Below are 144,179 nucleotides of genomic sequence, written 5' to 3' on the forward strand. Positions count from 1 at the left end.
AAATAAAAAAAATACATTATAATTAAAGACATATTATGTAAATTTTTTTATAGTAAGCACGTATAATGTAATTGATCCAATTAAGGACGGAGCTAGAAAAATAATACTGAGATGTCAAATTTATAATTTTCATGAAAATTTTCCTTTTAAATGTGAAACTGTAAAATATTGTTATTTTAAAATTAAAAAATATTTTTACTTTTTTTAAGGTGTCATATGCTCCGTAGTGATCCAAAGATATATTTACATATTTTTTTGAATATATTGGAAATTGAATGCGGCGCTGGATAGTCGATAGGTGTTATAGTACCAGCCCCGTTCCGTATCCTTCAGGTATCCATACTCTCTATTTTCAAATTCGTATCCTTCGGCGTAAAAAACTGGACCCATTCAGAAGAGTGTTAAATTGACATATTTAACCTCCTTTACCCTCACCTTTATTAATAATTTACCGTATTTGTTCTGAAATGATTATCCTACCCGCAACACATCTCTTCTTCCTAATCATGACAGTCTGTGGGACTCACCGAGGGGTATTTTAGTCCAACAGCATACTACAGTATTCATTATTCAACCTCTCAATTTTTTTACTTCCCAAGTCAGGAAAAGAGCATCTGACCTTTGGTTCCAAGGGAGGTGTGAAAAGGCTAAATTACCATTTTGTCGTGTAGCGAGTTTAAATAAAAGAAAACGGGGTAGTTTCGTCTTTCTACGGAAATATTTGTTTCCGAACCCTGCCCACGCGAAGATCATGAAGCCATTTCAGAAACCTCCGCATGACGATGGGTTAGTAAAGAAGGGGTAATAAAGATTACTATTACTGACGGATCATTTATAGTCACGCTCCTGTACGTGGCATTGTGTAACCACGACCGAGGAACGAACCGGGTTCACGGGTTGAAATGAAACCCACTCAACCCAACCGATTACATCTCCCGCCACGCCGGGTTACGACGTGGTCATCTTTTCCATGTCAGCAATCCCCCCTATCCGCCCTTTTATAATGACCGGACCACTTCTCTCTGCTCATCGTCCTTCCAGTTCACAAGAAAACAAAACCAACACTCTCTTCATTTTCATTTTTCACGCTTTCTTTTCATCGACTCTTCTTCTTCTTCTTCTTTATACACGTTATCGTCGCCGGTGATTTCTCCCCGGAGCATCGAATCGAATCGGTTTTGATGAGGAAATGATGATTTCACTCACCACTGATGATCTTCGCGTGAGTTTCAGAGGCAATAACGTTGCGTCGTCCTTCAGTAGCGTATTTCGGGAACTTTAACCGTATCTGATGAAAAGAAGGAAAACATCCTTAAGCAAACAAGACTTTACATAGCAGAGTTTTGAAGTTATTCCATGCTTTTGTCTGGCAAATATTAGTATATAATAATCAAGCTTAAGAGTATCGAGTCTAGTCTTGGTAATCCGCATTGAATTTTGGCCCTCCCGAAAAATAAAAATTATTATGAATTTCTGTGTCAATTGCTTTTGCTGATCATATGACACTGCGATATGTTTTCCAGTTATCAAAGCGAAGAATCAACAATTGTTCGGAGAGGAGCTACCGTTGGTAAGGATTGGAGGAGTTTATTTAATTTTGACGAAGCTGAGAAACATGCCTTTAGGTATGAAGATCCAACCGATCGATTTCAACACGCTGGACGAGGTGGCGCCGCCTCGGTTGGAGACGGTGAAACCGGTGATGAAATCTCGGTTGAAGCGGCTGTTTGAGCGGCAGTTTCCAAGCGTCTTGAAAAATTCCGCGACGGAGAAGGACGCCGACGCCGATGAGCTGCCATTTAACAAAGAATGCGCCGCCGAGTTCGAGCCAAGCTCCGTTTGCTTGGCTAAGATGGTCCAGAATTTCATCGAAGAGAACAACGAGAAACAACGATCTGGTGCGGTTAGGTGTAGCCGTAATCGCTGCCACTGCTTCAATCGTAACTGCAGCGAAGGCTCCGAATATGAAATGGATGGTTTTGGTGACCCCAATCTCACTTCTTCTGGGGAAGCATCTGGAGTTCTAAAGGTATAACACAAACACTCCTTTTTCTTTCAAAAATACATTTGTTCTCCAATTTAGTTTTTAAATTGAATTTCTTTTTATGAAGCAGAGTTTGGTTTCTTGTGCTAGTGCGTATGAAAGAAATTTGTTAGCCGATACAGCAAAGATTGTGGAGAATAACAAGATCTGCAAACGCAAAGATGATTTTTGCAGGAAAATTGTTACTGATGGTTTACTGGCCCTTGGATACGATGCTTCTATCTGCAAATCTCATTGGGAGAAATCCCCCTCTTATCCCGCTGGTATGTTCTCTCTCCCAGGCCATCTTTACTAAAAATACCTCTTTACTTGACATACTTGTGTTTGGTTGAAGAAAGTAGCGTTATCTCTGGCTTCAAATTAATTAAAAAGAAATTTATAGTGTTTAGTCCATCTGTTAATAATCAGGGATATAATCATAGTTAATTTTTAACAAGCAGGGGAATATGAATATATGGATGTGATAATGACGGGGAAAGATTGCTGATCGACATCGATTTCAGATCAGAATTCGAAATCGCCCGATCAACGAAAACTTATAAATCGATCATCCAAGCGCTTCCCTTCATCTTCGTTGGCAAAGCTGATCGTCTCCAGAAGATAATTGCTATTATTTCCGAGGCGGTAAAGCAAAGCCTGAAGAAGAAGGGAATGCACATTCCTCCATGGAGAAAAGCTGAGTACGTCAAGGCCAAATGGCTCTCTCCTCATAACCGAACCACTCCTTCACCTTCACCCACACCCACACCCACACCCACACCCACAATTGAAGCACCCAAAGAATTTGAATTCGAAGCCGTAGCTAAAGAGAAAAGCCAACCTTTGTTTGAGTTGAATCCTGAGGAGGAAGAGAAAAACTCAGTTGAAGATTCTGAGCTGGGGGAATCCATATTCGCTTTGTCTGGTATCTTTGAAGAAGGAAAGGAAAAGGCGGAGAACGAAGAGTGGAAGCCGCCTGAGATAAAGCCCAAGAACTCCCTATCTGCGGCTAAGATCGTAACTGGTTTGGCTTCAGTAATTGAAGATGATTGACTTTTGATTTTTTTTATTCTCTTGTATTTTCCTTGTTGGGTTATTAGAGAAGCAAATACCATGGTACATGAATCCCCTTCTGTTTTAAATGTAAGGGTTGATCTGATAATATGAATAAAATGGTTTAGCATTTAGAAATTTTGTTCTTAAGCCGCTTCCTCTTCTTTCCTTGAAACTAATTCCATATCTCATTTTATTCTACTTGGTTTCCTTTTCCTTTTTTAATTTAATCTTCTGCAGTGATTCGTGGACTCAGAGCATGGAGATGAAATTGGTAATTCACTGTCCCTTTTCATTTTTTATTCGTCAAGTTTGTCAGTTTATAATCTTTCTTAATGGTTTTTGTTCTTAAAGGAATGGAACTGAATTTTATGCTGATGGAAGCAGGCTCGTGCAGTCTCCAACACTGTGAGGTTAGGCCTAAGCTTCTTGGTTTTTATTTGCTTAATTGCTTCTGATCTTAGTTTTGTAAATGAGAGATCTTATGTTTAAATCTCAAGTAATAGATTTTTCTTTTATTTTTAATTAATAACTATTTCATTTATATACAAACTAAAACATAAATACAAATTGTATAATATATGTTTACAAGCTATAATTAAGAACAACTTTAATATAACCACTATCTTTTTATATATACAAATAAATAAAGTAGTTTGGTGTATATTTATATATACAAACACGTTTTAGTTTTAATTTTAAAAGTGCACTTGGTTAAAAAATTAATTTTGGTACCAATTGAATAAAAAACTGAGTTTGTAAATTAATATTATATGAATTTGTATTGTTGTATTAATCTGTATGTAAACAAATGTGTTGTTAATTAAAAATAAAAGATAATATATTATTTGTGGCCTGAACATAAAATGTAAATGTTCTGGATTGTGTGGGCGGAAAACCTTTTTAGTATCACCCACCCACAGTTTTGGTTGATTGATGGAACAAAAAGACCCCCGAAAGAGATGGACCACCAGATGTCAATTCTTCGGTATGAGATATTTGATCAAACCATAAACAAAAGATTTTGAATTTGCAAATCTTAGCTAAATTATCCCACTCAATCTTTATTTGTGGTTAGTAGTTTCCTTGTGAATGAGGGGGGTTTGTCCATGTAGTAGTTGCCATATCTATGTACGTTTGATTCCGATATATTGCTCCTGTGGTTGTATCCCCTTTTCTAAATGAAGAAAATGAAAGTTTTAGCAAGATGCAGGGACCCATCAAATGACTTTAGTAGTAAAAAGAAATGTTGATTTTTTTTAAAGACATAAGTTTGAGCAATTGCGTTTGAAAGGGATGTATACGCTATTAATTGATTAAGAAAAATTTAAATAAATAATATCTTGTAATCACTCATACTCTTAAAAAAAAAAGCAACAAGATGTAGCTGTTGGTTAATATGAAAGCAACTTAGTTCCATCACTTTTGGGATGTCTTCCAAAGGAACTTGGAATTTAACCAACAAAATATACTTCGTTATGGTGGGAGCCTTTTCATTGATGTGCGCATGGTGTATGGGATTTTTAGGGGTTCGAAACTGGAAATGTGGTTTCTGTTGGGCAGGTAAGGGGCCAGAACTATTTGATATATATATATATATATATATATATATATATATATATATATATATATATATATATATATATATATATACAAATTATTTGAGAATTACCATTTAAATATCTGAATTCATGTTAAATATTTGAATTTATAAAAAAGAAATTAAATATTTATGAATATACGAGTATCCATCTTGATTCATAAGGATCCAAGGAGGGGATAAAAGTGGGCATAAGAATGTAAGAAGTTGAAAGTGAGAAGGTTGGCAGTTGGCGGATATTTGAAACTTGGGAAGTTAAAGTGGCTTAGGTTTGTTGTATTGTTGTTCGGAAAATGCCTTTTACTTGGAATAGCGGCAAAAATCAAAACTGTCGGTTGGCCAATTACTGAAGCTTCCTTCCGAGGTCGAAAACTCCAATGCACCCTTCCAATACACGTTTTCTTCTTAGGTTTGTTGTCTAAAGTTTGATGTTAGTTCGGTTAAGGGTGAGTATATTGAATTGAGTTAATTTTTTTTAGCTAAATGAATCGATAAGTTTTACTTTAAGATTTTAATTTTATTTAAAAAATCGAGTCGAATCAAGTTTATAAATTTAAGTAAATTTATATCGAGTCAAGCTTTTTAAGTTTTTATTCAAATTTAATTGTAAATATTTATATTGTCATAGTATGAATTGATCTAATTTAATGACTTTCAATAATCATATGAAATATACACATACATTTTTTTTATATTTTTTCACATTACAATGTTACTTAATGAATCAAATGCCATCTAAAATTATGAAATATATTTATAATTTTATTTTTTTAAAAAATATTTTGGGGATGAGATATAGAAAACTTAAGGAATTGATGATAAGAAAGAATTTATAAAAAAGATTGCAATAAAAATTCAAATTGAATAATATGTACAATTTAGGACTAGATTGTAAAAAGAATAAGCTTATTCTTAACAATAGAAACATAAGTTATGTAGATATTTTATAATGTTAGAGGTACATGTGATTAAAATATTTTATTTATTATGTTATGTTTTATTTTGAAATATTTTATTCATTAAAGTTTTAATTTTTTAGTTAAAATAGATTTAATTGCACAAAATATTAATCGATTAACAATCAATCTATATTATTTATCTGATATTTTTATACGTGTTCAATTAATTATTAAAAATTGATACATGTATGAATACCCTTATATAATATATTACTTTGCTAATGTTTTGTATTTATAAATGAATTAATTATTACTTTAAGTCTTTGTATCATTTTGATCCTTAAATGAATCAAAAATTATTTTATAACGTCACATATCCATTCGATAAAAAAATGATTGTCCCTTTTTCCCATATGTATGGAATAAGGGGGAGGTAAGATAGTAGGCTACCCCCAACACCAGGTTGAGAGCAGCTTCCGTAAGAGACCTCCGAATAATGAAATGCCCTCCGTGAGACTCGATCCCACGACCTCAAAGTTAAGAACCTTGTGCTCTAACAACTGAGCTGGACTCGATCCATTCGATAGTTTAATCTAAATAAGAGGTGCTACATGAAATATTTCTCTATCCATAATTATATTCAGATGTAGCCTTAAATCATGTCCAGACAATCTGACAATTTGGTTATAAAATTTATCTCATTCTTGGTAGAGTTCGTTGTTTCTTTATTTTGCACATTATGCTTTTGTATAAAAAAATGACTTAACTATGTTGATATCTAACAACATCAATCAACGTCAAAATGAGTATTCTCTATATATATTGGTTTAACAGATATTAACACAAATAAAATCTAAATTCGATTGTTAATGATCTTGTTTGATCTCATAAGTACAATATACGAGAACCATTGGATAATGTTGTTTCCCAAACATTATTCTTCCTCTTTTTCCTTTTACATTTTAAATATTCAATTACGTCCTTATTTTGCTCGACACACTTACATATTCAATATCATTCGTCTTTTTAATTTTATATTAAACTAGTGTGGTGAATTGAAATACTTCATTGTTCTAATTACGAGTACTTTCGTTAAATATTTTATTTCGATACACAAAAATTCTTGAAGAACTTGACTTTATTGAAACTTAAATTAGATAATTCTATAAGTTTGTTGTATGCATTATGTCACTATTACACATGTAGGATGGAAGTTCATGCGGTGATAGATCCGACTTGGCTGATTTAGCCAAATAAAAATAATGAGTTATTAGGGCAAATCAAAATTTATTTTAGGATATATGGTATTTTTTATAATGTTATTGAAACTCGAATAAAAAAATATTTTTTTATTGAAACTCATCACCTCGGGGTGACAAGTTCCATGTCACTGTAAAAAAGACGATAAATCCCAAAATAAATTTTAACTTATTCTAATGGACTAAATAAAAAACACATATATCTTACTGAGCCAATTTTACCTCCCGACTTCCTCTATCATCTCATGTTTCATGTTTTATAACTCATGTAGGATAGAGATTTGTTTTGATTAAAAAATAATTGAAGCACTTAAAAAATAGTTATATATAATAATTTAAACTTTAATTTTAATTAAAGATAATTTAAAAACTTAAAATAAAATATATTATAATTTAACAATTACTACTTAACAGAGGAGAAAAATAAATTTTCCTCAGTAATAGGAATTTTGCTACCACAGGAAGACTTCCACGTAGTCGAAGATTTTATAGAAGGGAAAAAAAGATAAGAAGGAAGAATCTGGAGTAGAATAGAAACGTTGTCGTTTAAAGGGGTAATGTTTTTCTACTCAGAATCAAAACGTCTAGATCCAATGTGTGTTGGTATTATCCGGTAAATTTCTTACATACGGCCCGCCTCAGTGAATTCGCGCAGATCCTTCAAACTGAACGTCGAAAGCACGCGCAGGCGATTCATTAGAGAAAGGTAGATTTCTTTATCAAATCAAAATCAGGGGCCTAGCTTCTAAACTATATTTTGATTTTGCAGTTCAAAAAACTTAATTAATGGCGAACAGAAATCAAATCCCCACTAGCAACTCAGCTCTTATTGCAATGATTGCCGATGAGGTGAGTGTTTCTTTTGAAGCTGCCTAAATCAGTACACATATCTCTTCTTATTTTTCCCTTTTTCTGTCACTTTATTGTTTTTTCTCTTATAAATTCGTCGGTCATTCTTCTTGAATTAACTCTGCCTGTCTGAATTTTTATGACAAACAGACGTAATAAACAGAGAAAAGGTTTAATTTGAGGTTTTCCCCCCTTAAAAAAAGAACGGATAAGTTACGTCAACTGAAGCAGCTATCGGGTGAATTGTTACAAGTTTGATGCATGCTGCTTGGACTTAGTAGTCCCGTGCCGATCTGCAAACTCGGCTTAATCTGTTTGTTGTTTTTATGAGTAGGAAAAGTAAATACCATTCAGATTTAGCTCTATGATGAATTATCTTAAGTTCATCACACCATAAACTTCATGGTGAGTTTGCAATTTACTTAATGATTCTCGTATGTTATAAGAAAAATTCACACTTCTATATAGATTTAGCTGATCTGTAAACTCATTCTGCTTGCTTTTTTTGTATGGGGATGAATAGTAAATACCATTTAGATTTAGCTCTATGACAAATCTTCATAAGTTCATAACACCATGAATTTAATGACGAGTTCTGCATTTTCTAAATGATTCCGGTATGTTATAGGACAAGTTCACTAGTTGCCATACAGTTTATCGGATTCCCGCAAAACATATTTATTCAATTATTTACCATGTTTCCTCATTTTGTTAGTAGACCGTAGCAAGAATAAGAGTATGTGTAGGGCATGGCTTGACGAGTTTATGTTCTACGAGTGTTGTTAATATGATGATAATGCCATTACATGTGATTTTCAATGCACTTGACTTGACTTGTCTGATTTATAAATTGTTGGGCTAGGACACGGTGGTTGGTTTTCTGCTGGCTGGTGTGGGTACGTTGACTTGCGGAGGAAGACAAATTATCTTATTGTAGACTCAAGTATGGACTTCAACTTTGAGTGTTTTGTCATTATTATATGAAAAACTTACCTTTCGAGTATGGTCTTTGTCAAACTCTTGTCAACATTTATAGTTGCTTACTTGATATTGGTTGCTTATTCACTCGTGAAATTCAAAGGTTCGCCAGTACTTGCTTTCTATGACTCACCTTAAGAGATCAGAATTAGCCAAATTATGCTCGGCTTGACTGTGGTTTATTGACTGTCTAGATAAATGGGAAGAACAAGATCTGATGCTCAATAAGGAAAATGCCGTATATAATTGTTATACTAAATGTACTCATTTTGATACTTTTTATAATCAATTTAACTACATGGTTAGTTACATATGATCATAGTTAAATTATGTTCTCGGAACTTCTGATTTCAAGTCATTTTTACTTTCGGACTTTTAGGTGTCTTGGTTCTAAAATTTTCATTTGGGTGGAACCATGTGTTTGTGCCTTGTACTGTTTATGGAAACACAAAATGGTTTCTCTCTCAAAAGAAAGGTTTCTAGGAAATTTTTTATTTCATTTTGCATTGTTTGTTTGTCAACTAGGAAAATTAAGTAATAAACCATTCGTCAGGAAATGTTCTTTCATTTGGTAGCAAGGGAGGGGAGGGAAACTTAAACTGGAACGGTAGTGCATTGTACTCCGGTCTGACTTTCAGGATCAGAATAAATTCCAGATTTGTACTCCTCTTAGCTTCTTTTTTCTTTCTTTCTATAAACAATCATCTTGTATGGTTTATTTTTCTTCATAATCAAATTTAATATCACCAGCTTTTTCATCATTCACTCACTGAGTGCTCTTTATTTCCCTTTTAGAAACCACTGTCAAACAAGTTGAAGATGCATTTAAGGAGTTCACAACAAGGGAGGATATTGCTGTCATTCTGATTAGCCAATATGTAAGCATTTTGCAGCATATGTGCCATAAAACATCACTTGTTTTCTGCAAATATCTATATGTTGGTTAAGCAAATATTAAACACCGAAGTCTTAATGTGTGGTGGAGAGATATGAAATGCCCACAAGCTAGGATCATGTAAAATCTCTTGCTTCCATCATCATAATTAATTCACATTTATACCACTCTGTAGAAGTGACGGTTGGTCAATTATCTGTGAAGTGTTAACCGATTGCCTTCATGTCAAAGATGTGTAAACTGGATTCAGTGATGAAGTGCATTGTTTGGGTGATTATATGTGCCAACTTTACTTTACATGAATTACATGATCAACAACAAACAAAGAGACTAGTAAATAGTAATACCGATGACGAGATTTGATTGAATACAAAATCTGGCATTTTATACAATGTTTTTGTAAACTTCGGTCAGCACCTACACTTTCTTTTGCACAACTACTGCATATTTCAGTGCACCGAGAGCATATTTCTTTTGCACAAGATGGGTTGTCACATCTTTCATGCTTTTACTATCATTTTGATAAATTTCCCTTTTGCTATAGTTAGCTCCGTCTTATTCTCTTGTTGGCTATTACCTTACTAGCTAGTTAGATTGATCAAAGGTTTTGACTTCTGATTTTTTAACTTTCATATTTTTATCTACGATGTACCAATCCAGAAACGAGTATAGTTTATATTTGCAATGCGTTTCAGCTCAAGTTTGGTATCCTAATTTAAGCTTGTGCCCTACTACCCCGTTAATTGCAGGTTGCAAATATGATAAGGTTTCTGGTGGATAGCTACAGCAAGCCTGTTCCAGCAATCTTGGAGATTCCATCTAAGGATCATCCGTATGATCCGGCACATGATTCTATTCTTTCACGGGTTAAATACCTCTTTTCTGCAGAATCGGTGGCATCTGGGAGGCGTTAAATGCAGATATGCACTTGTATGACTTAATTGTCGTCTCAACATGTTTCTATTTCCTTCATGCATTGTATATTACAACGTAAATTACTCTTCCCAGAGAGTTGGTGACGATTCTCATCATAGTTTCCGTGACCAGTACGCAACCTTTATTAGGCGAAGATATGCTTTAGTGGCCATGTGAATTGAATAAATGATGTTTGAAGAAACTTTTGGAGTCGGGAGGGGATGCTTTAACAACGTAATAATGGTTTGATTGAAATGCACTGTTAGCTTGAGAGAGTTGAAATCGTGTGGAGAAAGCTAAACTGGGCCTTTGGTTTAGTGTACTGACTACTGAGCCTATTAAATTATTTTATCGGATATGGTAAGAGGTAGGGGTCGACAGGATTCAGGGCTATTAAATATTTACATTAGTTCTGAAATGATCACGATAAAAGAATGAAATTGATACAATTAAATGAGTAAAATAAAATTATTAATTTAAATTTACCACAAAAGTGAAATAACGCTTAGGTCTTAATTATTTTATTATGCTTACGATTGAATGATGATAATAATTGAATATTATTTTTAGAATATGGAGGGGAAGAGAATTCAAAATCAAGAACCACGACTTTTCTATATGGGGGTAGGATAACACCTCATCGAAACTATGGTAGTTATTTACCAGAACCAATGCATGAAGCTGAGATTTCCTAGAAATGACAACCAATGCAAGATGCATTACCCAATTATTTTAACTCTGAAAATAAATATTATTTCAGTGAAAACCACCAGGGAGAAAAATGTTAATAGTTTGATTCGGTTCCATTCTGATGTTCAAGGAATTGCAGATTTCAAGGATTTGGTAAAAGTCTCTAGTTCCTTCAATCCTTCCTCGGGAGACTTGGCTTCACCCAGCACCTTCACCATGGCACTACCAACTATCACACCATCGGCTCCCCACCCGGCTACCTGTCAATCACCACATACTCGTTCATGTTATCAACATTCACATAGAGGCCAAAACTTGGAAAATACTCATGCATCCAGTTGTGTGTTTCAAAAACCAACCTGTTTCACATGTTCTGGTTTCGATATCCCAAAACCAACTGCAACAGGCTTGGATGTCGCCTGCCATAGCAAAGTTTCAAAATATAAGTAAAAGGGGGCTTCGACCATCAGAATGTCTTAAAAGTTTGTTAATTTGTTGCTTAAATACAAAAGATATTTATAATGACTTCGACAAATGCACCGAGCACAGCTCGAACTAATTATAGATCACAGAATAGTTAAGAATGTTATTTAATACTTGGCATTCTAATTAGTGATATACTGACTCTTATTGTCAATACAAACCTCCTTAATTTCGCTTAAAAGGGACAGAACACGACCGCTTACAGATGCACGGGAACCAGTAACTCCGATTGAGCTCACCTGAATTTCCAGCAGACAAGAAACATTAAATGGTTGCAAGGAATTAATCAAAATTCAAATTTTCTTTGTAACAAAACTTTTCATAAAAAGACCTGGTAAATGGCGTAAGTAATCATGGAAAATAATACGAAAAAAAGTGTCATCAAATTTGGAAGAGGGTCTTACAAGATACACAAATCCTTCTGATGCTTCAACAATAGCTTTCATTCGGTCTGTCGGTGTAGTTGGTGTTGTAAGCAGTACCTTAACCGCACGAGCAGATAAGCCATGTTAGATTTGACTTTTATTCCAGAAAAGCAAAAGAGGAAGATATATGATGCAGTATGGAATCGGATAGGTAATCAGTTCCTAACGTGCCTTCAAATATCCAATTCTATAGTAAAACCAACTAAGTATATTCTTGTAGTGGGGGCGTACCAGTTCGATCTTATTTTTAAGAGCTTCTCTTCTCAAAATTTCAGTCTCCTCAAGAGGGACATCCGGAACAACAAGTCCTGCAAGGATTTATGGAATTATCGATGTAAGAACATCATACAAATGTTGGGAATCTTAAAGGGAATAAGAGCAAAACATGCTAATTTCCTCAATGAAAAAGCCTCAAGTTATAGATATCAGGCCTATGTTTTGGATTAGATAAAAAACAATCCCAAGATAGAAACAAAAGCAGCACAACCAACACCATAGTTCAAATTACTTTGTCTTAACAAACCCCCAAAAACTTAAAAAGAAAAAATAATCATAACTGTGGCTACAAATAAAGCTAAATATGTTGAGCAAAGGAACTAGTCACAATCATAATTTACGTTAGGCACTGTTGAATCATTCATCAGAAATTCTAAAAAACAATCAAAAGCATAACTATGGAACAATTAACATTCAACAGTTACAAAAGTAGCACTTGTCCAGTCAATTAATTGCAATGACACTGGCCCGATAAATTGGAGTTTGAGAAACATACGAGTCTTTGCACTAAATGACATAAAAACAGAATAATGCATATGCAAAGCCTAGAATTTACAGATTTAAATTGAATCATGGGGTATAATAGAATAGCAATGAAATTTTAAATTAAGCAAAAGCATAACATGTTATTTACCGTGTATGCCTACATCCTTTACAGTGCTCATAAACTGCTCAACCCCACGCTTCAGAATTGGGTTGTAATATGTAAACAAAGCAATTGGGCAAGATAACTGTGGAACCACCTGTACAATTTAAAAATACATAATTATAATACAAACCTCGGGTTAGGAAATAAACATAGCTGCCATGGCACTGGGCACTAGTCCTACCTCCTTCAACATTGCAAGAATAGCATTAAAGTTGGTTCCTTTTGCCAATGATCGCGTAGCTGCCGCCTAAACAAAAGAAACATCAGTAAGATATTTGAAAAATAAATAAATAGATTCACGAAAAGAACTACATTGTTAACAGACCTGGATTACCGGACCATCAGCCAGAGGATCAGAGTACGGTACACCCAGTTCAATTATGTCTGAGCCACATGAGTCGAGGACCTTAAGAGCCTCTGCTGTTGTTGAAAGATCAGGATCCCCAGCTGTGATGTATGGGATGAATGCAACCTTAGGAAATAAAATGCTTGTTAGACTAGACAGCAACCTTCAGCAATCAATGGCTAAAGTATAATAGAGTTGCAAGTACAAATTTCATGTCATTGAACATAAACATTTTTCATCCTTATTGAAACAATTTAGGGAGCTAAACATAGAAATTTGTTTCAAGAAATTTGAATCAAGAGACATGTCATGTGAGTCGCGACTTTGTCGCCCTAAAAACTTTCATCCTTCCTTGATAGTTTTTCTTGAATTTTCAAAATAACGAAGGTATTCTTTCATCAAGTGTAGAATTTACATCATCAAACTACCGCATCTTTTTCTTCTTCTAAATAAAGCCACATCACCTATCTAGAATCTCAAAACCAATCTAATAAGGCAATGAAGGTCAAAGTCGTAAAAAGGGTGAACTAAACTCTGGCTACCTTACTGATATAACCCATGAAAGAATCAATCCAGCAAGGAATATTACCCTAACAAACCCATGATTTCTCAAATGCAAGCTTAAAATGAACTAGAAACTCTGGCTACCACACAAAAAAATAGATGAATATAATATAAAGTTGGAATATTTATGTCATAATAAGCCTATATAATCAAATTCTTACGCTCGACTTACAGCAGTAAAGGAATACCCATGAGGTCAAAAGGAGGGGGGGGGGAAATGCTTACTTTGCCCTGTTTTTTCAATTTAGAGAAGGTATCAGAAAGGCCAAGAGTTGGAGCGGTGGTTATGACAGCCATTGGAGTGAATCTCTTAGTTGAAACAAAGGCTTTACCGGAGGGAAACCGATATGGGGGAGAGATGGTGTTGTGGTTCTTTAACTGGAGAAAACCTGCTGCTGCTGACTTGAGAGAGAGAGCCATTACGGTGTTCTTTTCTTTTTGATAAAATGAATTGTTTATTCAGGGTGTCCCATTTTAAGCAGTTTTGCTGGGTTACCATTCACCATAAATCTAAGTTGGCCGAACCTAAATAGGAAAAAGCCTAATTCTATAAATTTGGGTTGGTGGAATGTTTATCCTTTTTTTTAAAAAATAAAAATAGTCTTTTTTTATATATCTCGTTAGCGAGCCCTTTTTTTTAATTCTTAAACTATCTAGGGCAATCCTAACAAATATAGTTAATTAATTTAATTTTTAGTAAGAGAAAATATTGGTTTATTTAGATCTCTTGAATTTAGACCATTGTGCATATATTATCAATTCAGTATGAAAATTCTGAATAATTATTACATTATAATTATATTATTAAAAAAAACCTTTTGGTATTACATGTTTAATAGTAAAATATAGGTTGTGATAGTTAAGAATGATTTAGAACTCACCCCTTCCTCAATATTGTATGCGGTTCTATATATTGATGTTTAGTAATTAGTATTGATGTCAGACCTAATATCATGATAAATACTTGTAAAATCGTAAGATTAAAAGATATAATTGTCTGATAATAAATTTAATCTTTAACATATTACGTGGATCTATAAAAAATAATGTTAAAGGGTTAATAATCATGAATCTTTAAAGTATTTGATTAGCAAAGAAACTTCATAGGCTTTGATAGACGGAGAAAATGTGTTCACAAAGAAGTTCTTTCATAAGGTATAGCAGTCACTTATTAATATTTGTAATATTTTTATGTATTATTATTTAAAATATTGAAAGAAAAATAATAATTTCTCACACAATATTTAAATAATTTAAATTTTTAAATTTATTTAAAATGACATTCAACATTGTTCGAACAATGTTTAGAAAATTATTTTTTATATTGTTTGTATATCAAATAATATTCTATTATTATATTTAATAGATAATATATATATATATATATATATATAAGGTGTGTTTGAAAACTTGTTAGTAATTGAATCGTATAATTATTTTTGATAACTTTCCTTCTTCTTTTTTTTACTTAACGGTTGAGAATTGAAGAACTATTTGAGTAATTAAACATGATTATTTTTCTGGATATATTTGATTAATAAATTATAATTATATTTTATTATTAAATATAACTAAAAATTAAATTATTTATAATTTTAATAAGATGACATTAGATTTTTTTCGATTAATCTCCAGCATCTAAACATATTCAAAATATATAAAAAAAATTAAATTTAAATTACATAAATTTCAAACGTGTACTTAAAAGAAAATTGTAAAGGCTGAATTTGTTTAAAAAACAAATATGGACAAATTAAATGAGAGAAAAGTAGATGAGATGAATAATACCAACTTGAGCAATTGTTTTTTAAAACGTAACAGTCGTGCAGCTGGAGGAGACGAAACCCAGAGAGGGGAACCAGGAGAGCAGAGGGCAGCACGAGTATGAACATGGGCAACCTCATCACCTGCACGACCAACATGGAGAAAATTGCTCGACTGAAAGGTCCGAGCGAGACCATTAATCAACGATCCCCCATAAGAGAGATCAATATCAGCCATTCAGCCCTCAGAATGACCGAGAGAGAGTCACCTTCGACCTCAACAAAAGGCCAAACCCGCTCGCGAGCCAACAAGAGACTTTCCAAACATGCTTGTGCCTCAACAAGGAACGGCTCAAGGGTCGATTGTTCTCTTCTTTAGTTTACTTTCTTTTGTTTTGTCGGTTTGCATTTGTTTTGTCATTTGTTTGAACGTTTTATATGACCTGATGACGTTTTTTTAAAAATAAATTTAATCGGCGTTTTAAGTCAAAAATTACAAATAAAAGACGCCGTTGTAAGACCAACTACTATCGATTAATACAGAGAAAAAAAGAAAAGAAAAGAAAAATAACACGGTTTCTCATAAAATCAATTAGTTGAAAATTGATTTAATTTTTTATATTTTGAGTTAATGATTTTTAATCCTAGTTTTCTCTATTTTACTTGTATCGTCGTTAGTTTTTTTTTTTTAATTTTTGTAACCGACTGACGGCAACACTGGTTTAAGTGCCGTTTGTCGATATTCATTATTTTTATTTTATTTTATTTTATTATATTGTATCTTTATTTTTTTATTTTTATTTTTTAGCAACTCTGTCTTTATGACATAATTTTTTCTACTTTTATGACACGTTTTTTTTTCTTTTGACACGTTTTCAATTGTTTGATCGTTATTTTCGTTTATTTTTTTAGCGTTATTTTTAACATCGCAATGACTGATCAAGATGACACGTTTGTTATCATACTGATCTTTCCTGCTTTAGACCCGTTGATTGAATTTCAATATACAATTTGGTTTATAAATAGTTTTCTCACGTCGCTCTATTCTATTTGCGGTTTGTAAATGGTATTTCAAGAGATTAATCCCTTTGTGTTAATAATTATAATAAAATGTTCTTATTATGTGTTTTAGTTTACTGTTGTAGTTGTAAACTTTTATTATAATTTGAATATTTTTAATAAAACTAACGGTTTATATATTGTCAAAAAAATTATATTTAGACCGTTTGTATTTCATGATTTAAAAATTATCATTATAATCCAATTAATATTTTATTTAATTTATATTAATTTATAATATAAAATAAATATTTTATTTATAAAACAATGAAATAATTTGAAATATTAATTATGAAAAATAATTAGTTTTATGAAAAAAATATTTTAATAATTATTTTTATTTAAAAAGTTTATAATATTTAATACATACTTTAAAAAAATACATAAATAAAATTATTTTATTAAAATAAAATATAAAACCTAACATTCCAGACTAATATAAAAAGGGTAAACTATGTAAATGATCACTAATGTTTGAGTAAGTTTTTATTATCACCACTGATGTTTTAAAAGTCACAAGTCGATCACTAACGTTATTGTTGTTACAAATTGGCCACTCAGCGTTACCAACCGTTAGGAAAACACAACTGGCGTGTTAACTGCTTACATGGACTGACTTGAATGGGTTAACCGCCACGTTCGAGACCCAAAAGCCTTCAACGATCACTCTTCTCCTTTAAAAATCTCAATCTCTAAACTTAATTTGCGGTTTTTCATTCCTATCTCTATTTTTTTTTTAAATTATGAAAAATTGTAAGAGAAAAGAAATCCTATAAAGATGGAAGACTTCACTGATGTTCTGCTTTGCAACTATGGATGCCCAACTAAAGTTTTTTTTTCCTATCAAACCCAAAAGAAGCTTACCATAAAACATAGCGTTGTCCCTCCTTTGTCGTAACCTCCATGTAAGTACGATGGTTTTTCTTTGCTCGTTTTTCTCTCTACTTTTTTTCGCATACTAATGAAAGAAGAAGAAATGAGTTTATGGAAGAAGAACACATGAGTTTATGGAAGAAGAAACATGTTTGTGGAAGAAAAATGGGTATGAAAGAGAAATAAATGAGTTTATGAAAGAAGAATAAGAAAGGGGTTATGGACAATTTATGTATAAGAAAAAATAGGTTTATGGAAGAAGAAGTATTTATGAAGAAGAAAATGTTTATGGAAAAAGAAGAATGGTTCAAAATGGTAAATGAAACCATTGATTCCCCCCTTTATTAATTAACTAATTAATCATTAATTACCTATTAGTTCAAGCACCGATCAAAGGGATTCCAGTGATCCTCCAACGTGGCAGTCAAAAGTCCATGTAAGCAGTTAACATGTCAACTGTGTTTTTTGTCACGCTTGTTAATGGTTGTTAACATCGAGTGATCAATTTGTAACAAACGATAACATTAATGATCAATTTGTGGCTTTTGAAACATCAGTGATAAAAACAAAAATTTACTCCAACATTAATGACAACTGTGTAGTTTACCCTATAAAAAATTTGATGAATTATAAAAAAATTATAAATTAAAAATTAAAATGGAACCGAATCATATGGAATCATACTTTCCCACACATATATCTGATCAAACTTCAACCCCTTTAACACAAAAGGTTACATTTTTAACCCCTTTTCCTCTTCGTTTCTTTCTCAGAGCTCACAAGAGAAGAACCCCCGAATACCCAAGTATCTAAAGATCGAAGCTTGAAAACAGAAAGATATGAACTGACTTCATTTTCTCTTTTAATATTCTGCTGGGTTTTCAATTTGTTTGCATTTTGTGCTCTTTGGTAGCTTTAACACGGTACTTCAACTCACTTCGAACTCTCTTCGACCTTCTCATGGCTAACAACCCCCACGAAGCTCCCGCGGATGATTTCCTCGAGCAAATCCTCGGTCTCCCTAACTTCGCGCCTTCTGAGGCGGGTTTGGCGGGACCAGACAGTGGAATGGCTGGGACAGCTGCGGGAGTTGCGGCGCCAATGTTTCTACAGCTCAGCTCCGGTGACGGAGCCGGACATCTTGGAGGAATGGGAGGCGGCGCGTTTCCCGGACAGGTTTTTCCTTTGGGGTTGAGCTTGGACCAAGGAAAAGGTGGGCTTTTGAAGCCCGAGGAAGCTTCCGGTAGCAGCAAGCGCTTTCGCGATGAAGTCGTTGATTGCAGGGTTTCTTCTGTGAAAAATGTAAGGAAATAGTAATTTTATTAGTACATCAGCGTCTTCCTAGCATCTTCTGGGTGACATAAACCGACTTGCAGTGTAGAATTATTCAATTCCACTGCTAATTACCCCAAAATGAAAGCTTTACTCTTCGAGGATCGAAGAGTCTTATAGTGAAAGAAAATTCACATATCAGAACAGCCTAGCTGCCAAATATTGTGAACATCATATAAGATGGAGTTCACTTATTTGTGGAAGGTGTCAAATGTCCGAACAGTTTCTGATCATGTTAGAAGATGTTATATCATCTGAAGCAGTTGTTAGTCAGAGATGCCTTTTTTCATCTTTTTTTTTAAAAAAAAAAATCTTCAAACAGGGTTTGATGTTTGCCTAAAAAAATACAGGCAGACCCTTCATGTCTTGACAAGTTAAAGATGAAAAAGGGGAAGGGAATTGTCAAACCTCACTTGATATGCTATTCTCTTTTGTATCAAAGGGGGTTAGTGGACAATGATGGAAGCACTTTCATAGTGGGGGGCTCTGATTTTTGGTTTTGTGCGTTGTCAGACAGTAGATATATTGTATAGCAGTGGTATTTTCTGAGGGAAAGGAATGCACAGTAGAAGTAGAAGAATGGATAATGGTTGGCTAATCTAAAATGCTTGTTGCGTTTTAAGCCCCAACTGATACTCTTGATATTGATAATGCTGACTTTGTTGCGTAAAAGTAAATTGATGAATTTGGAAGCAGATCTAAGGTGTCTGATTGTAAATGCAAAAATTAAGTTCTTTGTACGGTCGTAGTATGTTTCGTAGCATGTTATCTTACAAATATAATTCCAATTAATCAAGTAGATAGGAGAATACACACTGGACATGCATGATGTAGTTTTATTACAAGATAGAACAGCCAAACCCTCTTTCAACAGTCCAAACTTTAGAGGGACAGTCCGGACTCCTCATCCTCTTCAAGGAGGAAGTGTAAACAAAGTAAAGAGCCCAAATCAGGCCGAATACCCCAAACAAGATCCACCCCAGGAGGTTGTTGCTCAAACCAAATGGAAGTCCAATTCCTTCTGTGGACATTCTCTCATCCACCAGAGCCATCGCTTGTGGACTTGACATGGTGGCCGCACACGCTGCTGCCAGCAACGGTGCACTCATCCCCATCGCTGAGCCTTTCTCCTCAGCACAAGGCTTCTTCTCCATTGAACACATCACTTTCCCTTTCTTCGCCATCCTTGGCAACCCTGCAAGCAAATTTTGCAGTTGAAGTGAAAATGAAAGCAGCCCCAAAAGGAAATTATCATAGGAACTTACCCGTGGCAGCCGGGGATGCAAGACTCGGTGATGGCCTGCTTGCAACAGCTGCCAGGGTGATTGATGACGTGGCTGAGATGGTTGCCATATTACTCCTTTAATGTGGAGAAAGAGAAGAAACTGTTAAACCGAGCTTTGTGATTTAGCTACAAAGGCAGTAGGATCCAAAAGGGCAACCAATTTACGGGCCAAGGCCTTCGCCTGATATCCCCTATCAACATAGACCCAACCAATTTCACCCACGTGTCACAACATCCACCTATGAAACAAAGATTGATCCAGGAGTGTTTCATGTATAATGCCAATGACAATAAAGTTAAATTGGACCCATACATAAAAAAATATTAAAATATTAATATACTGATATGATTCTCAATATCAATTAAAAGCTTTTGGGTTGCCCTTCTAATTTCAAGAAACAAGCATAATATATTAACGTGGAGCACATTCATAGCAAAATGCCCATGTGGCAGCAAACCTCTTTTCCAAAAACGGGTTTGACAAGTTCACTAACATATGCTTCGCACGATACGAAGCTTCACTTTTCAGACAAGTAAATCAGTTATTCTCTAATAACGACTGATTGATTTGCAATGGATTCATTAACCTGTTTATTCCTATCATTATATATTTCACTTCCGGTTCAAGTGTCTTTTCCAAGATTGGAGCTTTCCTTGACTGTTACTCTATGTTTCTTGATTGCTCGCGATTGGTTGGAAAAGAAAAATGTAAATCTATGTTAGACATTCATAATAAAATTTTATCAGTGACTGAAAGAAACGTTAAACATTCATAATAAAATAATTTTTTTTTTGAGTCAAATCGAATTTTATTCATCCTTAATAAAATGTACACAACCAAGATAATATGCCATTGTTATGCCCCTCACGGTCTATGCGGATCTCCACCATGCTACAAGCATTCTTCAGCAGTGTTCAAATCATTCAGCATTTCATTCTTAATCTCTTCCGGTAATGGAGCAGAGGGACCTGCCTTCGAGTAGAAACTGGCCAAAGACCTAATCTTCTTTTTGAGCTCGATATACGATTCCTCGCGATCCATTGATACGACATCGTCAGGAGGTATAACGAGGGACCGTAAAAGATAAAATGAAAAATGAACACCAGCACTTTGGGTAAAAGAGTTGTTGAAATTGTTGCGCTCATTTATTTTCAGGTCTCTTCATTAAGTTGATATTAGGGACACAAATCTTTCCTGCAAGATTAAGAGCCAATTTTATGCTTTATCTCAAAACAATTTGGGTACTTTACATATACATTCGCCCCTCAAACTTTCGGAAAAAATTTCTTCCAATTTATTATACTTTGCAAAAAGAAGCTTCGATTTTGTTTCCTAACAACTTAAAACCATTCTGCCTGTCCATGGCTTTAGTCGCGTCCATTTTGCTTGCGAACCCGACGAAGTCAAAACGTTTCCCCTTTTCCACTCTTCTCCATAATGAAAAGAGACGATAATATCTCCATGACACCCAAATGCCATCCAAAGTCCTTTCCAGTGCAATCTTGTCAGGAAATTATGCACATAGAGTGTCACCAGACTCCTTAGCCTATTTGCTTTCTTTCTGCTTCAAATTATTATTTATCAGTGCACTTTTTTTATTTAAAATTCCATTACATTTATCGATTGAGTTTAGTTTGATTGGTGTATAATTGCTATAACATGTTGAAGAATACAAGGTTGAATATGCGCTTAATTATTCAATATCCTTCGAATTATGGGTGAGGGTGAGGAGGGATTTGAGTCCAAGTTTACTGTAAAATGGAGAGACCCATGAAGAGCTCCAGAAAAACATGGGTCCAATGATGCCGATAATCGTCCACTCCAAACAAGACCAGAACGAGTACCGGAAAAATCACGATACAGAGTCTGCGACCAGTAACTTGATCGAGCATGGAAAATATTTCGACATTGAAGAAAAATATTCAAAAAATAAACAAATTCCAGAAATCAAAGAAAATTATTTAACCTAAACCCGGGGGGGGGGGGACTGCTCGTCTGCAAATGTCTAAAACTAATAATATGATAATTAATAAATTAATTAACTTTTATTATTAATTAAAGTTCTCATTTCTTATTATACATTAACTTAAAATTTTGATATTATATTTAGTAATATAATTTAGATATTAATTAATTTATACTTAAATTAGTAACATTTGAAATAGTGTGATTTAATTTATACTTAAATAGTAATATGATAATTAAAATTTTAATTAATTTCTGTTATAACTTAAAGTTCTCGTATCCTACTGTAAATTAACCTAACTTTTTTGTGTAAATTGATAACTTATAATCTTTTACCATTATGAATTTGACCATGTATAATGCATATATTTTCCAAGTATGGACTAGACATTCAAATTATTATTACCATTTCCGTGCAATAAGATATTATTTTATTAGAAAGGAATAAAGATTCCAGTTTAGAGCTAGAATAAACGACTATAGGTAGCAACTATTACAAAAAGGATCAAAATCACACTCAAACTGAGAACGAAAATGAAACATCAATAAAATAAAAATATAAACGTACTCCAGCCAGAACCACCAACACTAAGAAACAGAGGTTTCCGAACTTGTTTAAAATACGACACAAAGGCCATCGTCCATAGACCAATAATGATAAATTAGCCTAGCAATCCTTGACATAAGCACATATGATGTTAGTAAACACAAGTCTCCCTCCCCCATCCGAAACGACGCACTTGGCAAAATAACATTCCAAAGGCACCAATCAATTCGACAGCAATAAAGACAATATTAAGGGTCAAGATCAATAGTTGTAAAAGCCAGAGGATCCACTCAAGGAACAATCTGGAAAAGGAACACATACAAGCCATTAATCCCATTAGGCGAGATAACTACTTCTCTATTCAGCAGTTGTTCCCCTATCTTTAGCCAACCATACATTCGGTTCCCCTAAACTTTTAGGGAAAAAACTTTCTTGTCCCTTAATCCAAAGAAACTAAAGAGAATTCGGGCAGGATTTGGATGAAGATTTGATTATCTGTACACTGAACAGGCTTTTTAGTTTGAAAAAGAAGAGGGAGAATATTATGCCACCAATCAAAGATTATACATATGTGTTCTATTCGTTTGGTTTTATTCAGCTATCACCGAATCTAATAAAATTAATCCTTCTGATATCTAATCATAAAATATAAAAATATTTTTTTATATAAATTTAAATAATTAAATGAATCATTGAATTGGATATAAAATCAAAACTAAGTGGCATAAATACTTAATTTTTTCATGGATGTAAATTATTCAATAAAAAAATGAACTAATTGAGTTTTAAAATTTCAGCAATCATGCTAGAAGATTGTACATATCTTCTTTGAGTGGAAATAAAAATTTAAATAAAAGCAGTCAACAATACCACCACAAACGTGATCAAGGAATTGGTCAGCTGGTCGATTTAAGAAGAAAAATTCCACAAACACATTAGCCCATATTCAATATCATCCGTAATTATCTATAACAATTTACTGTTCAAACATATTTTATATAATATATAAAGTGACCGATCCACGATAAGGATGAGCGCGTATTTATTATGAAATTTAAATTTTCTTTGAATAATTATTTATTTTATTAATTATATTTATATTTATATTTTATTTATATTATATCATACAAAAATTTTATATTACTAATATGTATATATTTCTACTCTAAAAAATATTTGTGGATATATATATTCCCTTTCTTCTTACTCTTTTTCTTCCTTAGAGAGCAACACATGGCAGCTATATATTATTTGGGTCATTACATAGACAATTCAATTTGTCGAGTACATTGGATAATTGACAATTCCTTATTTTGGGTCAAGATTTGGTTCATGAACATAATTCCCATTCGGCTTTGTTCTTCTTTGCATTCTTCTTTTCATGGCCAAATAATTGAGGATAAAAATATTAGACAAAAGTCTAATTATTATACCTATAAAATAAATAAATAAATACCATAATTATACATCTGTAGTTTAATTTATTGTTATTGTTTTTGCATAAATGCATATGATTTTAAAATCAACTTCTAACTTTTTGTGACTTAAAATCATTTTGAGGTACAAAACATATATTTTCCCTCATTTATCATTACTAATAATATCTTTTATTTTTATTTTATAACATCATGTCTAGAATGGATATTTTTTTCTTAAAAAAATATTTTCTAATCTTAATATACTTAAATATCAAAATAAACTTTTCAAAAAAATATTCCACAACATTATTTAAAAGCAATTCAAACTAATTTAAATAAAAGTAGTGTTTTATTCTTTTAGATTTTTCAAGAGTTTTCATTTTGTATTTTTATGGTTTTATTTTTTTTTAAAAATTAACCAATATATTAATCAATTAACTTAACTTTCAAAATTAATAAGTCATTTTAGTTTTTAATTAAAATGTTCAACTTCAAAAGTACAAGATTACCCGTGTAATAAAACAAGCTCACCGGAGAGATGAAAGAGGATGGTTAGGTCAACGGCGGCGGGACCCACCTACCTGTTACTCACCGACCTTCACGGTGCAACTTACCGGTCAAAGAAACCGCTAATTTGGGTACGTGTCAGATTCCCGGGCGACAAATCGAAAGGTGGAACGAAATGATTGGATGATTCCAACAACGGCTATATAGGTCGCTGCCCCCTAATACCAATCTAGGCCCAATTTTGAAGTGGACATTGTGATTTAAACTAAAAACAATTAATTATTATATTTTATAAAAAAGTTTTTTAATATTTTAAAATAATTACATAATCGTATCTATTTATATATTTTTTCAATCATTAATAATATACATAAATATTATATATATAATTTTTATAATAAAAGACCACAATAGAAAATAATACTCTCTTTAACCATTACTACCATTTGATGAGTTCATATTTTATAAAATTATATCATCATTTTTAAGGAAAGTGGAATTCTAACATAAAAATCTTATATGCCGAAAATTTATAAAAAATTTATATAAAATTATCATAAAAAATATTAATAGTTTATATAATTTTTTAATAATCTAAAGTAATTATGAAGGTTGTATATATTTGTAATCTATTTTAACCATTGAAATCGTTAAATAAATTTGATTACTTTCATTTCTTAAAGTGGGTGACGAAATAAACAAAATCTATCTAAAATTAAACCCATGAAAAAATTTAAGAGGAAAATCGAGTAAATTGTTGAGGTAAAAAGTTTCCAACTAACCACAAGTTAACAATCAATTGATTTAATTGAATAATTTATTATATTTTATAAATAAAATCAAAAATTTAAATAATAATATTTACGTATAAAATAAATTAAATTAAAAGAATCACACTTATATTCATAATATTTAATATAAATTAATCAATTAATAAACTAAATACCAATAATTATACAGAAAAAGTCTTAACTAAATCACTGGGAAGAATTAAAATCTTATTAAGAAAATAGTAGTTTAATAAGAAAACTAAAGATTGGAAGTCATCAAAAGCAATGGCAGAAGAAAAAGAATAAACCAAAGTCTTTGCATGGGACCACCTTCAAATATGTGACAGAGACGGCAGAATTTTCATTTATTCAGCTGAGCTCAACTCATTAATTTATTTAAGCATCTTATCATCATATTTCTCTCTCTCTCTCTGTTGAATTTCGTTTTATATTGTTTAGTGGAAGGGGCAAAAGAAAAAGATGGGAGCTTTGTTTTGTTGGTTACTGCCGTTTGTGAATTCTTCTTACCATGGGCAAAAACAAAGTCTTCTTTCTCACACTTTTCAAGTTTCAATATAAAAGAACATGAGAAGAAGAATCTAGGGTTTGACAACACTAAGCCTAACAAGGTTTTGTTTCCCCCTCCCCTTTGTTTCTTTGTTCATTTGGTTAAATTCTGTTGCCAGAAAGTTTGAATTTGACTGATGGGTCTTTCTTTTCCCTTTAAAGATCTGGTTTTTCTATTGAACCTTGTTGTTTTGTGGTATGTTTTTGTTTAGTTGATATTTGGTTTGGATAATTAGGGGTTTGTTTTCTGGTTTTGGGGGTTAAACATGGAGGAGGTTGAGGAAGCTAACAAGGCAGCAGTGGAGAGCTGCCATAGGGTTTTGAGTATTTGTCTCAGCCACAAGATCAGATTCATTACAGAAATTTAATGGCTGAAACTGGGGAGGCTGTTTTTAGGTTCAAAAAGTGGTTTCTCTTTTGAACACTGGTTTAGGACATGCAAGAGTGAGGAAACTGAGGAAATTACGAGCCCCTCTTCCCCAGAGCATCCTTTTGGACAACCCTCACCACAGGACTTTGCAGCTTGGTCACCATGAAAGCTCAGCTCAAGAATTGAGTTCACATGCTAAGAATTCTCTTCATTTAGGAACCCCATCTTTGGAATTGAGCTCAAATGGGAAAAACCTTCAGCAACTCACCGAACCATCTTCGTCAGGGCATTACCATTTCCTCCAACATCAACAACAACAGCAACAGCTTCGACAGAGGTTGCAGCTCCAACAGCAGCAAATGAAACATCAAGCTGAGATGATGTTTAGGAGGAGTAATAGCGGCATTAGCTTGAATTTCGATAGCTCTAGCTGTACACCTACCATGTCATCGACAAGGTCTTTCATATCTTCCTTGAGCATAGATGGTAGTGTAGCCAACTTGGATGGTGGGGGTGCCTTCCTTTTCAACGGGGGTTCTCGTTCCTCGGATCAAGGTTCCCAACACAAGAAGAAGTGTTCTGCTAGGGGAGGGGAGGGGAGTGTCAAATGTGGGAGCAGCGGTAAATGCCACTGCTCTAAAAAGAGGTTCGATATTATCTTTTGCCCTCTTTGGTTTCTGCATGGAATCATGCTCTTGATATCAATTATCATAATTGCTTTGATCCTTGAAAGGAGCTTAGTTAGTTACTCTCTGTTGGCAGGAAACATAGAGTAAAGAAATCGATCAAGGTGCCTGCAATCAGTAACAAGCTTGCTGATATTCCTCCTGATGATTATTCATGGAGGAAGTATGGACAGAAGCCAATCAAGGGTTCTCCTCACCCTAGGTAATGATGACCAAGATTTGATATGTTATTATGTGAATTCCGTTGTTTTCCTGTTCTGTTTTGCTTATGGCATTACAAATATAGGTGCATATAGGAACTTTTGGGATTGAAATAGACTAGGAATGGAACTGAATGATCTTAGTGGATACATGAAGGGCTTGTTACAATATAATGATTTTATTGTGTACCAGTGTCATTAATGTTTCAACTTTCAATTTAGTTAAGATTTAGGCTTTTATCGCATTGAGTGATTTGTGATTACCTTAGTCTCGAAGAATGTTAAAAGGGTACTTTCAAGTGTTGAATTTCAGCCCGTTGTGAAGTGAAAACTTAGACGATGGAGGGAGGTTTGAGCAGGGTCAAGCTGAATGATGATGCATTTATATCTCTAATGTTTAACTGGGGTTATTAGCCATGGTGTTAGTTGTAGTTGCATGTTTAAAGTGTTTTATAGCAAGCTTGTTACTTTGATTCATATATAGAGAAATTTGTCTAAATTTATCGACTTTAAGAGGCTTTTCCTTTTCAACTGGTGTGCAGGGGATACTATAAATGTAGCAGTATGAGAGGTTGCCCTGCAAGGAAGCATGTGGAGAGGTGCTTGGAAGAGCCATCCATGCTTATCGTTACCTATGAAGGTGAGCACAACCACCCAAGGTTACCATTGCAATCAACGACACAGTAGTTTTTGGGGAGAAACTTTGCTAAAAGATTCGCTTTCAGCCTTCAATACTCGATCAACCATCGTAGTTAAACGGTTGGCTTGATTTGCTCCTGTACTTATTTTGCATGGTTCGAGCAGGGATATATCGGAGCAGTTCCTTTCTTATTTTCTTCCTTGGCAGCAAGCCTAGTGCAGGACCAAAATAATATTGTAGAATTGGGGGTTTAAAACTGTAAGAACTATTTCATCTTTCACTGCAATCAATGGTGGGAAGGGAATCGAACATTTGGAATTGAATGAAAAATGTCATCAATGCTGGTCGACATGTGAAATATGTTTGAAAACAAACCAGAAATGTAGAGAATTTGTCTGACTAGCAAGATTTGGTTAAATGGTTGTAAGTTGCTTGTGACATGATTTGCATATTTGCAAATACACAGCTGGAAACTGTGATGTTTTTGCTGAACCAATCCTTTCTATTTTGTTGGTCACGTGAAGAATTGTTGAAGTCAAATCTTAGTGAGGTTTTGGAACAAGGCATGTGAGTTTTGTAGACTAACCCAACATGCATCCACAAACACGTTCATGGCAATCCCTCTTTCATTGGCATTTTTACTTGCTGTTGCATCATCTAATTATATATCCTATTTATTTCGGATATATAAATTTTATGCATCATCAGGGAATTATATTCTATCAACCAATCATAATCTAAGACCTCATTAGTGAGAAAAACAATAAATTATTGAACCGGTGGATAAATATCCTTAAATATCATTAATGAGTAGAAAGTTTTGGTCTATTGAGAATGTACGAGGTTCATATATTAATCGATATCATATAGGTTTTTCTTGTATAATATAAAATCCTTTTAGTTTTATACAGATTTAGGATTATTGGGTGAATGAAAATAGATGACTGAAATTAATAGAAAATGAGAATATATTCATTGGAAAAAGAAACGAATTAACCTCAGTTGTCTATTTTTTATTTATCCAACAATCTTAAATTCGTGTAAAAAAAGTTTTACATCGTGTGAGTAGATCTTAATTCATATATTAAATATACTTTAGTTTTCTTTCCTCTCTTATATAATGGTAAATCTTGGTTAAATAATTTTGGGTCACTTAAATTTCTTGAAAGGTTCATTTTAATATTTTCAAAGAATTATGGAGATCTAACTAGAATTTTTAAATTTTGAGTTTGATAAGAATTTTGGTTTATTTTTAAAAGTTCGAAATAATTTTTGTAGGTGGATGGTATGAATTTAATCAACATGCAGGTGAACATATAAATTGATTTTTTAAATATTAATTTAAAAATAAGTAACACAATTATTTTAATTTTGTATTGGATGATATATATATAGATGTTAGATTGACCCTAAATAAAATCCTTAAGAGTTTGTGTTTGATAAAAGTATATTTGTTTATTTACCGCAAACAATGTGGAATTTAGAATTGGAAATCAATTCAATTTGCGTACCAGTAAGCCCACCGCTTTTGAAATTTGGGCTGAACATTGCATATTGAATTTAGGGTTGCCACATATTATATTCCTGCAAGTGGGGAGCGCTATGACTGGGTGACCTTTTTAATATATTTTTAATTTTTAATTAAATTTAGAGTTTATTTATTTAATTGTGTTAATTAAATATTTATATTTAAACTTAAATATTTAGTTAAAATTATAATAATCAAAATAAATTAAAATTAAATAATTTATTATGATAAAAAATAATTTTATATAGTCCAATTTTATTTCTATAAAATCATAATTATTAAATTTATGTAATATTTTATTTTAATTTTTAAATTCATCAATTTATTATTTTAATATACCATTTTGACTCTATTTAAACAATGACCCAAATTTATTCAATCAAAATTTATTTGGACTAACATCATGATTTCCGCACAGCCTGATTGTAGAGGCTCCACAGTTCGGCTCAAAAAGACGTGATGATGCCGAGAGCTTTTTGAAATCCAGCGATCTAATCACAATTGCTACAGGGGAACACACATCTGATAGAGCCGAAACCAGTGATAGATGACACTGATGCATCCGTGTTCAAGCAGATCCAATCTTGCGGAGGTGGAGTCCACCTAAAGGACTATAGCCAGTGATGGCGAGGAGCAACAACCTTGGAGGGGAGGCTTGCGAAGAGGAGAGCTTAGACAGAACTAAGGCAGACGGCATCAGATAAAGGCGAGCAAGGGTCGATGAAGATGAACTCATTGCGCCGCTTCCAAATTTGCCCTAATAAAGAGGAAAAGAGAGTTCCAAGTTATATTATCATGAGTAGCATTAGCCATATTACATAAATATCATTAAGCCATTTGTCAATGGAGCAGCCAAAGAAATCAGTGGCGTGATCAGTGGGAATAAGTGTTAGCCAAAGACCTCGGGTTGTATCGCGACTACATCTGCAGATCGGGCATATGGGGTCTGATGCGATGCCTTGTCAAACTCTTTCCTCGTAATCATCAAATGCTATGGAGAGCAAACCAAAGAAATAATCTTATTCTATGTGGAATCGGGAGAGTCATATTGACGACCAAAGACAATTACAAGCATTCCAAGAGTTTTTCACCAATTTTTCATAAGTCGAACCAACACTAAAGGTGTGGGTAGATCCCCAACACCATGCACAGATGTCATTGTTGTTAGATTTGTCTAGAAATTAAGTTGACAAGTTGGAAATTTTATCTTGGTTGGTGGCCAATTTATTGGAAATTTCATCTTGGTTGGTGACCAAACTTTGAACATGTTAATTTCATATTTGGTGGCTAACTTGTACACATTGGAAAATTCTTTGGTAGGTGGCCAAATTTTGAACATATTGTTCTTGAAACTCAACTATAAATAGGTCTAAGTATTTCCATTAGAAATAACCTCAAAAACAAATTCTCTCTTCCTCTTGTATTCTTCATTCTCCCACTTTGGGAATTCCAAAGAATTCCATTTGTTGTAATATTGGCGATATAATGAAGTTATCATCCGGTGTGGTGCCCGAGGAGTAGACGATATTCTCGTCGAACCTCGTAAATTTGGTGTGTTCTCTCCTTTATTGCTTTTTAGTCGGTTCTTTTCCATTGTGTTTCAATATTCAATAGTTTGACAGGTTTATCCGCTGTGCAACCTTTGGTGGTTTTAATCTTGACATTTTAGGTCAATTTTAAAACTACGTTCGTATGGGAAATAACCCGTTTTCCCCAACAATTGGCATCAGAGCTTCGGTTGAGGTTATCCTGGTGGTTTCGTTACTGAAAAGATACATTTCGTGATATTGAATATTGTTCGTTAGAATTAAAATGCCAAAATACGGATCAGTTGAGACATCAAGCTCTTCATCTGGACCGGTGAGGAGGGTGATGTCAAATGCAAATTTCTCGGTGGAGTTGTTCGATGGATCCGGTCATTTTGGCATGTGGCAAGGCGAGGTGTTAGACGCTTTATTCCAACAAGGTCTAGACATCGCCATTGATGAAGAAAAGCTCGAATATATGGAGGAGAAAGAATGGGGAACAATCAATCGTTTGGCGTGCAGCACGATTCGATCTTGTCTTTCCAGGGAGCAAAAGTATGGCTATAAGAACGAGACTTCTGCAAGTAAGATATGGAAAGCTTTGGAGGAAAAATTCCTGAAGAAAAGCTCTCAGAATCGTCTCCACATGAAGAAAAGATTGTTCAGATTTGATTATCAAGCAGGCACCAGTATGAATGAACACATCACTGCGTTCAATGAGCTAGTGGAAGATTGGGCATGGATGAAACCTTCAAAGATGAAGATTTGGCTTTGATGTTGTTGTCATCTCTTCCAGATGAATTTGAGCACCTTGAGACAACGTTACTTCATGGTAAGGATAATGTTACCCTTAAAGATGTAACTGCTGCTTTGTATAGTTATGAACTCAGGAAGAAAACCAAGAAGGAGAGCAAGTACGAAGCAGTAGAGGCCATGGTGGTAAGAGGTCGCTCGAAAAGTCAAAAGCCAAAGTGGAGAGGGAGATCAAAGTCGAAGTCCAGACTGGGAAAAGATGAATGTGCCTTTTGTCATGAGAAAGGCCATTGGAAGAAAGATTGTCCGAAGCTGAAGAAGAAAGGAAAAGCTGATCCAGATGCATGTATTGCAGAGCATGATGCACATGACTCTGACATATCATTGGTTGCTTCATCAACAACATTCCATTCCGATGAGTGGATATTAGATTCGGGTTGTACCTATCATATGTCCCCTAATCGGGAGTGGTTCTCCGATTTAGTGGAACTAAATGCAAGAGTTGTTTATATGGGCAATGACAATGCCTGTAAAACTGTTGGGATAGGTTTAATTCGATTGAATAATCAAGATGGATCAACCAGAGTTCTGACGGATGTCTGATACGTGCCCAGTTTGAAGAAAAATCTCATCTCGTTGGGAGACTTAGAATCCAAAGGCTCAGTAGTCACTATGAGAGATGTAGTTTTAAAAGTCACATATGGCGCACTTGTGATGATGAAGGGCATCAGGAAAAATAATTTGTATTACTACCAAGGTAGTACAATTATTGGAGCAGTTGCAGCAGCTTCCGGAGGTGATGATTTGGACGCAACCCAGTTGTGGCATATGCGATTGGGAAATGCCGGAGAGAAATGCTTGCAAATTATGGCAAAGAAAGGATTGTTGAAATGTGCAAAGGCTTGAAAATTGAATTTTTGCGAGCATTGTGTTCTGGGAAAGCAGAAGAGAGTGAAGTTTGGCACCACAATATATAATACAAAAGGTATTGTAGATTATATTCACTCAGATGTATGGGGTCCTTCAAAGACATCGTCTTTGGGAGGAAACCATTACTTTGTAACTTTTGTAGATGACTTTTCCAGAAGATTTTGGGTGTATCCGATGAAGTCTAAAGATGAAGTGCTTCAAATTTTCCTGAAATGGAAAAATATGATCGAGAACCAGACTGGTAGAAAGATCAAACGTCTTAGGACGGACAATGGAGGGGAATATAAAAGTGACCCATTCTTTGACGTTTGCCATGAGTATGGTATTGTTCGACACTTCACTGTTAGACATACACCACAACAGAATGGGGTGGCAGAGCGTATGAATCGAACACTATTGGAGAAGGTTCGATGTATGTTGTCTAATGCTGGGTTAGGTAAGGCATTTTGGGCTGAGGCTGTGACATATGCTGGCCATCTCATTAATCGTCTGCCGTCATCAGCGATAGGAGGAAAAACACCATTGGAGGTATGGTATGGAAAACCTGCTACTGATTATGATTCCTTACATGTATTTGGATTCACTGCTTATTATCATGTGAAGGAATCCAAGCTTGATCCGAGAGCAAAGAAGACTCTCTTTATGGGAATCACCCATGGAGTGAAGGGATTCCGCCTTTGGTGTTTAGACACCAAGAAGATAATTTGTAGCAGAGATGTTACCTTTGATGAATCTGCCCTAGTAAAGAAGGTAACAAGTGAAGCTGTCCAAACAAGTAGTACTCCGCAGCAGGTGGAGCATACTCCAAAATATGTGGAGTTTCAGCATACGATGATCCCAGAAGTTGATGCGGCTGATTCTTCAACTCCAATAGAAGAATTAGAAGATGAAGAGGTTCAAACCCAAGAACCATTGGAGACACCTGAAACACTTGCAGTTACAAGGCCAATGAGAGAAATTCGTAGACCTGCTCGATTTGTTGATATGGTGGCCTATGCTCTTCCAGTTGTTGATGATGATATACCTATCACTTACCAAGAAGCAATACAAAGCATGGAAAGTGATAAGTGGAAAAGTGCCATGGATGAAGAAATGCAATCTCTCCAAAAGAACAACACTTGGAAACTGGCACAATTACCGAAAGGTAAAAGAGCCATTGGATGCAAGTGGGTATTTGTAAAGAAAGATGGATCTCATAGCAAGAAAAATGTTTGCTATAAGGCACGGTTGGTAGCTAAAGGCTACGCTCAAAAGGAGGGAATCGACTACAATGAAGTATTTTCCCCTGTTGTGAAACATTCCTCCATTAGAATATTGTTGGCCTTGGTAGCACAGTTGAATTTGGAGCTAGCTCAACTTGATGTAAAGACGGCTTTCTTGCACGGTGATTTAGAAGAGGAGATCTATATGACTCAGCCAGAAGGATACAAAGATGGTGGTCGTGAGAAATGGGTTTGTAAGCTGAACAAATCGCTATATGGATTGAAGCAATCTCCGAGGCAGTGGTACAAGCGATTTGATAGCTTTATGAGGAGGCAAAAGTATACTAGAAGCAAATATGATCATTGTGTGTATTTACAAAAGCTCAAAGATAGATCTTTCATTTATCTTCTCTTGTACGTTGACGATATCTGAGAAAGGTCATTTGAATCAAGAGTTTGAGATGAAAGATCTAGGTGAGGCCAAGAAGATTCTTGGTATGGAGATAAGCAGAGATAGACAGAGAGAGAAGCTTTGTTTAGCACAGAAGCAGTATCTGAGAAAGGTATTACAATGTTTTGGCATGAATGAAAATACCAAACATGTAAGTATCCCATTGGCTTCTCATTTGAAACTTAGTTCTCAATTATCTCCTAAAACTAACGAAGAACGAGTGTATATGGCAAAAGTTCCATATGCTAATGCAGTTGGGAGCTTGATGTATGCAATGGTGTGTACGCGTCCTGCCATTTCACAAGCAGTTGGAGTTGTGAGCAGGTACATGTATGATCCTGGAGAAGGACATTGGAAAGCTGTGAAATGGATTCTACGGTATCTCCAACAAACCGTGGATGTTGGTTTAGTTTTTGAACAGGATGAAGCACTTGGTCAGTGTATGGTTGGATATGTTGATTTCGATTATGCTGGTGATTTGGATAAGCGTCGATCAACTACTGGGTATTTGTTTACTCTTACTAAAGCCCCAGTAAGTTGGAAGTCTACATTGCAATCTACGGTGGCCTTGTCTACTACAGAGGCAGAATACATGGCAGTTTCAGAGGCTGTAAAGGAAGCAATTTGGCTTAACGGGTTGATGGAAGACTTGGGAGTTGTTCAAAGTCACATTAGTCTCTATTGTGACAGTCAGAGCGCTATTCACTTAGCGAAAAATCAAGTCTATCATTCAAGGACTAAGCATATCGACGTGAGTTATCACTTTGTGCGGGAGATCTTTGAAGAATGAAAGATTCTACTTCAGAAAATTGCGACATCAGAAAATCCTGCAGATATGATGACCAAGGTGGTAACAGTAATCAAGTTCAATCATTGTTTGAACTTGATTAACATCCTGAAAGTATGAACACCTTCGGGTGTGTGGCGCTTGTGATCGCAATTAGAGGCACTACAAATTTGGGGAGTTGAAGAAGTTGAGTAGGCTTGGTAATTTCAAGCCAAGGTGGAGATTTGTTAGATTTGTCTAGAAATTAAGTTGACAAGTTGGAAATTTCATCTTGGTTGGTGGCCAACTTATTGGAAATTTCATCTTGGTTGGTGACCAAACTTTGAACATGTGAATTTCATATTTGGTGGCTAACTTGTACACATTGGAAAATTCTTTGGTAGGTGGCCAAACTTTGAACATATTGTTATTGAAACTCAACTATAAATAGGTCTAAGTATTTCCATTAGAAATAATCCCAAAAACAAGTTCTCTCTTCCTCTTGTATTCTTCATTCTCCCACTTTGGGAATTCCAAAGAATTCCATTTGTTGTAATATTGGCGATATAGTGAAGTTATCATCCGGTGTGGTGCCCGAGGAGTAGACGATATTCTCGTCGAACCTCGTAAATTTGGTGTGTTCTCTCCTTTATTGTTTTTTAGTCGGTTCTTTTCCATTGTGTTTCAATATTTAATAGTTTGACAGGTTTATCCGCTGTGCAACCTTTGGTGGTTTTAATCTTAACATTTTAGGTCAATTTTAAAACTACGTTCGTGTGGTAAATAACCCGTTTTCCCCAACAATTGTTCACGTTGGAGGTGGACAATGCCCATGATGTGAGGGATAGCTTCTAGAGCAAGGAGTGAAAAGAGACTACTGATGTCTCAATTCCCTTCGGTGGTAACGAGGTCTATACATGCGGCAAGGGATATCAATGGTTGATGAGGGAGCTGCCCGAAGGGGTAAATGATTAAGAGACGGGAGCCAAAAGTCGTCCCAAAAGCTAATCGAGCGTTCATCACCAATTAGTCATAGAATGTTATCGCTAAGAACGTTCCACGAATGACTGAGAGCTTGCCAGAGAGATAAGCAAGTAAGGCAGGTGATGGAGGTGGTTGATGTCGTTTATTTTATACTTTTGGCGCAGAGCTGCTATCCAATAGGAGTTCATGAACTTAATAGTTTTTGTAATTCCAATGCCCTTGACAAATAAAAAAATGTATTCATGCTTTGAACCTCTAGATTATCCTACCTAGTTCGATCAGTTGTTTAATAAAAGCATGAACAATCATAAGCATAGTAGAGTTGTGCTCATAGGATTGATTGATGCCGAGGCCGCCTCTTTTAAGAGGTTGATTGATAATCTCCCAATTGACCAGGAATGATTTGTTATTCATTGTTCCAGAACCCCAAATGAAGCGATGAATGATTTTATCAATGTCAAAATATATATATTCGTGGTAAGATGAGCTGTCTGCATGAAATAGATTGGTATAACCACAGACATCGACTTAGCTAAAATGATAATGAACTAACAAATAATTGAAAAAGATTTTTAATACATATTTTAGATTTTATTACTCATATTACATAGTCTGTTTCTATATGCTTTTGTATGCACGTATGTTGGAGGGGCATTCCGAATGCAATGTTTACGTGTCAATATATTTTTTTCAAGGGGAATGTAGAAGCTATAGCTGGTTTAAACTACGTTATTTTCAAAACGAAAATAAAGTTATCTCTGTCGTTTAACCATAAAGACATTACATGAATTACAAAGAAGCAAAAAGGAATTTAACAGGTACGGATGCCTTATGAAAATCTCGTTGGTTATAAAGCTCAACTAGAAATATATATATGCACACACAGGCCGAATGAGGACATTTTCTTTAGGTAGAACATGCTTGAAATGTGGGAACAGAATGCTATTCCAAAAGATTGGTTTGACTTTTAAGGCTAAGTATTTTTGTAATATACAAATAACAGTATGGGATGCTTGTATACAGCTCATCAATGATAGATTCTCTTTGCTTTGGGATAGTTAATGTATGTTACTGCCTTACTGGGTATAGAAGATAAGGGTAGGCTTTTACTGAAAACCAAAATGGAGGTCAAAAAGTTTGCCTATCATCTGTTTCTAATTTTGATCCAAGTTACAGTATGATGAAAATAAACAGAACTTTTTTTCCTGCAAATCCAACATGGAAGTGTTTAATGCAATTTCCCTGCAAGATTCTATCTTGTCTAAAAGATCTGAGAGCAGATATCACCCAAAGCATGTTTTGTAATTTTCATGTAAGATTCACTGTCTTCAGATGTCATCATGAATATTTTGGAGCCATTTGACTTTGTACTTTAGAGTGATGTATGCCACGTCGGGCACACTTTAGTCCATACATGCACTACAGACATAAGATTTTATGTCGGGGAGTACAAACTTACGAAGTAATATTAAAAATTTAAGGGTACGAGATTACAAAATTTCAGAGGTGCGAAATTATATCGTCAATAGAAAATATAACAAAAATATCTAAACTATATGGGGATTTGAAATTTACAAGGATACAACAGCATGCATGCAATAATAAGCTAAAACTTCAATAAGTATGAGATGTTGTGAAACAAAGCTAGCTGGGGGCGAGAAGTTGAAGATTACCATGATATTCTCTTGGCCATGTCTACCGAATTTGAGTCCTTTTTACAGTAACAAAATATTAGGCATGTTTTCTTCTTCGACAAGTTATCATCATAATCAATTAACCTTTTAATCTGCAGATGCAATTGGAATAAAATTTTACTAAAAGTCTAAAACCCTCCTTATTCTTGGAATCATTTAGGTATAATAGGTATTCCGCTGATGAAAATCAACAGTTCATATTCCCAATAAACCTCTCTTTTTTTCATTCTAACAAATTCAAGCTGTCGTTTAAGCACAGGGAGGGTATCTTTCTTTCTTTTTTCTTTACAAGAAGAACATTTACTTTAGATGCCCAACTGTGTTAAGCTTTAGATTTAAGCTTGGCATCAAACTAGCTTTTCATACATATATATATATATATATGCCTGCAGTCATTGTTTATGAAGGTTCTCCACCTGCTTCCACCTTCCTTTTTATACCTTAGTGAAAAGCAAAAGACCCTTTACTTGAGATTCAGAGAATTAATAAACTCAAAAGGTCAATGCCATTAATCAAAATCTTAGAGGCTTAAGTGTGATAGATTCTTGAGTTGCCCTCAAACTCATTAATGGAATAGCACTTGAATATGAAAAATATTTACCATGCAGATGTATTAAGGATGCGATAATTTGAATAAAAATCAATTGAAATATTAAACATCTGTAAAATATATGTAGCTATTTCAGCACCTGTGTGAAAAGCAGGGGTAAAGGTAGGGTTGCAAGTGGACTCCATGTCATGTGACCCATCAAAGAATGTCTCTTGCTCACAACGTATTAAAAAGACCCAATGGGATATATATAATACTAATAACTATGCATGACAAAATTTAAAAGAAAAACACTTCTCATATTTTCATGTTCCTCTGTCTCTATATCTCTGGGAAAAAAAAAAACTCTGTCATCTCTCTCCCTCCCTGCCTCTTTCCTTGGTTTCTTCGTTTTCCTCCTGCGAATTTATAACATCAAGTGTTGCGGGGAATGTTGTCTGATTCGAAGTCATTCATACTAGTCATGTAAGATGTCTTTTTGAATGATTTCGGACCAGGCTTCATTCCCCCCAACTAGGTTGTATTTTCATGTAAAGAGAAACCAGATTTGGGATCAAGACAAGCTGGAACTAGACTTAGAGGTGGAGTTTTCAAAACCCTGATTTTCATGCTTCTTTCTTTCCTCCTCAAATAGTTGTCTCAATGTGAACATTTGACTGCAAAAGTCCGGTCTTCATCCATCTTTCTTGCTTCTTTCTTTTAATATGTTTTTGGGATTATAAAAGTTACTACAACTTCGTGAGTGATGGAGAAAGGGATTAAAGGTGAAACTTTAAATTTACCTCTTTTTTTGGCCTTATATATGAACAGTTATTCACTCGATTGTATATCTACCGGGTGGGGCAGATATAATAACTGATGGTGGGTCAAATTCCATATGAAAAATAAATAACCCCCCCCCCCCCCAAATAAATTTTCCATGTGAGTCTGGTATACACGTGAAGCTCATAATTCTATGGTGGGTCAGATCTGCCGGTGGTTGTCAATTACCAATATGTTGTGCAATTTGTAAAGAACATGCAGATGATGCAGTAGTTAAAGGTTGTAAGAAAATAGACAGTATCAAACGGTTTGTTTGTAGTAAATATAATGTTTTTCGTAAGTTCTGATGATGGAAAATAGGGTTTAACAGACCAGGAACCGAAAGTACTTCCTTTGTTGGATTTGACAGCACTTGAGCGATGGCTATTGGAGATCTACCGGAGCACTCCAATCGACCTTGTCTCTCATCTGCGATGCCATTTTTTCCCATGCCACAACGGAATGCTACTTCGCCATAAGGCCCGTATCACATGTCTTGGAAACTTGATTCTTACAGTTAAAATAACATTCTATTTTATTACTTATCAATGATAGCACTAAATATAATATTCTAAACTATAATCTAATAATTTCCCTAAAATTATTTTTATTGATTTTTATGATTATAATTATTAAATGTTAATTATAATTATTTTAATAATTAAATTTTATAAAAATAGAAATTTAAAACTATTTTATTATAAAAATTTCAAAATCATATGAACTATCATTTCTCGTAAACTATATAAGTAGGAGTGTTTAAACTTCAGTTTTAACCTAATTAATCGATTGAACCGAATTTTTTTTATTAATCAGTCGGTTAATTTTAGATTAGATCGGTTAACGTTAATGATTTTTTCAAACTTCGGTTATTGGTTAATTCAATTTGAAATCGGTTAATTAATTGAATTAACCGAAATTATTAAACATTTAATATATCATGAATATTATTTATATATTACTTAGTCTATGAGTGTTTAAATTTTGGTTTTAATCGAACTAATCAATGGAATTAACCAATAATATTTAATATATAATATATATTATTTATAAATTTCGGTTAATCCAATTAATCGACCGAATTAACTAAATTTTTTTCGTTTCAGTTAATAATTTTTGAAAAAATCGATTCGATTATTGATTAAAAAAAGAATTGAATTAATGAATTTTTGGTAATTTGGTTTGACTAGTTAAACAGACCGACCGATTGAACACTATTTACCCTGGTATATAAGTAGGTTTTTTTCAGATGAATAGAATAAAGCTATTTCCAAAGTGAAACGGTTTAGGCAAAGTCTGACATCACATTCTAAAGCAATAAAAGAAAATGATTAACAACTTTTTGACTTGCTAATCAATGATATTTAGAAAAGCATACAATCACACAAGGCATTGCCATATTAAAAAGAAACTATATATGATTGATTTCCAAGTGTGTATAATAATCTCGTTTGCATCACAAACTCCTTTATCATTGCCCCAGAAAATGCAATAAGCTTAGCTACTGAGACAGACGATTTATGAAGAAGCTCAGGACCATGTCAACAAGTTGGCGATGAAGAGACATCATCATTCATAAAGCCCCATCCAAAAGGACACTTTGTCATATATGTTCTTCCACATGCACCCCTTCCCTAATCATCTATATTTATTAATTAATTAAAATAAAACATTACAAGAATGATATATTTAATTAAATTTATTTTATTTATAATATTGAAATTAAAATCATTAATGTTATTTAAGAAATTTAAAAAAACTTGTTAGATAATTTATTGGTAGATCTATATATAAGGTTGTTTATTTATGTATATTGTTGGGGAAGAAGTGAATGATTGGGATGAGTTAGGCAGAGTATGTCAGCTTCAAGACTCTTTGAACAGGTGGTATTTTTTTTATCACCTTTTAAAATGGATCATACGATTTACTGGTATCAGCTTTGGATAACTTTAACTTGTTATGTTTTATGTTTAGTTGTTCTGGGCTTCTATTTATTGGGTTAATTATCTCCCTCTAATAAAATACAGTGATATATTATACTCATCGAATTATTTTACTTGATCCCTTATCTAAAAGTGGACGATTGAACAAAAAGGTTTTCAAATTTTAATGAATGTAAATGCTGTTTATTGGTTTAAAATCCGTGATGAAATCATATACTCTGTTCTGCTAGGTCATTGTCTTTATTTTACATGAAAGATCACTGCTTGGGAATTGGGGATATCTCATTAAAAATACAATGGAAAAGAATTATTAGCAACGATAGTTACCAAGTAGAGCATTACCTCGATTATATCTCTAAGATAGTTTTGATATCTGCCTTAATTCTGGTTGCAACAATATATTAGTTATAAAGCTCCTGATTCCTTGTTACTTACACTAGATCTGGTTTTTCCATGTCTCAGGCTCATATTTAGTATGTCTGAGCAATTTTCACAACTTAAAAACGTTTTTACAAACTTCATCAAATTCAATATCAGCCTCAGCCTCAGCCTCTCCACCCATTGCTCGAGTTGATTACTTTGATAATTCGGACAACTCTGATGATGCTTCATCAAATGGCTCAGATTTTGCATTTTGAGCTTCAGGTCTTACTTCAGCCAACAACTCTTCTCCCCCCCCCCTGCTAAAGCTCCCCATGTGCTAGTTAAGGATGCTACAACCACAGACTTTACAGGTTAAACTTTATTTCTTGATGCAAATGCAGTTTGCGCTTAGACTTAGCTTCAAATAAACAAATAGTAGATAAGACGAATTGAAAATCTTTTGTTTTAGATTAAAACCTCGCTTTTAGTGAAAAAGATTTTGCCTGGTTTAGCAAATTCATTTCGTTATATCCAATCTTTTTGGTAATAAAATTTGTTATGATTCAAAGTTATTTCATAGTTAATATTTTATGATTGGAGGATGTATCTGTAGTACACCGTATCATTCTTCTTAGTTTCGGAGACCCGTATTGTGCAGGTACTGCAGACAGTGATAAGGAGGGGGCATTTGATGACTACTTCTGATGGATCTTTGTGTTCCCGTTTCTTCATATCTATAGACGACGGATATAAACACAGTTCCAATAGCATTACAGTGTAGGCTGGTAAGACTCAAACCAAATTTATTACATACACCACATACAGGATTTGTATATAGGAGTAAGATTCGTAGGGTTCTTTAGGTCAAATAGTTAGCTAATCTTTTCGAAATGCCTTTTCCCATTAGATCTGCATTAGTTTCATTTGTATCTTCACTAACAGTCGCTATGACTCCAATTGTCTGTAACAAGGCTCGATAAGTTCTAAGACGAGTATATGTCTCGAAATTAAGTTGTCTGCATTAACCATATTATATATTTGTGAATGAATAATGAAATGAACCATATACAATTGAGATGCTTATTGTGCTTCATCATCGCAAGCATTGTGTTGGTTCATGTAGCCATCGTTAAGAGGTTGAATCTAATAGCTTTGTGGTTTGTTTCAGAACATCTGAATTTTTTTTCTTTTGTTCGGACTGCGGCTTCCTTTTTTACCAATAAAAAGAAGGGAAAATGCATTGTTAAAGAAGGTATGGAGGGGGCTGCAAAAATTGACAACCAAAGAAGCATCAGAATCTAGCATGGCATGTTACATGCTTATGTAATATGTAGGCATAGCCATTGATGTACACTTTTACTTTTCTTTTAGAGAAGATATTCTAGGTTGATATTAAGTATCCCCTTGTCTATGTAGAAAGCAAAAACAAAAGCTTAACTGCTGCAAGTGCAAGTTTTATACATTTTTTTTTGCAATAATAAAGAGTTGAAAGTATCTCTTATTATGTATGGATAAATAGCGTTTATGCTTCTTTTCTTTTTGGGCTAAAGGGTCTTAAAAGTCTTTAGTAAAACAATAGAAAAATCAATTGGGTCCTTCTGAAAAAAAGTTGTTCTAACTGGGTTCTATTTACGTATTTTACCAGTTTCTTTTTACATACTCAATCTCTTCTCAGGCACCGCCAATTATCTCAGATCATATTAGTAACAAGGCTCGATAAGTTCTAAGAAGAGTATATGTCTCTAATTGGAGTCATAGGTTAAACCAATGTTATGGTTCGCCCCATTTTACTGTTAAAATTATACAAATAAATAAATCTTACAGCTACACAAATAACAGCACCAGTGGTCTAGTGGTAGAATAGTACCCTGCCACGGTACAGACCCGGGTTCGATTCCCGGCTGGTGCATTTATTTTTTCCCGTGTTGCCTTTTGTGTGTGGCAGCGATGCCAATGAACTTTCTATCAAACCATGAATAAAATTATTCATGCCAACAATAGGGTTCTGTAATTTTATTTTGATGCTAATAATTACATAAATCAATGTTACCTTAGAACCCTTTAATCCCCTTAACATTCCCTATAAGACTACAACTCCATTGCCATTATGAGGATCCTTAAACCTCTTTATTCTTTTCATTCTACAGTCTTTTTCCATGGCACCAACATCTTCCAGAACTGGCACTGGCACCCCTTATGCAAATTTCTGAGACATTACATCTATTCATAAAGTGTTTGGTGCTAGCAATGTCTCCAAACTAATGCTTATAAAGCCCAAACAAGGATTCAAGATCCCCTTCATGGTCGCGTTGCTCATATTTTCACCTTACAGCAACAGGTTACAAGCCTTTTCATAGCTAAGTATCCACATACCATTATGCAACCATTTTCTAATCCTTGATTCCATGTGTAGGTGGAATCTCTGCAAGCCAAAGCTCAGCTAGCTTCAAATGCTACGAGTTCACCTAACATGAACTTCAACTCATGAATATGCAAGAAAATACCATGTACTACTTTCATCCCCCCCCCCACCAAGAACGATGTATATGCATCATACAAACAACTCTTCTCAAGACAACTAATTAATATTAACTTTATGATCAGCTTATAATGTTGCCATCTTTGCCTCTTTGTTTATTCATTTTTTCTTTTAATTACGACTTGGGATTCAACTCTCGTCACCCACCTTATAATTGGTGCAATTAAATTAATTACTGGGTGTTGTTTAATTAATTAATTTTATCTCTTGAAATAGCTGAAATGATAGTTTACTTGAGAGTGACTAACTTTACTTTCTGATATTTTCCCGATCGACCCACAAGTATAAAACAAATTCGTTTGATAATCTGCAAATTCATTAACCCACTTCTTTCATTGACAGTGAAAAACATTGATTTTTAAGGATAAAATTAACTTAATTTATCACGCAATCACACAGTATCTCAAAATTAAATATTTATTTCTCCTTTATATCTTTTGTTGATTAAAATTAATGAATTTAAGTTATTACTGTGATCTAAGAATCAGTCTCGTTTTTCAATTCATATTTTCCTCCATTCAGCTTTTCTTTCTTTTCCCTTTTTCTCTTTATCATCTCCATTTTGTTTTATTGCAGATATGAGCTTTTTGTTTAATAACTCTTCCGTTTTTTTAATGAAGATAGTGAATTTTTTATGCTATTGCATCACATGTTAGTATTTGTTTTTTGCAAGTTTTTTTCTTCTTCTTTGTCCAAGGTTAGATTTATCTTTGCTTCTCTAAATTGTGATTATTTCACTATCTTATTAATTTACTCCTGCTTTAGACTCTTGGGCTAGTTCTCTCATCTTTATAGTTGTTACCATCATATTATTTGATTATTATATATTATTTGATAATAATTTTTATTTGCATATTTTATTTTATCGAATTGTTTGATTATTATTTTTTTTATTAAGTTAAAGGTGATTACAAAGTAGTATATGTTTTAAGTACTCTCAATCATTTGACAATGAACGCTCAATCACTCTTACAGTCACTGTTGCTCGAACATGTGACTTCTAAAAATAACTACAATTCTTTTAACTACTGAGATAAGTTGATTTAAGTTGTTTGGTTAAATTTTTAACACTATCTTTTATATGATTCTATTGTATGAAATGAACAAATTATATTTAAAAGAATATAAATCAAGCTGGTTGAATTTTAGTTGGCTCGCACTAGTTGGAGGTGGAAATTTTAAGTTCAAATGTCCTTAAATTGAAGATGTGAAAAACTGTCTATCATATCAACTGTAAATTTGTATAAATATATATTATATAAAATGTTCTATTTCTTTTATATCATAAATGCAAACATAATTTAGTTTAGAATTAAAAATATATAAAATATGATTAAAAACCCTTCAACACATGTTGTGGTGGCAAGCAAAAATGGTGGATCAGCGCCAAAGTTAGGTTCCTAGGGATCATAATCCTGCATATTTTAATTAAAAATCTTGGATTAAATATAATTTTTTTATTCTGAAAATAGCATTTTAGTTAACCTTAATTCAATGGTACCAATAAATATCCAATAACCTGCTCCAAAGCTGCAAAATGTTGAGTGCATATTTTAATAACAATGTTTATGAAGGGATCGAAAGTGGGTTGAAAAGGAGGCAGTTAACCGTAATTTAGTATGTCCATAGCCTCAGAATTTGCTCAACCACAACCGGTTTTGTCAGAGAGAAGAAATACACTTATTATTCTACCAAAATCCAATATCATGAAAGGTTACACTGGAGAAGAAGGATTTTAGGGTTTCTGAACGTTGTATCGACATTAATTTTTTAGGGTTTTTAATCATGGATTTAAATAATGATTCGTTAATCATAATAGCGGTATCAATGTTATTCGAAACTGTTATTGCATGATTATGTTAACTGCATTGATTGCAATAGCATATGTTATGTTCGTAATCGCAAAACGTAACTTAACGAAAACAAAAGTGCATGTATGATGTGTTTTAAAATATGAAGTCATGAATGGTGAGCATAGCCAAAGGCAATGGGTTGAAGGTTATCGGCATCCTCGAAACTCCATTGTCCAAATGAAGACATGGAACAAGGAGCCTCCCCGTCAAAAGCAGTAAACGAGGATCGATCCGATGAACTTTCATAGTTCCCTAAAGAAGTCGGATCCAAAAACCTATTCTCACAGTACGAATATGCGGTGGAATGATTCGGGTGACTCGGGTTAAAGTTCGATTGTGCCATGGTTGAATCATGTGGATGAAACCAGCTTTGAACATCATCATGTAGCTGCTGAGAAGGAAGATTTCCATAGTTGTTTTCATTAGGGTTTGCAGTAACAGAGCCATTAAAAGTACTGCTCTGAGCTGCTTGTTCCTTGAGAGAAGCAAGCTGTGCTTGTAGATTGACAACCTGTAGGAAATGATTGATTAGATCTCTCTATCTGGAACTCAAATTAGGGTTTCACATGAAACAAAGCCAAGGCAAAAAAAAAACCTGTTGTTGGAGGGCAAAGATATGAGAAACGCAGCCATAAATGGGGTCTTGAAGCCTAGCTTGAGCTTCATAGGAGATAGTGACGGCAGCTTCAGAACGTTCACTGACGGGGAGGTGAGCAAGGAGCTTAGAGACATTGCTTGCACCAAAAACCTTGTGGATGGAAGCAAAATGGGCAGCACCTTGTTCACGGCAGAAATAAGGCGCAAAAACACAGCCTTTAACGCATTTTCTTCTCAGGAACTTGCAGGCACCACAAGGGGAACCAGAACCAGTCATATTGATCTCTTCTTTTATGGGGTACTTTTAGTGGTAGAGAGAGAGAAGACGTTTTGAGGTAAGCATTATCAGCAAAAAGGGGATTATAAACACTGGAGGAAGATGGAGGTGGAACATTTAATAACGACAACTGGTCCCCTTATTGGCCTACAGATGTCATATTTTCATTACTATTATTCTTTTTCCTTTTCATCTTTGCGCATTGCTCTCTCGTTCTAGTTTATTAATTGTTCTCTCAAATCATATTCCATTTCGTTTCTTTCATCCTTATACGACAAAAGTGCTGGCATGTAACCATTTCCTTTTTGTTTCATGTTTAATTATATATTCTATTTACTACCACTTCTTTCCCATATATATACAATACATGTATGTGTATCAATGAGAGTGATAACCGCAATTAGGGATGGATTGAGAGGTAGTCCGATGATTGTTTTATAAAAAAATAATTTTTTTTATGTTTTAAATATTCTATAATATTTTTATTAATAATTTATTTTTATTTTTATTTTTATAAATTTTATAAATTTATCTTTCATAAAACATTATAAAATCTAACTTCAACTACTTCATGAATTCAAAGCCTTTTATGTTCTTGGTAATTTATATTGCTGACCCTATTTCATGTATTTATAGCCTTCTGTTAATAAATGTAGATATTTTTTCTTATTGGTGTCTTGGATTGAGTTGGTCTTGATACATATACAAGGGAGTTGTGTAACACCCTTAACTCGTATACATCTCGATGTACGAGTTAAATATGTCACATCAACTTAAAATTTTTTTATTTTAAATAAATTTATATATTTTTTGATACTTTATTTATTTGTTCTCACCTTTAGTATTACTGTCTCACTAAGTTATACTTAGCGCGTGATGATTTTCATGCGTATGGTCTGATTTAGATACAGACGTTTTACTATGAGCTTTCCAAACATCATGTGCATATCATCTATAATACCAGTATCAGTAAGACATCATTGAAGTTTCTTTTGACTAGTAGTGACATTTATAATTATGTCAGTAGTTTCTATTTATCGTATTTATTTTAAATAATTTGTAATAGTAAACTAGAACTATTTTAGTTTATTTTACTTAGTTTAGTTTTATCAATATCTTTGCATGAAAATATTACATTACATTATTATGTTTTTAAAAGATTTCACGAAAAGACATGGTTTAGGAAAATTACTGATTAACAAATGAATTTATTTTTCTGTGATAAAGAAATAAATTATAGTTGATATATACTTTAAAATATATTTCTAAAGTTAGAATAAGATTGTTTTTAAAAAGCTCACTGTATGTTATATGGAGAGTCATGGGTACAATTGGCATGCCATGAGGTGGAGTGATTATTTGTTCTGATTCTCATATACTGTGGTGTACCAGAGTGTACACTAGTATATATATTCTGATCTGAATGCACTTTGTGTGCATATTGTTATTTCTGATATGATAGCACTATGTCTGCTTATCTGTTTTGATTCTGATGATGGCACTGAGATCTGTATTGCGCACACAAATAAGCACACACAGTGCTATCATATCGGAAATAACAATATGCACACAAAGTGCATTCAAATCAGAATATATATACTAGTGTACACTCTGGTACACCACAATATATGAGAATCAAAACAAATAATCACTCCACCTCATGGCATGCCAATTGTACCTATGACTCTCCATATAACATACAATGAGCTTTTTAGTTTATTTCGTAATCATTTGATAAAAATCATATCAGAATCAGAAATATAATTAATTCACATTCGTAAAATGTGACATTGGCATTTCATACCCAAAATCATTCATAAAACTTATTAAAATATTATGGATATAATTCTATAATCAAAACATAATTCATATATTTGAAATAAACAAGGTGAGGTTGACTTATCGCAAGTCGTCCTCAATCAAAATAATAAAATAAATAAATTACACTCACTTTTGCCTCACTACAGAAATTTTATACAATAGTCATAGTCACGAGCTTTTTCCTTTCCTTTCGGATCATTCGAATTTCTAGATTTATCGTAGTCTAACAATACCAAATTATAACACAAAATGTTCGAACTACATATTAGTATTGTACTAGCATAAGCTGATTTTAACATTCGAAAATATATAAAAATCTAAATTAAATCGATATCAACTAAATCACATTTCCATTATAATTTCCAACTTCTCAAAAATACTCTTCCAAATTCATGAATATTTAATTTTCATTTTTAACCCTTCATCTTTGCTAAATTACACAAATAAGCCATAAATTGTGAATTCTTTTTAGAATTCACCTCAACCTTTCCATTTAATTCATAATGGTCCTTCACCATTATGATCATTGTATATTAATTACTAAAATTTCAGCACTTGAATAAAATACCCAAATCAAATCTTCAATATTCAAAACATTATAAATTTCAACCCAAACTTTCCTAAACTTTCGATTTTCAACATTTAACTTTATAAATTTGTAATTCAACCTCAACTCAATATTTAATTCAAAATTCAGCATACTAATAAATTTTTCAGCATCCAATAATTTACTCAAATAATACTTCTACATTTAAGAACTTGCAAACAAGTCCCCAATATTTACAAGACCCTTCGAATTCCACCATCTAACCATTAAAATAAATTCTTTTAGAATTCTTCTCAACATTTCCAATTTATTCAAAATGGTCTCTTTCCATTAAAATTCAATTCCAAGAATCCAAAAATATACTCAAACATTTAAACATTACTCTTCAGCTTCTAATCCATTTCCACTTAAATTCTAAAATTTCCATATTCAATATTCAGACAACTCGCACTACCTTTAAAGAATCAATATTCTGTATTGATATACACACTGGAATTTAATTCTGTTTCTTCCGTTGAAAACTAGACTCGAATACGAATCTATCCATAAAAAATAACTCCTTCTAATTCATTTTGTACAATTTATGGTGAATTTTCAAATTTAACTGACAGAATCTGTTGCCCCGTTTTTTCTGACATTTTCTCGGTTAAAAATTCATATATTTTTGTATTTACCTTGAAATTAATCCCCGTTTGTTTTAAACAAAACTATATTCACATACGAACACAAATATATAAAAATCACCTCCAAATAATTTTTATATAATTTCTGGTGAATTTTCAAACTCATTGTCAGATTCAAAATCTAAACTGTTTTTCATTAATTTGCATCCTTAGGTTCTTCATAAATTCTTACAACACTTCTAATATCAAGAATCGATCTTTAATCATAAAAAATCTCACTTCCCCTTCATCAATATATTACCAACTTGAGCATGAAACATGAAGTTTTTTATGCCAAATGAAAGAGAATTTCATGTAGGTTATATTATCCTAAATAACCTAACTTAAAATCCTAGTAAAAATTGACCAAAAACTAGAAAAACTTGGTTACCTTGGCTATGGAGTTTCGTCCAGTTTCTGGAGAAAAGAAGAGTGTTTCACGAGAATTCTAAAAAATCTTCAATTATTAACTTTTAAAACTATTCATTGATGATTTTTTATTATTTTGGGCCAAATACCAAAACTACCCTTAATGAATTCCAAAAATTACACCCATGCCACTCCTTCATCTCTATTTTAATAGTATTAAAAAGCAGTAAAATACTCCTCTCTCAAAATTTCTTTTTGACCCTCCAATTTTTCTCAAATTTCATTTTAGTCACTTAATTACACTATTTAAATTTATAGTGCAATTCTCACCAAATTACACTAATCCAACTTAAATTCCACTAATTAAAAATATATATACAAATTTTCCAACCCAAGTCTACCTTCCTTCAAATTTTTGTAATCTTCCGATTCGATCCGGTTATTCGAATAATATACCGATCTTTGTCCTTTAATAAACTTGTATGCAAACTCCATATCAAAAATTCTGAAACCCACTAAACTAATTGTCTTGAGCTAAACTACCAATTCACAAATCCAACAATTTAACTTTTGAAAATTTACATTTTTAATCCTTAAACTTTTACAACTTTACACTTTAGTCTCTAAACTTTAAAAATTACATTTCAGTCACCATTTCAAATTTTGGGATATTACAAGTTGTTAGTAAAACTTTCTTTTAATAATCTGATATGATTATAAAGTAATATTTATTCATACTTTTTCTTAATTATTAACAACATACATCCTATACACACAGTTATTCTAACCATAACTTTAAAGAGGAACAATAATCTTTTTAACCATTAAAAGTCATTTGATGAATTTAATAAACCTCGATTTGTACGAGAGAACAGATGTCAAATTTATTGTCCAAATCTTAGGCAAATAAATATGTTTATATTGGCAGTTTAACTTAACCTTGATATTTAACATGTGGAACGGTGATTACTTTTAGTTATAGGGTTATTTCATTAATCGAGGTCTAAAATTTGCAGATAGAGGATGCATGCGTGGCTCATTATTAGGCAAATCAAAGGAATTGGTAGCTGAGCCCTCGTGAAGCACATAATATATACGGCCCAATTAAATAATAATACCTTAGGATTAAATTAATTGTCTCATTTGGATAACTTGAGAGATTTGATAAGAGGTCCCAGCCCTATTGTATTGCTATTCAAGGTATGAACATGCAATCTATATGGTTGAAAATAATGCCCATCCTTCTTCCTTGATTTACTATATGTAATCCACCTGAAAGTGAACTTCAAAATAAATAATTAAGCAAATCCCTATGATTACAATAAATTGTTAGGTTAAAATCATACGTTATTTACATTTAATTTTAAAATTTTATAGGTTTACGCTAGGTCGAAATTATTTTTATTTTAACTCAAAATACTTAATTCTATTATTATACTTTTAGATCATTTTGAATTATAATAATTATATTTTGAGTTATTTTGAGTTCGAATTTATTTGACTTATGCAAATTCATAATTTTAGGTTGAACGTGTCTAACTTCTTATTTTTTTTAATAATCAAATTAAGTGATTCAATTTTGTTTTCTCAAATTAATTGGATCAAATTTTTGGTAAAGGTTTAACAGATTAAATATGTGATTTTTATATAAATAAAATACATCAATAATCAAACAAACAAAGCTGTATTGTAAATGTAGCCCATGATTAGACATTATTAAAAGTGGTGATTAAGAAAAATATATTGTAAATGTCAGACATTAAATGGTGGATTACTAGTTAATGCTGATCAAAGTACAGATAATCAAAGTGCAGAAAGGGAACAAATTATAAAGGAAATATATTACAGAGAAAAACAGAAAATATTCCAAAGATGAATGGAAACAAACGCTTGAGATGAAGGAATTAATTGGAGAAAAGAAAGGAGGGTGTTACTGTTAAGCATACTTAATAGTACTAATTTGATTAGTTTAATCGTGGCAGGTAGGCCAGGGCTTGTCCACCAATACATAATATTTATCATAATTAATTAGTCTTTAATAATAGGTATAGTATAATTATTTATATATTAGTGATGGAGCTTTTCATAATTCTAAATAGTCTTAATTAATTATTATGTATTTTATTTATTTAAATATAATTAATGTCAGGTAACTATAGATTAAAGTCGTTTAAAATGTTAAAAACCTCCATACATTGATAAAGAAATGATACATTTATACTATTTAAAAGAAAATGAATTTTTGTTATCCCTTGAGGCTTCGGTTTTAAGTACTGCTTATGTAGTAATAATATAAGCGTTCATTGTCAAAGAATTAAGAATCTTCGAATATATAATACGTTGTATTCACCTCATATTCATATATATATATAGAGAGAGAGTTGTACACGCTTAAAAAATGATTATTGTTGACTTTTATGTTTTAATCACCTATATCATATATTTCAAGTTTTGAGTAAATTAAACATATCTAATTATTTATTGTATATAAAGAAATTTCAACTGTTAAATATATATTAATAAAGACATTATATTAGATCAATATAAAAATGTAGGATTGTTTCAAAAATTTACATGCATAAAACATATAATTATATTGTAAAACTCAATGAATATTAGTCGTAGAAATTTTTTTAAATTGTGTAAAAGACAATTTTATATTAGTTTAAATAGATAATATATATATGTGTATGAGAGAGAAATTCATTTATATTAATATAAAATTAAGTTTATCATGTACGTCAAGTTTCGAGTAAACTAATAATATAAAATTATTTATTTTATGTAAGAATTTAACGTATATATTAACAAAAACATTACATCGGATCGAGATATGAGATGATAGAAATATCATATTATTTCAAAATTTTACATGCATAGAAAGTATAATTATATTGATAAATTTAATGATCAGATAATTAAAAATGAAAATTATTTAAATTTATATTAATATAAATAGATCCTTCCATTTATATTTCTATATTTTATGTTTTTAATATATATAAATATATATCTGATCATACCATAGCTAGGCAGGCACTAACATGTTATAGATATTGCCCAATTGTTCACCTTCGGCCCCACAAGCCGACCCCTAATCATAATTATTCTGCCATCCCAACTTCACCTTGTCTCAAATATATATACTAATAATTTATATATGAAAAATAAAGCTTGTTTTTAGTTACAATAAAACTTTTGAATTAAGTTATCCAGTTACATGAAAACTATAGATATATTCAAGCAAAGACGAACATATGATTTCATATTAACGGAAGTGAACTAATAAAATTTGAAGGGAAGACGAACTTATAAAATTTTAAAGGAGATGAAAACATATTTTCAATAGAAAATACAAAAAAAATTAAAATTTTCATAGAACGACCGCTTCCCTTCATTTTATCTCTGATTCAAAGGTTGATAGTTTTAGTTTGTGGCAAATGCATTAAATTTTAAAGGAGAGCGATTATATATCTATTATTTTTTTTAAAATTAATTTTTTGTATAATAAAGAAGAAAAACAAAAGGAAATTTGTATATCCAACTTTTTATACTTTTACTTTTTATACTTTTCTGTTATTGGTATTTATGAATGATTAGAACTGGGCTTGATATCGTTGTCTTCTGTGTATCATTCTCGTCATGTTTCCTCTGTATAAATTTAGCCGGGTCTTATGTTTCTGTCTATATACAGAGATTCTTTCGCAGGGATTATTTTGCAGGGATTACTCCCCATTACAGAAGCACATATGGTATTAATGACTGCATATGAATACTGTTTAGCTATGTATTTATATAATTATTTATACATGCATTGCATTTTATCTATATTTTTAATTTTTTGACTGCCGGAGGTCTTTCACGGAAGCTATTCTCAACTTGACGTTGGGGGCAGCCTACTACCCTACCTCCCCCTTACCCCATACATATGGGAATTGGGTTTTGTTGTTGTTGTTGTTGTAAATGATTAATATTTATAAGGAGACCGGAAAATATATTAGGTTGAATTATTTTTCCATTGAAAGCCCCGTCATTATTTTTATCAGAAATAGTAAATGAATTAAATCATAAAATTAAAGTATAAAAAATCATTTAATGTACTAATCAATAACATTAATAAAGCAGATACCAAACTGTATGAAATTAAAATATGGAAAATAAATTTCGAACTTAACATAATAGAGATATCAAATCTATAATTGGACCGATTTCATTAATAAATTTGAGTCCCATAAACAACCCATATTCCAAAAGATGCAATAGGATGAAGAATGATCGACACAACTTTGAAGTGTCTTTTAGCAAAATGAATGTTTATTATCATTTTGAACATGTAATCACATGATCTTAAGTGGGATTACAATGTCTTTAAGCCTTTAAGAGATGTATATTATTATTAATTAGAACAATAATCAGCTTTAAAGCCATCCAAACTTCTAATTTCTCTTTAAAAATTAAAAGCCCCCTTAACTTAATGTACAAATTAAAATATTATTACACGTATATTTTCATATATCTATATTAACATTCTAATTTGAAAAAACACCATTTAATTATTAAAAAATAATATTAATAATTTTTATATAATATATAAACTATCTAAACTTATGTTTACTCGATTTATAATTAGATGATTCATTTGAAATATATTCTTCTATAGAAGCTGCTAATTTCATTAAAAAGAGAAAATATCTAGAATTACAATGAAGACTTACAACTATAATCGTAAATTAAACACATAATTAAAATATTTCCTTATAATCATTGTCATAATAACCTGGTCACTTGAGATCATACATAGACTACAAAAGGAAAAGATTGAAAACCCAACAAAAAAACACAAACAAAATATAGATACGAACAAATATAATTGAAAGACCAAATTGCGTATCCAAATATAATCTGAGGGTTCAAAGTATGAAAGATCAACATGATAAAAAATAAGCGATATCTTGATCAATCAAGAGGATGTCAAATCTAACCATGAGAAAAAGTAAACAAAAAAATAATCAAATGACTGATGAAGAAGATCAAAGACATATTAAAAGACAAAAAAGTGCAATATATACAGGAAAAAACGTGATATAAAGACAAAGTTATTAAAGCTAAAAAGGTAAAAAAAACAAAAATATAATAAAAAAATAAAGAATATCAACGACTAATACAAAGGATGACACCATTGTTTGAAGTACATTTAAATATAAATCCATATGTCATTTACAATGATACCAATCAAAATAAAATTATATCACTATTAACAATTATTTTTAATTTAAGAAGATAATGCATTAAACATAAAAGATGTACAGCAAATAAAAATAAAGACAATAATAGTATATATTATGATTGGGGGCACTTGGGGTGGGACAAAGGCAAATGAATATACAAGGAAATGAATGAGGAGTTAAAGAGATGCCTCGTGGATGTATGTCTGGAACATATCTACACATACACATTCATCCGTACCTTTCATCTACTTTTTCTTTTTAAACTAATTATTTATTTACTTTTTACATTTATTTATTATTAGCATCTCCATCCAAATCTTGATCTTAGATGTTTGCCTCGTTCTTTTATTAATTATTTTAATAATTAAAAGTCCTTATATATATTGTAATTAAAATTTATTAAATGATTTTAATAATTAAAAGAGAAGTTATTTGTTTAAGATCATATGTTTGAGTAACTGTATTTATAAGATATGTATACACTATTAATGTTTATAAACATTATAAACAAATCATATATTATAATAATTTTGGAATATATATATATGTGAATATATTTAACCAAAGATTTAACCGTATCAAAGAAGGGTCGGGTGAATTAATTATCCGTGAGGGGGAAAAAAACAAAATCGGAAGATGAGGAGAAAAAAACCCTTAAAATAAATCCATGCTTTCCCTGACGACAGCTTTAATGAATCTGAAATTAAAATGAATGAACGATTTAATTTGTTGGTGCAAACCAATCAGTTGGTACAGATTAATGGAATCTTTGATAACGCATGTCTGTCACCTTCAAAAGTACAATGGAGAATGTTAAACAGCTGCTTCAACTTCAAACCCGACAATTATGTTTTAAAAATCATTATGTAATAAATATTTCTGCTATTGTTTTATGGATAAATTACGTGAATAATTTCTTTTGTTTAGAGTCTGTATGATTTTGGTCACCAATTTAAAAATGAAGGATAAATGATTCTTAATATTATCAATCTGTCTGCTTTAAGCCCCTTCACCATTAACCCTTAATGAATATGTGACATAGCCGAGGGACTAAAATCGAATGGAAGTTAACGATTAAAGGACTAAAATCGAATGAATCGGTAATGTTAGGGACTAAAATCAAAGAGATCGATAACAATAGGGACTATGTACCCTTAATTTTTAAATTGATGACCAAAGTCGGTCAGACCAAAAATAAAGTGGACTATTCACCTATTTTACCTTTGTTTTATACTCTGCTTAAGTATTTAATTTAAGGGTAAACTACAGATTTGGTCACTTTCATTTGAATTTTATAAACTTATGGTCACTAGATTCAAAAAACATAAGATTTTGTCACTTTCGTTTCATTTTAATTAATACGTGGCCACTAAGACGTTGAATGTTGTTAGTTTGATGATGTGACATATTCGTAAAATGATTTAATTTTTATTTTAACCCCCAAACTTTAGATAAAATACTACTTATGGTCACTATGATTTTCGAGTGGCGCTTTGCTCCAATTCATTGAAGTTTTTATATATCAAGTATAATATTATATAACACTATGTAAAATTATTTTAATTTTACACAAATTTAAGATCTTTTATTGTTAATTTCAATTTTCTATTTTCACATATATATATATATATATATATATATATAACAAATTTAAAATTAAAAAAAAGTTTTACACTTATATAAATGAATCCTAACCCTATGTAATGATAATCTTTTATAATCATTCCCGAGTAACAAGTTGTTAAAGTAAAAAATTGAAACCCTAAATGTTGAAATTAAGACTAGTTGATCATCTCTAGAGACCCAAGAACCGAGTGAGGTTTGTTTTGTAGGGTTTGAAGAAGGGCATGTTTTAGTTAATGGGCAATTCAAATTACACATTGGCTAGAAATCTAGGGTTTGTTAATTTCAATTGTATATCTTAAACATCTGAATTTGGCCTATAGTCTCTCATCAAAATAGCAAGAATCCTAACAAAATCCATCACTATAAATAAATATATACAATGCGATCAACTTTCATACAATAAATTATCTTCAATATCTATTAACTTTCACTGAATTAGATCACTTATTCAATTTCGAATAAAGATTTCCCAGAAAATAGGGGCCGATAGCATCATGAATAGTCCTTTCTTAAGAGGCCAATGCCCAGAAAATAATAAAAAGAAGGAAAGAAATGGTAGTGAATTAGCCGGAAAAACTACTGCCACTACCCTTCACGCAAAGGAAGAGTATAACCGCCGACTATGAAAGAAAGAAAAAACTGCAACAGAGCAATAATGTGGGAAAAAAATTACTTTGAATACGTGTACTTTATATAAATATCTCAACTCCTACCTTACGAGCAGCTCTAGTGGATTTGCAGGGGCTTGCCCTCTGGATTGGTAAATGTTCAGTTAGTCCCTAAAATTGTAAAATTTTCAGTTATTAAAATGATAATTTTGTTCTTTGCCCCTTAGTTTAATAAAATTATTATTTTACTTCTTTTAAAACTTTTCAATTAATAAAATTACATTTAGTCTCTCAAAAATTTATATTTCAATCTCGACCATTATTTTCTAGCTGCATTCGTGTCCTACCTTATCAGCATTTCTTACTTCGCCTCTTTCCATAGACAACCCAGACTGGAAAGTTGGCATCTTCAATAGATTGCTTTGATAAGGTCCATTTAGCTAAGTTAAATATTTAATTAGATGGAAGTTGATGTTAAACTAATATGAAAAGTTTGGGTAAATAAATAAATTAGTCCTCAACGATTACCCATCTTCCAATAATTTATTTGTATATTCCAATAGGAGTTAAGCATAAACCTTTGATTGGTCCCCGGGGTAGACTGTAAAGTAATATTGGAAAATATCAAAAGATTTAAGGGTATAACCAGTCGTTGTCAAGGGCCAATAAGAAGAAGAAGAAGAAGATAATGGATTAAAAATATTATAATGTATCATATAGGAACTGACCACGTACGATGAATCCTAGAGTTGGGTAAATTTATAACGTGAATGTTTTCTTTTGAAGGCCTAATTCGCCACCAAGCACTTGTTTATAAGCAAGTGTCAGGGTTTTGGATTAAAAATGAATTATTACAATTTTACTGTTCATATCAACTTTTGAAGATAATTAGAAATAGATTGAGGGCTTAACAGAACGCTTGTTTCTTAAAAAAATTTAAATTTTTATATGTTTTAGATACTTTCTTTATATTCTTTTATTTATAATTTATTTTCATTCCTTAAAATTTTATAAGTTCATTACTCGTATAAAATCATGAACATATCTCTAAGGTAATCATACGAATTGTTTTGGATAAAAAATATTAATCATTTGAAAAAGAAATTGAACCTAGCTAGTTTGAAATATGAATATATGATCATGATAGGTAAGTTAGGCAGTCCGAATGTAGACAATATTCTTGCATTAAACATACGGAAAGCACGCCCCTTGCCACTATTAACTCTAGTCCTTTCTTGCATGAATGACATTTGTTCTTTATTTCTTTCTTTGGAAAATTAACTAAATACTACACATGAGTACTTGTCCTTTCAAATGTCGTTTAGATCGTTTTCAAAGTTGTTTTTTTTTTACATAAATTAGAGCTGGAGGCTTGTCTAAGCTTTTCCACCTTATTTAAACACTTTGATGTATTAATTATTTAATTATTTGTACTATTCATTTATTTATTAACGAAACTTGGAAATTTTTTACACTAATGATTATAGAAAGACAAGTTCAATTATTTTTAGTAAAAAAATCTAATTGCATACTCTAAGTTTCAGACTCGAGATCTGTTTAAACGATATTAAACTGTTTATCACTTGAACCAATTTATTGGTAAATTATTAGTTATGTTGGTGTCATATGTTAATTGATAAATAATTAATATTTAATTTAATAATATCTAAAACTATCAAACTTAAAAAAAAACTAATATATTAAACTAAAAAATATTAAACAACTAAAATAAAAACATTATATAATTTAAATACTTATCTTACATTTAAATATCTGCATAAGGATTCCATTAAAAGAAAAATACTAATCGTTGGTGGCAAATTTATTTGTATTCGTCATTTCAAGTCTTATCCAGTAAACTTTTCAAAATTTATCGTGCTCGTATATATAGAGGGTTAGGTAGTTGAAATGTTCCAAGACCAAATCATAGTTCGTCAGCAGTTGCCACTGAGACAACAAACAGAACAACCTCCGAAAATATCCCCACAGTTTAACCCAATTATGGACGAATCTTCTTTCTTTCAATACTCAACTACACCGGAAATCTCCCCTGAATCGTCGTTTTGCTCGCCGGGGCCGTACAATCCTGCTTTCTTCAACTTCAATAACGCAGAGGACCTGCTTTGGATGGATTTATTGGCTGGAGGCAAACCCGAACCCGAAGAAGTTACTTCGGATGCCAAACGGGATGAGCTTGAACTTGAATCCGAACCCGAAAAGAGTTACAGAGGGGTAAGGAGGAGGCCGTGGGGGAAATTCGCAGCAGAAATCAGGGATTCAACTAGAAACGGTGTGAGGGTGTGGCTAGGGACATTCGACAGCACCGAAGCAGCCGCTTTAGCTTACGATCAAGCGGCGTTCGCGATGAGAGGGCCATTGGCTACACTCAATTTCCCAATCCAAGTGGTGAAGGAATCGCATGAGGAAATAAAGTATGAATGCGAGGAGGGTTGCTCCCCTGTTATGGCTTTGAAGAAGGGGCATTACTTAAGGAGAAGGTCGACGAAGAACACGAAAAGCAAACGAAACGAGGTGGTCGGAAAACAACTACAACAACAGAACTTGGTTGTGTTCGAGGATTTAGGAGCTGATTACTTGGAGCAGCTTTTAAGTTCATGTGAAAGTTCGGGTCCTAGGTAAAATGCGTTGACGACGAGGAGTCGGGGTTTTTAATCTTTTTGATTGCATGTATTTTTTTTCTTTTTCTTGATTTCATTGAATCTTGGAGCTGTCCCATTTTTTCTTGGAGGTTAATCTTTTTATATAGTTTTGATTTTTCTTTTTCCTGTAAATTTGAAACTTGAAAACGTGAAAAATACCTTTGATGATTTTTATCACTATGATTTATAAGTCTTCCTTTAATTATTTCCAAACATATATTTTTATTAAATCTATGTAAAATTAAAAATATTTTACATCGTGTTGTTTTCACTTTTTTATTTTTTTCCTTGTATGTTTTAGCGAATGCTAACATATTTTTTTTATCATTATGCATATAAACCTCAAAAAAAAAAATGTATTATGTTCTCTGAATTAATAATTGCCATAGATCCAAATTTGATTCAAAAATTAAATTTCTCAACTCGCATTTGATTTCACGTAAATTTAGGAGAGTTTCACCCCATCTAAAATTTGACTCAATTTTAAGGTTAAATCATTGAATCTCAATACAATTATGCTAGTTTATGTAGTTTTGCACCTAATAAAACTTTAAATTTAGAGAATTAAGGGTATTTTTTCATAAGTTATAAAAGTAATTTACATTAAAATACTTCATATATAAAATTGAGATAAAAAATACATATGATCATATCAGTATTAATATATCATAATTTATTAAAATTTCGTAATTAAACGTGTTTGGATGAGAATAATATTTGGATGGGTGATTTCCCAGGAAGTCATCATGTTGTATAATTCATTAGGTGATATCAATCTTAAAAGGGAATGCTATTTTTCTTTAAAGTCTCGAATTCGAACAATTTTATTTGTTTGAAGTTGTAAAATTGAGATATACACAAACCAACAATCTCAGTGATAAATAAATTGTTTTTATTTCTTGAGATTATGAATTCAAACATCATTGATTTCATGAGTGTGAGCATTTAATTTCAAATAATTGAGAGTTATCTTTGAACATATATTGACTTGTACTTACCTTATATTAGTCAACAAAATTGAGATGAAAACTATTTTATATAAGACTTAATAGAGAAATAAATGAATAAACAATGTCTCAAAAAATGTTTTGGTGCCTAAATAAATTTTTTTTAAAATTAGATGCCTAACATTTTTTCAAATATATTTTTAGGTGTTTACCGTTATATTTTTTAATTTTTAATAATAAAAAATATTTTTTAAAAACTTAAAAAATATTTTATTTGTAAAAAAAACCCAAACTTTTAATGAAAATATTAAAAAACTCTATAAAAAAATCTCATTTCAACCCCAATTATCAACTGTTGTCGGCCATCTTCTACCACCATCATCGTCGAATAGTTGACTTTTGATCAAAATTGTACGGTGGTTCGAATGGTAGTAGTGGTGTGACTTATGGACATTGAGATAAATCGGAATCGACAAAAAACAGTGACAGTGACTTAAAATCCAATGAACCTTTAAACGTTTCTCTACGGAAAACGGTGGTACTTTACGATGAAAGGTCAACGGGGATTTGATCGGAGGTCGATGTCAATGCCAATAAAAGTAGAGGTGACGATCACGGATGGCCAGCTGACGACCATGGAAAGGGGAAGGGGGAAAAGAGGGACGTGGGTTGTTTGGTTTTTTTTTAATAAAAGTATTTTTTATTTAATTTTTTTAAATAAATTATCAATTTTATCATAACGTTGCACATGTCATTTAACGACCAAATTTAACTATCGTTACCGTCTATGCACCTAATAGTGTTCTGATGAAAACGTTAGACATCTATTTTTATAAAAATTTCTTTAGGCACTAAAACATTTTTTAAGATAAAATTTAAGCATTTATTTTTTTATTAAGGGTAAAATATATATATAGTCCCTGAACTTTTAACTCACTTACATTTTGGTCACCCAACTTTTAAAACTTGTAATATAATCATCGAACTTTTAGTTCGTTTTAATTTCGATCCTTACCGTTACCTTCCGTTATATTTCACTAACGTGGCAGTTAGCCCTTCGTTAAGTTCATTTTTTTGTTGACGTGGCTTCTTCTTCTTCTTCTCTCTCTTTATAGACATCTTTCTTCTTTCTTTCTTTCTCTACACTACTATTCCTTCTTTCTTTCTTTCTCCATTAATGTGCAAAACCTCTCAAGACACCTCCAAAATACACAATTTCCACTAGACCAACAAAGTTGGAACTGAAGACGACGACTATGTCGAACAAGGCTAACACTCAAGCACACATCTTTAAACCCCAATGATCAACAACACAAGAACCAAGCAGAATCTCTTAAACCTAAAACCCATGGTGGTGCTCCCACACCCAGGAAGAAGAAGCTTCAAGTAGTCGCCACTACCATGCTCCGAGCTGTTCTCATTTCTTTTGGGAAGAACTGTTTAAACCCGCCCTTCGGTAGTGGTCTCGGACCTCCAGTTATCAGCACCATTTTCGGTTCCAGACGTGGCCATTTCCACTTTGCTTTTCAGAAACAACCCGATTCCCTACCAGCTTTCCTCGTTGAACTCGGCACCCCCATTAGCGGTCTAGTTCGGGAAATGGCGTCCGGGTTGGTACTGATTGCTTTGGAATGCGATAAGAAAGAAGAAGAAGATAAGAAAAAAGCTACGAGATTACTCCAACAGCTGGTTTGGAGAGCTTATTGTAATGGAAAGAAATGTTGGTTTGCAACCAGAAAGGACTGTGGGGCTAAAGAATGGAACATTTTGAAAGCCGTGGAACTAATCTTCATGGGAGCTGGGGTTCTACCGGTGACCGAGACGCCGGAGCCGGTGACGGTGAGCTTATGTATATGAGGGCTAAGTTCCAGAGAATTGTTGGGTCTAGAGATTCTAAAGCTTTCTGTATGATGAATCCTAATAGTAATGAAGCTCCTAAACTTAGTATCTATTTTCTCAGAGTCTGAAAATCGCCATGGAAGCTAAGCATTTTCAATGTGTTTTCGTTTTCAGTTTTAAGAAGGGATATACCAGGTTGATTTTTTATCTTTTAGATATGAGAAATGGAAATGGGGATTGGTTTGGTTTGGACGAACCAAAGAGTCAGAAACCGCCATGTTCTTTTTTATTATTTTTGTGTGAAAATTGATTGAGAGAAATGAGAATGGTGAAAGCTTCACATAGACGAGCTTGGAATCAAGTTATGTTGTGTTTGTGTGCGTCAGATAGGGAGAGTGGAAGAAGAAGCTACGTCAGCAAAAAAAAAAGTTAACAGAGGGTTAATTGCCACGTCAGCAAAAGATAATGGAAGGAAACGGCAGGGACCGAAATAGAAACGAACTAAAAGTTTAATGACTATATTGCAAGTTTCAAAAGTTGAGTGACCAAAATGTAATAGATCTAAAAGTTCAGGGACTATTTATATACTTTACTCTTTTATTAATCCTTTATATAATATTAAATAATTAAATATTCTAAACAAACAATTAACTCTCAGGTAAGCAACAGACATGAATTCAAATTTTCTACACCGAAAGCAAAAGCAGAGTTCCAGCATTTGGGTGATGGAGTAGGCCCAAACATATAGGTACTAAAGACAAGCATCGTTAGCAGTGGAAAAGCGATGGGTTAAGTGAGCTGCAGCATCTTCCGACACTAACCCTTGAATCATCAGAGTCTTCATTCACTTCCCAAGCCGAGAAAGGAAACCCTTTCCTGGCGTACGAGTTCAGCAACGCCGCACTCGCCTCCTTCACCAACTCATTGAACGCCTTCCATTATTCTTCTTTCATATATACTGCTTCCAACAATGTCAACTCCCATCCATATCGTTCCGCCGCTCTCGACCCGAACACCTTCATTACCGTCGATGTTTCTGGAGCCATCCTTGGCCACGCCTCTCTCCTGCTTCTCCAGAACCTGCACATTCAGAATAACTCACCAAGTCCCAATATGATAAAAATGGTAGCTTTCTGGGTAATTGTTAAAAACTCAAGTAAATAAAAGAAATTTATTTTGCTTACCGGGTGTCGTAACCGTCTTTCGGTTGGGCCCCGGAATTGGGCTTCGACTTAGATTAAATGTGGTTAGAGTCGCCACCGACCACTTTAAAACGAATTTAGGTGGGTCGGACACCATCTTACCTGATCTGCGTTGTACCAGAAACGTGTCGAGTTCGGGAGTCGGTTACGGTCAAGGAAGGATTAGCACCCTTGAACCGCCCTTTCGGTACCAATTAATTTGTCGGTTGTCTTTATAGCGAAAATTAGAAAATTAAAATTAAAATTACTCGATTCGAATTACTCACCTTTGATCAATTGGAATTTCTCTACAAAGTCAAAATTGTTAGGGGAAAGAGAAAGAAAAAAAAAAGTAAATATTGAATAAATAAAAGGAAGGAAAAAATAATAATAATAATACAAATACTAGATTTTAAAAGTAATAAATTATTTACAACACATTAAATTAAGGTAAAAATGAATAACTAAAAAAATGCTAAAATTAAAAAGGAAAAAAATTTAAAGGACTAAATTAAAACAAATTAAAATGGATGGATTAATCAGGTACTAAAATTGAACTGCAAAATAAAAAAAAAGTTAGGGGCCAAATTGTGAAAAAAATGTAAATTAAAAGTAGGGACTGAATTGAATAAATCGAAAATTCGGAGGCCAAATTGCATACAGTGACCAGATTGTAAAACGATTCAAACGTCCAGGGACTGCGGAGAGAATTAAAAAATCCTCTAATTGCAAGGAGGCCCCTGGTATATAAATGGGCCAAGAGACCCTCTCCCAACTCATTTCTCACATTTCGTCCAGACCTCTTCTCTCAAACGAGAGAAGCTCCCAAGCTCTCTCCCTTTCCCCATGGTCGGTCAAAGTCCGCTGGCTTCTCGCCGTGCCACCACCGCTGGCTTCTCGCCGTCCAACCCTTTAGCAAAATACTCCCCTCAACCTCGTATACACAAATCCGAGACCCAAAACACCAAAACTCACCCCTACTAGCGTAGATCTAAGTCGAAAGTCTCGGCCTTCACCTTTGATGCGTCGACCTTTTCGGCTTCCAGCGGTTCTCCGGTTGTGAGGCTTGGCTCCTCTTGGTTCCCTTCTGTTTTTTTTACGGTTTTTGCTTTGCGTTTCTTTCTGTTTGTGGTTCGACTGTTTATCTGTTGTTTGATGTGCTTACTGTTGGCTTTCTCTGTTGACGGCTTTGTGATGGCTCGGTTTGTTCGACCGTGGTGGTCTATTTCACTGTGCTCTCAGTTTTTGGTTGTGATGCCTCGTGGGTTCTCCCTTGGTTCTGTGTTCTCTGATCATGTCCCCCTGTCCTGTTCTGTCTGGGGGGTATTTATACTCTCTCGGCCGGTGAGTGTTACCGAACTTCACGGGATGGGTCAGTCCCGTGTGGTGGCGCGATTTTCGGCCTGTGGGAGACTGAGCTGTTGTGACTCGATTCTTGCGAGATTTGCGTTCTGTTATGGAACGTGTTTGTTGCATGTTTGACCGGTTTCATTTCCGGTGACGGTTGATGCTTATGACTGTTGAAATTGCTTCTGGCCGTTGGATTGGGTCAGATCCAACGGTCCAGATCTGGCTGCTCATTTGATGAAAGATTCAGAACCCTAGTTATCATGTGATTTGAGCCGTTGATCACTGCTTGATCTAACGGCTGTAAGTTGTGCGGCGCTGGGACTAATTTTAGAAACCCTAGCTTGGCAACTGGGTTAGGTCAGGCCCACCTGATCTGCTTGGACCTCGTTCTGGACCCTGAACAGAAAAACAAGAACAAAATAATTAAATAAGAAATAATAATAATAAATAAAATAATTACAATAATAATAAATGATAATAATAAATAATAATAATATAATAATAATATATATATAAATATAAATATTTTAAAAACATATATATAATTTCCAAAATGTCTTTTTTTTGAAATTATATAATATATAGATTTTAAAAAATATTTAAAAAATATATATATATATATTATATATTTTTAAAATATTTTTTAAAAAACTATATAATATATAAATGTTTTCAAAATGTTTTCAAAACTATATATCATATAAATTTCCAAAATGTTTTTCAAAACTATATTTATATGTTTTCAAAATATATATATATTATATACATTTTCAAAATGTTTTCAAAGACTATATATTATATATATTTTTAAAATGTTTTCGAAAAAAACATATATTATATATCATATAATATATACTTTTCAAAAAGCTATTCTCAAAATTATATATATTATATATTATATGTATTTTAAAACATTTGTAAACTATATAGTATATAGATATGTATATATAAATAAAAATCAGACGAAAATATGTGTCTACACTGGGGAGTGCATCTTCCTCTGGTTCTAGAATAGAGAAACCCAGGATGTCGTTTTGGAGTTGTTGTGGACGCAGTGGCAAATGACATGGCTGCAAAGCAAGCGAAGAGGAGAGGGAGAACGAGTCGACTCAGTAGGAGAGGCGTTGATGCCTTGTTAGCTTGTTCGAAGAGAAGGGCTCCATGCTGAGACAGAAATTAACCGCTTGCCGGGATCTGAGTTACCGAGCTTTCTTGTTTCTTGTCTGCTAGCTTCACTTGATTTTAAGACAAGCCTTCAGTCTTCAGAAACTGTTGTTGAATTGGCTACATTTCTCTATAATGACTACTTTAATTTGAACTTCATGTTTAGTATTTCATCTATCATGTTTATTCTGTTTTGGTCACTTAACTATTTTTATTTCAAAATCATACCTAAAAATTTGGTTTTATTTTGTTCAAACATCACTTAAAACTGGGTAAACTACTCAAGTGACCACTTAACTATGAATTTGGTGTCAATATGACCACCATACTTTGAACTTTTACAATATGACCATATAACTATTTAAGTAGTCTCAATCAAGTCACCTATCGTGAAAATTTAACGGAAGTGCTATCGTGGTAGCTAACAAAATTGATGTAATTAAACGTTTGATCATCAATACTTATACTTTCAATTAACTTGTTCTTAATTTTAATTTAATTTAGTAAATTAACCTTAACTTAGAAGGTGCAGTCAGATATGTTCGTATCTATCTTTGATTGATTTTTTTAGTTAAACTTTTAATATTTTCTTTGTATGGTCTTTGTATGATCCTAAGTCACTAATATCTTGTGTCAATTATTATAAGATTATATATTTATTTATTTATATTAATTATAAATCCTCATTATAATTTCAAATATTTCTTAATTTTTAATATAACTAATCACTTCTATCGAAAAAAAATTATGATAGTAAGAAATTATATTATTTTTACTTCTCAATTGGTTAAATATTATTTGATTACGATTCTGTTGAGAATTTTGTTTTACAAGATCACTACTTCACTAATAAAGCACAAAGCTATAAAAAAAAGCATCCAAATTCATGTATACATGGTGAGGTACGTGAACAAACCCTAAACAAATTGGGCCGTTCCGGTTAAGGTACGGCCAGCAGGCCTCTTAATTCCTTTATCCAGCCAGAATTGCCAATAAGCAAATTGACAAATTACCAATGGCCTCCCTTATCAAACAAACAACACAGAAACCCTGCCGAAGAGAATGCAAAACCGCCACAACGCTTTGTTTTGAAGCTCCAACTTAACTCATGTCGCATGCACTTCATCTCGTTCCCAATAACATCCCTGGTAGATATTTATCTTATTTTCTTTTCTTTTCGTTGGGTTTGTGTGGTTTCCTGCAATTCTTTGCTTTTTTGTTTGGTTCCCAGGAAATAAATAAATAAAATGAAAAGAAATGTTTGCCATATTCTAGGTTGAGGGCTGAAATGAGTGTTTTTTACGCACATCCCATTTTTCATTAATGGGTGTTTTTCGTTTTACCTTATTCTATTTGGCCTCCTTTTTGTTAAAAATTTTCTAGTATTATTCTTATCCTTAGATTATTTTGCTGTTCATTGCTTGATTCTGTGAAAGGCTCTATTATTAATTCATGTTGTCATGTTAAATTTGTTTATATCTGTATTCTTGTGGTCTCTAATGTAGTGTAGTTCTTTTCTATTTTATTTGTTGCATTTTTGGAAGAGCGAAGTTCACTGAATTACACAGTTGATGTTAGCATCTACAATAAGTATTTTTCATTTCTGATGAGCTAGAGGAGGAGATAGTCCTGTCTTGTTGGGGTTGTTTTTGTCACTCGGGGGTTAGCTCGGCTAACATAAATAAACTTTGGGGCTGAGTGTTGTTTTCATTCTTAGGTTTCTATGCATCTGGAAGATTATTTTAGCTAATGTTGAAGTTTTGCTTTTATATTATCTAAGTAGAAATTTGTTATATTTATGAGCAAAAGGTTGATTACACCCTCGACAAATCTCGGAGAAGATTATTTTAAGAAGGCATGCTTTGATTGGTTTGAAAATTCATTTTGATTTGTTCCCGTTTAAAGTGCTTGCAACTTTGTGAAGATTGCTGTTGATTCTGGGATTTGCCTAATGTAGTTTACTGGCTAGATTGTCGGTGTGTTATTTATTTGTTGTTTTAAGTTATTTGGATATTTGAGAAGTGCTTTATGGGTAAAGAATCAGGCCCACAGATAATATTTATTTGTAAATGGTTATTTACTTACTTTGTGCCATTCGAATCTGATCTATTGTAGGTTATGGACCAACAGACTGCAGATATCTCTCCTACTCAGGCATTTCTGGAAGAGCAGTGACTCTTTCTCCTTGCTCTTCAAATAGTCACCACCAAATTTGCTCACAGGTGAAGATTAGATCCTTGAAATGTAGTTCAAGGGGAATATCTGTTGTATGCAGAGCAGGTTCTAGTGGTCACAGGAGAAACCCTGACTTCTCGAGGCAAAGACATGGATATCAAGGGAAGAATAGGCAGAATGAAGAGAGAGAGAATCTTGAAAATCTAGAAGATTCTGAAATGATATCTTCAAAAAATGGATCATTACTCTCCCTTTCTGCTTCCACAAAATTTCAAGCTGCTGCAGCCCCGGGTCCGAGAGAGAAGGAGATTGTGGAGCTTTTTAGGAAGGTCCAAGCTAAACTTCAAGAAAGAGCTGCAGTTAAAGAATATAAGAGAACTGAAGCCACACAGGGAAAGGGAAAAGAGAGTGAAACAGTTGATTCTCTCCTTAAGCTATTGAGGAAGCACTCGGTTGAACAAGGTAAGAAGAAAAACAGTGATGGCAACAGCAGACACTTGAATTTAGATGATCCAGAAGTTAATGGCTTTTCTAATGGAGATAAAAGCTCCAGTTTCTTTAGTTCAAATGATAGAGTGAGGAGCGAGACAAAAGAATCCTATGTGCCTAGTTTAAGCAGGCCAGCATCAAATTTCCGACGAAAGTCACCTGTTCCACAAATGAAAAATCAGACAAATTATTCTAGTGAGGAGACCGTCAATTCTGTGACACATGTCAATTCAGATAGGAAGAGAAATTCGAGTTCAGAGTCACATCCTGCAGCCGATCATCTACCTGAGGTAGAGGAGGAACTGGAGTCTGAATCCGAGCCAGAGCATGAGCTTGAGCTTGAGCCTGAGTCGATCTATCAAGAATCTGATGTATTGGATGAGTTGTCAGAGGATGAATCTTCAGATATTGACGAGGAGGACGGAGAACAGCAGATTGAACATGAGGATTTGAGTGCATTGAAGCTGCCGGAGCTCAGAGCGCTTGCAAAATCTCGTGGGTTAAAGGGGTTTTCCAAAATGAAAAAGGGTGATTTGGTGTCTCTACTTAGTAGCTCGGGCTAATTAATGATGAAGCAAAAAACTACAGATCACTTGCATTTTGATAGTTGTGACTTGTGAGATTCCCATTTTGGTTTTAATAGTACTTGTTTTCTGTTTATTATTAAATGTATAACAAACCTGCTGAATAATCCTCCGAAGGGGCAGGAAGCTATGGATTTTTTTTAGATTCATTCGAGGAATCAATCTTTCGTTGTTCTGTACTCAACATGCTTCAGCAGTCGGGTGTCATTAAATTTAGTTGTAGACTCATTATGCTGTTCGTAAATTCTATTTTCCCCTTAGGATCCTTGTGCTTGCAATCAAATGTAGCACATTTGGTCAGATGAATAAAGAAGGTGCCAGCTCCTAAAGGGTATGATGTTATCACCAAGTTCTGTACCCTGGTTTTGCAATAAGGGACCCTGTCACCCTTATTGCATGGTCTCAGCCCGACAAACCAAGAGCAAAGGATAAGGTATGCAGCTTAGTTTTTTCATATTGCCCTGCTACATTGTTACTGTCATTGCATTGTCCTCTCCAGTATCTGAGATCTCTTGGTAAATGAACACGTGATTATATGATTTTCGTGTCTTTTCACTAGTAAAGTTGAATTGTGATTATAATGCTTATGTTTTGTGTGAGGAACTCTTTTGAGGGGTTCAAGGATTTCTCCTATTATTCATATGAAATTGAACATAGAATTAGTTATTCTAATTGTAACCATTAAGAATGACTGGGAAAATATGTTATGTTTCCTAGACATGTTGTGGAAAGGCATAAGATTTTCTCGCTTAGCTCATTAAACCTTGAAGTTGGTGTTTGCTCATAAAAGCCTTTGGGACTTCAAATGTGCTAATGTTATCTTTTAAAGATAATTATATGAATTTACTAAACTAACTTTCGGATTCATGTTTTGAATTTCAAGTATTGAAGTGAATAAATACCCAAATTTAACATGGTGAGTAGGTTAAAAGTAACTTTATGGGCAGTTGGTATCTATGGCAAAGGGCATGCCCGAGTCTATCACTTGTATCTTCCTAGATGTGGGATAAACATCGTTATAAGTTGCCCTAGCCAAGAAATCGTTCCGTTGCATGCATAAGAGTCTATTGTATTCATAAGAGTCCATTGTATTCCCACGGATTGCCCTCGTTCCATATATGAGTTATTATTTTTATATTTGGTACGTTGCCCCTGTTTGTTTTGGTCGCTCAATTTTTCTTTTAATTTCACTACTAATTTTAGAATTTCACTCGTTTTGGTCGCCCGACAGTATCTAATGTTAGCATCAAAATGCTGCGTTTTAGGGGTTTTTATTTCCTAAAATTTTAATATTCAACCATCATTTTTAATGTATCTGGTATCAGAATATCATCTTTTCTCTCCTATTTCTTCATGGTTTAATTTTTCTCAAGATTGGCAAAACTCAAATTAAAACTTTAATCTTATAATGTTTAAAGTCCATTCAATCTCCTTGGTCTCTTTGAATTTTTTAAAAAGAAAGACTTTGATGTTAACGAATCAAACAAAGTCCGAAAATTTAAGAGGAAAAATTTAGAATTTGTTTGTATAAATTTACTAAGAAAAATAATGACGTTAAAAGATTTGACGATCAAGTGGTCAAAACAAGCAAAATTCTAAATGTTAGTAATAAAATTAAAAGATTTTGAAGTAGAGTGATAAAGAAATGTAGTATATCTTTTGGATTTTAGTGGATTAGCTTCCTGTTAATTTTTCCCACTTTCTTTATGTGAATTTCTTACAAGTTACAACAAGCAAAGCCGACATGTCTAATGGCTCAGAAACCAATTTTTTTTTTTTTTGAAAAGCTACCAAATTGTCGATCAAGTCTAAAGCCATCACCAAATAAACTAGACGGCATCATAGGAGGCTTTCATCCATGCTTGTCACTGCTATGTTTATTTTGCTGTGTGTTGTCTCCTGATCCTGTTCCCTCCTCCATCTGCCATTATTGTTTCGATAAAGAAAATAACCCGAGGCAGGCCGGAACCATTCATGTTATGCGTAAAACCATGAACCCAAATCATGTGAACATCTTGCATTTCGGTCGTACACCAATACTTTCCCGACCTGATTCGAGTGTTTGTTCTTACCATCAACACCCTTATTCATGAATCTCTACCCCTATCCCTAATGAGCTCTTGACAAGTATTTTCTCCGTGTCGGATGATAGAAAATGAGATCAGGACAGCAAAAATGCAAGTTAGATAAAAACTAAATACATATTATGAAATATTGAGAACTTATCGCACAGTGGTTTTTGTGTATTTTCACAGATAAAATAAAACAATTTTCTAATTGTTATATGCTATCCTATACTTCGAAATTTTTGTAAACTTTGGATTTTTTATAAAAAGATCACTAAAGAATAACTATATGCTTTATATACATATAATTTTTACACTGCCCAAAATAAAATACCAAAAAAAAACCTACACAAAATTACACAATATTCTATTTGTATCCAAGACAAACATCACACCAACATCAGAAACCAACAAATGGTAGGCTTCTATTTCCCCTTTCTAAAATATACAACAATTTTTTCATAGGAAAACCACACCATTGTTATCAATATCAAATCCCATATCGTCCAAGTTGGAAGTAACCCCTCCAAAGCTGTTCTGTTCCATGTCCATGCCCCACAAGAACTCGAATCCATCGTCAACTTTGGAGCTAACTTCATTACCGTAGGGATAATTGTCCCGAGAATTACTACATTGAAGCAGGCTTAGGAAGGTTTGGCCTTGGCTTTGATGAGTCTGTGGGAAGTATAAAGAGCTGCTTATTTGTTGAAGTTGATGCCCACAATGCATGCTCGTTTTGTCTGTTGAAGAAGGACCGTGAGACGTGGATGTCTCCAACATCATCATTGGACTGTTGTCGGTGTTGTCTCCCCTGCTCTTGTGAAAAACTCTACATAAAACCCAATCTTCCTGTCACGCGATGACCAAAGTCTCATCAGTTATACACAATATATGAGAAAAACTATGTATATATAATATGAAAGTCACCTTAGGAGGCATGTGTGGGGTTTCGAGACGAAATTCATGCATAATCCAACCGGTTTTGACTCCGTTTGGGGCTCGGTTCAGGTAAAACACTAATGTCTTTCTCATCCCTACTAATTGTTGTGTTGTTGGGTTGATCACGGTCCGATCCTTTCCTGTTGCTTTCCAGTACCCAGACACCGTTGCTCGATTCGTTCGGAACCCTGTTGCATACTTCCTATCTCGAAAACTGAAAAAATACCACTCGCTTGCGTTCAGCTTTGCCACCTCTTTAATTTAATCCAAGTCCCGTGCATACACAAAATACATAGTTTGTTAGTTAAAAAATATATAATCGTGAAATGCCAACTTTATTGACCTTTTTTTTATTAATATGAGATAAGTGCAAGGTAATAATTGTTCAAATATTACTCTCAACTATTTGATATTGAACATTCATACCCTAAATTAATAACAACAATTTATTTATCATCGATGTTTCTTGGTTCGTGCCTAGTTTTATTTACTTGTTTGTTTATTTATTCAACTTTAGTTTTATGCCAAGTGTTGGCCGTTGCCAAAGAAATAAATCATATATAGAGGATATATAGGCATTTTCTTTGGCCTGTCTATTTTTTATGATTTATGTTTTAAATTTATGATTACTATTTTTTTTATCGTCCTTTTGGTTCTCAAAATTTTACCTTGCTTAATTCGAATTGATCCGGGTCGTACACCTAATTTTAGTGTAATAATTTGATGTAATATAAGATTTTAAATTAACATGGTATATATATTCAAGGAGGAGGAAAAATGCGGACAAAATTTAAAAATGCTAGGATATTCTTTATTTAAACTATCAAATTTGAATGAGAAAATGAATATATAAGAGTTTTTCTTTGTTTCATATCAAGAGATGTTAGTAATTAAGAGATTTATTATGATCCTTTAAGATTTTGGGTTCGAATATCATATATCTAAGGGTATAAACATTGATTGTAAACAATTTCAAAGGTATAAAAATTGTTTTGCTTTTATATTAGATAGATGGATTCCTACATAAGTAGTAAACGACAATTATGATGAGTTGAAATCTATTTCCACACCGCGATTTTTGGACTCCCAACTCAAGAACAAGATTACAACAGCCAAAATTAAAAAAAAAACAGGGGGGATATTTTGTGTAGCTACATACTTGCATTCAGACATACATGAATGTATACATACTGTGGGGGAAAAACAAATGATTTGTATCAACAAATCAAAGATGAAACCGTGGTTTTATAAAACACAAGTACATCAATTTTGTTGAAACTTTTTATCTCAAAAAACAAAAATTATGTATGTATATTCTACCTCTTAAGAGGAAGAAACGTGTTTTATTTGTCAGCGGTGTCGTTTCTAACAGCTAACATGGCTTAAGATGTCACCACGTGTTTTTGGCTGAGCCTTGTGTAGACCAGAGATCACAAGAACTCAACTCAAGCCCTGTCTGTTTGTCTTTCAAACACACAGCAGTTGCTTGTTTTCTTAATATCGACGAAGTTCGTTTTCTTTTGCACCATTAATGATTCTAAAGAAAATCTAACCCCCAAAGAGTCAAAAGAATAAACCATGCATGGTAAAGAAGGAGGAGGAGGAGGAGGTACCAGGAAGCTGCCATGGTTCGCAAGTATGCAAATCGATTTCGACCAAAGTTCCCTTCAAGGCTTCCTCATTGGCAATCTTCTTGAAGAGATAATGGCAAACCAACTCCTCGTCGCTTGGATAGAACCTAAACCCAGGTGGCAGCGTTGCTCCTATGTCCCTTAGCCCCATTTTCTCTTCGAATATATGGGCTTTAAACTTAATAAATTACAAAAAAAAAAAATAAAGCTATACTTTAGAAAAGAAATGAGTGAATAAATGTAAGGTATAGAAGATGGTATTGTATGGTATGAGTTTCTTTCTTTGTTTGGGACTTGAAAAATACTATATTGAAGAAGGCAATTGGTTTGTAATATGAATATATATAAAGATGCTTGTGTTTATAATTGTGAAGTTTGAAGAAAAACCAGAGTTGCAAGAAATCTAGGTAGCTATTTGCTGTGAACAATTTTCTTATTCTAATGACACATATATGGACAAGATCCTTAAGACAAACATTCCAAAACACCCTTTTCACCTCTCATTTTTAAATGGATTCTTTTGTTTAAAATAATATTTATTATATATCATTGGGATATTGTTACATAAAAGCCGGGTAAATATATATTTTTATAAAATAATTTAATTACCCGTCGTCATCCTAAACCATTAAACCTAGTGACTAACCAAAGCATAAGTGGTTAGGCCCTGAGCCCCTAATTTTTAGTTTTAATTATAATTTCTCTATTTAAATATTAAATAAATTAATCTTTATCTTTAAATTTGAGCTTAAGGTGGCGTTTGGTTCGTTAGAATCCTTGGAATTAGGGGAATTGGAATCCAATTCCACCACTTTACCATGTTTTTGTTCAAGTTTTCAAAGGGGGAATTGGAATTCAATTCCATCAAGAGAAGGAAAGTAAATTCCGTCCATAACATGATGAAATTGAAATTCTTTGGAGGAGGGAATGTGAAATTTGATCATACTACCCTCATCAATTTTTTGGTATTCAGGTCGGATTTTTTTTAAAAAAATTCGGGATCAGGTTGAATTTTTTTTTTTAAAAAATTTGGTTTCGGGTCGGGTTTTTTTAAGTTTGATATTCGGGTTGTGTGTTTTTTTTAAAAAAATTCGGGTTCGGATCGGATTTTTTTAATTTTGATATTCGGGTCAGATTTTTTTAAGTGTGATATACGAGTTGGGGTCGGGTTTAGGGTGAAAAATACCCGACCCGACCCAAAAAAAATATAATTTTACCTATATATTTAAGAATAATTACAATAATACCTCTCTATATATAATTTTTTTAAATTAAGTCACTGTTTTTATTGAATAAAAAATATTTTTTATTATTTCGAGTCTATTTTCTAATTCATATATTCGGGTCGGGTCGGGCCTCAGGTGGAGGTTCTCTTGTTCTCGGGTCTGGTCGGGTGGACCAAAAACCCGACCTATGGCCATCCCTAATTGGGATGATTTTAACTTATGATGTTTATTAGTATGGTTTTTATAATTTATTGAAATGAATAATCAAACAATAAAATGAAAATTTAATATTTTTTAAATTTTTATAATATATTGCTACATGTAAGTTATAAAACAAACTAAAATTAAGCAAAAAACAAGAAGGACAATTCTATCATTTTACATTACTGAAATCAAATTCATCTAACATGTCTGTGAATCAAACAAAATATGGAATTGAATTCCAATTCAATTTCCTGCCAACAAAACAGATTTCAGATTCAGATTCCAATTCCTTCACAGATTCTAATTCCCTCAGAAACATTCCAGCGAACCAAACGTCACCTAAGTATTTAAGAAGTTCTTATATATTTTTAATTTAGATCATTTAATTCCTCTGAATATTTATCACAATTTGGTTTATATTTAAAATCGAATCACTACGTTTAAGTACATTAAAAACTACAACCACCATAAATATCAATTGAGTTAAGACTTAATCAAAAAATATATATTTTATTCTTTGCGAAAGAATAGAGTTTCAAGTTTTTGCTATATTAGTAAGACAACACGTAATTTTATGTTATATTCATAAAAAAATAAAGAATTCAATTTTGTGTTTCTAATAAATAAAAGGAAATTACAAACTTTTTTTATTATAATATCTATTCAAAAGACTCTCATTCATTTGACAATGAATGTTCAAACAGTCTTACATGTGTTGTGCTCGAACCCGAAATCTCTAGGAATAACAAATATCTTTTTAACCCCTAAAATCATTTGATTTATATTAGGATATTACACACTTGAATCCATATCCTTATATAGCAACACCAATTGCTAACCAAACTAAAGTTCATTTGACTTTTAAAAAACTCAAATATTGATCCATCAATATCATATTAATATGTTTAATTTACTAATTTGTATGTAAATATCCAAATCATTAAAAAATTCCGTTTTGATCATTCAATCATTTTTTTAAAATTATATGTAACGTTATGTTTTGGTTCTATTTTGGTCACTCAGCATTAAAAAAACTAACAGAACTACCGACGTAAATTTTTTTATTTTTTTTCAATGATGATATGACATTATCTTATAGTGACATATCAACATCATCACTAACTTTTTGACGGCATGTAATCAAAATGTAATTTTAAGTATGAATTTAAAAAAAATAGTTGAATAATCAAAATGTAACCATCAAAATAATCAAGTGACTAAATAAGTAATTTACCCAAAAATAAATCTTTATATGATTCGTATTACTTGATCAATCAATGTATACCAGTGATACAAGAAAAGTGAAGTTATAAATGAAATATTCAAATTCAACAGTACTATATTTAAACAATTCGTTATTTTTATTATTATACCAAATAGCTTGATTTCATTGGCTATAATGATGAATAAATAATAATAATTGTAAAAAAAAATACATGCCAAAAAAATCCAAGGGTCACGGCTGGCATGATTAATTAAACATAATTATTTATTTATTTTCAATAATTTGGGGTAATAATTAATTGGTCTGATATTTCCATCAATTAAATCATCTGAACAAACAAATAATCTGAACTAATAATTAAACACGGATTAAAGTGATATTTAAAGATATGCTTAAGAGAGTTTTAAATTAAAATTCATATAAAAGCAATTATTTTAAAAATTAATGTCTATAAATTTCAATTATTGAGCCCTGATTATAATAAATTATTAGTAATAATAATCGGAGAGAGGGTCCAAATTATCAAATTTTGATGACATAAGAAAAAAAATTTGACGGATTCAAACTAGTGAGGCCGACGCTGATGGATTGCCTTTGATGTGAGGTCCAATAACGATGAACTTATCGCTATTATTAAATAATATTATTTGATTATCCATTCAGGTTAGTTCAATCAATAATTAAAAGTGATAATTATTTTCTGTTGAAAATTATACTTTCAAGTGTAAAAGTTTTATTATTATAATAAAATTTTAACCTATCAGAAAATTAAATCTGAATTATACTTTTAAAGAGGTATATAATAATGTCGAATCTAATAGTAAGACATATTAAATTTAAGAGAAATTTGAAATTTAGGTATAACGTTTTTGAGATAAGATAATAATAAATTTAAAAATATATATCCGAGTTATTACAAGTGTTTTTTTTCATTTTAAAGTACCTTCTTACATTTTTTTTATTTTTATTTTTGGATTTTATGAGTATAATAAGTACAATTGCAAATATATAGTGTCTAAACAATTATAATTAAAATTAAATTAATATAAAATACAATCAAATTTAAAAAATAAAATATATCCGAGTTATATGTAGCGAAATTTATTCAAAATATTTATGTTTTCTATTCGAAATAAAATCAAGATAAAACTTGCAGACTATTTTAAAATGAGTGTGAGTTTATAGGATTAGGGTTTATGATTTGTTTAATATTAGGAGAGGGAAGTTGATGTATCATTGGACAATGAGTGACGGCTTCATATTCCTCTTTACAAACCAATAATAATAATAATAATAATAATAATAATAATAATAATAATAATAATAATAATAATAATAATAATAATAATAATAATAATAATAATAATGATGGTTTCATTGTTGTAATGACTATTTGGTATTGACATTCCACTCTTTCTTTTCTACACCTTTTAATGTTCCCCCTTACTCAATTATAATTAGGGTAAATTATAAGAATGATCATTATTGTTTGAGCAAATTTTTGTTTTTCTCATTGAAGTTTTAAAAGTTACAAATTGATCACAAACATTATCGATTTGTAACTCACTCAACGTTAACCACTATTAACGTGAGCAAGGAAAAGCTTAGTTGGCATGTTAATCGTTTACCTGGATGATTGATTGCCACACCGGAGAATCTACTTAACGGTACTTGTTTTGGTATGCTTCGATCTCTTCTCTTTATTTTACTAATATTTCTTTATTTTATTAATTTTTACTCAATACAATAATAAGAAGAGATAATTGCATAAGATGTCCCCAAACTATATCACTCGTTTTAATTTTTAAAACATTATATATTAATTCCCAAACTATGATCTCATTCTAAATTAATTCCTAAACCTTAAAACATTTTATCTCAATCCTTAAACTATCAATATTATTTCATTTTGATAATCTATTAATGTGTGTTAATTTTACTAGTTAAAAAATAATCTATTTTTTAAGTTCTTAGGAATTGAACCCTTGATTTTTCAAAAATTCAAAAAATTCAAAAATAGGTTAATTTTTTTTTTACAAGATCACATGTTCAATTCTTAAGACCTTAAAAATATATTAATACTTAAAAAAATATGAGTTCAATTCTCAAGGCCTTCAAAAACTAGTAGAATGAATAATATGTTAACATAATGATCAAAATAGAATGATATTGATAGTTTGACAATTGATATACTATATTTTAAAATTTAGAGACTAATTTAAAATAAAATCATAATTTAATGACTGATATAAAATATTTAAAAATTTAAAAATCAATTTAAAATAAAAAAGCTTATGTATAATTAACTCTAATAAAAATATGTTTGAGTCCAATATCAATATTCTGCGTATTTTCGACGAAAGATATTAATATATTTGTAATATTTTCATTTATTATTATTATTATTTATTCATTTTAAAAAATCTACTTTGATTTTTATTTTATTTTTGAAAAAAAAACTACTTAATTATAAATTTCTCTTAAAAATAACTAGCTTATTTAAAATGAACTATCCATATATTGAGTGTTTATATGCATTAATAATAATCTATAACTTAATTTAAAAATCATTTAAATTAAAATATTTTGAACAAATACTACTTTATAATCGCTACGTATTATTTAAAAAGGTTAAGAGAATTGCTCAATTTCAAATCCTAAGACACATGTTGGACACCTAAAAATGGATATAAATTATACCTTTGAAGGATAATTAAGGTATTTAACTATAAAATTTATATTATTCTATTAAATCCCATGAAATTGATGAAATTACCATGAAAAATGCTTACCCAATTGGATGGAGTTAAACCTTTCCATTCCATGGCTTGCCATGTGATATGTCAATATTTCTAATAAATACATTTGTTTTCGTCCTATATTATTCTTTGTAATTTTACGAGCTGATAATTTATTTTATATAGATTAATTTTGACACATTTAAGTATTTATTTTTGTAATTTTTTTATCATATGGTACTTTATATTATTATTTATAACGGTTCAACTAAGTTAATATTTTGTTTGTTAATATTATGTTCGATTTTTGTTTTAATGCATAATACATTTTGTGTAATTTGTCAAAGCTATTTTTTTAATAAAATATTCATGTCATGTTTTAATTTCTAGTGTAAAACATTGTGTAATTGTCAAAGTAACGTTTTAATATTTATGTCAAAGTAACGTTTTAATTCATAATACAATTTGTGTAATTTTTCAAAAAAAAAATTACAATTTAATATTTTATTTACGTAAATTTGATAATTTTGTGCAATATCATTTCATTTTTATGATTGGAAAAGTCATTTTTTAATTACGGTTCAGTTAATTAGTTACGTTTATTGTAAACATTTAATATAGAATTTAATTTTGTCTCAGAAATATTTTTTAAAAGATAAATCATTACACGCCAACTACTGTTTAATCGTCACACTAATCGTATTTTTAATATAAATATTAGTTTAATCAATAATTTAATATAATTTTACGAAACGTGATCAACGGGCAAATAATAATATATAATTATAGTTAGAAAAGTCCAAATACAGTTTTGTCCGGCACTTGTCCAGACCTTTATTATTCATAAGTGCCACTTCTCTTTTTGGTTTTGAGCAGACAACAAACAGCGTCGTTTCATTCAAGGAAAAACATTATTCCACAATTGACATGATCATGTTTGAACATCAAATTATTGGAAGAGATTCACTAATTGAAAATAGGACCTTAATAAACCTTTAAAAGATTACCCAAAGAGGATATTCAAATCCCATTGTGCCTAAATAGCTTGGGTTCAAATCCCATTTCTCTCACTTTTATTCCCATTCTTTTTCTGACATTAACTTTAGTATAAATTATATACATTATGTTGTATTTCATATCACAAAAATTCGATCGATTTAATGGCTATATCATGCCTTAGTATTGGAATATGAAGTCTGGAATGCACGATTGTATTCTAGAATATGCAACGTGTGCTCCTAATATGGGCATTGTGTGTGTATGAGTTGTTATGGCTGTTAAGGAATGTTGGAGTTTGTTATGAATTTGTTATAGAGATAGAGTAAGCTTGAAGGCACAACTTCTATATATAAGCTGGTTGTAATACAGTTTGAGAGTATCTTAATAAAAATTACAAAACGTTATCTTTAAGTTTTCTCCTTCTTCAGTTGTGATCCCTGTCCATCAGCTTACATCACTCTCAGCTTCCATGACAACATTCTCACACTTAGTCTCTCCCCACCCCAAGACAGGGAGGATTAAAATTTTCATAGCATATATTCTTGCTAATTTTTCTTTTATCGTGACGTTACCATCTGATTGTAAATTAATATTTTAAAATAAAATTAAAATCATGATTAAATTGATATAATATATAAATATTGAAGGTTAAATATGTAATTATATTAATTTTTTAATAGTCATGTCAGCTCATCCGTTAAATATTAACGACCGATGGCTTGATTAGCGACACTTAAATAATTAAGTGATCTAATTGACAAAATTCAAAGATTGATAGTTAAAATTAAATTTTCCCATGATTAAGTGGTCATAGGTGTAGTTTATCCTAAAAATAATCAAAGCAAAATTTTAACTTAAATAGAAGAGCTATTTAAGATATTAAGCCTAAATTTTAGTTAATAGTTATGAACATCAAATCAGGGTCTTTACACTTAGCAAAAAAGTATACCAAGCATTTAAGCGTAAAACGAACTATAAAATATTCAATAATTATCCTAAGATTTGGATATTGAATTGACAAGCAAAACCAAAATCAATTTGTTTATATTTTAATTAATACTCCAACTTAAACCAAAATAATACATGGTAAATTACACAAATGGTCCCTGACTAAAGGGTGTTACTTTGTTGAGTCCTTCAACTATTTAAAGTTATAAAATGGTCATTTGACTATAGGACATTTTATGTTGAGTCTCCCGACTATTAAAAGTTTTAAAATGGTCGCTGACCATTCATATGTTTGTAACTCGTCCTTTTTTGTTAAAACATTTGAAGGCAGTTTGAGCTGGACGTTAACATGTTGAGTGTGATATGCTAAAATCTGATCCCAAAATATCAAACGACTATCATATCACAACCAACATTTTAACGTCAAGCTCGCACGACTGCCAATTGTTTTTACCAAAAAAGGATGAGTTTGGAACATATGAATAGTCAGGTAACTATTTTGTAACTTTTAATAGTCGAGAGACTCAACAAAACAACACTATATACTCGGATGACCATTTATAACTTTTAATAGTTGAGGGACTAAAATAATAGTTCCCTATAGTCGGGGTACCATTTGTGTATTTTACCCAACAATAAAATCATTAGTTTTCTTCTTTCCTTCCTCTTCCTAATACAGAATACTCATAAAACCCGTGCTTTGCCTTCCAATTTTTGTCATGATATATTATGATTTCTTTAGTTCACATATGCTCCAATGTTTATACATTGTTCATTATTAGATTAGATTTTAAAATAATAAATTTTTAATTGTTTTATTTAAAAATTATATAAAAGTAAAAAAATTAATTAAATTAATATTCGGTTAATTCATAACATTAATTCAGTTAAAATTGAATATTAATTATATATTTGATTGACTATAAATGTACGTTTAATTCGGATAATGTTATATTACTAAAGGTAATGTAAAATTTAATATTGTCATTTGATTTCACAATATTATCTAATGGTTGTATCGTAAAATTATTAATAATAAACATCGTGCCATAGTGGTAAAGGTGGCGGTTGACATGTCAAAATATTTTGAATTTTTTTTATATTTTATATTAAAATACTAAAAATAAAATTAATATTATTTAAAAATAATATATAATACCATTTCTTAAGATGATTTTAATACTATTCATGAAAACAAATACTCTGCTAATAGTATTTGTTATTGTTTAAAAATAACTTTCGAAATTTTACTCAAACTATAGATTATCCATAAAAAATAATTGACAACGAAAATTGAATCTAAATAATTACTTAAAATTCGATCAATCCTTAATCAATTCCAGTTAACCCTTGATAAATGGCAATCAATGATTATTAAGATTCATGATATATTTTAATATTTATTTTTTTAAAAGATATTTTTAAGATCAATGGTAAACTTCACATAATGCTTGACGAGGCAACAAGTGGAGAATTATTATAATAGAAATGAAAAGGATTATAAGCAAGGATTTTGTGAATGTGATGGCAGAGAAAGCGTGTATGGAGAAGAAGGGTTAAAGGTGGATTTATTATGAACGTTAAGACGCCAGCATCCGCCGCAAAATGTTCTTGGACGAACCCCAAACCCAGACACGTCCTTTGAAGAAAAGATTAAAAAAGATTTGAAAACCCACTTTTTCCCGGCAAAAGTAAAGATTCTCTTCCTTTATTTTACTTTCCATCAAAATTATTTGTACACATCCAAACCTAAACAACCCTACCATACAATATCATAGCTAGCTTACTAAATCTAAAATAATAACTAACTAGATCTGGGAAAGGCTTACTTGATTTAACTTAGTTTTGTAACCAACTGATCTATAATTTTGGTGCTCAAGCACTGATGTATAGCGAAATATGCTGGTTTGTTTCCCGAGTAATTCATGACAAGAAAGGCTCAAGAATCACGCCAAAGTAGATGAAACTGAATTAATCACAAACATATACTTAACAGATGCATGCATTCCAGATTTTCTTATACTACTTGCAAATATAAATCAATTAGAACAGAAACTGTGCTTATTTACAGGAAAAGTTATTATACCACATCATATAAAGCATCTACATTTGCTTAATTTTAGATGTTGTGAAAAGACATTGAGACAAAGAAGACGCGTCTCTATCTTGAGCTGCTTTGCTGTCCATATATTGACAAAATAACAAGTTTTTTCACATGATGTATCTATCAATCAATCCGAGATTCCATATGTATATAATGTTAAGCTATGGCCTACCGTCCCCCATAATTATTAAAACTAAAGAAGCATGCATCTGCAATTAAGGGAAGCCATCAATCAGATCTACCTAAGCTAATTATAACATCTTCGAGTCTTTGATTGCTCCTTGGATTTAAACTCTGGGATCCACACAAAAACCCTAATCCAAAACCCAAATCATTTTAGATTCTATATTCAAATTTACCCCTTTTCTTCTACCACATCAATTATGATTATTTTGGCAGGTAGCTCCTAATTCCTATGAACCAACCTATAATCAACCCAATAAATTGATTAAGAAAAAAAAAACTATCGAGTGTTTGAACAAGCTGCTGCAAAGCGTAGCCTAGTTTTCATTGAATATTCATTAAGATTTTCAATGGAATTATTAATAAGAGTAATTGATAAGCCACCTTATGTCCCTAATTAACTAGGGTTACCTATATTAATCATATGATTCATACCCAAACCTACACAGCGGTCATTTTCAGGTTGAGCACGACTCAAAATGATGAAACCCTAATTTCAAGTCGAACTCAATTTGTAAAAGTAAAACTTAATACTTAATCAAGATTCGAATTTCAAGTTATGCTTGACCTTTTAAGCTTAAGCTTTGATTTCTTGAGCACAACTCAATATGATTACACCCTAATTTTGGGTCGAACTTAAATTTTAAAAGTAAAACTTAATACTCGATCAAGATTCAATTTCGAGTCGTGCTCAAACTGTCAGACTCAAGCTTCTTACTGCTTGAGCACGACTCAATAAGAAAACACCCTAATTACATGTAAGCTTAAAAGGAACACAGTACTGTCGACAAAAGTTCCATATTCCCAGCCCGTGAATACAAGTCAACAATGGCCCTGCCCAACCCACACAACTGCTGATTCACCACCTTATCGCAATAACTCCATCCGCAACAAAACAATATAAAGATCTAATAGAAAATCCTTTAAACAAACTTTAACAAAACTTAACCGCGTAACTAAACTAGGTTAGTCCAAGCTTTTTCCTAACAACAGAGAATAATTATTAAAAAAACAGATCAACTTTTATAATTATTGTTCTTATTACTATTATTAGCAATGGAATACATAAAATTATAATCATACAAGAGATAGAAACATGTATGCCACTAACATCAAAGATATTCCTAAATATTAAACAGCGAATTTTCTTGTGTGGGCTGCATTTAAATAAGAGATTTGGGATTCACGGATTACTTGGATTTTCACTATATATACTGTGTATATATATGTGTGTAGACTTGAAGAAGCTTCCAAAATTATCATTTAACCTCAAATGGAATTATATTGATATATTTATAAGATTCGTGTTTAAGTGTAAAGGATTTCATTCTCTTTTATTTAATACTTGCAGTAAGCGTATTCCTTCCAACAATTATGTTAAAAAGTACAGAGATTCCCATACCCTACTGGATGAGATCTTTATTATATATTGCATATCATACCATGTGCAGAATTGTATTTTATATCACACTTTAATGTATTACCTAATTTGGTTGCCCCTAATAAATTAAAGAGGTCAGGAGAAGTTATGAAAACATTACATCACAATGACGACTTATTTCGTAACCATGTTTATTTGATCAATATAAATTTAAGAGTTTCTTTTTGATACATTGACAATAATTCTCTTTTTAATTTACCTGATATTTTCCTAAGTAATCACTTAAGAAAATTTAAAAATTGTACTTATTGCAAAAAGGATAAGTTCTCCATTATACAGTACTAAAGCTCTAAAATTCAAAAGCACCAATCTAAATGGAGTAAAGGAATATACACATGCTAGTTACTTACCCATAGGCCATATCATACCTGCATTTTGGTAGAAGGAAAAAATCTTCTGGTTTCTCTATATCTTCTATCTGATGAACGGCTAAGAATGTGAAGAAATAGGATCTAGTTCACGAGAATATAATCCTTATCGTTGAAAATATAGAAATGTAAAAAGAAGGGCTTGCAAACTGTTTTCAAGTACGAAAACTGAGCTGTCAGCTAGCATTAAATGATGTTGAGAATTCATGGTTGCATGGCCGGGAAGGAGACACCAGCACCCTGGGTTGGCCAGAAAGGTTTTAGACAGGGTGGGTGTGCTTGGTTATCAGCATCCAGATGACTGATGAGCCCATATGGATGAAAACTACCAAGAGCATCATTGTTTTCTATAGTATAAAAGCGTTCAAAATTTGGTAGGTAGAAGAAGCTGCCTGGATATGCTTATCTAATCGTACTTTTTGGCCACTTTACCTTTAATATCGTTTGAACAATTCAATTCCAAATAAAATCGTAATTATAATGTTCTACAACAGAATTCAAGGTAACTAAAAATCCGTACCATTGGAGAGTTTTCTCAGATACACATATAATCTATGAGCAGTCTTAAAAATATGAAACCAGTTTTGATACTAGAGAAATAAATTAACAATTCACAATATTCAACAGCTGCCCATATGTATCACTGTTCTCACCATCAGAAGCATATATGCATATTCAATTTGGGCATCCAAACAACCAACTTGAAAACAACTTACATAAAATAATAAGTATATGCAATAGATAATGCTGACGAAACCTAAGGCTATAGTAGAAGAGATGGGTAAACAGGATATTGATGAGCTACGACATTGAACCAAAAAATTACTCAAGACATCCACCTGATGAAAGTTTTTCCGGCTTATGGCATAAACAAAAATACCATATTCTAATAGCATTAATGTTTTTCCACAAATCTTATCACATTTTTGTGAGCTTTATGCAAATATGACAAACTCCTACCGGTTATTGATGAACCCCCCCCCCCACCACACACACACAAAAGTCTACAACATCATGGACCCCCAAAAAGAAAGGATCCAATCTCTCCATATAAGCCCACTAGAAGTCATATCTGTACGGGCATCACAAGACTCAGACCCCAAGTTTGTTTGACAATATAGTTGATGGAACTATATCAGATACACAAAATATAGCAGATGTAACATCATATCCCAAGGATGGTGATACTTGTGAACCCAATCAATGAGAAGAATTTACAGACGTAAAGAAGTAATAGAATCATGGTCTCCCATGATATTAACTTATCCAATATCTTCAGTTAAATCAGAGGTCATATGACGTAAACTCCAAAAGTCAAAAGCATCAATCTAAATGGAGTAAAAGAATATACACATGCTAGTTACTTACCCACAGGCGATATCAAACCTGCATTTTGGTAGAAGGAAAAAAATCTTCTTGTTTCTATATATCTTCTATCTGATGAACGGCTAAGAATGTGAAGAGATAAGATCTAGTTCATGAGAATGTAATCATCATATTTGAAAATATGGAAATCTAAAAAGAAGGGCTGGCAAACGGTTAAGTATGAAATCTGAGCTGTCAGCATGTTGAGAATTCATGGTTGCCCAAATCTTATTTACCGTGTAAGCATCATGTTTCATTGAATAAAATACAGTCCGTTAATAGCATCAATGACTTTCTCTGCATTAATTTCCTATAGCAAGTTCATCTCGTTAATGTTGACCAAATAATCATGTGACTCGGTTCAACTGGTTTATCATGTGATAAATTTCATCAGCCTAAAACTCTAGGCCACAAGATAGATCAGCCAATTAGTATGAGACCATATAAAGAAGTTTTTCTCTTTCATAGATTTGCAAGCAAATACGTTTTCCCCCTATAGTTCCTAGGTAAACCAAGATCAAAGATAAATTTAAAACTGATGAATGTTGTAGCAGCAGCATCAAAATTACGATCTTTCTAATATTTTGAGGTATCACTAGGTGGCAGCTGCACCAGTGTCATAAACCTAAACATTCTCCATCCCAATCGTACTATTTGATATTAATTCATTAACCCAGTTGATTCAGTTCTTGTGCAAGAGAAGTTTTACGAATTAGACAAGGCAAGCTATTTCTTTTTCAAAGAAAACTGTCAATAAGTGGTTATCACAGGGTTCATTACAGTTAAAATTAACAAAATAAACTAGAAAGTATATTCTCTTTAGATTTTTGTTTTAAACATTTAAAGTTTTAACAATTTTAATGAGAGAAAAGTATTATAACACCTTAATTGTTTGGCTACTTTCAATAATTTACAAGTTTCAAGTATTTGGTCATATATTTAACATATGCATGCATAAAAGCAAGTATTATCCAGAAACAGTGTCATGAACTTGGAAGGGGAATTAGGGATTTGGAAAGAAAGAGGGAAGAAATTAGGGATTGGAAGAATTGGGGGTATCACGAGGGGAAAGGGTAGTCAATGAAGATGGCAAGGTCAAAGGGTGAAACGACAACCAGGCATGCGTTGTGGGAACAGACTAGAATAGAGATAATCTGGGCCAAGAGAATGTAAGTGGAGTTAGTGAACTGGGCCAACAGAAGATATGAAATAGTGGGCTGGATAATACCTGAAGACCGAATTGCTGATAGTGATGGATCAGTTACTCTCAACGGTGGAGTTTGTTAGATAGTACCATGCATAAATAATATATATAGATTTGCTGATGTACTGTTTTTCCTTTAATGAGAAATATATGAGTATTTTCTTCACATTCTACTTCTTCTTCTATTTTCTTCATCCTTTCTGCCTCAATCGCTACAAACAGTTTAAATTATTTTTTCAATGTGCAAACCGGTCCTTAACAGCAAGACTACAAATTAAAAATGCCAAACTCCTACTGTCAAGATCACTTAACAAGCTCCAAGAATGCTACTGAACCCAAAAGCTTTTTCCTACTCGGGCCAAACACCAAAGAGCTTAATAGCCTCAAAACCTTGCTGTTAAGACTTCTTTTTTCCAGCCTAATAAATCCTTGTTTCAAACCACGGGTCACCCAATAACTCCCTCCCCCAAGAAAATTGCTGTCAAGAACGCAAAGTACATACACACAGAAAATATTAGTTATGAGAACACAGTCACAGAGTTGTCAACTAATTTAGGGTAACACCAGCCTTGAGTTTTTAACCAGAACCAGATGATATCAAACAATATGATCAAGCATTAAAGATTTTAGTAAATAAATAATTAGAAATACAGATATCAGTAACTTTTTGGTTGAGTGAAAATATGAAAAGCAGCAACATATGCAAGACTAACCCCAATCAAGTATCCACGTAATGACATGATGGTAAGAACCAAGAAAGCCAGAGAAAGCTCCTTCTCTGAAAGTTTTTCAGGAGCCCTAAAGATTTGTGTTGTTTCTGCTTTCAACCCATATCTTCAGTAAGGATCGACAGGCTGCAGAGGAGGGGAGGGTGTCTTCTCATATGGTTCAAGTAGATTTAACTCAATATGTACAGCAGCTCATACTAAAAGTTACCCCAAAGAATACAAAAGATGGACATATTATTCCAACATTTTCATGAGCTCATACGGAATTTTTCTAAGAGCAAAAACAATATTTTCCATAATAGCACCATGAAGTGAGCTTGATGTCATATCTGCCCGAGAGATGGAATCATATATTTATTTCTCAACCAGCCCAAAAACATCCTACAAGACAAGCAAAATAGGACTGACTAATAGTGTCAATTCTTAAAGAACAAATACTTCTGTGAAGAGCATAAAGCTGAATGTTCATCTGACATAGTGTCAAATCTTCAAATAAGTGCAGCATAAGCTGAGCCTGCTTGAAGAAAACTTTAATTTGTGAAAAGATCCTAATAATAGAATAAAGCTATAGATATCTTCTTGTTTCCAAATGGAAAGATTCGTATCATGTTACATAAGAAATAAGAAAAATATAAAATGATACTAAATACTAATAACATTTTAATCAGTCATAACCCCTAGAATGATACTCAACCTATGAAGAAAGGGTACTTAACTGAAACTATCTCAAACCGTTTTTCAAAGTTTCCAACTACAAAGATGTGCTTAACATCAATGCATGCAAGGTACCAAACTGAGCAACAAACTGCTTCAAAGAATGTCATTTATTGTAAATGAAGACATGTAAATGTGTGGACCTGATGGGCTGAAAAGCACATCCACAAGGAGTAGTAATTTGGCAACGAAGCTTAAGGAGGTAGTTTGCTGCTAACAATAGAGAGTTTTGTCCGGCTAAATCTATCCCATATATATGTAAAATGCAAGAGTAAGACCATAAACAAACTAAAGCACGGTGAGAAGCTGGGAAAATAAGCTCTTTTGATCGACATAATAAACAGAAGCAAAGTTATTACTATATAAATCATCTAGAAACTCGTAAATTTGATTAATAATTCATTCAGATGAATGGTGAGAAAAGATTCCAGACTCCAGAGCCGAAGCCTCAAAATGGCATTGGACCTTTATGGGTCCACTGACAAACCGACAGTTCAGAGAGCTAGGAATGCCTTCCCACCGTCACCGTGCATCCAAATGACGCACAAATTCAATGCATAGAAACGAAAATGCATCATGATAACCAGTACCCAACTTTCATTCATTACCTTGAGGCTACAAAACCTCCTACCAAATAGTAGAAGTAAACTGTCAATCAATGAATTTGCACCACTGACGGCAGCTGAAGTAATGCCCTTTTGTGAAGTTAAAAGGGAATCAGAATTTTAAGCGCCAGAGTTGAACAAAGTTAAAAGCTCTGGACAACTCAAATAATACCGAGGAAGCTTTTTCATTTATCTTGCATTTTGCTATGCTATTCACTTTTACAGCGTAGAAAAAGTCGTTTGGATTTGAAAGCGGCAACCCAAGAGTTTCAGTTATAGATCGGCTAGCTGTGGTGATACATCAGACTTCATTTCAGTAACAAGAACCTCAAATGTTCTTAGTGTCTAATGTCTCTTCTAAGCTGGTGAGATCAATTACATCAAATACCATAGACATTCCCAAAACCTAATTCTCAAAGACCTCGATCCTACTGCCCATTCCAAAGAAATAAAATAAAATATCAAACATTTAATACTGAAACTAAAAAAAAGGGTTTTAACATATAGAAGGATCCTGTTCCCTTTCGAAGCAAATGGAGATATAAAAAATGAAAACACAGAATTAGGGTTTAAGAAAACCTCTTGAAGGATCCATAACCGGGAGAGTCAAGAGATTAAGAGCAACAGATCGATGAGAAGCGGAGATCGTTTGAAAGAATCGAACACGCCTCGCAGAAGGACACAATCAGCTAACCGGCTTAAACTGGCGTTTGTTCTTGCCAAAAATCTCTTCTATACGATTTCAAAATTGGAAAGAAACTAGAGATAATTTGGGGAAACCCTAGGGTTCAGAAACATTTCGATGGAGAAAAATTAAAACATGCGACATAGCTGGAAACTTCCCTTTATTTGAAGGGTAAAGTTTTAACGGTATTTGCTGCGCGCAAAAGTCTAGTTTGGAGCATCGACTAAAGCGTAACTGTAAGCAGTAAGAAGAAAATAAGTAAATTACCCAATTTGCTCAAGTTTTAAGTTGAATTTCCCGAGTTTGTCCCACGGTCATTTCGGATCTAGCCCAGCTAGTTAAGAAAATTTTAAAGGTTTAAATTCTAAAATTACTAAATAACAAAAACTTCAATTTGTTTACTTGTTTAATCTATGGCCAATACCTCAAATGATAACAAATAAATAATAGAAAGAAAAATCATAATAAAAAAAAACTTTTGACAATATCAATTAACTTGTATACGTAAGGATAAAAATATGAGAAAATCGCCTCAGTGACCAAAAATGTCTTATAATATACGATTTTAACCAACTTTTTTTGAATTTGCCAAAATGACCAACAAAATCGCAACGCGAAATAAAAATCGCAACGCGATCCCCAGAATCGCAAATCAGTTTCCAAAATCGCAACGCGATTCTTGAAAATCGCAATGCGATAGTACAAATTCGCATTGCGATTTTCCAAAATCGCAACGCGAATATGAAAATCGCAACGCGAACACATAAATCGCAACGCGTATCCGTAAATCGCAACGTGTATCCGTAAATCGCAACGCGTATGGGTAAATCGCAATGCGTATCTGTATATCGCAACGCGTATCCGTAAATCGCAACGATAATACATAAAATCACAACGCGTATCCGTAAATCGCAACGCGATATTTAAAGCGCCATTATAATCGCTACGCGTATTTTATTTTCAAATTACAAAAACGAATATTAAGACAAAATCCCGTAATCGCAACTCATAACCTAAAACCTAAAATCACAACTCAGTCCCATCTCCATCTCTCACTCTCTACGGCGAAGAAATCCGTCCCCATCTCCGAAGATTTCCGTCCCCATCTCCGGCGAAATCCCTCACAACCATTCACGGTCAGAAATCCCTCACAATATTCAGAAATGGAAAATCAACCTCCGAGGGTTAGTTTTTTTAATTATTTTTATTTTGAAATGTTTGCATTATTGTAGGTTTTTCATATTGAAACTGATGATAAGTTTACTGGTCATTTCAATAATAGATTAACCATTTCACTTAGATTTCATTTCGCGTTACGATTCTGTCGTTGCGATTTTCATTTCGCGTTGCTATTCTCTCGTTGCGATTTTCAAGTTAGTATTTGTCTTTGTCTTTGTTCTGTCTTTTGGTTGAAGTAATGCAATCCATTCAAGTTTCAATTTGCAGAAGAGTCGCAACGAGATAAATGAAAATCGCAACGAGAGAATGACTGTCGCAACGAGAGAAATGAAAATCGCAACGAGAGAATCACAACGCGAAACCAAAATCGCATTGCGATTTTCATTTCGCGTTGCGATTCTCTCGTTGCGATTTTCATTTCGCGTTGCGATTCTCTCGTTGCGATTTTCATTTCGCGTTGCGATTCTCTCGTTGCGATTTTCATTTCGCGTTGCGATTCTCTCGTTGCGATTTTCATTTCTCTCGTTGCGACAGTCATTCTCTCGTTGCGATTTTCATTTCAACCAAAAGACAAAACAGTGTTGCAAATTTTAGTTTCAAGAATAAACTACTACTTTTTATGTTTATTGTTTTTGGTATATCTTCACAGTGTAGTTTTTGGTATATCTAACTTGGTATGTTTATTGTTTTTGTAGAAATTTTTTTCGGCTTCATTGACATTAAGGAATAAAGTTAGCCTAGCCACTACAATTGCTTCGAAGCTTTCACCTGCTCAAAGACAATTGTTTGAGGAAACCTGCTTCGGGCCATGGCTGAGAGTACAGCATCCGGGTGGAGATGCTAATTTGACCCATTTGTGGCTTCAGACCATGACATCAAATCTACCCGACAGTATACAACGTGGTGAGGAAGAGATATGGTTTCATTTTCCACCAGCGTATACTTGTTTTGGGCGGAAGGAGTTCTGCTTAATCACTGGTCTACGATTCGGACACGATGATGTAGGCCGGTACACTCGTCATATCGCCCGCCCATCATGGTTATCCCGGGTTTTTCCGGATGAGTCAATGGAGAAGCCGAACCTACACGTCGACGACCTGAAGAAATTGTTTAATAAGAAAGCTGGTTTCACTCGGATGGATGACGTCGATGTTGTCCGAGTATGCCTTCTACTACTTGTGTATGCCGGCTTTTTAGGCAGAGAGGCCAGACAACCTATTCCTCGGGAGCTAATAATATTGGTAGAGGACCTGAATGCATGGAATCTGTTTTCGTGGGGTTCGTATATATGGAAAGCTACCTGGACTAAATTGTCTACTGCCTTTGATGACCGCAAAAGTTTGCGTGGCGATGGGTCGAAATACACTTTGTCAGGCTTTGTTTGGGCCTTTAAGGTAAGAATTTCTATATAATGTTTCTAAAATTATAATTAATTATTTAACAATTACTAATTTTGTTATTATATTGTTTGTAGATTTGGATATTCGAGGCTTTCCCCAGCATGCGTACATATGCAATAAAAACGTCAAATGATATTCCCAGGGCTATTTCCTGGAAGAGGAAAACTCTGTTGGATTGGGAAGACTTAATACCATATGCGACAATAAATAATGTAAGTTAACACAAATACTTTCATATAATATATAAACAAGTTATTAATAGTAGACGTTTAACTTTGTTTGAGTTTTTATATTTTAGGAGGCCAACATTCCATTACAAAGACTGACACCCACGGAGGAAGAGCTTGCCACTGATTGGTGGCAAGCTAGTCAGAGTTTTTTTGATGGCACGGATGATGAGCAGCTTCCACTTCCTCCAATTCGAGAGCCATCACCTCACCTAGAGCCATCACCCGATCGACCCGACTATACACCTCTAGAACGAGAGCCATCACCTATCCCGTCACATCATCGAGCCTCTTCTCCACCATCACCTCATGATAGGCGACCGGCAAAGATGCCACGACTCCTATCTCCCTGTTCTCCACCTCCACGGGATGAGTCAAGGGAGTTACGTGATGAGGTCAATGCCATGCGTGAGGAGATCGGTACTCTACGCGATAATGATGGTGCATGGCGTGTGGAGGTGTCAACTTTACGTGGTGAGGTTGCCGCTCTACGTGAGATGATAGTATCGTTGCAGAATGAGGTTCATACTCTACGCAACGAGGTAAGTTTAAGATTTTCCATATTTAACTTAATGATAAATTTACTCGTAATTTCACTTAGATTAGCCATTTCACTTAGATTGCTTAGTAAATTTATTCGGTTGCTGCCAATTCTGCTAAACTGTGTATTCTTTAACACTGTGAAATAGTATTTGTCTTTGTTTTGTCTTTTGGTTGAAAGTAAATTTGTTCGGTTGCTGCCAATTCTGCTAAACTGTGTATTCTTTAACACTGTGAAATAGTATTTGTCTTTGTTTTGTCTTTTGGTTGAAAGTAAATTTGTTCGGTTGCTGCCAATTCTGCTAAACTGTGTATTCTTTAACACTGTGAAATAGTATTTGTCTTTGTTTTGTCTTTTGGTTGAAAGTAAATTTGTTCGGTTGCTGCCAATTCTGCTAAACTGTGTATTCTTTAACACTGTGAAATAGTATTTGTCTTTGTTTTGTCTTTTGGTTGAAGTAATGCAATCCATTCAAGTTTCAATTTGCAGAAGAAGAAATAGTTTACTTTCGCAACACGAAACTTAAAATCGCAACGCGAAACCAAAATCGCAACGCGAAATGAAAATCGCAACGACAGAATCGCAACGCGAAACCAAAATCGCAACGACAAGATCGCAACGCGAAACCAAAATCGCATTGCGATTTTCATTTCGCGTTGCGATTCTTTCGTTGCGATTTTCATTTCGCATTGCGATTCTGTCGTTGCGATTTTGGTTTCGCGTTGCGATTTTGGTTTCTCGTTGCGATTATCATTTCGCGTTGTGATTTTAAGTTTCGTGTTGCGAAAGTAAACTATTTCTTCTTCTGCAAATTGAAACTTGAATGGATTGCATTACTTCAACCAATAGACAAAACAAAGACAAATACTAACTTCAGGGTATTAGTTTGAAACATATTTTTCTTTGTTATCTGATGCATTTTGTGAACTATGATAGAATAATGACTTGGGTGAATACAATGCAAGTTTGAAACATATTTGTCTTTGTTTTCACTGTTTAAATATCATGTTTGTTTATTTACTGATTTTTGTATTTAATTATTTAGCGGCCCGATAGAGTGGATGCTTTACGTCGGGTTATGCTTGCACGACGGAGTTCACGCATCAGACAGCGTGCACGTGCTATTAAGTCTCCGTACACCCCAATAGTGCGAAGACACCGCAAGAAGAAGCCCGACTCGCCTGTCATCCCTCAAGAGTCCACTCCTATCATTGAAGAGGCCCCCCTATCATTCCTCGAGAGTCCCCTCCCACCGTTCAAGAGGCCACTGTCATCATTGAAGAGGTCCCTCCCACCATTCAAGAGCCCGATTCACATGGCGTCATATGTAGGCTTCTTGAGAAACCCTCTGACGTGCCGGACATGATGGATTCAAGTTGGCTCTCGTATGAGTTACCGGCCAGTACCATACCGGTATCTGAAGAGGAGAGGGAACAACTACCGGACACAATTCTGGATAACACCCTTTGGGCTAAGACCGCTGTTGATTTTTATCTACATGAGCGGAGCCAGGGGTGTTTCACTGACATATGCAAGCTCACCGATGATATCAATTTGTTGCTTGATCGGTCTTGGTGGGACGTATTATTAGGGGTCGAAGACAATGGCTATTTCGATGGGGGGGGGGTAAGTCTTATATTTTTCTTATATTTCAATTTGATTAATTTTTTTTAAAATTTATGTAAGTCACTAATATATGTCTTTTTTTGTAAAACAGCATATCGATGCGTGGGTGACACGTCTTCTAATAATAAGAAAACTTAAGAAAAATAAAAATATACGATATACAATTATGCCGACGTTTTTTAACGCCGTTCACTTGAAGAATGCACGAGATGAATCATTTGATTTGGGCAATGGACAAGCTAAACTTTATCCTGCATGGTGGGAGGTCGATAAGGTTAGTATTTATTTTAGATTGAGTTTAAAGGTTTTATGAAATAAGTGCGCAAATGAATGAATTATTACTTATGATTGCAGGTGTTTATCCCTGTTTTGGAACGTAAACATTGGATTCTCGTCGAGCTTCAGCTCCCATCCCTTAAGACAATAGTGTATGACAGCATGATAAATTACATATCATTGGCTGATTTAAGAGATGTTATTAAGGGATGGAGCTCTCATTTGGCTAAATTCTTGGATGCGATCAATTATTGGACTCGTTCTGGAAACAAGAAGCCAAAGAAGCTCAATATTACAGTTATTAGAGACGAGACCGCGCCACAATAAACGAGCGGAGCCAGAGGAGATTGTGGTCCTCTCGTATGCTTGGCGTTGGAGCGTTTGACGACGGAAAGCATCAAGTATCTACCTCCCACCGATAGAGATAGAGCTGCAGTAGGCTTGTGGTTTCGGCATTATATGGCTAAATCGATATATACGAGACGATGCCTACCTGCATCCGCGTTATAAAAATGTCCATAAACAATTGGTAAGTTTATATACTTTTGGTTTGAAAATGTTTGGTTAAGTACCTAGAATTCAATAATTTGCTGTTTGTAGGTTTTAGATGTGTAGAAAGTGTTGTTTGAGCAAATTTTTGGTTTCTGCAGGTTAATCTCAGAAGTGAACTGCGTGAAAATGATGTATGGCTGCAAAAGTTGATTCAATAGTTTAATTGATTGTTTTTTGATTGTTTAATTGATTTGTAAAAGTTGATTCAATAGTAGATGATCGGAAATAAGAATTATTGCTTATTTTTTGATTGTTTAATTGATTTGTAAAAGATGATTTGTAAAAGTTGATTTGTGTAATTGATGCGAACATAATTCTTATTTGTGCTTGTTTAATTGATTGAAATGTAATGGTTGATTTTGTTGATTTCAATCTGCATTATGTTGAAGGCAAAATGACTATCGCAATGCGAAATGAAAATCGCAATGCGAAATGAAAATCGCAACGAGAGAATCGCAATGCGAAATGAAAATCGCAATGCGGAAATGAAAATCGCAATGCGGAAATGAAAATCGCAACGAGAGAATCGCAATGCGATTTTAATTTCGCATTGCGATTCTCTCGTTGCGATTTTCATTTCGCATTGCGATTTTCATTTCGCATTGCGATTCTCTCGTTGCGATTTTCATTTCCGCATTGCGATTTTCATGTTGGGATTTTCATTTCGCATTGCGATTCTCTCGTTGCGATTGTAATTTCCGTGTTGCGATAGTCAAATGCATGCCTAATAGTGATAACAACTGAATAACAAGAGTTGGTTAAGTCAAAATGGTTGGCCTGAGTCATTAATTCAACTGAAAATGTTAAAAGTTCACACATAAAATCCACATAATACAACGTTTGCATTTAAAAATCACCTAAGTTAACAGTCCCAAAAGGTGAAGCCAATTGTGATTGGGATTTTAAAGATGATTGCCTTTTGCTTGACACCATATGAGCTTTGGATTTTGATGAGGATCCATATTTTGGTAGAGGAAAAGATGATTTTGATGGCACTGGTGATCCACATGTCAACCTTGTATGACCACTTTCCTTGCACCGACTACATGTCGATCTCTTCTTCTCTTCACCCTTAGACGGTATACGATCGTGACTTTTTGGTCGGCCAGGTAGCCTTCTGTCCATGGCTGGTGGCAAAACTGTTTGTAAGTCATCTGGTATGTCCCACTCAGAAGGATGTGGAATAGGGTAGACAATCTCGGCATAAGTCTGTCGATAAACTTCTGTAGTGTAGCAATCCATAGCGTATGCGCTTGAATCATCTTGGTTTAAATGAAGAGCAACTTTTATAACATGGCCACACGGATAACCAGATGTTTGCCATTTCATACAACTACACGTCTTTGCATTTAGATCGACTAGCCCATTTAAGTTATTATCCAGTACTTGAAACAAAGTGTTTGAACATGGTTCAACTCTCCATGACGTTGACTTCACAACACGTTTCGTTATCTTTTTTTCAGTCCATGGTGTAACACGATGTTCCAATGTTCCTGTAAATTTAAATAAACAATACTTAGTAAAATATATAAATATGATAAGTTACGAATTCAAAGAAATAATACCTGCATGGTTTCTTTTCTTGTAGTACCACTGTTGAATAGAGGCTCGAAAAAACTCCATTAACATAGTAATGGGTAATTTCCGGGAATGACGACTTAGAGCGTTGATTGATTCTGCACTATTAGACGTCATGAAACCATATCTTGCTCCAAGTTGATGTACTCTTGACCATCTTTCAAACCCGACATCTTCTACTGTTTGAGCACACTGAGGCAAACACGTCTTAAACAATTTATATGCTTATTGAAATCCACTTCCCGATAAGCTTTTACAGCCTTCCAGTATGTCCATTTGTGCTTTTTTATACCAGCAGACCTTGATTTTAGATTTCTATACAAATGAACACCACAAAGTCCATGAAAAGCATCTGGGAAACACCTTCTAACAGCGTTGTCAATTGAGTTTGCCCTATCGGATATGATTGTCAGATTGCTAATAGGACCTATGCAATCCCTAAGATGCCCCATAAACCATGTCCATGAATCAGAGGTTTCAGATTTGCCAACCCCGTAAGCTATTGGCAATATCCCATTGTTAGCATCCATGGCTACTGCTAATAAGTTTACTCCAAGGTATCGACCTTTCAAATGTGCTCCGTCAACTATAATAACTGGGCGCATGCAAGTAATAAACGAACGAATCTACAAAATAATATACACAAGAAATATAATCATTTAAATGTGAAATGCATGTAACTAGCAAAAATGAGTCAACAAAATTATATTGATTTACTAACCGTAGCACCAATGGCGATAAACAGCAACTCAAAGCGTCCATCTCTATCTGTTTTGATATGAGTTACCGACCCAGGATTTTCAGCTTTAAATTGTGACAATAAGCCGGCAGTTGGGCAAACGATGCTTCTGGCGACCCCCTCAACAATTCCAAGGCATAACATTTGGCTCTCCAAGCTTGAGAATATGATATACTAATCTTGAACCGAGCATTCATGTCAGTCATAATTTCATGTCCCCGATATACCCTGCCATTCAAAAACATTAACTCAGCCAGAAAACCACCCAACACCTTTTTGTTTGCCTGTCTATGGTGAGGAAAAACTTGGGTTCTTGAACATGTATGTTTATCAATAAAAGTCCTAACTTGAAACATTTTGCAATCTTTTATTCTCTTTGCAATCATACGCCACGTACAGTTTTTGTCAATCATACACCTTGTTTCGAAACGATCTTTGCTTGATTTGTTAACTTTTAGTTGATAGCCATCTTCCACACATTTCGTATACAAAGCTATCTTCAAGTCTTCCTTTGTATCAAAACAATCATCTTTCTTGATACGAATAACTTTTGTGTAACAATCAACTGCTTTCTTTATCAACTCTTCTTCCGGTATCTGAAGTAATTCTGGCATATTCCAGTTATACGCCCGTGGCATTTTCTTTTCTTCGGGGACTTTTTCTTCTTCTTTTTCTTCTTCAGGATTATATGAATTACAGAATGGATGTTCAACATGTTCATTCACAGTCGTAACTTCCTCCTCATTATCATCAACAATACATTCTTCGGCAACGACTGTTTCATCATCAAAATTCGGGTATTGACCAATATCAATATCATTACACGCATGGTCTGTTTCTTCTTCTGAAACATCATCAAAATCCGTGTATTGACCAATATCAAAGTCCGGATATTGACCAAGACCAAATTTCGAATACTGACTAGTACTCACAATTTTTTCTGTTGGCTCATCATCGTCTAACTGGTCAATACGAAAACCGGAATTTGGTGCTGAAAGTTGATTGGGATTTGGATTAGAGAAGGTTGTGGGTTTTGAGAAAAACTTAGTTGATTACTACCCGCTACTGACCCAACAATACTACTTCTAGGTTCAACAACATACAATGTAACATCATCTTGTGAAACACTAATGTAAGCAATGAATCGTTCAACATCTTCATTGTCGGTTAACAAATAAACTTTACCATTTCTCTGATAAGATAGCCTAAATCCACTTAGGGGCTCTAAATTCAATTTATTTGAAACACATAGCATTAGAGTTTCATAAGTTAACTTTTGTAAAGACAATTTTAGTTGAAGATTCATGGGTAAAGGCATATATTGTAAAACACCATGAACATTATCCCATGACCCTCCAAAACACAAATCTATCCAAACATGATCAACATTAGATGATTTCATGGTTGTAAATTAATTTACTAAACAGACGAGCTGCGAAACTAAAACCTGTTGCCGGATTGGGAAGGATGTCGTTGGATATAGGAACGGATGTCGCCGGAGAGAGTGATAGATGGAGATGGAATGAGTTGCGATTTAGGGATTTAGTTTATGATTTCAGTGTTATATACCCAAAATTTCAGTGTTGTGATTTACAGATTCTCGTTACGATTTACGGATTATCGTTGCGATTTACAGATTCTCGTTGCGATTTACGGATTATCGTTGCGATTTACGGATACGCGTTGCGATATACGGATACGCATTGCGATTTACCCATACGCGTTGCGATTTACGGATACACGTTGCGATTTACGGATACGCGTTGCGATTTATGTGTTCGCGTTGCGATTTTCATATTCGCGTTGCGATTTTGGAAAATCGCAATGCGAATTTGTACTATCGCATTGCGATTTTCAAGAATCGCGTTGCGATTTTGGAAACTGATTTGCGATTCTGGGGATCGCGTTGCGATTTTTATTTCGCGTTGTGATTTTGTTGGTCATTTTGGCAAATCCAAAAAAAATTGGTTAAAATCGTATATTATAAGACATTTTTGGTCACTGAGGCGATTTTCTCTAAAAATATTTGTCCTCAACATTTGTTCAGTTCCTTTTCTAAAATTTTTATGTACGATCAGATATGAATCAAGCACAAATACTTGAAAAAAATGGAACGAAGAAAAGGAACTAAGGAGCTACAGTTCTATGGGTCTTGTATCAGCCAAAAGGCAGAACAAAAAACCTCAGAGACTACATGCACTTCTGCCATAACAGAACTGGCCACAATGCCAAACATGAATATTCAAACTACTTGCGGAGGATACTCCGGACCATTGACTGGTTAAAAAGAAGTAGAATATGAGCGCTGTCGGAGCAATGAGTCTCCAGATAAACAAATTACTGCTTCCGATACTCTGGCTTTAGAACCCAACGTGATCCATTTGGATCCTTTTCTAGTTTAGCAATTTCCTTCAATAGATTCTTGAACAGAGGCAGATTGTTTGAGGGTATTCGATCCTTGAAGTGATCCACGATGCTGGCTGAGTCTGTGCTGTCACCTCTTTGTTGTATAAATGTACATATCTGACGTATTAGTACTTCAGGCTGCACATCGGATACATTAGAAGATGACCTAGAACTAGAAGTCCCATTAACGGCAGGTCTTCTGGAGTTGGATGAACTTGAAGCCCAGCCAGACTGATGTTCAAGCCCAGCACCAACGGCTTGTTCTTGGTTTCCACGGATTTTAGCTAGCAATTCTGCTGAAGATAACGCCTTGCCAGCAGCAGCCCCAGCAGCTATGCCACTGCTAGATGCCTCACTTGTGGATTTTACTAACTGAGAGTTCAAAGTTGAGCCAAATTTCTTTCGTACTGCTGATGGTGCACCAGCGGCTCCCGATTTCCCAGTCCAAGTAGGAACCGAAATACCATCATGGCTTCGAAGCATTCGTGATTTGAGTAGTGCTTCTGCAGCTCTTTGTGCCACCTGTGAAGCCTGTTCCTCGAGCCTCATCTTCTCCTCATCATGGGCATTCATTATAGCATCATGGTTCACAGCACTCTAGAGAAAAGAAGATATTGGAAGAAAAAAGGATTAGAACTCCAAAAGCGCATAAGAAGAAAGGCAAAATTCATTTATTTTTGGTGGTAAAATATTTCAAGAATAGATTACATCTTCTTAGATGAATTTAACTAGAAATTTCAATTGAAATGTGAAACTGCCATTAAATGAAGGAAATCATTAGTATAGATAGAGAAACAAAATCTTACATGTATTCCTTGGGCATCAAAAAGGCTCCTCAGAATATTTTTTTCTTCATCTACTTCGCCATCACTATGATCATCTTTTTCTTTTCCTTCTCTCTTTGAATGACCACTATTTGAACAATTTCCTTTTCTACTGGCGGTATGAGCATCACGAGAAACAGCTGCTTTCAAATGTTCCTGCTTATGCTGCTTATGTTCCTGCATACCTACAATATTTACATCTTCAGACAACTGGCCAAAAATATTAGATGTTTCGGTTGACCCACTTTCTCCATCATCATTCAGGGTGAAAAGATCCTTCATATCTCGAGCTTTAAAGAACCTTCTCTGCTGGGGGTTCTTCAATATCTTATTGGTAAGAAAATGTTTGTAAATCTGCCGATGGTACACCTTCTCTTCAATTGTTCCACGAGTAATCAATCTATATACATTTACGTCTCTTTTCTGGCCAATACGCCAAGCACGCTCCCTGGCCTGTTAGCAATGACAGTCATCAACAAAACAGTTATGGAAAGTGAAAACATTCTAATAGAAATATCAATCACAAGGTAGCCAGAACCACCACCTTTTTTTCTTCTTTTTGAATAACTTCATCTGAACTATGGTGCTTTAGGCATGTTAAACACTATGTCAATTTAAAAGCAGTCCAAAGATACCTGCATGTCTGTCGAAGGGTTCCAATCAGGGTCAAATATGATCACCCTGTCCGCACCAGTTAAATTTGTTCCTAAACCACCAACTTTTGTGGTCAAAATGAAAATAAATATATCATCAGAGTTGTTAAATTCATCTATCAAGGCCATTCTCTGTTTCACAGGAGTCTGTCCATCCATTCTTCGATAGCAATAACCACTAGTGGTCAAGAAATTTTCAAGAATGTCAAGCATTTGCATTGTTTGAGAAAACAAAAGAACACGATGGCCCTGATCCTTCCAAACCTGGAGCACTTGGGCAACTACTTTCATTTTTCCACTTCGTTCAGGATTTCCATAATCTGGATTATTGCAGGAATGTTCTCTCTCAAGCAGATCAGGATGGTTGCAGATCTTACGCATCACATCAATTCCGTAAAGAGAATTTCTACTCCCATCCAGTATCTGTTCCACGTCTGAGCTAGCAAGAAATGCTCTATAGACGGATCTTTGTTCGGCAGTAAGGCTACAGAAAAGTACATGTTCTGTCTTTTTAGGCAGATGAGCATTCACGTCAGCCTTCATGCGCCGGAGGAGATAAGGCATGACCAAATCACGGAGGACAACAGCACACCTGAATGACATCCAATTTAAAAATTTAGAAATCGTCTATAAATAAAAATTAAAGATTTCAGCACTGGTGTGCACCTGTAGGCTGTCGATACTTGTAATGGTGAAGCATTGGCATATCCACCAACAGATATAGGGACAGCAAACTCTGCTTCAAATACAGGCAAGACACCCAACTTTCCAGGGAAAACAAAATCAAATAATGACCATAGTTCACTAAGCTTGTTCTGAATTGGTGCACCAGTCATTATTATACGGTGAACTGTCTGAAGCTGTTTACAAACTAGAGTGATTTCAGCATTTGGATTTCGGATACGGTGTCCTTCATCCAAAACTGCATAACCCCATTCTATGTCAAGCAACTTGTCCCCTAGCAGTCGGAGTTGCTCATAAGTTGTAATCAACAACCCAGATTTCGACTGCAAAACTCTGTTTATCAAAGAATCCCATTTTTTTCTGCTTTTAGAAGAAAAGTTCCCTTGGTAGTCGCTGTCAACTGAACCTTCACTTTCATCATCACTTTCTCCATCATATTTGGCTTGCTTCTTCTTATAAGCAGGATCCTGAGCAGAATCATGTAGTATCTCAACATGAAATTTTGAATACCATCTACATGCCTCCCTTCTCCATTGTTGCAAGAGTGTTACAGGGCAGACAACAATGCTTGGTTCATACATGTTACTGAAGTGCAATGCTCCAAGAAAAGATAAGACCTGGACAGTCTTGCCAAGACCCATTTCATCCCCAATAATTCCACCAGCTCTTTGACAATGCAGTTCCCACAACCACTGCACTCCTACTTTTTGATAGTCAAAAAGTTTACAAAAATGGTTTCCGGGATTTTAGCCCACCTTCAAGTGTCACATAAGCAGGGTCATTATTATCCATATCCTCTGAGTCCTCTTGGTTTTCCTCCTCATCATGGGAAGTCAAGTCATCCCTCACATCTTCTGCACAAAATTTAAGAAAGAAATTGATACAGAAGAAAACAACTTTCAGCAGAAAATGCAAAAGTAACATGCTCAACAAAAAACAAAACAGTTACACCGGAATTTTATCATGACCGATTGTTTCACAACTATCAAGAACAAACATTGAGTTCACTTATATTTGTTGCCTGTTAGAAAGGGAAGATAGTTAAAGTGGTAACTTCTTTAAATAGAAGTTATGGTAGTCAAGAAATGTCTAATAACTTAGAAACAATTAAGCTGAGCATACCTCCCTCTCCTACATCCCGTTCCTCAAGAGATATCCGCTTTCTCCATTTCTTGTCAGGCAACGGCCTCTTCTTTTTCCGTTTTGAGCCTTTATTCTTCTCTACCTCTTTCGCCTGAGGAAAAATTGAAGGTTTTCTTAGCCTTTGAAAGGGAAAGGTGGGTGCATCATCAAGCTTTGGCAAAGCATCAGAATCAAGCAGTTTCGTCGCTGGGCGAACTTGTGCCGCCTCAGATATGGACTTTGCAGCTCTAGCAACACTAGCGGAAACAAGATCATCATTCTCGTCTTCTTCAAATGGCACAGACTCATTAGATGTACCAGGCTGTTGAAGACGGCGCTCAAATCCCTCAAGCTTATGAAAAGGAGTTAATATTCCCTTCCGCACCAATTCATCCCTTTCCTAAGCCAGAAATAGCATTGTATTAGCAGCATTCCTCTCTCCCTCTCTATAAAATATATAGTCTCCCCCCAGTTTTAAACAGAGGGGAAGTGTTAAACAAGTACAATTCCAAACACAGATTGCAGATATAAAAGATTCTAATTCCCTCTTCCTAAACACAAAGTGTCTAGCAAACCAGTAAGTAATACAACTAGGAACTATGATTAACTTACTGTTTCCATTAATCCTGCAGACGCAGCATCTAACACTGCATCAAAATCAGCATCATCATTAAAAGAAACTGTTTTCTTCCACTTCCCTTGATTTTTGGTAGGCTTATGGGTTTCTTTAGACATCCTCTTCAGCTTAGGCTTTTCCTTCACCAAGTCTTTTAACAACTTGTCATGCTTTATGCCCTCAGACGAATTTTCTTTGTGTAACCCAGACAATTGTTTCTCAAGTTGAGCCTTGGTGTGCTTGAGGCTCTTTAGTCTATCAGTAGCTAGCGCACGCTGAAGGGTCATTTCACGCGAAGATAACTTTGTGGCACTTTCATCATCCTCTCTATCCCCTTCCTCCAATAACTCATCCTTTGCACCATCATCACCACTTGCAACATCTTTCCCCTCTTCAACAGTGGATGCAACCGCATCTATTTCAAATTCCACCGCCCTCAATTTATTCAAGAGTTTTGCTTGGTTGGCAGTCAATGATGGGTCATTGCCTTCCGACTTATCAGTAGGTTCCTCCTCAGTGCACCCTCCTACTTCACTATCATCCCCAGTATTGTTTTCCGCCTGTCATTCAACACAATTGACCACTGTCAAATCTACACACTCAAACAGCATTATCAACAAAGTTGAAATTTAAAATTGAATTGAAAGAGAGATTAGAGTTTAATACCTTTGCTAAGATATCCCGTTCGATATCCTCAGGATTTGCAGATGTGACGCCTAAACTACTCAACAGGATCCTATCCTCCTCTTCCGCCATCAAATTTACCTTAAAACTCTCAGCTATAATCTCATCATAAATGTAAACAAATCAAAATCACGATGTGTTCTTCCTTCGACAGACCAATTCCGCCCCCTAATTTTAAAAACAAAAATGTTCTAATATTTCAGTCATTGATTTGATTAAATCCAATTCATGTTCGACTCGTAAGCTAAACTATTGAGATTCTAAAAAGCACGAAAAAAATGGGAAACCAATACGCAGAAATAATTGTGAATTTTAAAAAGAAAAGTATTTGAACTAGAACTAGTCGACAAGCCCAAAGCTTCGCAATTCCAATCGATTGCAAAAAAAAAAAAATTGGTTCGTTCTTAAAGATTGCTAATCTAATAAATCAGAAACAAATTGAGAATTTTCTCGCATCGATTCGTTGATTTGTTTGCGCCGACTCCTTTCGCTCCCCCGTCCAAATTTCTCTGTGGCTTCGATACGACCCAAACTGAGGTCGTATCAGGAATAAAATGGATTTATTTTCTTTACGCCAACTGTTCTTCCTCCGCAAGGTAAAAACTCAATTTCGTCCTCTTATCAAAACGCGGATGTACATGTGCGTTTTATCCCACCTAGAATTATTTTTTCCTTTTTGGAAAATATCCCACCTAGAAATAAATTCCCATGAGAGAAAAAAAGTGTTTTTAATATTAATTTTATTTAGGATATACTACATATTTAGTTACTAAACTATCACTTTAATTTTATTTTGATCGTCAAATTGTTTTTTTAAAATAATTTCTAAATTATATTTTATCGTTAAAAATTTAATGATTATAATGATATGATAATTTTATTTTATTATTATTTATTTTTACATAAACTATTTTTAAATAATTTTATTCAACCAATAGGTTTATGGAAAAAATATTATTGAACGGATAATGTGGAAATAAAAAATATTAAAAGATATCATTTCAATATAACTATTAATTTTTTTAATGGAGGGTGATTAAAATGTAAAGTTAGATATGATTTAAAAAATAGTTAGGTTACCAAAATAGAACTAAAGTAATAGTTAGATAACTAAATTCGTAATTTACCCTTTTATCTATCACACCCATTAATTACTTAAAGAAAATCATTTGTTAAAATATATATTGAAATGATATTTTATATATATATATATATATATATATTTGATAAAATATTAAATATTGTATTTGTATTTTAAAATGGTTAACATGGTATTAATATTTTTGATAAAATATTCAATATAATGTATATATTTTTTAAAATTTAAAATTATATGTATTATAAAATAGTTATCTAACATGATACTTTAACTATTATTTCATTTTATATATTATCATAGAACCTAAAAATTTTTATTAACTGATTTTTTATTTACTAATTACTAACACGGTAATTCTGATAAAAAAATTAACAAATGAAAGTTAATTTATTTTTTAATTGTGTGTTGAAAAATAACGAGAAAGATCAATCCCTTATTAAACGTATTGAATTAAAAAATTAGATCTTTATATTCTTTATTTTAATAATTTATTTATGTAAAAATTAATATATTAATATATTTTTTATCGTGTTTTGTTATTTTTTGTCGTATAATAATCATTTCTATAAGATTATGTTTGTATCATATCCTTTAATTCATCTATATATATAATTTGTTATGATAATTTGGACTCACACTTATTGACTTAAGATATAAATAATCATATTCAAATATTTAATTCAATTTTTAAAATAAAATATACTTAAAACAAAATATATAAATGTATAACACAATATTCATGTATCTAAATATATATAAATATTAATATTATTAATAGTTTATTTTAAAATTTTAAAATTATTATTTTTAATTACCTTCGAACATTTTAAGTAAAATATCTAATAACTCATTTTGTCTCTCTAAGAAACTTGAGTATACAACGCTACTCGTGATATGCAATAATTTTTTTTTCTTCAAAAAATTAAGGGGGAAAACGAATATAAAATGAAACGTGCGCGAATTCAACAATTGAAAATGGAGATCATTACGCGCGCCAAAAACCTTACGGTTTCTCTCACTTTCTTTCCTCTCATTTCCAATATTTTTGTTTAGAAAACATAAATATTTGGAAGGAAAAACAAGAAGAAGCAATTCGAAAATGCCGGGCGAGCTTTTCGCGGATCGTATTGTCTAACGCAAACCACGCGGTAGCATAAATTGTTTTTTTGCTGGCTTTACTTTTCCATTTTCTCGTCGTTTCAAAAAGTTCATATATTTTTTTTATTTTTCCCTTAATTTTTTTTTTGTTAATTACTTATTTAGTATTGAAATGCTGACTGTGGGGAGAATTTGATTGAGGTGTGAAAACTTATTTTTGATAAATGGAAAAGGAAAGGGAAAAGGAAAATACGTCGAGGAGTTGGCTTTTGAAGTTACAGTCGAGGGATAAGAATAGGTCTTCGTCTAAGAAGAATCAAACATCGTCCGGTAGTGGAGGCGGCGGTGGAGGAGGAGAAGGGAATCAGGATGCGAATTTGGACGAAGAAGCTCTTGTTGAAAGTCAAAATATCATGGGCGGCTATACAAATACAAATGGGGCTGCTAAATTGATTATGTTAGGCAGCTTGAAAATGTTGAATTTTGAAGTGGTAAAATCACAAAATTTAGCCATTGGACTTTAGAGTATTTACAAGATTAGTCTTTAAGTTTCAACTATAAATACCCTAGCTCATTTAGCTTCAAAACCATCCCAAAGCATTCTAGCTTTCTTCCAAATACTAGAGAATTTAGAGAGTTTCTTGAGAGTTGTTTTCTCCTTTTTATCAAGAGATAATTATCATTGTTTTCTCCTTGGTAGATCGAGAGAGGTTGTAATTCATATTTTCTCATAGTGAAATTATTCTATCGTTGCCCGTGTTTTTTATCCTAAATTTTTAGGAGTTTTCCACGTAAATTTTGTGTCTCTTTTATCTTCATTTTTATTTTCTCAAATTATCAGTTGCGATTTTACTCTAACCGATAGCCGTCTTCCGCAACAATTGGTATCAGAGCTAGATTAGAGTGTGTAATATCTGTTTATTGTCTTTGTGGTTACCACCAAAAGGTGGATCCTCTAACATAAGAAAATAAGAAGTTATTACTCATTCTTTGAAGGTTCCAGAGAACTATTCACGATAGTGAAATAGTGGGAGCTATCCGTAAAAGAAGCTATGACAACGAAATTTGATATTGAAAAATTCAATGGGAGAAATTTCTCATTGTGGAAATTGAAGATGAATGTCATCATAAGGAAAGACGAGTGTCTAGCAGCTATCAATGAAATGCCAGTGGATTTCGCAGATGACATCAAATGGAACGAGATGGACGGGAATGCTATAGCAAACTTTCATCTAGCATTAGCAGATGAAGTATTGTCAAGCATCGAGGAGAAGAAGACAGCTAAGGAGATATGTGACCATCTCACCAAATTGTACGAGGCCACATCGTTGCACAATAAAATTTTCCTTAAGAGGAAATTGTACACTCTCCGTATACCAAAATCTACTTCAGTGACGGAGCACTTAAATACACTGAACACTTTATTTTCTCAGCTTACATCCTTAAGCTGTAAAATAGGAGAACAAGAACGTGTTGAACTTCTACTTCAAAGTCTACCAGATTCGTATGATCAACTCATCATCAACTTGACAAATAGTAATGTCACCAGTCTAGTCTTCGATGACGTTGCAACTGCTGTTCTACAAGAAGAAAATCGACGCAAGAACAAGGAAGATAGACAAGTAAATCTGCAACAAGCAGAAGCATTGACAACGATGACAACGATGAGAGGGAGACCAACAGAACGTGGCCAAAGCAGCAGTCACAAATATGGTAGATCGAAGTCGATGAGCAAGAAGAATTTAAAGTGTTACAACTGTGGAAAGAAGGGTCATTTGAAGAAGGATTGTTGGAGTCTAAATAAAAACTCCAATCCACAAGGCAATACCGTAAACACTTCAGATGATGGTGATGTTCTATGTTGTGAAGCGTCAACCACCGTGGAAGGTAGAAAAAGATATGCAGATATATGGCTTATTGATTCGGGAGCAACATATCACATGACCTCAAGAAGAAAATGGTTCCATCATTATGAACCTGTCTCAGGAGGATCTGTGTATTGTTGCAATGATCATGCCTTAGAGATCGTTGGCGTGGGAACCATCAAATTGGAGATGTATGATGGAACAATCAAAGTTATTCGAGATGTACGGCACGTGAAGGGCCTGAAGAAAAATTTATTATCCTACGGATTGTTGGATAATAATGCAAGCAAGATTGAGACACGGAAAGGAATCATGAAGGTGTTCCGTGGAGCGCTTGTGGTGCTGAAAGGTGAAAAGATAACAGCAAACTTGTACATGCTAAAGGGAGAGACTTTGCTAGAAGCAGAAGCCTCTGTTGCCTCATGTAGTTCAGATTCTGCAATGCTATGGCATCAGAAACTTGGACACACGTCAGAACAAGGAATGAAAGTTCTTGTGGAGCAAAAGCTACTTCCAGGCTTAACAAATGTATCACTTACTTTGTGTGAGCATTGCATAACAAGTAAGCAGCACCAGTTGAAATTCAACACGTCAAATTCTAGAGGCTAAATGTTCTAGAATTGGTTCATTCTGACGTATGGTAAGCACCAGTTACATCTCTAGGAGATGTTGGGTGTATCCTATTAAGAAGAAGTCAGATTTGTTTTCAACTTTCAAAATCTTCAAAGCGCGGGTGGAACTTGATTCTGGAAATAAGATCAAGTGTTTCAGAACATATAATGGAGGAGAATACACAAGCGAAGAATTTGATGACTTTTGCAGGAAAGAATGCATCAAAAGGCAGTTCACAGTGGCAAACACTCCTCAATAAAATGGAGTGGCAGAGCGGATGAACAGAACCTTGTTAGAAAGAACAAGAGCAATGTTGAGGGATGCAGGCCTAGAAAAATCATTCTGGGTAGAAGCAGTCAATACCGCATGTTATTTGGTGAATCGAGCTCCATCAACTGCAATAGAGCTGAAGACACCAATGGAGATGTGGACTGGTAAACCAGCTGATTATTCAAACCTCCATATATTTGGAAGTATTGTGTACGTGATGTACAACTCCCAAGAAATCTCAAAGCTGGATCCAAAATCCAGGAAATGCAAATTCTTGGGGTATGTTGATGGAGTCAAGGGTATCGCTTGTGGGATCCCACTGCCCGCAAAGTGATCATCAGCAGGGATGCTATATTTGTAGAGGATAAACTACAAAGAAAAGAAGACGATGATAGCACTGAAAAGTCAGAGACTACACAGATAAATGTGGAAAAGGAGTTTGAACAAGGAGATTCTTCTGAAGTAGAACCAGCACATGATGAACAAGAACCAGAGAGTTCTGAAGCACCAACAACTCGTCAATCAGATCGTGTGAGAAGACGTCCCAATTGACACTCAGATTATGTTATAGAAGGTAATATTGCATACTGCCTTTTAATAGAGGACGATGAACCATCAACATACCAGGAGGCAATAAAAAACTCAGATGTTTCACTGTGGATGATGGCGATGCAAGAAGAAATTGAAGTCCTTCATAAAAATAATACATGGGACCTTGTGCCACTACCACAAGGAAGGAAGCCAATTGGTAACAAATGGGTCTTCAAAATCAAGCGAAATGGTGACGATCAAGTTGAGAGGTATCGTGCAAGACTGGTGGTCAAAGGATATGCTCAAAAAGAAGGTATTGATTTCAATGAAATATTTTCTCCTGTGGTTCGACTAACAACAGTTCGAGTAGTTTTGGCAATGTGTGCTACATTGAACTTACATCTAGAGCAGCTAGATGTTAAAACAACTTTTCTTCATGGAAATCTTGAAGAAGATATTTACATGCTCCAGCCTGAAGGTTTTGAAGAAGAAGAAGAAAAGAAGAACTTGGTTTGCAGGTTGAACAAATCTCTCTACGGTCTAAAGCAGGCGCCAAGGTGTTGGTATAAGAGATTTGATTCCTTCATTATGTGTCTTGGATATAACAGACTTAATGCAGACCCTTGTGCTTATTTCAAGAGGTCTGGTGATAACGATTTTGTTATATTGCTGTTGTATGTGGATGACATGTTGGTTGCAGGACCCAACAAAGATCATATTGAAGAATTGAAGGCACAACTGGCTAGGGAATTTGAAATGAAGGACTTGGGATCAGCAAACAAGATTCTAGGGATGCAAATTCACCGAGACAGAAGTAATAGGAAGATTTGGCTTTCACAAAAGAATTACTTGAAGAAGATCTTGTCACGATTCAGCATGCAAGATTGTAAGCCAATTTCTACCTCTCTTCCTATTAACTTTAAATTATCCTCCAATATGAGTCCTAGCAGTGAAAAAGAGATGATGGAGATGTCTCGAGTACCATATGCATCAGCAGTGGGAAGTTTAATATTCGCTGTGATATGCACAAGATCAGACATTGCACAAGCAGTGGGAGTGGTTAGTCGGTACATGGCGAATCCAGGAAAAGAGCATTGGAATACAGTAAAGAGGATCCTGAGATACATCAAAGGGACCTCAAATGTTGCATTATGTTACAGAGGATCAAACTTACTAATCAATGGGTATGTAGATTCTGACTATGCAGGGGATTTGGATAAAAGCATATCTACTACATGATATGTGTTCAAAGTTGCTGGTGGAGCTGTAAGCTGGGTTTCAAAATTGCAGTCAGTTGTGGCTACATCCACAACAGAGGCAGAATATGTAGCAGCTACACAAGCCAATAAAGAGGCAACTTGGTTGAAGATGTTATTGGAGGAGCTTGGGCACAGTCAAGAGTATGTCTCTCTGTTTTGTGATAGTCAAAGCGCCTTGCATCTAGCAAGGAATCCATCATTTCATTCAAGGACAAAACACATACGAGTTCAGTACCATTTCATTCGTGAAAAGGTGAAAGAAGGGACAGTAGATATGCATAAAATCCATACCAAAGACAACATAGCAGATTTCATGACAAAGACAATCAACACTGATAAATTTACCTGGTGTCGATCCTCTTGTGGCATGTCAGAGACGTAAGCAACATGATGGTACAAGGTAGAAAGAATGGTGTGAAGATATGATTGTTCTAATCAAATCTTCAAGTGTGAGATTGTTGAAAGTCAAAATATCATGGCGGCTATACAAATACAAATGGGTTTGCTAAATTGATTATGTTAGGCAGCTTGAAAATGTTGAATTTTGAAGTGGTAAAATCATAAAATTTAACCATTGGACTTTAGGGTATTTACAAGATTAGTCCTTAAGTTTCAACTATAAATACCCTAGCTCATTTAGCTTCAAAACCATCCCAAAGCATTCTAGCTTTATTCCAAATACTAGAGAATTTAGAGAGTTTCTTGAGAGTTGTTTTCTCCTTTTTATCAAGAGAGAATTATCATTGTTTTCTCCTTAAATAGATCGAGAGAGATTGTAATTCTTATTTTCTCATAGTGAAATTCTTTTACCGTTGTTGTGGTTTTTACCCTAAATTTTTAGGGGTTTTCCACGTAAATTTTGTGTCTCTTTTATCTTCATTTTTATTTTCTCAAATTATCAGTTACGATTTTGCTCTATCCGATAACCGTCTTCCGCAACAGCTCTCTCCAATATCACCAAACAAAAAGTCGCCGCTGCCAAGCAGTACATTGAGAATCATTACAATGAGCAAATGAAGAATCTTCAAGACAGGAAAGAGCGTTTACGGCTTCCTAATCTCATGCTTAATTTTGCCTAAAGTATCTTCCGTTTTCTTGTATAATTTGGAAGTAAATTGTTGTTATTACTAGAGACTAGAAATTTAATCGACATTTGAGTAAAAATAATTGTTATTAGTAGAGACAAGAGATTTAAACTGTCGCTGTAGTTACATTTATCACGATTACGATCTTTGCGGGTATAGAAATATTTTTCTCGTTATATTTCACTATCTTTTGTAATTGATGTAATAATTTTATCTCGGATTTCTTATGGTATTTAAATTAATTGATTCAATTTTCACCCAAAGAAATAAAATATTACTAAAAATTATAAGCAGGCCGAGCAGGTTCCAGGGAAGATAATAATTTCGAGCGGATATTATAATGATATTATGACATTGGACATTTTATTTCAAAATTCTTTTTCCAATTTAGTATATTATCTCAATTTTTTAATTAACAGACTAATGGTCCTGGAAAATAAGTTGGCGGATGCTGATGTCTCCGAGGAAGATCAAAACAACTTACTGAAGTTCTTGGAGAAAAAGGAAACTGAGTACATGCGCCATAAGAGGCATAAAATGGGTGTTGAAGACTTTGAATTATTAACTATAATTGGCAAGGGTGCGTTTGGAGAGGTATACTTCTATGTATTGTCAACTTCATTGGATTCTGTTTTGTCCTTGCGCGTGAAGAACTAATGCTGCAGACTACTCAATTTCCTTGTTATCCAATTAAAACTAACCTTTTGATTGCTTATTACTATTATTATTATATGGCGCAGGTTAGAATTTGTAGGGAAAAGACATCAGGCCAAGTATATGCTATGAAGAAGCTTAAAAAATCAGAAATGCTTCGAAGAGGCCAGGTATTTTATATATTCTGGCCAAATGGTGGGTTCGTGGTTATGTATACTATTCATTCGGGTGGTTTCAATCTTATTTTAGGTTGAGCATGTGAAACCTGAAAGAAACCTTCTCGTTGAAGTTGACAGTAATTGCATTGTCAAACTCTACTTTCTTTCCAAGATGATGATTTCCTTTATCTCATGATGGAATATCTACCTGGTGGAGATGTGATGACGTTACTTATGAGAAAGGATATATTGACCGATGATGAGGCTAGATTCTATGTTGCAGAAACAGTTTTGGCTATCGAGTCTATCCATAAGCACAATTATATTCATAGGTTAGTTAGTGTATAGATAAGGCGAATCGTCAAGGTGATTTCTCAGATGAAAGGTTAACCTTTGGAGCCTAAATGCTGCAGGGATATCAAACCTGACAACTTGTTTCTGGATAGATATGGACACTTGAGATTGTCGGATTTTGGACTTTGTAACCTTTGGATTGCAGTACACACCAGGAACAGGATTTTTCTGTAGGAAGCAGTGTTAAGGAGATTTCAGAAACTGAAGAACGCTCAGGAGCTTCAAAACGAACACAGCAAGAGCAACTGAAGAAATCAGCAGTGCCTGTTAGATGATTCATATTTTTGGGGTCAAATACTTGTATTTTGCAGGCTTATTCTACAGTTGGAACTCCCGACTATATTGCTCCAGAAGTCCTCTTGAAGAAGGGTTATGGAATGGAATGTGATTCGTTAGTAATTATTCATTTCAAAACAAAATTCCATTTTGTTTCACATGCCAATATCCTTTTGGGTTTGTTTGACGCTGCTTTTTAAATCATAACTGTTTATTGTAGAAACGGAATTGATTATGTTTAGTTTCAGTCTAGAATGATGACTCCTTTCTGAAAGGTTAACTTCCATCTGTCCCTAACACAGTAAAATAAAGTGATGTTGTCTACCGATTATGCCTACAATGCCCTAATTTCTTGCTCCAACAATATTATAGATTGTTGTGACTGATGAAAAGTATGTTGCACAGGTGGTCACTTGGTGCCATTATGTTTGAAATGCTTGTGGGATATCCACCTTTTTTATTCAGATGATCCGATGACAACTTGTAGAAAGGTAACTTGAGAAATATCGCTAATTAATGTTATGTGCTTTTTCCTTTTTTGATATGTTTCTTAGTCTGGATCTGGCTCGTGTTTTCTCTGTTCTTACTTTCTGCTACTGTCATTTGAGGAACAATTTTTTGTTCCTGGTTATGCTGAGGCTGGAACGTGAAAAGAAAATTTCATAATCCAGTATTAAAAGCATTTGTGTCTTTCCATGGTTTTGTTTCTTGTTTTATGAGTTTTTATTAGGGAAAGACAGCTTCATGTATAATTATTTTTCAGCTACATAACAGCCATCAATTTTGATAAAAATGAATGAATTTAAGAAACAGAAGGATTTAAACAAGTTTCATTTGTCTAATAATGTCACATTTTTTTATTCCGTCCACAGATAGTAAACTGGAAAAATCATTTGAAGTTTCCTGAAGAAGCCCAGTTGTCTCCAGAGGCAAAAGATCTGATAAGCAAACTCGTGTAATGTCAATCAAAGACTAGGGTCAAATGGAGCAGGTGAAATCAAGGTGTTGTTTTATGTATCCTAACTATTCTTGATTCTCGAATCTGTTTCTTAAAACTTGCTTCCGACTGAAGGGGCAAAATCACTCAAAGTAGGGAAGTGGAAAAAAAAATTCACAAGTAGAGATCGTCGGATTTTTTTTTCAAGTAGGGTTATATCTACAGTGAAACGGAAAAGATGCTTGGAACACTCGGGTCTTCATGAAGATGCATGGAAGATCCGACGTCTTCCCTAGACAAAACACACAGGAAGATGCCGTGTCTTCCCTGCGTCTTCCGCCGAAGACGCCAGATGATTGAGATGTCTTCTCCAAACATTATAACATTCACCCTATTTGAACAAATAAATTTTACATCACCCCTTATGAAAAAAATCATTTTTTCAATGCACTATCCAAGCAAATTTGCCGACTGAAGGAGATTATCTTGCTTCATTTTAATTTTCTAGGCTCATCCATGATTTGAAGGTATAGACTGGGATAGGATATATCAAATGGATGCTGCATTTATTCCCGAGGTTAATGATGAGTTAGATACTCGGAATTTTGAAAAGTTCGATGAGGTAATGATATCCCTTAAATTTTGTATCCATATTGCTGTTTGTGTTGCAAGTTTAATGTCATTCATGATGTTTGCTTATTTTTCGTCATGCAGTCTGATATTCCAGATCTAAAACCATCATCAAAATCTGGCCCATGGAGGAAAGTAAGTTTCAAGTCTATGTTGTATTAGCATCTGAGTCATCTATCCATTGGATTTCAGTCTGCTGTTAGCTAATGATAAAGTTATTGCTTTCTTTTCTCTCTATCATTTTCCGGGACTAAGATTTTCTTTTAATTTGATGTGAAGCAGCCATAGCATCTGACTCGTCTATCCTGAAATGTATTTCATTATAATTTCAGGAGTCTTCATGAAAATGCATTTTCATGATATTGAGCTCTCTAATCCTAACATGTCACGACAATTCAGGATATACAAAATCATTTTTGATTGATCGTCCGTCTACTTTGCAGATGCTTTCTTCAAAGGACCTCAACTTTGTGGGATACACATACAAAAATTTTGAAATTGTCAATGATAGTCAAGTGCCTGGGATGAGTATTCTTCTTTCTCTGCTTTAATTATCGAATTATGTACATAGTCATGCATGGTATTGGTTTTAGAATCATGTGCAAGTGTTCATGTCTAACCATATTTCAAGATGCTAAAGCTCCTTATGATATTAGACCTTAGATACCATATTTCAAGACTCGCGTGTAAGTGTCCGATATTGATATGTACTTAGCATAACCATGTCTAATATCCAGGAGTTAGTATTTTGACTTTGTAAATTAACACGACCAGGGATGGACCGAGGAGGGATGGTTGGGCAGTCGTCCCCTTAAAATTTTTAATTATCATATAGTTTAAATTTTTTCTATGTATTTTTATTAATAATCTATTTTCGTTCTTTTAAAATTTTATAAGTACGTCTCCTTTCAAAATTTTAAAAGTTCACACCTTAACATTAAATCATACATTCGTATCTGATAATGACATTTGTTTTCTTTGTAGCTGAGTTGAAGAAGGGCAACCAACCAGAGAGGGCGTCATTGATGTCACTATTTGGTACCGTTGCATTCTTTTTGCTCTGAATATACTGGAGGTCATTCTTTTTACATACACGTAAATAACCTGACTGCCACTTTATTTGACATATTTCATAGATGGCAACAAGCCACAGGATGGTTCAGAGTCGACTACAGATGATCAGTAACTGTTTAACGAAGTTTTTTTTTCTTCTTCTGTAAGCCTCTCCGACCGGAAGCCGCCGAAAAGCAGTGCGGATCACAGTAAGTTGCCCCATCTTTTTCGAACCAAGTTGATGCTGGTGCGCCGCTAACCAACTAAAAGGGTACTCTTTTTCTAATACTGCCTTTTTGTAGTTGGGACTCATTGGGGGCTATATCAGTACGAACTTCGGATTTGATTTACAGCTTAAGTCATAACTACCAAGGAAAGGTACTGCAATTCATTTTTTTAATATTATTTAAATATTGATCAATACAAAAAAGAACCGAAAGGAAAAAAAGAACGAGGGGGAAACAGGACAAAGATGTAACTACTGATTCATTTTCAAATACTAGGTGTAACATATTTTTCTTATTTTTTAGTGACAAAAACAGTGGAATATTGTACCAAGATACAAATAGATGTACTTTCTCAAAATCAATATAATGATAATATCGAATTTCATTTAAGATAATAAAATTATGTTTAACTTTAAACTTAATTCTTTTCCATTCAAATTTAGATTTAAATAGATTTTTTAATATTAATTATTCAATAATATTTTTTAAATAGTCTAAAATGATTATAATATAGTATTTGTTTAGAATTTTATTGATTTATTGATAATGTATATATTTTTTACAAACATAACTATTCAAATCCAAGATCTCTAAACATAATATCTTTCTCTTTTATTATTGAGATCATTCAAATTCTATTACTCTTGACAATATTAAAAGCTCAAAATATATATATATGCTTAATATAAAAATAAGTACCTAAATTTTGTCTTGAAAAAAGTTTTAGTGCTTAAAGAAATTTTTGTTAAAAATAGGTATCTAACTTTTTCTTAATTACGTGTCTACCGTTATATATATATATATATAATTTTTTAATAAAAAATATTATTTTTAAAAAAGAAATTAATTTTTTTTAATTTATTTATAAAAAACCCCAAATTTTTTATGAAATTATAAAAAAACTCTAAAAAAATTAAAATATATCATTTTAACCTTCATTACTAACCGTCCTCGATAATCTCCGGCCATCATTGTCGCCAACCACTTGGGTTTTGATCGGAATTATACGGTGGTTTGAATGGTGGTGCAGTGTGGCTTATGGACGCCTATATCGACTAGAATTAACGAAAAACAACAACAGTGACTTAAAACTTGACGAATCTTTGAACACTTCCCCATGAAAAACGGTGGAAGTTTACAACGAAAGATCAAGGGAGGTTTGCTTGGGGCTCGACGCCGGTGTTGATGAATGTGGCGATGACGGTCACGGTTGATCGATCGGCGACAATGGAAGGAAGGAATGGGAATGGGGGAAGGGAGAAGGGGCACAAGTTGCTTGTTTGTTTGTTTGTTTTTTTAAACAAAAAAAAATATTTTCAGCGAAAATTTCTCTAGACGTTAAAATGTTTTTCAAGATAAAGTTTAGTCACTTATTTTTGTATTAACCCATATATATTAAGGAAGCTTAAACTTGGTGTTACATGGCTTCGAATTTAAGGTTTTCTCTGTGGATAAAAGAAAAAGAAAAATTGGTTGGTGCCTTCTGTCGCCCTCTTCGGCTTCAACTGGGACATTATCATTAATCCATATCAAACCATGCAATTTTTTTAACGTAACTAATTTTTATCTTCAATGTTAATGCACGTTATAATAACATTGATTAAAAAGGATATTTGTATTAATATATATTTATTTTATGTGTTCTTTTTAAAATTTAAGAGTTTAGGTGAGCAAGGGCGTGGCTGAGGGTGTGCAGGGTGAGCGACCGCACAGGGCCTCAAAAAATACGGGCCTCGAAATCGAGTATATCTATCAGTTGTTGCCATTAAGAAGCATAAAAATAAAGGCTCCAAAATCGAGTATATGTATCAGTTGTTGCCATTAAGAAGCATACAAATAGGGGTCTCGAAATCGAATATATCTAGAAAATAGAGGCCCCTTTATAAGAATTTGCACAGAACCCCGACAACCTAGCCACGACCCTGTGAGTGAGTATATAAGTTAGGTTTTAAAGTTTAATGCTTTAAGGTTAAAGATTTAAAATTTAAGATTTAAGGTTTTAAGTTAATAAATTTGTATTTTATATTTTATATTCAAATAATAACCATTTAACATTTTTAGTCCAAAATATATTCCACGCGAATATGTGATCCAAAGTAAGTATTTTAGCTTTTCCTCTTTAAAACTTATAAGAAAAACAATTAATATGTATAATATATTGTAGTACTATGTGAAAAATGAAATATAATATATATTTATAATAATTAAAATTATTTTTAGAAAACATAATAATGGTATTGTGTTCGCTCACAATGTTAATTGTGAGCAAGGTTTAAGCTCGATGATGCTTCTTTTGGAGTTTGCCGCAGCTATCTAGGTCGACAACTCGCAGGATGGTGCCGATGAGCTCAAGTGATATTGGACATGTATTTCCCCTCAATATGGCTATAGTCTTGTACGAGACGATTGGATGCAAAGATACTTGCTTGTGTAGTGTTTACTGCTTCTGCTTGGACGACCACGTTGCATGGGTCTAGGTTATAAGAATTGGTATTACCCTAGTAGAATTGATCAAAAATCAATAAAAATAAATAAATTGATCCGGATAAAAGTAAAAAAGAAAGAAAAAAACTAGAAATATATACTAATCTTGTTTAAAACTAAAATTATTACCGTTTGTTGGGTTCAACGATGAATTTTCTTTCGTTAATTATATTTATCACTACAATAAATCTGTTTTTTCGTGATGTAATTCTCGTGACGTTTTTAAGACTTTCATTGATCTTTTTAGTGACGGTAAGCATGTTTTCGGCAACACCTTTTGCAAAAGAAAGGTAGCTAAAGAAGACTAGATTCTTAGTGATAGTAACGTTTCTAAAACATCACACGAGATAACACTTTTCGTCTTTTGTGATGTCTATAAAGACCATTCATGATGTTTTTAAAATACATAATGTCAAAAATAATCACTAACGTTTATCAAAATGATCATTTTGATACTTTTTCTTTTTTTTTTTGAATATTTTAACCTCCAGCATTTCACTTTAAAGCAAAAAGCTCTCTCTCTCTAGATGAAATCATTAAATTATTAATTAACATACAATTAACACTCTAAAATATGAGTTTTTTTAACCTAAAATGAAATATTGAGGGCTAAAATGTCCCAAAAAAGAATAAGGGACAAAATAATTATTATGTCCAATGTTAGATGCCATTTTACCTTAAAATGAAATGTTAGGTGCTAAAATACTCAGAAAAATAGAATAGGGAGCAAAATGATCATTTTAGTAAACGTTGAGGGCTAATTTTAACACTGTATTTTTAAAACATTTTCATTTGGGCACTTTTTTCATATGTTCTTTAAATTTAAAATTTTAGTTTTAAATAATAATTGTTTCATTTTTAAAATTTAATTTAATTATTAATTATTTTAATATGTGTAAATTGTGTATTTAATTTATACTTTTTAATATGACTAAAGTGGGAGGGCTGCTACTGGAGTTTTGTGTGACAAGAAGGTGCCTCTAAAACTTAAGGGAAAATTGTATAGAATGACAATAAGACCAACGTTGATATATGGATCAGAATGTTGGGCAACCAAGAAGGATCACGTAAGGAGGATGGAGGCCGCAGAAATGAGAATGATTCGTTGGACATGTGGTAAGACTCTGTGGGACATGACATCAAACTCTGTAATTAGGATGTCCTTGGGGGTGGTGCATGTATCCGAAAAATTGAGGGATGGAAGACTACGGTGGTTTGGGCATGTCCTTAGGCGACAACCGTCGGATGCGGTCCGGAGGGTAGAGTCGATTACAGTCGAAGGTTTCAGAAGGAGATGACGACCAAGGAGGAAGTGGGTAGACTACTTGAGATCTGATTTGAAGGATTTAGCACTTACCGAGGACATGACCTCTTACAGGAAAGTATGGAGACTTAAGATCAGGGTAGCCGAGTAGTGTGGGTCACAGCCATGGGTGTAGCATATTTGTCTTCTTTTTAATGCCTCTGTAGTAATTTCCGCGACTTCTACTTCTATAGGTTTCTGTTATTGGAATCTATGAAGGCCCAGAACTAGAGTAGCGGAGTAGTGTTGTCTTAGTTTAGGTGGTAACCCATTTGACTTTATTCCTTCTAGTAGCTTGCTATCGCTGATTACTGTGTATTCCTTCCCTTCATGTTTCCTCATTTTAAATTTAGTCAGGACTTACATTTCTGTCTATATGCAGATATTATTACACATGGATTATTTCCCATTACAGACACGCATATGAAGACTGTTCAACTATGTATTTATTTATACATGCATTGTATTTTATCTTTATTTTTATTTTTAATTTCCTTGACTTCCGGAAGTCTTCCACGGAAGATGCTCTCAACCTGGTGTTGGGGGCAACCTACGACACTACCTCCCTCTTACCCCATTACATATGAAAATAAGGTTTTATTGTTGTTATTGTTGTTTTATATTTTAAATTTATATAAAATTTGACCTAATAACATCCTCTAAAAACAGACAAAATCTTAAATGTAAATATAAATATAAATATTTTAATTATTAATGTAAATTATATATTACATTAACTCATTGTAATCTAATTTATTAATAAACTAATTTAAATTATATATTACATTAATTCATTGTAAAATAATCTATATTAAAATTTAAAAGTCTCTGATTTTACCTATATAACATCTCATTATGTGTAAAAATAATATTTTGGAAAAAAGTTAGCAATAACTATAAAAAAAAAGGGAAAAAAATAAATAAAACGTATTTCAACAGTTAGCTTCAAAGTCCAGTTAACCCTTCATTAGGGTGTTCATTTTTCGGTTTTAATTGAATTAGTTTGATTAATTCGGTCGGTCACCGAATTAGTTCGGTCAAAAAACGATTAATAAATTTTTTAGAATTCGATTAACAGTTAATTCGGTTCGAAATCGGTTAATTAACCGAATTAATCGAAATTAAATTTTAAATATTAAATATATTATATATAACATATGGGCTTAGCCCAAACCATTTAAAACTTAATTAATAATTTAAGATCCAATAACTTTTAAAACTAAATCAATATTAATTAATTAAAAAATCCATATAAAATTTTTACTTTATAATTATATTATTTAAATTAATTGTAAATTATTTTTTTAATTAAAAAAATTCAATTTTTATATAAATTAAAAAAATTAAAAAAAATCGGTTAATTTAAAAATTAACCGAACTAACCAAAATTTATTCGGTTCGGTTAATATTTTTAAAAAAAATTCATTTCGATTAACGGTTAAAGAAAAAAATTGATTAATTCAGATAATGATAATTCGGTTCAGTCGATCACCGTTTTAACCGAATGAACACCCTTACCCTTCATGCCCGATGTCTTTTATTAAAAAATAAAAATAAAAAATAAAACAAAATATTAAATCTCATATATTTTTTCCTCCTCCTTCCCTATTTTCTCTCTCTAAACCTTTATTTTTCCTCGTCATTTCCTCGGTTAACAAACAACTGGAAACTACTATTGGTTTTTATTTGTCTGTTACGACTTACGGGAAACAGTATTCTTATTTCATGTGATTTTTGTTTTCAGTCAAATCAGTTTTTTTAACCGCTAATTTTTTTTTCATTCGATTGCAATCGGACGTTTGGCTTTGCCAATTAGTTCCTCCTCTTCTTCTTGCAGGTCAATGTAGGCCCCCCTCACAAACTATGGTTTCCTTTTGCAAAATGTGGGGATTTTCCTACGGGATTCTCTGTAGTTAAGGAAGCTGGGAGCCTTTCTAATAGTTTAATTATATGATTTTTAGCTTATTTATTTTTCTTCATGGTGAAATCTCCAATTTGTTTTCTTTGATTTTTTTAAGCTTCGATTTCTTTTCCCTTCAAAACTAGTGGTTTCGTTTCACATTTTGGGGATTTTTGCTATCAAATTTGTGTAGTTAAGGAAGCTGGAGCTTTTCTAATTGTTATAAACAATATGCTTTTACCAGTTTTCTAATAATAGATAAAGTTTTCCTTCCATGGGCATAGATTGAAATATCCAAATTTTTCTTTGATTTTTAGTTTTTTCTTTCTTTCAAAATTAAGGGTTTTGGTTTCAAATTCTGGTAATTTTTCTGTTAAATTATGTAGTTGAGCAATCTGGGGCCTTTCAAATACATATAAATAAATAATAAAAGTTTACCTGTGACGGCCGTAGGTTGAAATCTCCAATTTTTTCCTTTGATTTTTAGCTTCATTTTCCAAGGTTTCGTTTCTTCTTGAAGTCAAAGGCTTAGGTTCTTTTCTATTTGACGCATTTATCCCCGGTGATTATTGAAGAACGTTCAGAATTTATCTTTTCTTTCCATTAGTTGATCTGTTGGAGGCTTGGAGGTTTCCATTTGGGAAATCCATTGAGTTTTGAGGGCCTATTGGATTAGGGGTTATAAATGCTGAAATTTGACTAATCCCAGTGAAAATAGCTTAGATTAATCCCCTTTGAGCTATTGAGTATTATTGAAGACAACCGTTTTTTCCCCAAGAATGGACCATGTGATTGGTGGTAAGTTCAAGCTTGCAAGAAAGATTGGCAGTGGCTCTTTTGGAGAACTCTATCTAGGTATAATAGTCAAAATCTCTTTGATGGGTTGCTATTCTTTTAATAGAAAAATATGCCTTATTTTTTTCTGTCAGCAATTCAGCATCGTGTCTTTTCTCATTTTCATTTTGTTGTTGAAGGGGTTAATGTGCAAACTGGGGAGGAAGTCGCTGTCAAAATGGTATGTGATCTTTTCTTGAGGATGTGTTCTTTGGTAGTCTCTTTTGTTGGTCGCCTGATGAACTAATGTATATATAAAAAATATATATTATTTCCTGTTCCTAATTTCAGGAATCTGTGAAGACCAAGCATCCACAGCTCCATTACGAGTCAAAATTGTATATGCTTCTTCAAGGAGGAAGTAAGTCTTTGCCTCGTGCTCACTATTGCTTCTCTATCCATCTGGAAAAATGGTTCAATAGTACACCATAATTTAATCGTAGTTGTATCGGGGATAGCCTTTTTCCACTGCTCTATCAGTGTATGATACTCATCATTTTTTCTTTAATTCATAGCTTTACAAGTTAGTCATCATTCAGTTTGCTGTTGGACTTGGTTTAAAATGAAAATAGCAGGTCTTCTTTCCTTTACATGATTTTTGCACTATCAACCTGATGTGTAAACAATTTTTTCAATATGCAAGTGTACAACTTTCTTGAGACATGCTGACAGATTCAGTTTTATCTTGTACATTCTGCTTCTATTTTCTTTTTGGATAATATTTATAAAAGCAATTTTTTTAAAACTAAATAACTTGGTGCGAGTCAACTTTGATTTAGCTGGCATTCCACGCCTCAGATGGTTTGGACTTGAGGCGAATTACAATGTCATGGTAATTGACCTTCTTGGACCTAGCTTGGAAGATTTGTTTAACTACTGCAACAGGAAACTTTCGTTAAAAACTGTGTTGATGCTTGCTGATCAACTGGTAAGTATATAGCATTTTTGTTGTAAAGAATACATTTTCAGAATTTTTTTCATATTGTATTTTCCCTCTTTCCAACCTCTGCTTTCTTATTCCAGATTAGTAGAGTAGAAATATGCACTCAAGAGGTTTTCTCACCGTGATATAAAGCCGGACAACTTCTTGATGGGCTTAGGGCGCAAGGCAAATCAGGTACCAGTTATTGTGTCGGCAAATTAACATTTGCATGCTCATTAGATTGCTAGCACAATCACCTTCAATTTTGGTTACTATAAGAATTTTACTCTATTGCTGGGAATTGGACTTTGTTACACTTAAAAAGTTTGAGTATGATTTATTTACATACTGGTATGATTTTCGTTTTTTGCTTTTAAATTTTGTTGTCACAGGTATATATCATCGATTATGGTCTTGCAAAGAAGTATAGGGATCTTCAGACTCATAAGCACATCCCATACAGGTAATTATTTTTCTGTTGACTTCTTAATACAGAATTTCAGATTTGAAGATCACAAGATATGCTAGTATCTTGTCATAATGCATGCATCAAATTATCAAAATCTTTGCTGCAGAGAAAACAAGAACCTCACGGGCACAGCTCGATATGCAAGTGTGAATACTCACCTTGGAATTGGTGAGTGATGTTACATAATGACAGATATCCAACTGCTCGCTGTAAATATGTCTTGTTTTCTCTGGCAGAGCAAGGTTTACTTTTGTTACTTCTATTAAGATACATTCTTCTATTTTACTGGCAGAGCAAAGCCGGAGAGATGATATGGAATCCATTGGTTATGTGCTCTTGTATTTCCTGAGGGGAAGGTTGAGTATATTGTGCCACATGCTCACTTCATTCAATGTTTTATGCAATTCCTGATGATGTTCGATCTTTACCTATTAATGAATCTTCATTCTTAGTTTTATTCCATCCTCTTTTTGCCACCAGTTTTCTTTCCATTGATTTTTGATTCAATTTAAACAATTTCTCGGCTTCAGCCTTCCTTGGCAGGGGCTAAAAACGGGTACAAGAAAGCAAAAATATGATAGGATTACTGAAAAGAAGGTATCAACTCCTATAGAGGTATGTATCACTTATGTCATCCTTTGACAAGTTGGTTTCCTTTAAGAGAGTAATAATTTGATTGATATAAGATTTCTAGTTCTTCCTCTGTCCCTTTTTTTGGCATGTTTGATAAATACTTCATACATTTTAAAGCATTGAATTCTGTGATGCTAAATTTTCCACTTGAATTTGCTATTTTCACTTTGAATTGCTATTTTCACTAATGTTCTTGAAAGGAAAAGGTTTCCAATTTGTTTTACGTTTAATATAAAAAAAGGGGATGATTTAATTCTTTGATTTTGGTTATAGTGAAGTGTAATTCGGTTTTCCTAACAAATGGAAAGTGCGATATATAACTGAGAAAGTGAATGCATCTATTAAGGCTAAGTTATGTCCGCATTTGATCCCAAAATACATTGTTAATCCATCTTATCGCGTTATTATGTTTCCTTGTTCAGTAATATTGGTTGGTGTGTGTCTAACAGGTGCTCTGTAAGTCATATCCATCTGAGTTTGTAGCATATTTTCACTACTGCCGATCCTTGCGGTTTGAAGATAAGCCAGATTATTCATATTTGAAGAGGCTTTTCCGAGATTTGTTTATAAGAGAAGGTTAGTTATAATCATTGTGGCTTACTCAAAAATGTTCTTTCTGTATATAACATTCTGTTAACACATGCTGAGTGGCTGCTGTTCCCATGGATGTGAAGTCAAACTTTGTTTTCTTTTTCTTTTTCCTTTTTTGGTTCTGTAATCAGCATTGCTGCAGGTTATCAATTCGACTATATCTTTGACTGGACTTTGTTGAAGTACCCACAGATTTCTAGCAGCTCCAAAGAGCGGGTAAGTACTTATAAACTTCTAGCTCTAGGCTTCTGTCTTCTCGGGATATTATAACTCAGGTTTTCCATCCATTTCTCAGCAATCAGGTGGAAAAGCAGGTTTAGCTGCAGGACCAGCCCTTGAAAAACCGGAAAAAAACTCAGGTTTCTTAAACAGTATTAGATTTCTCATTAGGATTACCCGATTGTAACTAAATATCTGTTACTCAACTATTTTGTTTACAAATGGCCATTGTGTTTATCCAAAACAACTTAGGAAATATAAAAGATTGCCATTTATGTTATGGTTGAGCTCTTATAACGTGGATGAGGAATTCCTTTTCTTTACTTTTTCTTTGGAAGAAAATAGTATTTGATGTTTTCATTAATATGATATGATGTTATATTATTTCGTTCCTTTCTCTTGTGGGTTATTCTCTTGAAAAATGGCATTCAGGGGGAAGAGATGTTCGGGATAGACTTGGTGCGGTTGAAGCAATTCCTAAAAGACATATTTCAACTACTAGTCCTCGTCGTGATCATCCTAGATACAAGGCTGTTGAGGATGTATATTTGTCAAAATTTGCGGTGAGCTTCAATTCCCGATACATATTTTCATTTATAACCAAGGATCTGCATTTGAATATTTTTGTTTTTGCCATACTAAAGGATGAGATAACGGATGGCATTCACGATGAAGTGCATAGGTGTATACTATTTTTAGATGACATCGTATTGGTTGATGAGACTAAATTAGAGTTGATACTAAGTTGGAGTTTTCGAAACAATCACTAGAAGCTTGAGAATTAGATTGAGCAGATCGAGGATTGAATATATATGGAGGGTACTTTAAGTGATACCGATATGGTACGAAATCTTAGGCCAACAAAAGCTACATATATAAAAGATAAGTGTAATTGAGATGTGAATTCACTTGTGATAAGACTAGGAAAGATAAAAATTAGAAATGAGGATATTGATTTACAAGTTGGGATAGCTCTTTTGGAGGGTAAGGTGAGAGAAAGTAGTTTTAAATGGTTTGGTCTCGTAGGTCATGGATCGAGGCATGCACTCGTTAGAAAAATAGAGGAAATTGACCTTACACAAGATAAAAAGGTTGAACGGAAAACAAAGGTATAGTACGAGGTGATAAGTAATTAATATGAATACTACTAGAACTTGAAGAAATGACGACGGAGAATAGGAATGGTCGAATGAAAGATGTCTGTGTACCCAATGTAAATGTTTTTATATCTAGATTATTGTAGCTGATACCGAATTTATTCAGATTAATGGTGTTATTGTTTGGTTTGGTTTGGATTAGAGTTGTCTCACGATTGCGATAAAAATGATTCATACACCGAATTGAATTGTTTCTTAGCAAAATGTGTTTACCCTGTCTTTTATTTGTTCATTCATATATATTACATTTTTGGGGGCTCTTGTCCAACATTCTGATAATTTATTGGATTGCAATTTCAGCATCATTATTCAGATAAAAAACGCAGTAGCACTCGATACGGAAGCACTTCAAGAAGAGCTGTAATAGCAAGCAGGGCTAGTTCAGCCGGTGAACTCAATGACATTCCACAAAATCGACGACAACCAACAGGCGGTCGCATCCCTAACACACAAAGAGTCCATCTTGCTGTTGAGGCCAAGGCAGCCCGCTTCACTGCTGGCAGAGGAAGCAGTGACGATGATCTTCTTCGAAGTTTCAAGCTCCTCGCTCTTAAGAAATGACGAGTTCAATTGTAGGCTGATGTTTTTTTTTTTTTAACTTTGACTCACACTGTGTACATGGGACATATATAGAGCCATAGTCACGACCCACAGCAGCACCTCATGTGACTTCCATTACCTTATTACCAATCTTTTTTCCAAGATCCCCCCCCCCTTCAGGGTTTATATTATGGCCATTGTAACATGTTCTAAACATCATGAAAGAGAATTCATGTATCCGAATTTTATGTTATTTGCAACTTAAATAGCTGCAATAAAGAAGAAAAAACCGTTAATCCTCAAAAATTCAACATGACTTCATATATTCGATGAGTATCAGATATGTTTCTTCAATTTCTGATATCTTTGTTTAAATTACACTATGATTCCTTTTTATTTTATCTATTTATGCATAACGTTTTCTATTCATAATTAGAGCTTAATATTTACTTATGTGATATCATTGATAAAAGTTTGTATCTTTGATAACATTTTCCTAAATTAATTTTATTGCTAATCAATTTGTCTTGTTTCATGAATTCTTTCTCGATTAATTTATTATTACTAATGACTTAAAATATTATTATCGTGATTAAAGTATGTAATCCTTTTGTGTTATGTCAGTTTATTTAATGTTTATCATACAAAGTATAAAATACGATATTTCGTATGATATTATAAATGAGATATGCATGTTAGTGGTATGTGTGAATATAAATAAATTAAGCAGTGATGGCTTTTATTATGCTATATGTTGTAAAGTCATATTAAAACTAATATATTGGATGATTTGGTGTGTCATGTGATAGTTAATATACATAAACGAATACCCGAATTATTGAGCCTATCATGTTAAATATATTCAATTCATTAAGATGTCTATAAGCATAATAATATCATCTTATTGGATACATTCGATTTTCTTTAGTGAATGGAAACATAATTTATATGTTTGTTCTAATGCTTCATTCTCTAAAGTGAACGTAACACTGCATGGATACGACAGATGATACAATAGCAACTAAATACTATTAGAGTGATCATAATAATTCTTCTCATCACATGAAATAAAAATAATAATAATAGTTTTTAAGATAATCTCTCAAAGAGTATAAATAACTTTTATTATTAGATATTATATAAAAAGTATTGTTCATTTACTTATCTTATATTTAAATATTTTATGTAATATTTTCTAAGAGAAAATAAAGGCATTTCTCACTCCTATTTTAGTTACTTAATTCAAAAATTTTAATTTAATAATTCAGCTTTATACCTACAACTTTTGATTCTAGAGACAAAAAGGGTTAGGCAGCGCAATGCTAGAGGTCCAGTCTTATTGTGTATCCTTTTAAACTGTTGGCAACGATCAACAAATCGTTTTTATAATCTAGAGATATCCTGTTAATTAAGGGTCAAAGCAAGCAATAAAAGAACTATAAATAAGAGAACTAATACAAGCATATTTTATAATCGCAACAGAACACGCAATAGCTTAAACCAATAAAGATCGAGTAATGTTTGAACTTTTATTGTTAAATGATTAAAAATATTTAGAATAGATATTATACTATAATAATAATAATAAAAAAAACAAAACAAATGTAGGGTAGTGTCTAGGTATGCATGCATGCATACACACAGTTTGCGGTTGATGGAACACAACAGATACTAACATTTTTATTGTATGCAGAAGCCTTACTTTCATATCCCATCTACGAATCTAGAAACATTACATCAGAAAGATAATTATCACATTTACCAGAAAGTTCGGAAACCCAAAGTTGCAATGTATACAATAAACATGGTTTACGGAAGTGAGATGTAACATCCTCAATATCGGGTTAGTGACTAAATTGAAAAGTTTAGGGATTTAAAGTGTAATATTTTGATAGTGGATTAAATGGTAATTATGGAAGAATTGAAAGGGTATTATGGTCTTTTTATGTAAAAGATAATTATCTCTTATTTAAAGAGATAAGCTTATGGGTAAGGAAGTATCTGGAAAGCTACATTCTTCTTCCTTCTTCTTCCCGTGGGTTTACTTCATAAAGGTAAGTTTAATTTTAGTTGGTTAATTCTGGAGTTTTAAGCTTAGTTTTGATTCTTTGGGTATTAAATAAGCTTAAGGAAAGCTTATATGGGATTTAAACAATAAGATAAAGGAATTATGAAGGAATTTGCAATATGAGTTTTAAGATGAAATTTTGATATGGTATGGTTGTTGAAGTTTTATAGATGAATTTGACTTGTCATCAATCTAATTAAGAAGTATGAAGTGTTAGAATTGGAATTAGAACACATTGAAAATTTGGTATGATTTTGAATCTCATATGGAATATAGGATTTTGAGGTTTAAGATGAATAAATGATATAAATTGGTTTAAGTATGTGTACTAGAGTTAAGAATGAAACGGGGATGATATGAAGTGTTTGAGAGGAAATGAGGTAATTTTCGGGCTGAAATATGATTTCTGGGCAAGGGGAATCGGTACCCATTCAAGGGGAACCGATACCCCTTCAAACGACAGAATTCCAGAATGTCTAGAGGGAATAGATACCCCCATAGTAGGGAACCGATTCCCCTAAAGGAAAAATGGGAATATTGGGTTTAATAAGTTCGTTTAAGCTGCTAGTATCTAATTAAAAGGTGTAGGTATCTATGATTACCTCGAAATGTACATTATGTAGATTCTACGCATAGAGAATTCCGGAACGTTTGGCAAGTAAGATCGATCAAGGGAAAGATAAGAGATTGGAATTGACTAGTGAGGCCAGGTGAGTGCATATTCAATAGTATATGATGTGCAATGGGAATAAGACTTGCGATGAGTCTATTTCCTGAAGTGTTACACATGAATGCATGATTAAAGACATGAGTGAATATGCATGTATGTATGCTTGAGTATATGGATTGATTTGTTCTTTTATGTGTTAGATGATAAAAATAAGTAATTACATAAGAAATGTTATGAATTATGTGAGATATAAACTATGTGATCATAGTAAAATATAATTATTACTATATGATAAGTGAAATAAGATGGATACATTGATCTATAGGATGAAGTGAGAATAGTACACTAACTAGGAGATTTGAACATAAATGATAAGAGAACATATAAGATAAGCTAGATGGGAAGGATTCATATGTTTAAATAAAACTATAACACATGGGTTGTATATAGAAAATTATGAAGTTATATGAGAAGATTATAGGTTATATGAAATTGAATTAAGTAAACAGATTATCATATATAGAGAAATAATAGAAGTGAGATATGTTTATAAGTCTGCCCTATGAATATGAATACGAAATATAAGAGTGCTATATGATTATATTAGGATAATCTTGAGGATATATATATATAGATAGATGAATGAAATGAAATGAGTTATATGAATACACAATTATGTGATGAAATGGTGGATTACCGAACATGTGATATATATATATGTCTAAGAGAAGGCATAAGATTAAGATATAAGCAATGTGACTATAAGTGTATGTGCTCTAAGTGATATGACTTATAGATATTTCTATTATAATGTTACATGATATGTTATGTATGTTAAAGGAATATGTGATGGTATAAGAATTGATATGAAATATATATATGTGAAAACAAGTATATGTTATGAGACAAAAACCTATGATTATAAGCTACGTGAAAGTGTTCCTATCTGTATATGAAGTATATGATCTATGTGAACAAGATATGATGAGTATGTGACATGTGAATTATATGGAAATGATCTACGTATAAGTGAACTACGTGACTATGTGATAATATGAAAAGAAGCTATGTGATAAGTGATATGTGAAAGTGAATTACAAGTTATGTGAATATTTGAAATGAAATAAATGATAACGCCCATGTTATGTGTCATGAGAGTAGGGTATAGTTGGCATGCCAAGAGTCGAGGGTCTACGCGGTTCTTCGAGACATATGTATATTCTTTGGAACATGTGTGAAGTCTAGAAAGACACACTTGATCCCTAACATATGTATATGATTCTTAAAGAATTCTATGTGGTCCTTATGGACATTATTATATGGCACTACGGTGCAATTCTATGCGGTTCTTCGGGACATATATTCTTTGGAACATGTGTGAAGTCTGGAAAGACACATACTTGATCCCTAGCATATGTATATGATTCTTAAAGAATTCTACGTGGTCCTTATGGACATCATATGGCACTACGGTGCAATTCTACGGGGCACTTCGGTGCATTTACGAGCTGTGGTGACAGCATAGTGCACAACCTCTATAGACTCACATATCGATAGTTCTCACATATGTACATGGGCTAATCCAGAGATATGAACAAATAGTTAGTGGTATGATAAATGCTATAGAAATGATATGATGTGTGTATAGTGTTTGATTGAAAAGTATGTGATTATATGATAACTGTTAATGATGAATTATGTGTATGTATGTATTTACTGCAATTAATTGATATGATTTTATACGATATGAAAAATGCATGGAATTGCTATAACATGATAGAACAGAACATGCATGTATCAATATATGTTTTAAAGTGCATTATAAGTTGTTATGCCTCACTAAGTCTTCGACTTAGCGTGTGATTGTTTCACACGTAGGTTTCGAGAAGAGTAAGGAGTGATGCGGAGCAAGACAGGTCAGTTTTCCTTACCAAAAGATCAGATCAGAAATAGTTGACAAAGTATTTGGTTATGTATAAAGTGTTGGCATGTAATAAGTTATTAAGTACGAGCACTCTGATAAAGTCTTTATTTTGATTTAAATAAGTTTTAAATTTCCCGGGATTTTTCTTAAGAGTCAGGTTTGAAAAGTCAATGTGCCACTTCGGACTCGTATCGGGTCGGATACGGGTTGGGGGTGTTACATTTAATGGTATCATAGCTATGGTTAGCCGATTCTCGGCATAAACCGAAGTCCAAAATGTCATAAAAGGTGTACATGCCAACATAGATTGAAAAATTTCTGATCTGATAGTAAGGAATACGTTTTCTGCTAATAAAATAAGAATAGTGTTATACAGTAGAAATCCAATCGTGATAATTTTGAAGTAAGTGAAAGGTGATATTCCTGATTGTGATAGCTATTCACTTGCCCTGGCCAGGCAGGATGAAGAGCGGACACCTCAGGAAATGCCTAGTAAGATCAAAAGTTGATTTCAGAAAGCTGAAATCATATCTGATAATGATAGAAAATTTTCATCGTTTGGAATCGGAAAAACGATGTAGAGTAGTTTTGCTATTATGTGAATAAGATAGAAGATGGTGAACGGGTGTCACCATAAGATGTTAAAAAGATCTAATGACGTGATGATACGTATAGAAGAACTCAAGGATAGTGCATCAGTGACAAGCGTATAAGATGTATAAGTCAGAGCTTATGAGTTTGAAACGAAGTGATAAATTTGCGCATAACAAGAGTATGTTTATGAAAGGGTTTGCAGTTAAGATGGAAAGAGTTAGCATTGGCTAACTAGAGTATGTGATAAAATGTACTGGAATTATAAGATTATAGATATTGTCAGGATATGATAACCAGATCTGCAATGGATCTGGATACAGTTGCATATTTGGATCATAGTAATGTGGTATAGTAAAGGAAAAGGAAGTAAGAATTTGTATATTTAAATAAAGCTGAGGATGATAAGAAGAGTTTGAGAATATGTATATCGATGATCAGATTATAAGACACAGGAAGTCAGAATGTTGAGTTTGAGCAAAAGAAATTTCAGGATATATGAGAATAGAGGTGAAATTGATAAGTTGAGTAAGTGATTTTTAAGATAATTTCGATTTGAAAGGAGTATGTGTTGGTTGATTAGGGTTTGTACCCTAGATTGAACATATATTGACTAGCTGTCAGAGTAAAAGTGATAGAGTTATAAGATTGAAGGAAAAGATAAAGTTGAGTTAATTGATTATGATGTGAATTTGAATATGGTTGTATATTCTGAGCAGATAGCTATGATGTAGAAACTGAGATAAGTATTTGCATGGAACCTTCAGAAAGAAAAATACAAGTATAAGAATGATAAAGAATGAAGTTATGTATAAGAAATGGGTTATCAGAGTAATGAGGATGCAATGAATTGGTACATAAAGATGAGTATAAGTGATAAGACAGAGTATGTGAATATGAAAGGAAATAGATTTATGTATAAGGAAAAGGAATAAAGAAAGGAAATGGATTGATTTAAAAGAATCAGATACAATAATATGGAAGTACAGAGGACAATTTTGATATAGAAATAAGACAAGTGTGCAAGGTGATGTGAAATATGTTTTGACTCTTTAAAGTATATGTTTAATCACATTGAAGAAGATTTAAAGTTGTGTTTGGTCAATGAGGACGAAATACAAGTTTGGTATGGTTATAAGGTAATTAGAAAAGTTATGAAGAAATAGATGGATTTGTGATATAAGATGGATGTTACTGTCAACATAATGAGGACATTATATTGAATTTTAGAAAGGTCAAAGGAAAAGATGCATAATCGAATGAGAGAAAAGACAACATGGATTGGTATTACTGGTTATTGTGATATGAAAGCAATAGAAGAGGATGTATAAACGAAAGATAGTCGGGAAAAACTAAAGGATTAAAAAGTAAGTTTCTGATGATGACAAGAAAGAATAAGTCAGGAAGCAACATAAGAACATTAGAAGATATGTTCTTACTAAGATGTTCAGTGAAAATTCGCGGACGATTTTCTTAAAAGGAGGGGAGATTTGTAACATCCTCAATACCGGGTTAGTGACTAAATTGAAAAGTTAGGGATTTAAAGTGTAATATTTTGATAGTGGATTAAATGGTAATTATGGAAGAATTGAAAGGGTATTATGGTCTTTTATGTAAAAGATAATTATCTCTTATTTAAAGAATAAGCTGATGGGTAAGGAAGTATCTGGAAAGCTACATTCTTCTTCCTTCTTCTTCCCGTGGGTTTACTTCATAAAGGTAAGTTTAATTTAGTTGGTTAATTCTGGAGTTTTAAGCTTAGTTTTGATTCTTTGGGTATTAAATAGCTTAAGGAAAGCTTATATGGATTTAAACAATAAGATAAAGGAATTATGAAGGAATTATGAAGGAATTTGCAATATGAGTTTTAAGATGAAATTTTGATATGGTATGGTTGTTGAAGTTTTATAGATGAATTTGACTTGTCATCAATCTAATTAAGAAGTATGAAGTGTAGAATTGGAATTAGAACACATTGAAAATTTGGTATGATTTTTGAATCTCATATGGAATAGGATTTTGAGGTTTAAGAAAATAAATGAATATAATTGGTTTAAGTATGTGTACTAGAGTTAAGAATGAAAAAGGGGATGATATGAAGTGTTTGAGAGGAAATGAGGTAATTTTCGGGCTGAAATATGATTTCTGGGCAAGGGGAATCGGTACCCATCAAGGGGAAGTATGAAGTGTTAGAATTGGAATTAGAACACATTGAAAATTTGGTATGATTTTTGAATCTCATATGGAATATAGGATTTTGAGGTTTAAGATGAAATAAATGAATATAAATTGGTTTAAGTATGTGTATAGAGTTAAGAATGAAAAAGGGGATGATATATGAAGTGTTTGAGAGGAAATGAGGTAATTTTCGGGCTGAAATATGATTTCTGGGCAAGGGGAATCGGTACCCATTCAAGGGGAACCGATACCCCTTCAAACGACAGAATTCCAGAATGTCTAGAGGGAATCGATACCCCCATAGTAGGGAACCGATTCCCCCTAAAGGAAAAATGGGAATATTGGTTTAATAAGTTCGTTAAGCTGCTAGTATCTAATTAAAAAGTGTAGGTATCTAATGATTACCTCGAATGTACATTTATGTACATTCTACGCATAGAGAAATTCCGGAACGTTTGGCAAGTAAGATCGATCAAGGGAAAGATAAGAGATTGGAATTGACTAGTGAGGCCAGGTGAGTGCATATTCAATAGTATGATGTGCAATGGGAATAAGACTTACGATGAGTCTATTTCCTGAAGTGTTACACATGAATGCATGATTAAAGGCATGAGTTGAATATGCATGTATGTATGCTTGAGTATATGGATTGATTTGTTCTTTTATGTGTTAGATGATAAAGTATAAGTAATTACATAAGAAATGTTATGAATTATGTGAGATATAAACTATGTGATCATAGTAAAATATAATTATTACTATGATAAGTGAAATAAGATGGATAACATTGATCTATAGGATGAAGTGAGAATAGTACACTAACTAGGAGATTTGAACATAAATGATAAGATGAACATATAAGATAAGCTAGATGGGAAGGATTCATATGTTTAAATAAAACTATAACACATGGGTTGTATGATAGAAAATTATGAAGTTATATGAGAAGATTATAGGAGTTATATGAAATTGAATTAAGTAAACAGATTAGATCATATATAGAGAAATAATAGAAGTGAGATATGTTTATAAGTCTGCCCTAGATGAATATGAATACGAAATATAAGAGTGCTATATGATTTATATTAGGATAATCTTGAGGATATATATATAGATAGATATGAATGAAATGAAATGAGTTATATGAATACACAATTATGTGATGAAATGGTGGATTACCGAACATGTGAATATATATATGTCTAAGAGAAGGCATAAGATTAAGATATAAGCAATGTGACTAAGTGTATGTGCTCTAAGTGATATGACTTATAGATATTTCTATTATAATGTTACATGATATGTTATGTATGTTAAAGGAATTATGTGATGGTATAAGAATTGATATGAAATATATATGTGAAAACAAATATATGTTATGAGACAAAACCTATGATTATAAGCTACGTGAAAGTGTTCCTATCTGTTATATGAAGTATGATCATATGTGAATAAGATATGATGAGTATGACATGTGAATTATATGGAAATGATCTACGTATAAGTGAACTACGTGACTATGTGATAATATGAAAAGAAGCTATGATAAGTGATATGTGAAAGTGAATTACAAGTTATGTGAATATTTGAAATGAAATAAATGATAACGCCCATGTTATGTGTCATGAGAGCTAGGGGTATAGTTGGCATGTCAAGAGTCGAGGGTCTACGCGGTTCTTCGAGACATATGTATATTCTTTGGAACATGTGTGAAGTCTAGAAAGACACATACTTGATCCCTAGCATATGTATATGATTCTTAAAGAATTCTATGTGGTCCTTATGGACATTATTATATGGCACTACGGTGCAATTCTATGCGGTTTCTTCGGGACATATGTATATTCTTTGGAACATGTGTGAAGTCTGGAAAGACACATACTTGATCCCTAGCATATGTATATGATTCTTAAAGAATTCTACGTGGTCCTTATGGACATCATTATATGGCACTACGGTGCAATTCTACGGGGCACTTCGGTGCATTTATACGAGCTGTGGTGACAGCATAGTGCACAACCTCTATAGACTCACATATCGATAGTTCTCACATATGTACATGGGCTAATCCAGAGATATGAACAAAAATAAGTTGTGGTATGATAAATGCTATAGAAATGATATGATGTTGTATAGTGTTTGATTGAAAAAGTATGTGATTATATGATAAACTGTTAATGATGAATTATGTGTATGTATGTATTTACTGCAATTAATCTGATATGATTTTATACGATATGAAAAATGCATGGAATTGCTATAACATGATAGAACAGAACATGCATGTATCAATATATGTTTTAAAGTGCATTATAAGTTGTTATGCCTCACTAAGTCTTCGACTTAGAGTGTGATTGTTTCACACGTAGGTTTCGAGAAGAGTAAGGAGTGATGCGGAGCAAGACAGGTCAGTTTTCCTTACCAAAAGATCAGATCAGAAATAGTTGACAAAGTATGTATTTGGTTATGTATAAAGTGTTGGCATGTAATAAGTTATTAAGTACGAGCACTCTGATAAAGTCTTTATTTTGATTTAAATAAAGTTTTAAATTTCTCGGGATTTTTCTTAAGAGTCAAGGTTTGAAAAGTCAATGTGACACTTCGGACTCGTATCCGGGTCGGATACGGGTTGGGGGTGTTACATGAGATATGAGCTTTCTGATGTCTGTTCCATTTGGAATTTGCATGCACCTTGAGCATATGCTGAATTATGATTCAAGTAGATAGAATGCTCATTTGGCAACATACTGAATGACAATGAAGAGGCGGTTGGTTCAATGACAAAGCATTGTGTTCACCATTAGAATTCCCCGGAGAATGGTTTCCAAAACCCCAAGGGTCCGAGCTGAAAGTTCTGGAGCCTTCAGCAGCAGTGGGGTCTGAATGGTTAAACCTGCAGCTTGATCTATATCCACAAGAAATAGCACGCATATAATATGGACATTCTTTCTCCAACTGAAATGAACGTAGAATTAGTTCACATTGTGCGCCGAAAAGGTAGATATGAGAGAAAACAACACTATAATGCTGTAAAACATAAAATTTATACCCTTCGAATTGGCAGGTCTAGGAAGTTGAGTTCTAGCGGAGGTTGATTAAACATAAGACTTTAAAAGTTATTCTATTTTAATCTAGGATACATACAAGAGAGTATATATTCTAAATATTTTTAAACATTTGACAATAAAGGTTCAAACACCCTTACAGTATTTGATGCTCGAATCTCAGACTTTTAGGGATAACAATCATTTCATAGCTTGGTTCATGCAATTATAAATGTAATTATTATCTTATACTAAATATAAAAATCATTATAATACAATTATTACCTTCCGGTCACATTTTAGTAGGTGGCAATGGACTTGCAACAGTAAACCAGAGACCCGTCCAATCTCCACTGACCGGCTACAAAGAAAATCAGATTGATTATCTAACTTAACCATTTTAGCATATGAACACCAGATGTTTTTTCTTTTCTTTGATATTCTTGTTGGTTGCTGGAAAAAAATAATAAATGTAAAATTGAGCAATGAGAGATTTTTTTCTCTTTCCATTATGACTGATTGTCGATCACATGACTATCATTTTTTTTTCTTGTTGGACTGTGTCGTTTAATCTTCGAACTTTTCATTATGGTTTTGAAGAATATCTTTGTTTAATCTTTGTCCAATATTGGAACTACTGTAATAATCAGAAGATTTGAGATCGAAACACATGTCAAAATCTAATAACCTGTTCATTCCACTTGTCTCGTCTGTTGTCCGACAACAGGTTGTCGTTTAGGAAGCCTTTTTTTCTCGTCTTTCCATTAATTCCTCTGCATCGTTATTGCATTAACTGTCTTCGTCTCCGACAAAGAAGAGAAAAGGAAGAAAAATAAGAAGGTTTCGATGGAGGAATGTCTGAAAAATGTTTGTCCCTTTGCTTGAATCCTCACTCTACCATGTAAGCTTTGAAATAAACAAACAATCCAATGTAAAGATTCCATATTTGGAAGTATATCTTATTCAGAATTTGCTTTCCTTGTATTTGTATTTTCCGTGATAGGGTGATGAGTTATGTTTAAATTTGAATCCACCATTGATGATCTAATGATGATTCAAAGGAGAGATTTCTGGGTTTTAAGGGAATTCAAATGTTAATGTATGTTTTGTTTCAGTTCTTTTTATCAACGGCAATTGATTTAATGATCGCTTATTCATAGTTTGATTGTGTTTGGTTGGCAGTGAATGATTAGGACACTTGTTTAGATGGTCTGTTGTGCTGCAAAAAATAGAAAATGATGTTTTATAAAGCTGCCGGAACAGAGGAGTTAGATGCATTCTATCCGATTAGAAAAGAATGTGTAGCCAATGTCCCTAAGACTCGATTTCGGCCGAGGGTGTGCATCTTTTTTATTCACCACATCTCTTACTCGAGTTTTCGATTCCGTTCTGTTTGTATGTCTAGCCTTTTTTTCTTAGAAAGTATACCATCTTATTGGTTATGATCTTACAATAGTTGATCTATTTTTTCAGGCAGGGAAAACTCTCAGCGCGAGACGATGGCATGCTGCATTCTCTGCTGATGGTCACCTCGATATGGAAAAAGTTATTCGACGGATCCAACGAGGGGTATGCTTCTTTCCATTATTACGTTGCTTGGCTTCACACTTATTCGACTTTGAACTGTGGTTTGCATATGCTGATCTACTTATATCTGTCAAAAGTTGAACATTATTAATTTTACTTGATTATTTCCGGGTTAGGGTATTCACCCTTCAATCAAGGGGGTTGTTTGGGAGTTCCTTTTAGGTTGCTTTGATCCTGAGAGTAGCTTCGACGATCGGAATCAGCTTAGACAGGAAAGGAGGTGACAACTTCTTTTAGCATCTCAGAAATTGTAAATAATTTTTCATCGTTAGCAGCACTCATATTTTGACTTGATATGCAGTGTTAATTAAGGTCATTTTGTTCAAAGTAGTAATTTTATTGTGCCCTATAAATTATTCATAATTTTAACCTTTTCTTTCCTTTGTCATCCGTGTTTTGATTTTATGAATTCGGACATTGTGACAATTTATCGCACTAAGCATCACAGGGAGCGTTATGAGACGTGGAAGACTGAATGCCAAAATATAGTGCCCGTCATCGGGAGTGGAAAGTTCATTACAACACCAATTATCACCGATAATGGCCAACCAATAGAAGTTGAAGATGAACCCATGATCAATTCTGTTCCAGACAAGAAAGCGGCTCAGTGGATGTATTTCTTGCATCAAATCGGTATGTATGATGTACCATTTCATGCTCAGCTAATTCAATTTTTCATAACTTATGTTGATTCTTGAGTTACCGTTCAGCCTCTTTTGTACTTTTATTACTTATAACATAAGTTCGTAGATGTCCGTTCAGGCTTTTTTTTTAGGATACAATTCTTATGGCCTCTATTTGAGGCTTTAGGTCAACAGTTCTAAATGCATTGCAGGTTTGGATGTTGTTCGAACCGATCGAGCACTTGCCTTTTACGAGAGAGAAACTAATCAGGCAAACTTTGGGATATTCTCGCTGTATATTCATGGATGGAATGATATCGGTTATGTGCAGGGTGAGTTGTTACTGTCGGTAGTATTATTCATTACCAAGCTGAAGTTTGATTGTTCCCCGACAATCTTTGACGTATTCCTTCCAAGCAGGAATGAATGACATATGCTCTCCAATGGTAATTCTTTTTGACAATGAGCAGATGCATTTTGGTGTTTTGAGCGTGCAATGCGAAGGCTGGTACTCTTGTTTCGTGCAACATTGTTGCTTGATTATTTGATTTCGATGCTAAATATTCATGAAACGATAAATCATTAGGTCAATACCATATAGGGGAAGATTCATGAAAACTTTGGTTTTCATGCTGGTTTATATCCGTGAATGTGTTAAGAGACTTTTCGACTTCTTGTTCGTAACAGAGGGATAACTTTAGATGCGATACAACTTCAATGGGAGTGCAATCCCAGCTCGTTACACTTTCACAAGTAATTAAAACCGTTGATCCGAAGCTTCATCAACACCTTGGTACGCATTCCTTTGCCCCGTTATTTTTTTTTATGCCATTTGAATCTCAAGATCGACTTCTGCTCATCCAAAACCTGGTGAAAAAGACAAAGAAGATGCACCGAGTGCTTTTCACAGTCTTAATGCTCGTCCGAAGCTTCATGGACATCGAATGTGTACCAGAAACGCCACATTTGCCATCTTCATAGTCTCATAGTTTTATGTTGTTCAACTAAACCTCATTGAGTTCATAACAGAGGAGCTCGATGGTGGGGAGTATTATTTGCATTCCGAATGCTGATGGGTACTTTTCCGAAGAGAGTTCTCCTTCGTCGATTTCATTGTATCTTTGGAGGTGACTAATTTGTGTTTTCAATTGCTATCTGGGCAAATGCCATTGTTGTATTAGTTTGTTTTGAGTTCGGTCTCTTTATACGTGTTCATTCTAAGACAGGATTGACATCCATTCCACAGGTAATGTGGGCAATGGAGTATAACCCTCATATTTTCTTGAGTATGAGACCGCTGATTCATCCTCTGATACAACTCTGCAGTAACATCTGATCAGAAGGTGTTTAAAGCAGTGTGGAAAGTTTGAAAGAATAAACATGCAGAACGGATGGTCGGATAAAAACGGTGCGCTCTCATTTTCTTAATCGCAAGCGTTCTCGAGACCAAGAATAAACAGATTCTAAAGGAGGCCAAGGGTATAGACGACGTCGTCAGCGTATCTCTCGTTCTCTCCCCTTTGTGTATGTAAAATCCCATACATAACCCATCGTATCTCTGATCGTGAACGCCTTTTTTTCCAGATAATGGGCGATATTGTTGGAAACTTGGATGCCAAGAAAGCATGTGAAAACGCATTGAAGATTCAAAACAAGTACATGAAAAAGGTAACATAAACAGCTTTATGTATATCAAAATACTTCTTTAAATGGATGGAGTGATGCATTCATATGTGTTACTTTTACGTGCAGACCAAGAATGATAGTTGCAGATCATCTAAAATATCAAAAATCTAATTTAAACTTTTACAGCCATTTATTTGGAGATTTTTCATGTATTTTATTTTATTTCGAAAACTAAAGTTATTGGTTCATGTATTATTTTTGAGAACTTGAAATTCCTTCATGTATAAATGGGAATTTACCTTATTTTTTTAATCTAACATGTTGATTAAATCAT

At 33.3% G+C, this 144,179-nt stretch overlaps 6 protein-coding genes, 3 long non-coding RNA genes, 1 other non-coding gene and 8 pseudogenes across 10 annotated transcripts; 12 read left to right on the forward strand and 6 right to left on the reverse strand.

The window, feature by feature from the left end:
- The first annotated feature begins 1,047 nt into the window (after positions 1–1,047).
- Positions 1,048–3,226, forward strand: LOC120153625 (annotated as a pseudogene).
- Positions 3,227–7,423: 4,197 nt separating this feature from the next.
- LOC120153629 lies at positions 7,424–10,673 on the forward strand (annotated as a pseudogene).
- Positions 10,674–11,206: 533 nt separating this feature from the next.
- Positions 11,207–14,373, reverse strand: LOC120153627 (tryptophan synthase alpha chain-like). The gene is made up of 9 exons (XM_039165540.1): positions 14,130–14,373; positions 13,320–13,466; positions 13,176–13,241; positions 12,980–13,088; positions 12,301–12,377; positions 12,049–12,126; positions 11,806–11,883; positions 11,521–11,580; positions 11,207–11,421 (listed from the first exon to the last, which is right to left on the reverse strand). Exons 1-9 carry the CDS (start codon positions 14,322–14,324, stop codon positions 11,287–11,289), a joined length of 945 nt encoding a protein of 314 aa, XP_039021471.1. The 5' UTR covers positions 14,325–14,373; the 3' UTR covers positions 11,207–11,286.
- A 5,440-nt stretch (positions 14,374–19,813) lies between these two features.
- On the reverse strand, positions 19,814–20,371 carry LOC120153628 (annotated as a pseudogene).
- A 5,472-nt stretch (positions 20,372–25,843) lies between these two features.
- On the forward strand, positions 25,844–28,325 carry LOC120153626 (annotated as a pseudogene).
- A 12,991-nt stretch (positions 28,326–41,316) lies between these two features.
- Positions 41,317–42,392, forward strand: LOC120153630. The gene is made up of 2 exons (XR_005518807.1): positions 41,317–41,749; positions 42,037–42,392. It is a non-coding gene; the product is annotated as an uncharacterized LOC120153630 (long non-coding RNA).
- Positions 42,393–43,216: 824 nt separating this feature from the next.
- Positions 43,217–43,287, forward strand: TRNAG-GCC. The gene has a single exon. It is a non-coding gene; the product is annotated as a tRNA-Gly (tRNA).
- A 2,589-nt stretch (positions 43,288–45,876) lies between these two features.
- On the reverse strand, positions 45,877–46,737 carry LOC120153601 (LOB domain-containing protein 29-like). Its single transcript, XM_039165515.1, has 2 exons — positions 46,366–46,737; positions 45,877–46,281 (listed from the first exon to the last, which is right to left on the reverse strand). Exons 1-2 carry the CDS (start codon positions 46,642–46,644, stop codon positions 45,877–45,879), a joined length of 684 nt encoding a protein of 227 aa, XP_039021446.1. The 5' UTR covers positions 46,645–46,737.
- Positions 46,738–59,425: 12,688 nt separating this feature from the next.
- On the forward strand, positions 59,426–60,233 carry LOC120153584 (ethylene-response factor C3-like). Its single transcript, XM_039165499.1, has one exon. It carries the CDS (start codon positions 59,507–59,509, stop codon positions 60,143–60,145), a length of 639 nt encoding a protein of 212 aa, XP_039021430.1. The 5' UTR covers positions 59,426–59,506; the 3' UTR covers positions 60,146–60,233.
- Positions 60,234–62,513: 2,280 nt separating this feature from the next.
- LOC120153570 lies at positions 62,514–63,079 on the forward strand (annotated as a pseudogene).
- Positions 63,080–67,660: 4,581 nt separating this feature from the next.
- On the forward strand, positions 67,661–70,138 carry LOC120153636 (rho-N domain-containing protein 1, chloroplastic-like). The gene is made up of 2 exons (XM_039165546.1): positions 67,661–67,794; positions 68,762–70,138. Exons 1-2 carry the CDS (start codon positions 67,755–67,757, stop codon positions 69,871–69,873), a joined length of 1,152 nt encoding a protein of 383 aa, XP_039021477.1. The 5' UTR covers positions 67,661–67,754; the 3' UTR covers positions 69,874–70,138.
- Positions 70,139–72,287: 2,149 nt separating this feature from the next.
- On the reverse strand, positions 72,288–74,681 carry LOC120153586 (NAC domain-containing protein 21/22-like). Its single transcript, XM_039165501.1, has 3 exons — positions 74,513–74,681; positions 72,888–73,153; positions 72,288–72,809 (listed from the first exon to the last, which is right to left on the reverse strand). The coding sequence occupies exons 1-3, from the start codon at positions 74,679–74,681 to the stop codon at positions 72,420–72,422; spliced, it is 825 nt and encodes a 274-aa protein (XP_039021432.1). The 3' UTR covers positions 72,288–72,419.
- Positions 74,682–88,702: 14,021 nt separating this feature from the next.
- LOC120153620 lies at positions 88,703–91,496 on the reverse strand. The gene is made up of 3 exons (XR_005518806.1): positions 91,162–91,496; positions 89,249–89,644; positions 88,703–89,013 (listed from the first exon to the last, which is right to left on the reverse strand). It is a non-coding gene; the product is annotated as an uncharacterized LOC120153620 (long non-coding RNA).
- Positions 91,497–101,524: 10,028 nt separating this feature from the next.
- Positions 101,525–106,805, reverse strand: LOC120153587 (protein CHROMATIN REMODELING 8-like). The gene is given in 8 exon segments (XM_039165502.1): positions 101,525–102,388; positions 102,598–103,068; positions 103,251–103,860; positions 103,935–104,696; positions 104,698–104,806; positions 105,075–105,474; positions 105,687–106,250; positions 106,357–106,805. Coding segments are annotated over 8 exon segments (3,672 nt in total). The 5' UTR covers positions 106,447–106,805; the 3' UTR covers positions 101,525–101,722.
- Positions 106,806–108,649: 1,844 nt separating this feature from the next.
- On the forward strand, positions 108,650–117,753 carry LOC120153571 (annotated as a pseudogene).
- A 6,769-nt stretch (positions 117,754–124,522) lies between these two features.
- On the forward strand, positions 124,523–129,823 carry LOC120153633 (annotated as a pseudogene).
- A 10,951-nt stretch (positions 129,824–140,774) lies between these two features.
- Positions 140,775–143,417, forward strand: LOC120153595 (annotated as a pseudogene).
- Positions 143,418–143,473: 56 nt separating this feature from the next.
- On the forward strand, positions 143,474–144,009 carry LOC120153598. The gene is made up of 3 exons (XR_005518804.1): positions 143,474–143,718; positions 143,804–143,887; positions 143,972–144,009. It is a non-coding gene; the product is annotated as an uncharacterized LOC120153598 (long non-coding RNA).
- Positions 144,010–144,179: the final 170 nt, after the last annotated feature.

The sequence above is a fragment of the Hibiscus syriacus genome, unplaced genomic scaffold (genome assembly GCF_006381635.1).
Source record: "Hibiscus syriacus cultivar Baekdansim isolate YM2019G1 unplaced genomic scaffold, ASM638163v2 tig00111101_pilon, whole genome shotgun sequence".
NCBI classification, from domain to species: Eukaryota; Viridiplantae; Streptophyta; class Magnoliopsida; order Malvales; family Malvaceae; genus Hibiscus; species Hibiscus syriacus.

Excerpts from the sequence above, each read along its gene's own strand:
- LOC120153627 (XM_039165540.1), bottom strand. The coding sequence starts at position 14,324 with ATGGCTCTCTCTCTCAAGTCAGCAGCAGCAGGTTTTCTCCAGTTAAAG. Across the intron at positions 13,467-14,129 it reads AATTGAAAAAACAGGGCAAA|GTTGCATTCATCCCATACAT; the intron begins GTAAGCATTTCC and ends TTATTTCCTAAG. Across the intron at positions 13,242-13,319 it reads CTGATGGTCCGGTAATCCAG|GCGGCAGCTACGCGATCATT; the intron begins GTCTGTTAACAA and ends TCTTTTGTTTAG.
- LOC120153601 (XM_039165515.1), bottom strand. The coding sequence starts at position 46,644 with ATGACTGGTTCTGGTTCCCCTTGTGGTGCCTGCAAGTTCCTGAGAAGA. Across the intron at positions 46,282-46,365 it reads TCTTTGCCCTCCAACAACAG|GTTGTCAATCTACAAGCACA; the intron begins GTTTTTTTTTTG and ends CATTTCCTACAG.
- LOC120153584 (XM_039165499.1), top strand. The coding sequence starts at position 59,507 with ATGGACGAATCTTCTTTCTTTCAATACTCAACTACACCGGAAATCTCC.
- LOC120153636 (XM_039165546.1), top strand. The coding sequence starts at position 67,755 with ATGTCGCATGCACTTCATCTCGTTCCCAATAACATCCCTG. Across the intron at positions 67,795-68,761 it reads CGTTCCCAATAACATCCCTG|GTTATGGACCAACAGACTGC; the intron begins GTAGATATTTAT and ends GATCTATTGTAG.
- LOC120153586 (XM_039165501.1), bottom strand. The coding sequence starts at position 74,681 with ATGGGGCTAAGGGACATAGGAGCAACGCTGCCACCTGGGTTTAGGTTC. Across the intron at positions 73,154-74,512 it reads CGAACCATGGCAGCTTCCTG|AGGTGGCAAAGCTGAACGCA; the intron begins GTACCTCCTCCT and ends ATTAAATTAAAG. Across the intron at positions 72,810-72,887 it reads CCCCACACATGCCTCCTAAG|GAAGATTGGGTTTTATGTAG; the intron begins GTGACTTTCATA and ends ATCGCGTGACAG.